This window comes from Nerophis lumbriciformis, linkage group LG05, assembly GCF_033978685.3.
Source record: "Nerophis lumbriciformis linkage group LG05, RoL_Nlum_v2.1, whole genome shotgun sequence".
NCBI lineage: Eukaryota > Metazoa > Chordata > Actinopteri > Syngnathiformes > Syngnathidae > Nerophis > Nerophis lumbriciformis.
In genome coordinates, this window is record NC_084552.2 from 22491687 (window position 1) to 22595000 (window position 103314).

The 103314-nt window shown below is 40.7% G+C and overlaps 2 protein-coding genes and 1 long non-coding RNA gene across 6 annotated transcripts in view; 2 read left to right on the plus strand and 1 right to left on the minus strand.

The window, feature by feature from the left end:
- Positions 1-321: 321 nt before the first annotated feature.
- ppp1r14bb (protein phosphatase 1, regulatory (inhibitor) subunit 14Bb) lies at positions 322-70464 on the plus strand. The gene is made up of 4 exons (XM_061961085.1): positions 322-874; positions 61709-61792; positions 66496-66528; positions 66600-70464. Exons 1-4 carry the CDS (start codon positions 674-676, stop codon positions 66666-66668), a joined length of 387 nt encoding a protein of 128 aa, XP_061817069.1. The 5' UTR covers positions 322-673; the 3' UTR covers positions 66669-70464.
- A 17077-nt stretch (positions 70465-87541) lies between these two features.
- Positions 87542-97671, minus strand: tmem179ba (transmembrane protein 179Ba). Of its 2 annotated transcripts, XM_061961084.2 has the most exons (6): positions 97481-97671; positions 93364-93484; positions 92595-92791; positions 90037-90174; positions 89889-89967; positions 87542-89815 (listed from the first exon to the last, which is right to left on the minus strand). In XM_061961084.2, exons 2-6 carry the CDS (start codon positions 93460-93462, stop codon positions 89624-89626), a joined length of 705 nt encoding a protein of 234 aa, XP_061817068.1. In that variant the 5' UTR covers positions 93463-93484; positions 97481-97671; the 3' UTR covers positions 87542-89623. The 2 variants fall into 2 exon arrangements, with proteins under 2 accessions (XP_061817068.1, XP_061817067.1); XM_061961083.1 differs by lacking the exon at positions 97481-97671 and having other exon boundaries at positions 93364-93513.
- The window catches only part of LOC133606768 (uncharacterized), a 65834-nt gene continuing 55450 nt past the window's right edge, over positions 92931-103314 (plus strand). For all 3 annotated transcript variants that reach the window (XR_009815297.2, XR_012050425.1, XR_012050424.1), the window contains exons 1-2: positions 92931-93004; positions 93351-93513. This is a non-coding gene — a long non-coding RNA (uncharacterized lncRNA). The remainder of the gene's footprint in view (positions 93005-93350; positions 93514-103314) is intronic.

Below are 103314 nucleotides of genomic sequence, written 5' to 3' on the forward strand. Positions count from 1 at the left end.
TCACGCCCCCAACCACCCCACCTCCCGAAATCAGTGGTCTCAAGGTTGGCAAGTATGCACAACGTGTCTTATGGTATCAAAGTGTCATTTTTTTTTTTTTTTGAAGTGCTGTGTCATATTTTTCAGACATGTGAGATATATAATTTTGTGAGGTACGGTATGGATAACGGTTGGGAAGCTTTATTAAGAAAATGAGTTTTGTATGGAAGACAATGCAGAGAAGCGTACAAGTGGGCGTGGCCTGACTTTTGAGGGAGGAGACCAAAAAGAAAGTCAACGTTTGTAATGTTTCTCTCTCTCTCTCTTACGTCAGACGCTTTCTCTCTCTCGCACACACGCTTGAAGAGAAAGAGAGGAGAGGACATTCTCTTTGTACTGAATAAAGAAGAGTTGACCGCCGTCCTTTTTTTTATGTAAGCAGGGTTTGCATGCTGTAAATAGCCCATTAAGCCGCGGTGACTCTCTTTACCCGGAACTGTCCGAGTGGGGGCGAGCTGCTCGGACAACAAAAGCGGCTCTTCTTCCTCAACCAGGGATTTTTTGTTATTTATTTTTGCCTTTTCTTTCCCCAAATTTCCTCCATCGCTGCCAGGCGAAAAACAATCGAGCATCGCTTCCCCGACCCACCACCCCCATCTCCGGATCTACTCGCCCGCCGCCGAACCGAGCGAGCATGGCGGCCGTCACAAGCCCGGAGACAAGCCCTCAGCCCCGGGTGTATTTCCAGACGCCGGCCGGCACCACGGAGGAGCCCGAGACCCCGGTCCGCAAGCAGGGACGCGTCACCGTCAAGTACGACCGCAAGGAGCTGAGGAAGCGACTCAACCTGGAGGAGTGGATCATCGACCAGCTGACGGACCTCTACGACTGCGAGGTACCGTGGAACACACCGTCCGATCGAAGCTATCGATCAGGCGGCCCTACTAAGTAAAAGAGCCGCGCTAATTCAATGGATCGCTTGAAAAATCCTATTTTTTAACTTGAAGTTTAGTGCAATCTTGAGTAAAATTGAATGACAATTACACATGATACGTTGGGGGCTCCTGTTCAACACCACGTTGCAGGTGCTATTCATAGCCCATGCAGCTTTTATAGGCACAATCCTCACACAGGCAGGCTGTGCTGCAAGCTGATTGGCCGAAAGAGCTTTAAAGCACACCTGTGCAATAGCCACTGTGATAGCCTGTTTTTTTCCCTTTAGAAATAACATTTAGCTCAGGGGTGTCTAACTCATTTCATATGGGGCAGTATAGCTCGGTTGGTAGAGCGGCCATGCCAGCGACTTGAGGGCTGCAGGTTCGATTCCCCGCTTCCGCCATCCTAGTCACTGCTGTTGTGTCCTTGTGCAAGACACTGTACCCACCTGCTCCCAGTGCCACCCACACTGGTTTAAAAATGTAAATTAGATATTGGGTTTCACAATGTAAAGCGCTTTGAGCATACTTGACAACCTTGAAATTACACCCTCGGGTCTCCATTTCGCGAGGTGGCCCATAACCCTGGGCTGGGACCGGTGGTGCCCTGACCGTTCATGAGTGAGTATATCCGTTCGGCCACCGTGTTCAATGGAGAAGTCTGATGTACAAAATTTACAGGCAGCATACCCCTTCCCCTTCGAACTGTCCTGGATAAACTGAAATTCTTGTTTCTATTCGTTTTGGAACTTACAAGCGTATTTCTTCATCTTACTCGTCGTCGGCGTCGCCATGGCTATATCTTCCTCGTTGTTCTGCTTCGTCTCCTTGTTGTGTGCGCAGTTGTGCTCTCTCTAAAAGCCGTAGATGTTACAAACCCTGTTTCCATATGAGTTGGGAAATTGTGTTAGATGTAAATATAAACGGAATACATCCATCCATCCATCCATTTTCTACCGCTTATTCCCTTTGGGGTCGCGGGGGGCGCTGGAGCCTATCTCAGCTACAATCGGGCGGAAGGCGGGGTACACCCTAGACAAGTCGCCACCTCATCGCAGGGCCAACACAGATAGACAGACAACATTCACACTCACATCCACACACTAGGGCCAATTTAGTGTTGCCAATCAACTTATCCCCAGGTGCATGTCTTTGGAGGTGGGAGGAAGCCGGAGTACCCGGAGGGAACCCACGCAGTCACGGGGAGGACATGCAAACTCCACACAGAAAGGTCCCGAGCCCGGGATTGAACCCAAGACTACTCGGGACCTTCGTATTGTGAGGCAGATGCACTAACCCCTCTGCCACCGTGAAGCCGCATTTGAACGGAATACAATGATTTGCAAATCATTTTCAACCCATATTCAGTTGAATATGCTACAAAGACAACATATTTGATGTTCAAACTGATAAATTTTTTTTTTTTTTGCAAATAATCATTAACTTTAGAATTTGATGCCAGCAACACGTGACAAAGAAGTTGGGAAAGGTGGCAATAAATACTGATAAAGTTGAGGAATGCTCATCAAACACTTATTTGGAACATCCCACAGGTGAACAGGCAAATTGGGAACAGGTGGGTGCCATGATTGGGTATAAAAGTAGATTCCATGAAATGCTCAGTCATTCACAAACAAGGATGGAGCAAATTGTTGAACAGTTTAAGAAAAACCTTTCTCAACCAGCTATTGCAAGGAATTTAGGGATTTCACCATCTACGGTCCGTAATATCATCAAAGGGTTCAGAGAATCTGGAGAAATCACTGCACGTAAGCAGCTAAGCCCGTGACCTTCGATCCCTCAGGCTGTACTGCATCAACAAGCGACATCAGTGTGTAAAGGATATCACCACATGGGCTCAGGAACACTTCAGAAACCCACTGTCAGTAACTACAGTTGGTCGCTACATCTGTAAGTGCAAGTTAAAACTCTCCTACGCAAGGCGTAAACTGTTTATCAACAACACCCAGAAACGCCGTCGGCTTCACTGGGCCTGAGCTAATCTAAGATGGACTGATACAAAGTGGAAAAGTGTTCTGTGGTCTGACGAGTCCACATTTCAAATTGTTTTTGGAAACTGTGGACGTCGTGTCCTCCGGACCAAAGACGAAAAGAACCATCCGGATTGTTATAGGCGCAAAGTTGAAAAGCCAGCATCTGTGATGGTATGGGGGTGTATTAGTGCCCAAGACATGGGTAACTTACACATCTGTGAAGGCACCATTAATGCTGAAAGGTACATACAGGTTTTGGAGCAACATATGTTGCCATCCAAGCAACGTTACCATGAACGCCCCTGCTTATTTCAGCAAGACAATGCCAAGCCACGTGTTACATCAACGTGGCTTCATAGTAAAAGAGTGCGGGTACTAGACTGACCTGCCTGTAGTCCAGACCTTTGAAAATATGTGGCGCATTATGAAGCCTAAAATACCACAACGGAGACCCCCGGACTGTTGAACAACTTAAGCTGTACATCAAGCAAGAATGGGAAAGAATTCCACCTGAGAAGCCTCAAAAATGTGTCTCCTCAGTTCCCAAACGTTTACTGAGTGTTGTTAAAAGGAAAGGCCATGTAACACAGTGGTGAACATGCCCTTTCCCAACTACTTTGGCACGTGTTGCAGCCATGAAATTCTAAGTTAATTATTTGAAAAAAAAAAAAAAAAGTTTATGAGTTTGAACATCTAATATCTTGTCTTTGTAGCATATTCAACTGAATATGGGTTGAAAAGGATTTGCAAATCATTGTATTCCGTTTGTATTTACATCTAACACAATTTCCCAACTCATATGGAAACAGTGTTTGTATAACGTGATTGGGCAGGCACGCTGTTTATATCGTGGGAAAGCGGACGTGAGAACAGGCTGTTGACACGTCACTCAGGTCTGCATGGAGCTGGAGGGAGCGTGGCCTCCAGCTGCGGCTGTAAATCTGGAGATTTTCGGGAGAATATTTGTCCCGGGAGGTTTTCGGGAGAGGCGCTGAATTTCGGGAGTCTCCCGGAAAATTCGGGAGGGTTGGCAAGTATGGCTTTGAGTCACTTGAGAAAAGCGCTATATAAATATAATTCACTTCACTTCACAATTCACATATCTACTCCCAAGTGGGCCGGACTAGTAAAATCACGGCACGATAACTTAAAAATAAAGAGAACTTTAGGCCCTGTTTACACTATCCAGGGTAAATCCTACCTAAACTTATCCGTGTCCACACACAACAATGCCACCGTTTAAGATCCCCTCCGTCCAACATGTCCTAGCACGCATGCGCGGAAAATGCGCACGTCATAGTCACCTCCAGTGTTGCGTTGTGTGCAAGCTCTTAAATGTAACTTATCTGAACAATATCCAGTGTTGTGGTGTTTCAATTAACTGGAATCCAGTGTGCTGTGGGGCCCTTTTGTAGTGAATCACACCTGAGCCATCGTAAATTAAGCAAATCTTTATTGGAGTTTATTGTAAGTACACAACGTGACAAAGAACATTTTACATCAATCAATCTAGGGATCTAGATATCTGGTCAGGACACTCCTCACTCTTTTGCCTTCACCTTCATTGTCCATTCGTTTTGGTGACTTCATATACTCTGGACCTAGACGTTGAGTCCGTGACATACATGGTGGACAATAACTGATACAGTCTGCTTTGCCAGTCCAAAAGCATTCGTCATTTTCCGTAGTCTTCACCCGACGGCCAGGTAATACAAAGCACACGCTACCTTTTTTGTCACATCCATGGTAGCCCGCATTCTCGTTGACTCTCCTTCGACAAATGGACAGAGTTTTTCGGTCAGTAGAATCACAGCTGACCAGGACATTGTAAAGTTATCTTGCCGTCTGACAAGTGTTGTATCCCAAATAGCTGCAATCGCTTTCTCTTAAGGTATTCATGTGTGATTTCCACAAGCGTCTGTACATGTAGAAGAAGGAGAAACACGGGCATGTCTGGATGACTCGCCTCCATATTTCCAGTGGTTAGCTCCGAGTTCCGAAACCGCTTTATTATGAAGCTGGCTGTGTCACATTCTTTCTGACGTCACTTCCGGTGTGGGCCGTAGTCTTTCTGGCGTCACTTCCTCTCCGAACTCAGTTTGTAAACGATCAATGAGTCCATACAAAGCTAAGAAATACACGGCGCACTTACCCGTGTAAATATTTGTTCGAAGAGGGGAACCTTAAACGCTGGTTTAGTGTGGTTGAAACGGGACTTAGGCTATATAATTATTTGTTTAAGGGGTTATCCGGCTTAGTGTAGATATAGCCTAATTTTAGATCGGGGGCAACGTGGACAAAAATCTACTCCCAAGTGGGCCGGACTGGTAATATCACGGCATGATAATTTAAAAATAAAGACAATTTCAGATTGTTTTCCTTGTTTAAAAATAGAATGAGCATATTCTGAAAATGTACAAATCATAATGTTGTTGTTTTTTTTCCACACTTACATGTTGCGGTCAATAGTATTCTATCTTAATTTGTCGTTATTTATATTTTTGTTACGTGTACAGGGGAAGAACATGGCACAGACAGCAGGGACTTCGTTTTAGCCCTGTTTATAACCATATACAATAATATGAAGTGTGAAAACTAACCCAAATATGTGTGGTGTGCGACTATGGCCATGTCTACACTAGGGCTGCAACTAAAGATTAATTTGATAATCGATTAATCAGTCGATTGTTACTTCGATTAATCGATTAATAATCGGATAACAGAGACAAACTACATTTCTATCCTGTCTAGTATTTTATTGGGGAAAAAAACAGCATACTGGCACCATACTTATTTTGATTATTTTTTCTCAGCTGTTTGTACATGTTGCAGTTTATAAATCAAGGTTTATAAAAAATCAAAATAATAATAATAACAATAAAAATAAATAAAAATTAAAATTGCCTCTGCGCATGCGCATAGCATAGATCCAACAAATCGATGACTAAATTAATCGCCAACTATTTTTATAATCGATTTTAATCGATTTAATCGATTAGTTTTTGCAGCCCTAGTCTACACTAAGTCGTTTAATTTTTTTAAACTAATAATTATTTAGCCTAAACCCCGTTTACATTAAGCAGGGGGTAAATCTCACCTAACCTTATCCGTGTCCACACACAACAATGCCACCGTTTAAGACCCCCTCATCCACAACACTGGATATTGTGTAGATAAGTTAAATCTAAGAACTTGTACAAAGAGCAACACTGGAGATGGCTATGACGTGTGTTTTTTCCGCGCATGCGTACTAGGTCGCGTTGCGCCGGCGGACAGAGGGGGGAGGGGGTCTTAAACGGTGGCATTGCTGTGTGTGGACACGGAAAAGGTTAGGTGTGGATAACCTTATCCGGTTTAGTGTAAACGGTGTGTGGTGATTAGCTGTTGAGTGTTACCGGTAGTGTTGAGCGAGGTGCGGAAGTCCAAGAGGGGCAAGGCATGCTCGGAGGTCCGTGAGAGAGGCAGGAAGTTGGGGCAACAGCGAGGCGTCAAAGTCTGTGTCCTAGGCGGGAGGATGAGATCCAAAGTGCAGCCAGGGAACCAGAGGGAACACAGGGAAACGAGACACACCACTCGTGACGCGGGAACGAAAGGTAGGCTGCTGGAAGGCGACAAGGGGAAACACAAGACAAATTTGTACATATGTAGCATCATCTACAAAGATACCAGTAATTGCTATTGCGACATCCAGTGGACACATTTAGAACAGCTGTTTCTTTCATTAAAAAATTTCAGGTTAATTGTTATACTTAGCAAACTCAGTGAAAACATTCAACAGAGCTGCCGAAACTGCCGACAAACTGCCACTGCTAAGCTAACAAACACAACTGAGCTAATGCTCTGTCACACCTCGCTTGGCATCCGGCTCCGCCTTTTAAAGGCACACTCACAAGCACACTCTGCTCCAATATGAAACGTCTCTCGACTGCATAAGCCAGATATTTAGATTTTTATAAAGTAACGCATTAATAACTTTGCTTACTAATGAATTACTTTAATAAAAGAGTAATTTAATTTTTGGTAATGTCACTAGTAAGTATAATAATGACTTTTCAAAAGTAATTTTCCGAACACTGATGATGGTACACATGGCCGTAACTACCATTGAGGACATCGAGCTCATGTCCGTAGTATTTTTTAAGCAAATAAAAGAAGATGATATGACGGACTGCAAATGTATTTTGTGAAGGACATCGTGTGGATCATCCTCTCTCAATATATGATCTTTTGTCATCCATAGCCCAGTCCAACTCTGGACAACAAAACGCAATTTACTCCACTTTTACTTTAAACATCATCTGATCTGAAATGCGCTGTCAACATAACGTTAACATTCAACTTAACTGACGTAACTAATGTTGGTTTCACCTGAATAAAATGAAATTGAAACGCCGACGGTACGATACCGTTGTCATGTCAGTTAGGTGCCGCCCCGCCCTAAATGCATAACACGTGTAGGGCTTTGCGATCAGTGGGGTAGGGCGGTGTGGGTGTTTTGTGTGAAGAAGCGCATGTCAAATGTAAATTATTGCATGACAAGACACCTAATACATAATTATACCCCAAAAGTATTCCTGGCCACATCATGCTCTTTACAATATTAGGACAGATTTCCCCCCCTGAAATGTTTCCCCCTTGTGGCGCACGTAGCAAGTACTTGCAATGCAAAGCAGAAGGTCTGGAGTTGATTATGAAGTAAAGTTTTTAAACTTATGTTCTAATGATGTTAACATTGTTTGAAACGCTAAACTTCAGCATAGTAATAAAAAAAGTGGATTGTTCACTGTGTTGCTCAAGGTAATATTATTGATATGGTTCTGGAATAAAGTTAAAGTGCCAATGATTGTCACACACACACTAGGTGCGGTGAAATTATCCTCTGCATTTGACCCATCCCCAGAGGGGAGCAATGAGCAGCAGCGGTGGCCGCGCCCGGGAATCATTTGGTTATTTTTAACCCCCAATTCCAACCCTTGATGCTGAGTACCAAGCAGGGAGGCAATGGGTCCCACTTTTATAGTCTTTGGTATGACTCGGCCGGGGTTTGAACTCCCGACCTACCGATCTCAGGGCGTACACTCTAACCACAAGGCCACTAAGCAGGTCATACCCATGATTTCAGCCTTTCAAAGCTCCTGTTGGACCAAATGTTGACCTCGGTAGTCGTCAGGTTCGCCTCTTGCAATCCAAAATACTGCCGGTCTGTCCTGTCACCCTTGCCCCCAGTGCTGAATGGTGGTTGGAGGGGCATTAGGCGCAAACTGGCAGCCACGCTTCCGTCAGTCTACACCAGTGCAGCTGTGGCTACAAATGTTGCTTACCACCACCAGGTGTGAATGTGGAGTAAATGAATGATAGGGTCTCGCTTCTTTGTGAAGCGCTTTGAGTATTTAGAAAAGCGCTATATAAATCTAATCCATTATTATTATTAATATTATACTTGTTGTTGCAGTAGCTGGCAGTAGATTACATTTTGCAAAGAAACAAACAAACAAAAAAAGCCAATTTACACCACAGCAACCTGGTTAAGATCCGGAACGTCTTTAAAAGCTTCAATGTAAACACAAACGTGTAAAAATAACTACCTAAAGTGTAAAGTAAATAGTGTAAAACCAATAGTTGGCAGGATAGGGCATTTTTGTGAAGATATTAAGTTGGACTAGTCTACACTAGCACAACTTAGTAAAGAACAGGAACATTTTTAGAAACTAATGTTCATGCACGACATGGGGATGGCCTGGCCTGAGGGTTCCTGGTTCGTATCCTAGTCACGTCTGTTGTGTCCTTGAGCAAGACACTTTGCCCTTAATCCTGATGATTCGTGGTTAGGACCTTGCATGGCAGCTCCCGCACGTTGTGCTGTAAACACAAACGTGTAAAAATAACTACCTAAAGTGTAAAGTAAATAGTGTAAAACCAATAGTTGGCAGGATAGGGCATTTTTGTGAAGATATTAAAGGCCTACTGAAATGTGATTTTCTTATTTAAACGGGGATAGCAGGTCCATTCTATGTGTCATACTTGATCATTTCGCGATATTGCCATATTTTTGCTGAAAGGATTTAGTAGAGAACATCGACGATAAAGTTCGCAACTTTTGGTCGCTGATAAAAAAGCCTTGCCTGTACCGGAAGTAGCAGACGATATGCCCGTGACGTCACCGGTTCTGGAGCTCCTCACATCTGCACATTGTTTACAATCATGGCCACCAGCAGCGAGAGCGATTCGGACCGAGAAAGCGACGATTTCCCCATTAATTTGAGCGAGGATGAAATATTCGTGGATGAGGAAAGTGAGAGTGAAGGACAAGAGGGCAGTGGGAGCGATTCAGATAGGGACGATGCTGTGAGAGGCGGGTGGGACTTAATATTCAGCTGGGAATGACTAAAACAGTAAATAAACACAAGACATATATATACCGGTACTCTATTATCCACAACACAACCAGGCTTAGATTTAATATGCCACAAATTAATCCCGCATAACAAACACCTCCCCCCTCCCGTCCATATAACCCGCCAATACAACTCAAACACCTGCACAACACACTCAATCCCACAGCCCAAAGTACCGTTCACCTCCCCAAAGTTCATACAGCACAAATATTTCCCCAAAGTTACGTACGTGACATGCAAATAGCGGCACGCACGTACGGGCAAGCGATCAAATGTTTGGAAGCCGCAGCTGCACGCGTACTCATGGTACCGCGTCTGCATATCCAACTCGAAGTCCTCCTGGTATGAGTCTCTGTTGTCCCAGTACTCCACAGGCCAATGGTAAAACTTGACTGTCATCTTTCGGGAATGTAAACAATGAAACACCGGCTGTGTTTGTGTTGCTGCAGTCGGCCGCAATACACCGCTTCCCATCTACAGCTTTCTTTTTTGCTGTCTCCATTGTTCATTGAACAAATTGCAAAAGATTCACCAACACAGATGTCCAGAATGCTGTGGAATTTTGCGATGAAAACAGAGACTTAATAACTGGCCACCATGCTGTCCCAAAATGTCCTCTGCAATCCGTGACATCACGCGCAGGCGTCATCATACCGAAACGTTTTCAGCAGGATATTTCGGCGCGAAATTTAAAATTGCACATTAGTAAGCTAACCCGGCCGTATTGGCATGTGTTGCAATGTTAAGATTTCATCATTGATATATAAACTATCAGACTGCGTGGTTGGTAGTAGTGGGTTTCAGTAGGCCTTTAAGTTGGACTAGTTTACACTAGCACAACTTAGTAAAGAACAGGAACATTTTTAGAAACTAATGTTCATGCACAACATGGGAACGGCCTGGCCTGAGGGTTCCTGGTTCGTATCCTAGTCACGTCTGTTGTGTCCTTGAGCAAGACACTTCGCCCTTAATCCTGATGGGTCGTGGTTGGGGCCTTGCATGGCAGCTACCGCTGTCAGTGTGTGAATGTGTGTGAATGTGGAAATAGTGTCAAAGCACTTTGAGTACTTTGAAGGTAGAAAAGCGCTATACAAGTATGACCCATTTACGACGTGGAAAAATAATACCAATGCTGTAATATGCATGCTGGGCCAGGAGCTGGCAGTAGATAACAATTTGCAAAGAAACAAACTGGGCTTTTGTTGTCTCAATTTACACCACAACAACCTGGTCAAGATCCGTAAAGTCTTTAAAAGCTTCAACGTGCGCACAGATGTGTAAAAATATCCAAAAGTGTAATATAAAAAAAGCTGGCAGGAGATTGCATTTTGTAAAAAAACACACCAACGACACAAGACAGATAGATTTATTTATTGGTCCCCTTGGGGAAATTCATTGTCACTGCCGTACATTTAAACAATAGACATTACACGTCACAAAAAATAACAAAAATACATCATACATGACCAACACACATTTACAGGCTTGTCAGACAGGTCGGCCGGGCCTGCTGTTAAGGGCGGCTATAGCTGCAGGGATAAGGCTTTTCCTGAGGCGGGCCCTCCGGAATGTGATAGTTCTGTACCTGCGCCCTGATGGTAGTGGGATGATGTATTGGTGTAGTGGGTGAGTGATATCCTGGACTATTGTTTTTGCCAGTCGAGTGATGGACCTGTGGTTTAAGTCTGAAATGTTGGGTGTGGGTAGGCCGATGATTTTAGCTGCTATGTGCTTTGGTAAAGTAATAACAGGAGATGAGGTGCAACGTATAGTCCTTTAAGTTTTCGGATGGCTGACAGTCTTTGTTGACTTCTTTTTTGAATGTCCGTGGTGTGCTGATCAAAGGTGAGTTTATTGTCCAAGGTACCAACCTAACATAGAACCAGAACATTGTTAAAAGCTTCAACGCTCACACAGATGCGCCAATATGACCAGGGGTACGTCCTGCGTCTCGATCCTTAGTAGTGATGCTTCTCCTTCCACACATCCAACCCGTTGTGGCGTCAATCGCTGGTAAGCTGGAAAGCTCATGTCATCTCTCCTGAGCTGCCACTGACCCACAAGCTATTCCTGGAGACTTAGCAGGTTCATTGTCTTCCTTGCAGAGGGACGAACAACTGGTTGTCATATCGGATGTGGCACTCGTTTGCATCAGTGTGGAATATCCTCCTGTGAAGTGTCAGGAACTCAACCCACCACTTAAAGGTGATTAAGTGGTCCAAAGAGGATTCTGGGATCAATGTGTTTTGATTGTCTGCCAATATTGGATGGACCTCTGAGACTTCGGGCATGCAGAAAGTACATCATATGGAACATAATGGAAGATGTAGGGAAATCGGGAGTAGGTCCACCCCTTTGCAACTTAAGTAGCTTCTATTCCCCTAGGAATATTTTTTCTGATATTTTGAAGTGAGCCTGAGGGGATTTCTGCACATCTGCAGAATTTTAGGTCGAGGTTTGTCACTGTGACTTCGAAGCTCTTCAGTCAAGTGTAGCGCCCTTCTGAGATTTTTTCAACACCAAAGTGAGGAAAATTTAGCATTTTTGAAAAGAGTTCGATAATTTCCGACTGTTTCTGAGGCCGGGAATGAGTACAGGCTGGGATCCTGAGGCGCATGGAAGACAAGAGAGGAGGAGGAAGGGGGACTTTGTGTGCAGTGAGAGATGTGCAAACCCTGGGGTAAGCTAACCATGAATTAATACATGCCAAAAAAAATTGTGAAACAAAACATTTTAAATAGTTTCATTTTGCAAGGACATATTATTTTGCCTCTCAAATAAGTAAAGATTACACATTTAAAAGTTTAGACCAGGGGTGCCCATTAGATCGATTGCGAGCTACCAGTCGATCACGCAGGGTGTGTCAGTTAATCGCCAGCCAGGCATTAAAAGAAATAGACCTAAAAATTAGCGATCATCAATCTTTACTCTGACGTCACTTTCGACACTTGATTGACATTCACGGCGAGTTCAGTATTAAGAAAAAAATGACCGTCAGGAAGGCAAGAAGCACTTTTTATTTCAACATACTCTCGCACTGTACCTCCTGTGAAAAGCCTAAAGATCGACCGCACAGTTCCCGTCTTCACAATAAAAGCACTGCAGCATCCTGCCTTCGCTAACAAAATAAGAGTTTCAGAGTTTGCCGTCAGTGTATTTCTTGTAAAGTTTAAAAAAACGTGTATGGAAGCTGGACAAATAAGATGCCAAAAACCAACCCATTTCATGTGGTATTGGACAGAAAAGAGGACTTTTTTTTCTTTACACAATGTAAATTTGAAATTGTTCAAGTTTTCAACACTACTGTGAATCCTTTCTGATTCCAATTAATGCAAGTCATCAGAATCAAGTAATACAACAACTTCTATTCTTGTCTTCATGAAAGAAAATAATCTATATATGTTAAACATGCATGTGTATGTATGTATATATATATATATATATATATATATATATATATATATATGTATATGTATATGTATATGTATATATATATATATATATATATATGTATATATATATATATATATATATATATATATATATATATATATATATATTTTTGTGTGTGTATATATATATATATATATATATATATATATATATACATATATATATATATATATATATATATCAGTGACGTGCGGTGAGGTTCATGGCTGGTGAGGCACTGACTTCATCACAGTCAGATTTACAAACATATGAACCCTAAAGAGTATCTTATTCAATCAATCTCAATCAATCAATCTTTATTTATATAGCCCTAAATCACAAGTGTCTCAAAGGGCTGCACAAGCCACAACGACATCCTCGGTACAAAGCCCACATACGGGCAAGGAAAAACTCACCCCAGTGGGACGTCGATGTGAATGACTATGAGAAACCTTGGAGAGGACCGCATATGTGGGTAACCCCCCCCCTCTAGGGGAGACCGAAAGCAATGGATGTCGAGTGGGTTTGACATAATATTGTGAGAGTCCAGTCCATAGTGGATCCAACATAATAGTAAGAGTCCAGTCCATAGTGGGGCCAGCAGGACACCATCCCGAGCGGAGACGGGTCAGCAGCGTAGAGATGTTCCCAGCCGATGCACAGGCGAGCGGTCCACCCCGGGTCCCGACTCTGGACAGCCAGCACTTCATCCATGGCCACCGGACCTGTGCCCCCCCCCCCCCCCCCCCCCCCCCCCTCAAGGAAAAGGGGAGCAGAGGAGAAAAGAAACGAAACGGCACCATTTGATTGGCAGCAGTTAACGGGTTATGTTTAAAAGCTCATACCAGCATTCTTCCCTGCTTGGCACTCAGCATCAAGGGTTGGAATTGGGGGTTAAATCACCAAAAATTATTCCCGGGCGCGGCGCCACTGCTGCCCACTGCTCCCCTCACATCCCAGGGGGTGATCAAGGGATGGGTCAAATGCAGAGGACAAAATTCACCACACCTCGTGTGTGTGTGTGACAATCATTGGTACTTTAATTTAACTTTAACTTTACACATACAAACTGTAGCACACAAAAATTTGATTTAATTAAAAAAAACGTTATTATGGTCTTACCTTTATGTAATATATTGGGTTGGAGGCAATAACCAGGCGAGGTGATGAAGTACGTCTCTCTACTGTAGACTTCAGAACAGACTCAACACACCTGACGTCAGGTGCGCAACACCACGTAAATCGTTGGCCAACCAAAAAGTAACCACAGTACGCTATAGCCAACATTAACCAGGAGATGGCAACAGACAAACATAGATCACTCTATTACATACCTCCCCTTTTAGAAATGTAGAAGTAAGTTACTCAAAAGAAATAAACAACCCAACCAAAAAATGCAGCAGCTCAATAAGAAGCCAAAAAGTGCAAAAACAATAATGTTCGTGTTGGAGGAGTTGTGAATGAATGAAATATGAAATCTGTGCTGCAGTCTAAACTATGGAAATGTATAATATAGTTCATATAGCAATACGGTCTCACTGCACAGCAGGCCAGCAGTTAGCCGAGTCCGCAATCCATGGTGAGGAACAACTGAGTGTCGTGCCTCAACTGGCTGCTGATCACAGCACCGTCTCTTCTCAGTATTTGAACGGCAAATGTGAAAATTCAGCGATTTTGAATAAAAATAATCTAAAACTGGTGAAGTTAACTGGAAAATAACTTTATAGTATAATCACTGGATACATTTAACAATTTATTTAATTTTTTTTCTTTTTACATTTTTTTTTCTTTCCGTGATGGCAGGTGAGGCCCCGCGTCACCTGCCTCTAGTGACTGCACGTCACTGATATATATATATATATATATATATATATATAGATTGAAAAGCTAAACGGGCCGCATGCGGCCTCCGGGCCTTAATTTTCCCAGGTCTGTTGTAGTCAATAAGACCCTTATTTTTCTTTTGTTGTGGGGCATACCGGCTCATACATGTACATGTATCCTCCGCTGTTGCCATTTGTAATACAAAGTAGCGTATAGTTCTAACTTATATCTGTCAGTAGACCCACTATGGAAGCGCTAAAAACTACAACATGGCTGACAGGGAGAAGACGCAGTTGAGGTGGATTTACTAAAATAAGACCGCCCACAAAACGGCGCATCCTGAAGAGACGGTCAGAAAGCGTATCGAAGACACTCTGTAAAATATAATCTATGCAAAATTTTAACCGAAGAACCATCATTACATGTTAAGTAGACCACAAGGAAGTGTTTTGATTGTAAGAAAAAAAATACGACCCTTTTTAAAGGGAACTAAAGAAGTTCAGCCCAATCGCTGATTAATTGATTGGTAATTGTTTCCCAATAGAGCGATGAGTCAATAGAAAATCCTCAATCCTCATGGAGTCCTTTAACATCGACAGCTTCTCATCACAACCTTGCCTGTCTACAAAAATGCGAGGATACTTTTGGCTCAAATGTGACGCACGTGCTGCGAACAGTATAACCAGAGACTTCAGCTTGGAGCGGATATGAGAAGAAACCCCCTAATCTTCGACTCAAGAGCTGCAACGCTCATCTTTCCTCTTTTGTTCGCCACGTGTGTCTTTATTAGGATCTGACTGACTGAGGCCCTTTTAGGAAAGGCTTTTTGAGTCGATTCTGGAGGAAAATTGGTGATGTTCCTCACTCATGTAATCCTTTTGAAGAACACCACCAGTCGTCCTGGCAGTCCTGCCTGCCAGCGTGTCGTTTGTTCATCCAGCCACCTGCTCCATCAGTCCCAACAACAAGGAGACTGGCGCCATGGCAACAAATCATGGTAATGTTTTACCCGCGTAATGAACCCATCCTTGAAAAGCCCTCGCCTCCAGACTCATTATTACTTCAGGATTAGAATGGAAGTCATTACGGTATTCTAATGTTTAAATAAAACTGACTGGGTTTTTTTTATTGGAAGACAGCCATCTTGACTAGTAAAATCATTTTAGCGTTGGAATGATTCCCATTGTAACTAGTTTGTTTGTTAGCAATAAAGCCCAAGTTGTGTTGAGAGTCCTTCCTTTGAGAATCTACAGAGTTAACAACACAGTGGGTAAGTGGGAAGACCAATCCGTGTACTCCAGGACACTACGTACACACACGCCCGCACACAAGGATTGGGTTACATGTGGGAAGCGGGACTTGAATGAATTGGTGAGCAGCAATGCAGTCAACGGGGGGAGGGTCTCAAGAGGAAAATGTCTAACACGGGACAAAAATATAATGGGCTTCTGCGGGAGGTGATGCATTCACTCGCTTACCAGTTAGTACATTCTAGCCAAATCATACAATCTCTACATGCGCCATGCCAGTGTTTTTCAACGTTTTTTGAGCCAAGGCACATTTTTTGCGTTGAAAAATGTCGGAGGCACACCACCAGCAGAAATCATTAAAAAACGAAACACAGTTGACAGTAAAAAGTTTAAAGTCAATTGTTGGGTATGAGTTTAAAGCATAACCAAGCGTGTATCAATGTTGCTCTTGTCTCAAAGTAGGTGTACTGTCACCACCTGTCACATCATGCCCTGACTTATTTTTAGTTTGTTGCTGTTTTCCTGTGTGTTGTGTTTTAGTTCTTGTCTTGCGCTCTTAATTTGGTGGCTTTTTCTCTTTTTTTGGTATTTTCCTGTAGCAGTTTCATGTCTTCCTTGACCGCTATTCCCCACACATGCTTTGTTTTAGCAATCAATAATATTTCAGTTGTTTTTATCCTTCTTTGTGGGGACATTGTTGATTGTCATGTCATGTTCGGATGTACTTTGTGGACGCCGTCTTTGCTCCACAGTAAGTCTTTGCTGTCGTCCAGCATTCTGTTTTTGTTTACTTTGTAGCCAGTTCAGTTTTAGTTTTCTTCTGCATAGCCTTCCCTAAGCTTCAATGCCTTTTCTTAGGGGCACTCACCTTTTTGTTTATTTTTGGTTTAAGCATTAGACACCTTTTTACCTGCACGCTGCCTCCCGCTGTTCCCGACATCTACAAAGCAATTAGCTACCGGTTGCCACCTACTGATATGGAAGAGTATTACACGGTTACTCTGCCGAGCTCTAGACAGCACCAACACTCAACAACAACACATAATGTGCAGACTATAATTACTGGTTTGCAAAAAAATATTTTTAACCCAAATAAGTGAAACTAGATGATCTCCCACGGCACACCAGACTGTATCTCACGGCACATTAGTGCCGCGGCACACTGGTTGAAAAACACTGCGCCATGCTATCCAAAGCAAGAGTAGCAACTTCATGCTACGTGCTAATCTAAATATACATATATTGTAATCACAATCCCCCCGCCCCCAGAACAATTAACTTTGGCTCAGGGATAAGCGGTATAAAATGAATGGATGGATGGACGGATAATTAAGTAATTCAATGTCAGGGTTTCCACTAAACTGCCAAGATACCTGTGCCGTTTGGGGCGTGGTTATGGGTGTGGTCACAATGACGTCATCGAGTGATTTGCCTAATTTGTTATGATTTGATTTTCTTTAAAAAGGCTCAAAACATTTATACATATATTTAAAACAAATCTGTTTTTATTATTATATTTTGTTATCGTTTTGCCATATTTTCAATTATTGCTGCTTTTTTTTTTTACATGGTACTTTGTTGAGATTTTTTCAAGTGTTTACAGACTTTTCATGATTTTTTTTAAATAAAAAAAAGCGTCTAGCAAAAAATCTAGCATCTTCTTCTGGTGTTATAGAATGTACTCGTGGTGTGAGACTCTACTTCTGTCCCTCGATGTCCCTGACTAAGGAGGCTGAAACGAACATGACGTCACACTTGCTTGGCGCTGTTGCTCTAGTTCATGGGGGTCAAACTCTGGCCCGCGGGCCAAATTTGGCCCGCCGTGTAATTTCACTTGGCCCTTGAGGCGATATCAAATTAACACTAGAGCTGGCCCGCCGATTATATACAGCGGCGGTGCCGCGGTACACCGCATTCACCGCTAATTCTCATACTTGCCAACCCTCCCGGGAGACTCCCAAATTTTAGTGCCCCTCCCGAAAATCGTCACGTCCCCTTTTCGTCCAGTGCAACGAGTGCTGGCCCAGTCACATAATATGTGCAGCTTTGGCACGCACACAGAAGTGAATGCAACGCATACTTGATCTTCAGCGATACAGGTTACACTGAGGGTGCTTGTATAACAAACTTTAATACTGTTAGAAATATACGCCACACTGTCAACCCACACCAAACAAGAATGACAAACACATTTCGGGAGAACATCCGCACCGTAACACAACATAAACACAACAGAACAAATACCCAGAACCCTTTCCAGCACTAACTCTTCCGGGACACTACAAGGTGTGTGTGTGGGGGGGGGGGTGTATTTTGTAGCGTCCCGGAAGAGTTAGTGCTGCAAAGGGTTCTGGGTATTTGTTCTGTTGTGTTTATGTTGTGTTACGGTGCGGATGTTCTCCCGAAATGTGTTTGTCATTCTTGTTTGGTGTGGATTCATAGTGTGGCGCATATTTCTGACATGTTGCTTATACGGTCACCCTCAGTGTATACTGTATCGCTGTTGATCAAGTATGCGTTTGCATTCGCATATGTGTGCGTACAAAAGCCGCTCATATCTTGTGACTGGGCCGGCACTTTGTTAGAAGGGATGAAAAGCGGATGCGACGACAGCACGTAGAGGACGTTAAAATCAGTGCCTGTAAGGCACGCCCCCAAGACTGTGGAATACGAGATATAATGACTGATGAACACCTTGGTTGGATAATGAAGGTTACCTCAACTCAAAGCCTGAGCCCCGACATTAATGAACTAGCATCCAAGAAAAGATGCCAGGTATCTGGCTCAGGCACATCAGATTAGATCAGTGTGTTGCTAACTGAGCAGTTTAAAGTCCAGAATGGTTGGTTTATTCATTATTTTATTTCAAATTTATTAGCCTGTGGAAAAAGTTAATGTTGATATTTACCTCAGAAGGCTGCAAATAGAAAAGAGGCATTCAATTTTTATTTAAATTGTATTTGATATGCCATTCATATTTTTAAATTATTATTATTATTATTTGAAACTCGATTTTGCATGTCACTATAAAGTTATATAAGCCTTGCTTGTTCAATATTTAATGCAAAACTTGTTTGGGTCCCTATCAAAAAGGTTAATTTGTTCAACCTTGGCCCGCGGCTTTGTTCAGTTTTAAATTTTGGCCCACTCTGTATTTGAGTTTGACACCCCTGCTCTAGTTGGACTTTTTCTTCTTAAAAGTCGCCACTGTCTTCTTAATATTTGCACATTTTGTAGATGGCTGTCCGCGGGTATATCTACAATATATACCGTATTTTTCGGACTATAAGTCGCAGGTTTTTTTCATAGTTTGGCCGGGGGTGGGACTTATACTCAGAAACGACTTATGTGTGAATTTATTAACACATTACCGTAAAATATCAAATAATATTATTCAGCTCATTCATATAAGAGACTAGACGTATAAGATTTCATGGGATTTAGCGATTAGGAGTGACAGATTGTTTGGTAAACGTATAGCATGTTCTATATGTTATAGTTATTTGAATGACTCTTACCATAATATGTTACGTTAACATACCAGGCTCGTTATCAGTTGGTTACTCCAGTGCGACTAATATATGTTTTTTTCCTTCTTTATTATGCATTTTCGGCCGGTGCGACTTATACTCCTAAAAATACGGTATATAAAAATCACGTCCACATCACAGACATGCTGACAACGCTCCAAACAATGGCGTGTGTTTTGTTTACATCCGGTTTCGGTAACACGGTGTTCGTTGATCAACGTTTTTTTCCGGTGGTCAAGTTTTCGGTACATCACTTAGGCTATATATATATTAATTCATGATGTAACGACCAGCTAATGTTAATGTTTTATGGTCGTGTGGTTTGGATTCGACATACATTTTTCCCATGTTTGTAAACACACCGTCCGTGCCTGAGAGGTGATTGGCAGAGAATGAGGAAGTGTTGTTGTGTGTCCGGGGGGGTAAGCGAAGACTCAAGGAGACGAAAGTGTTTTCATGGGAGGTAAACCTGTTGGAATTGTGCCGTTGTTTGTTGTCATAAATTTGGTAATAAAAGTTATAAAATAGCATCAGACGTGATTTCTTCCGGGGGCTATAATATATTATATTACCTTAATTTGTTTTCAAGTACAAAAAAGCCCTTGTTTTCAAGGTGTGGAGGTAATAAAAATGCTGTAGGGGAGCGCCACATTTAATCAAGCGGAATCCCTGAATGTTAAGATAGCCAGCATCATTAGCTGTTTCATTAGAAATAAATGACGCTTTAATTAATCTGACAAAAAAAAGGAAAAACTTATTTAGGGCTGTCAAAAATAACAAGTTAATACATGTGATTAATCACAAAAAGCTATTGCATTAATCATGTGTAGTTGCAGATAAATCGCGCAATTCATTTTGAGCGTACATGCTCCTTTACCTTAATCATGGATAGTACCTTAAAGGTGTGTCGTTATACAGTCAGTGTAGACAGTGCAAAGATGAGACTCTGACTGCTGTGCTCGCTGGTAAATTTCACTTCAAAATAAACCCAGACTGCACTTAAAAAAAAAAAAGTTATGATTATTAACATGCGTTCATGTAAAACATTTAAAAATGTTTCCTTTAGGACATTCTGACAGTAAAATTACATTTGTGTCCAAATATTTGGCTCTTTTTTATGATAATTTAAACTACACATGCGAGTAAAACCCGTGATTAATCATGATTCATCTAAAATTTAAAAATGTAGTTGATCCAATTCAACAAATGTATTACAAACCCCGTTTCCATATGAGTTGGGAAATTGTGTTAGATGTAAATATAAACGGAATACAATGATTTGCAAATCCTTTTCAACCCATATTCAATTGAATGCACTACAAAGACAAGATATTTGATGTTCAAACTCATAAACGTAATTTTTTTTTTGCAAATATTAATTAACTTAGAATTTTATGGCTGCAACACGTGCCAAAGTAGTTGGGAAAGAGCATGTTCACCACTGTGTTACATGGCCTTTCCTTTTAACAACACTCAGTAAACTTTTGGGAACTGAGGAGACACATTTTTTAAGCTTCTCAGGTGGAATTCTTTCCCATTCTTGCTTGATGTACAGCTTAAGTTGTTCAACAGTCCGGGGGTCTCCGTTGTGGTATTTTAGGCTTCATAATGCACCACACATTTTCAATGGGAGACAGGTCTGGACTACAGGCAGGCCAGTCTAGTACCCGCACTCTTTTACTACGAAGCCTCGCTGTTGTAACACGTGGCTTGGCATTGTCTTGCTGAAATAAGCAGGGGCGTTCATGGTAACGTTGCTTGGATGGCAACATATGTTGCTCCAAAACCTGTATGTACCTTTCAGCATTAATGGCGCCTTCACAGTTGTGTAAGTTACCCATCTACCACTAATACACCCCCATACCATCACAGATGCTGGCTTTTCAACTTTGCGCCTGTAACAATCCGGCTTTGGACCGGAGGACACGACGTCCACAGTTTCCAAAAACAATTTGAAATGTGGACTCGTCAGACCACAGAACACTTTTCCACTTTGTATCAGTCCATCTTAGTTGAGCTCAGGCCCAGCAAAGCCGACGGCGTTTCTGGGTGTTGTTGATAAACGGTTTTCGCCTTGCATAGGAGAGTTTTAACTTGCACTTACAGATGTAGCGACCAACTGTAGTTACTGACAGTGGGTTTCTGAAGTGTTCCTGAGCCCATGTGGTGATATCCTTTACACACATGTCGCTTGTTGGTGCAGTACAGCCTGAGGGATCGAAGGTCACGGGCTTAGTTGCTTACGTGCAGTGATTTCTCCAGATTCTCTGAACCCTTTGATGATATTACGGACCGTAGATGGTGAAATCCCTAAATTCCTTGCAATAGCTGGTTGAGAAAGGTTTTTCTTAAACTGTTCAACAATTTGCTCACGCATTTGTTGACAAAGTGGTGACCCTCGCCCCATCCTTGTTTGTGAATGACTGAGCATTTCATGGAATCTACTTTTATACCCAATCATGGCACCCACCTGTTCCCAATTTGTCTGTTCACCTGTGGGATGTTCCAAATAAGTGTTTGATGAGCATTCCTCAACTTTATCAGTATTTATTGCCACCTTTCCCAACTTCTTTGTCACGTGTTGCTGGCATCAAATTCTAAAGTTAATGATTTTTTGCACAAAAAAAAAGTTTATCAGTTTGAACATCAAATATGTTGTCTTTGTAGCATATTCAACTGAATATGGGTTGAAAATGATCTGCAAATCATTGTATTCCGTTTATATTTACATCTAACACAATTTCCCAACTCATATGGAAGCGGGGTTTGTATTTGACAGCACTAAATGTTTTGATGGTCACTTTTGTCAGAATGTAAACATGAACTCACATCATGCCACTTTTTATCTTGTTTTAATTAGATAGCGGGTGGCAGAAATAAGTAGTGGGTCATTTTTACAGGCGACTGTTAACTAAATAGACGAGTATATACAGTGGCACGTCAATTTAAGAGTAGTGTGAGGTACCGGTACGATCTGGGCCTGCTTTTTGTTATGTTTTAGTTTGTGACCATCAATTTAAGTTACGAGCTTGGTCAACAAGCTGGTAAGTTGAGGTACCACAGTCCTGTCCTTTTTTTCTGCTTCTTCCTACTATCTTTTGGACATGTTGGATGGTGAATTTGTAAACAAGAGCTCTATTCTAATGTAACCTTGAAATAAACTCAACTTTTAGATGAGTAAACATCTTAACACAAATGCAGCCTGATGTCATGACAGTAAACTGAATATTTAAAACCTTTGAAGTTGAGATAATTACTGGTAGTATTATTAGTTCAGAAAAAACGTCTTCATTTTGCTGTTATAAATAGCTTGTGGTTCGACATAGTGCAGAGGGAACTGTAATTTCATAAATTGGCCTCAAGTACGCACTGCCACGCACATAAAAAAACATGCAGCATTTATGTAGAACTCGCACTTTAAATGTCTAAATACTAAACAGTGTTTGACTTGGGCTTCACTACAAAGAGTAGTTGATGCACGGCTGGACTGAAAGACCCCAGTGTGTCTCTGCATGCAAACCCCCCACCCGCATTTGTGTTAATAGGTTACATGTGGCCCCATGCAGCGTGCACACACCCAGTTTGATGGTGTGAGGTGAGTCAGCATGTCTTGTGTTTTTCTAAAAGTGTAAAAAAAATGGGGGAGTCACAAGGATCGGACGTGGCGAAAGAGAGAGAAAAAAACATAGACGGAGGGAGGGCACAAATGTAGAAAGAGAACAGGGGATGTGAGTCATTAAGCGGAATGTTTAGGCATTTTATCAGAGGAAGTGGACAAAGTTAAACACTACCTAGAAGTATAAACAACATGAACACCGCGCTTTCCCCTTCATAACGTACCGTACACACTCATGAAATAAATAAGTCATCATAACTACAGTGGAACCCTGCCCAGCATTCATATTTGCGGATTTGTAAAAAAAAAAATGTGTATACCAGTTTAGATTGGTGAAAAAGTCAGCCCATTTGTGCTTTTTTTCTCCAACAATAGAGCATTTGTTCACAGAAACCAATTTGATAATTTGATTCATCATCATTTTTAGATACCATATTTTTCGGACTACAAGGCACACTTAAAATCTGTTCATTTTCTCAAAACTCGACAGTGCGCCTTATAAAAATGTACGGAATAATTGTTGATGTGCTTACCGACCTCGAAGCTATTTTATTTGGTACATGGTGAAATGATAAGTGTGACCAGTAGATGGCAGTCACACATAAGAGATACGTGTGGACTGCAATATGATGGCAGTCACACACAAGAGATATGTGTAGACTGCAATATGACTCAAGTAAACAACATCAACATTTTATATGTTCCATTGAAAATATAGACCATTACACACGGCGCTCAAAAATCTATCAAAATGTTTTAGGACGACTTTGGTAAGCTTGATGGATTGTACTGTGCTTCAAAATACGTGTACTATTCTGATGTGTAAAAAATAAAAAATTCTCTTGTGGATCAATAAAGTTTGTGTAAGTGTATAAGGTAAGACATATTATTAGGGATGTCCGATAATATCGGTATCGTTTTTTTTATTATCGGTATGTTTTTTTTTATTTATTTTTTTATTTTTATTAAATCAACATAAAAAACTCAAGATACACTTACAATTAGTGCACCAACCCAAAAAACCTCAATCCCCCATTTATTAATATTCTGGTTCCTACATTATATATCAATATAGATCAATACAGTCTGCAATGGATACAGTCCGTAAGCACACATGATTGTGCGTGCTGCTGGTCCACTAATAGTACTAACCTTTAACAGTTAATTTTACTCATTTTCATTAATTACTAGTTTCTATGTAAATGTTTTTAATTTATTTATCTTATTTTATTAATTTTTTTAAAATGTACCTTATCTTCACCATATGTGGTTGTCCAAATTAGGCATAATAATGTGGTAATTCCACGACTGCATATATCGGTTGATATCGGTATCGGTTGATATCTGTCATGTTTGTGTAATCATGTTTTGTTTTAAGTCATGTTTTGTTTAGTTTCTGGCTTTTCACTCCCTTGTCTTGTCACCATAGCAACCATTAGTTTTCACCTGTCACGTCACGCACCTGTTTCACGTCTTGAGTCACGCACCTGTTTTCGTTAATCATGTCTGTAGTATTTAAGTTCAGTGTTTTTCAGTTTGTTTTTCTGACGACCTCGCACCCCATACCGCACCCCATATATGCTTCTGCACACTCCTCTATGATCCTGCTTCATGTCCCTTGTCACAGTAAGTTTTGGTTCCATGTTTATAGTCTTTTTGTTTTTTCATAGTTTATTCTCCGCCATTGTGCGCGCTTTTTGTTTGATCTTTTTTTTAATAAATAAATCATGTACCTTGGTTCCCGTCTCGCCCGTGCCAACTTTCCATTGCATCCTGGAAAAGCAAACTCTCAAGACCAAGTCTTGACAGTAGGTCGTCAGCAGACCCGCTCTTCCGCACCTAAGTTGGCCGAGTTGGACATTCAGGACGAAGCTTCTTGGGAGGTGCTGCGCGCCATGGAGGCAGAGACGCTGCGCTTTTCCCCCAGGGAGCGCAGGGGGATGATGTGGGGGAATGAAGGCAAGCTGGTGCCGATCGGCGCGTCGCTCCCGTCCCGGAAACGTCGCCAAGGACGGGGAAAAACTTCCTCGAGCCAGCAGGACACGCCGCTCCCACAAGCCCCGCCCTCTCCGGGCGGAAGCAAGCAGCAGTCTGCCCTGCTTCCCCATGATGACATCACAGACCAGGAATTTTGTTTCAATACTTTTTCTTTAAATCACCCGCCACCAGCTAAAAACTCTGCCATGTCTTTGATAAAGCATTATCAAAACATGTTTTTAGAAATCAGGTCTAGTCAGTCACAGCCATCCCAATTTCATGCCCCGCCCCCCAATACTCATGCCCCGCCCCCCAAGACTAATGCCCCGCCCCCCAAGACTCAAGTCCCGCCCCCGTCACAATTTTTTTCTTTTTTACCGCCCACACAACCCCAGGTGGGGGATAAAAAAACAAAACAATTTGGCCAAAATAAAGGGGACATTTCTGCCCTCCCCCGCCCACCCCTACAGAGAGTTCCAGACCGCAGGGAGCGCGTCTGGTATCCGCCCCTTGAGGGGGGGGCTGGGGTCGGGAGTTGTGTTGGTGGGGTGGCTCGGCATCACCATGCCAAGCCACAGCCTCCCTCACGGCCGCCACCACCAGTCTACCGACCTGTCAAGCCACAGCCTCCAGCACGACCGCCCTCACCAGTCTTCCGACCTGCCAAGCCGCAACCCCCAGCTAGGCCACCTCCACCTGCACCAAGGCTAGCACCTGTTGCCGCACCAGCTCCACCATGCCAAGTTCCTCGCCAAGCTCCGCTACCAGCTCCACGACGCCAAGCTCCGGTACCAGCTCCACGACGCCAAGCTCCGGTACCAGCTCCACGACGCCAAGTGCCGCCAGTCGCAGCTCCACGACGCCAAGTGCCGCCAGTCGCAGCTCCACGACGCCAAGTGCCGCCAGTCGCAGCTCCACGACGCCAAGTGCCGCCAGTCGCAGCTCCACGACGCCAAGTGCCGCCAGTCGCAGCTCCACGACGCCAAGTGCCACCAGTCGCAGCTCCACGACGCCAAGTGCCGCCAGTCGCAACTTCACGACGCCAAGACCCGCCATGCCAAGACCAAGACCAAGACCCGCCATGCCAAGACCAAGACCAAGACCCGCCATGCCAAGACCAAGACCAAGACCCGCCATGCCAAGACCAAGACCAAGACCCGCCATGCCAAGACCAAGACCAAGACCCACCATGCCAAGACCAAGACCAAGATCCGCCATGCCAAGACCAAGACCCGCCATGCCAAGACCAAGACCCGCCATGCCAAGACCAAGACCCGCCATGCCAAGACCAAGACACGCCATGCCAAGACCAAGACACGCCATGCCAAGACCAAGACACGCCATGCCAAGACCAAGACACGCCATGCCAAGACCAAGACTCGCCATGCCAAGACCAAGACTCGCCATGCCAAGACCAAGACTCGCCATGCCAAGACCAAGACTCGCCATGCCAAGACCAAGACCCACACCAAGACCAAGACCAAGACCCACACCAAGACCAAGACCAAGACCCACACCAAGACCAAGACCAAGACCCACACCAAGACCAAGACCAAGACCCACACCAAGACCAAGACCCGCCATGCCAAGACCCACACCAAGACCAAGACCCACGCCGAGCTTCGCCGCTGGACGCGTCACGCCGAGCTTCGCCGCTGGACGCGTCACGCCGAGCTTCGCCGCCTGACTTGCCACGCCGAGCTGCCACGCCTGCCAAGTTGACGACGCGCCTGCCTCCTCGTCGGCTACGGATATGGCCGCTACCTGGTCGCCCGCCACGCCAAGTGCGCCCACCTCCCAGTCGGCCACGAATGTGGCCAATCCCTGGGCGCCCGCCTCGCCTGCTGCAGCGGCGTTCCACTCGCCGCCGCCACCTAACTCTGCCCCGGTGGATACGGGGACACGTGGTCTGGCGACCCACCGCCATGTCCCCCTCCCGCCCTCCCATGACTCTTGTTAATTTCTATGGACATCTGGTATCTGTCCTTAAGGGAGGGGCTCTGTCATGTTTGTGTAATCATGTTTTGTTTTAAGTCATGTTTTGTTTAGTTTCTGGCTTTTCACTCCCTTGTCTTGTCACCATAGCAACCATTAGTTTTCACCTGTCACGTCACGCACCTGTTTCACGTCTTGAGTCACGCACCTGTTTTCGTTAATCATGTCTGTAGTATTTAAGTTCAGTGTTTTTCAGTTTGTTTTTCTGACGACCTCGCACCCCATACCGCACCCCATATATGCTTCTGCACACTCCTCTATGATCCTGCTTCATGTCCCTTGTCACAGTAAGTTTTGGTTCCATGTTTATAGTCTTTTTGTTTTTTCATAGTTTATTCTCCGCCATTGTGCGCGCTTTTTGTTTGATCTTTTTTTTAATAAATAAATCATGTACCTTGGTTCCCGTCTCGCCCGTGCCAACTTTCCGTTGCATCCTGGAAAAGCAAACTCTCAAGACCAAGTCTTGACAATATCGGTATCGGTAATTAAAGACTTGGACAATATCGGAATATTGGATATCGGCAAAAAGCCATTATCGGACAACCCTAATAATAATAGTAATTTAATAGTTACAATAAATATCAAATAGAAATTTTCCATGAACATGTAAAAATAATACAAAAACGACGACACATTGCATGCATTATTTTGACCCGGGTCAAGTCGGGCTGTTGCTGCACGCAGCGATGACCTCACTGTTTCCAGTGTTGTGTTTCAGTACTGGCTCAACTTGACAAGCTTGTCGTTTTGTGCCATGTCCCACGGGTCGGCCTGTCAGCCATTGGTAAGGGATTAAGAAGAAAATGGTTTCTGCAGAACCACTGAAAGATATGCCATGGAGGTATTTCACGCTGCCGCTTGCAGTCACTTCACTGCCCTTCACGGTCATGTCAGTGTAACATGTATACGTTGACGCTTAAAGTTAACATTTATAATCATCAATAATGATCATGAAAATTTAAATTTTTTCATGCCTATTTGTTTACCAAATACTGTATGCAGTGTTTGTGTGACACATACAGCAACACATATACGGCAACACATATACATATACACATTCCGGCTGTCACCATTAGTACTAACAGGCATAACACCGTACTGAAGCCTTTAAGGTCGCAATCATAGGCAAACATGGCATAACTCTTCTCAACTCCGCACTAAACTAAATTAGAATTCTTTGTAATTAATTCATGAACTGATGAGACAGTGTTTTAACTCAATGTTATTGATTTGCATGTCAGTGATGGTGCACCAAAATAGAAGCTAACACTTTTTACAAAAGGCTAAGGAGTCATTGAGCCATCGACAGAGCAAATGTGTGAATTAATTCCTATGGTTCGTGCATGTGTGTGACATAATGCTAATCTGTGCTAATCCTTGTTTGTGTGCGTTCTTAATTTAATCTCTGGTTGAAGTGAGAATGTGTGATCTTTTTACCTGCATCACACTCGCACACACAGACACATATAGTAAATGACTTAAAGGGGTCAATTTATGATTTTTTTTCTACATTTAAAACATTACATTGTGGTCTACACAACATTTAATGGCGGTTCTTTGGACAAAACTTTGCTTGGATTATGTTTTAAAAACCATCTTCAAACTGTTTTCTGACCGTCTCTTCAGGATGCACCATTTGGTGGTCTTCCCCCCGTCAGCTATGTTGCAGTTTTACCGCTTCCATATCGAATATACTGACTGATATAAGTTAGAACTATACACTACTTTGTATTGGAAATGACAACAGTGTTTGCCTCAAAGCAAGAGGATAGAGAAAAATAAGGTATTTATTGACTACATCGTCGGACGGCAACAGCACTTTGGGTAAATTTCTACCATAAATGGAGATAAATGTCACAAATATCTCCGCAGTGGCTACAAGGTTCGATTTTCAAAGTTATGCAGAGCACAAATACACAAAAACAGGAACCAATAGGTAAGTGTCACGACTTGGACTGTGGCGTGGTTTGTTCTCCTGAGGTGCAAGTGATTTGGACCAGACATGGCATGAAGGTGAATACATGATTTATTTTAACACTATATATCAAAAAGGAACAAACGAAAAGCGCGCACAATGGCGGAGGTACAAAACTAGGCTATTAAAAACAAAACTTGCACATAGGCAGAAACTGTGAACAATTAAACAAAAACACTAACTGTGGCATTAATAAACAAAAAAACTTACTTGGCATGGACTATGAAGTGCGCGGAGGTAAGAGTGTGACAGGGGTATGAATCCGTATGTCGCCAGAAAGACAAACTGAAAACAATGAACTTAAATACTACAGACATGATTAACGAAAACAGGTGCGTGACTCAAAACGTGAAACAGGTGCGTGACGTGACAGGTGAAAACTAATGGTTGCTATGGTGACAAACAAACAAAAGTGAACAAAAAGTCCAAAAACAAAACCGAACATGACTAAAACAAAACATGATCACACAGACATGACAGTAAGAAAAGTTGGTTTTGCATAGTAGGTCCCCTTTAAATTTGTCACGGGGGTCTAGAGCGGTGGTGTTTGGAGGTTTATCTACATTGTATTAGTGTTGTCCCGATACCAATATTTTGGTACCGGTACTAAAATGTATTTTAGTACCGGTACTAAAATACCGGTACTTTTCGGTACTTTTCGATACTTTTCTAAATAAAGGGCACCACAAAAATTGCATTATTGGCATTTTTTCATCAAAAAATCTTAGGGTACATTAAACATATGTTTCTTATTGCAAGTTTGTCCTTAAATAAAATAGTGAACATACAACACAACATGTCTTTTATTAGTAAGTAAGCAAACAAAGGCTCCTTATTCGTCTGCTGACATATGCAGTAACATATTGTGTAATTTCTCATTCTATTATTTTGTCAACATTATTAAGGACAAGTGGTAGAAAATGAATTATGAATCTACTTGTTCATTTACTGTTAATATCTGCTTACTTTCTCTTTTAACAAGTTCTATCTACACTTCTGTTAAAATGTAATAATCACTTATTATTCTGTTGTTTGATACTTTACATTAGTTTTGGATGATACCACAAATGTGGGTATCAATCCGATACCAAGTCGTCACAGGATCATACATTGTTCATATTCAAAGTCCTCATGTGTACAGGGACATATTTCCTGAGTTTATAAACATAATATACATTTTTTTAAAACCAAAGAAGATGTTGTGATGCTAAAAATATTAATGTATTCATAGTAGTATCGACTAGATACGCTCCTGTACTTGGTATCATTACAGTGGATGTTAGGTGTAGATCCACCAATGCCATTCGTTTACATTCATTAGCGGTGACGCCGGGGAGATACGGTGTGTAGTGAAGCATGTTTAGCTATTCCTCGTCCTGCAGGGATGATATTTGTAAGAAACGTACTTTACCGGTACTTTTAGAGGCGGTATAGTACCCAATATGATTAATTAGTATCGCGGTACTAGACTAATAACGGTATACCGTACAACCCTACATTGTATTAGTCTTATTAGCAACAAATTGGCAGTTTCTTGTGCTCGCTGGTTAGACAGCATGTTGTCCTCTCTGGTTTGGTGGATGTGACCCTGAGGGGACATGCTCAGTCAAAACACATGCACAAAATTAAACAACCAAAAAAAAGCAACCCAGTGAATGGCCGGGGCAGACCAAACAAGTCGATGTGCAGATCGTTCAACTGTTACAGTGTGCACCTATGACTCTGGGCATCTTTTGGAGGGTCAGGCTTCGGTGACATTGGTACTTTGAGCCAACTGTGGTGGTTGTAAGTGAGCAATGATGTGGAATCTTTGCTGTAAGATTGTGCAAGCAAATGACACCGCATCCCTGATTATAGCAATGAATGTTTCCTGGCATGCTGTGAGCATCCAGCCTGTGTGGTTTGGTGTTCTTCTTTAGCCCAGCATGAGATACTGGAGGCTCTAATTCCTTTTACATGACATGACAGGGCTGCTTTTGCATTTTATCTATGCTGATAAAGCTGTAAGGCTCCGGCAGGGGGGACTGAATGAGGAACATGAAGGCACCAGATGACTTTAGAATAGCTTATCTGTCTGAGTACTTGAGAACAGTTGGGACTGACCCAAAATAGATACTACTGTATTTTGGATGCTTCCAACTTTCAGAGCAGTTAGAAGAATTGCTGCCAATAAACACAAGAAGAAGAACTGAAAAGGTGTGGCATACTGTACTTATTAACCAAAACAGGATGTCACAGGAGGATTGATTATGGATTCATCTACAACAGCCACTTAACTTAATTGTGCATCTGCTTTAAGATATACTCCACCTCTATTCCCTTTACTCCCCCTTCTTCCTGTCATCATGTGACCAAACAGGAAACTGTGTTAACCCCTCACTCTATAGTGTAGAGCAATGGTTCTTAACCTTGTTGGAGGTACCGAACCCCACCAGTTTCATATGGGCATTCACCGAACCCTCTTTTTTTTCAAATTCAAGACAAAGTTATTATATGTTTTTGGTAACACTTTAGTATGAGGAAGATATTCTAAGTAACTAAAGACTTAATTTTGAGTTTTTTGGACACTAAGGGAACATATTCTAAGTAACAAAGACTTAATTTAGAGTTATTTGGTTAGGGTTAGGATTAGAGGGTTAGGGTTAGGGGTTAGGGTTAGGGTTACAATAAAGCCATGCCGAATAAGGCATTAATAAGTACTTAATAATGACTAGTTAAGAGCCAATATGTTACTAATTTACATGTTAATAAGCAACTAATTAATGGTGAATATGTTCCCCATACTAAAGTGTTACCATGTTTTTTTTGCTGGTATCACCTTGTTCAAAGAACAAAACCAACACAGTGCATAAACTCACAACAGATTACACACCTGCAAATCAGTCTGACTTCTGTTGCCGTATCCGTAATACGCCGATAGGGAGAAGTTTTTATTTACACGATGTTTTGACCTCCACCGAACCCCTGAGCCTGACTCACCAAACCCCTAGGGTTCGATCGAACCCAGGTTAAGAACCACTGGTGTAGAGCAAATCAACCCCCATGCACCCAAAATTGCACAAAGTACAACGCCAATGCTTCTTATTGGAAGAGACAGCGTCTGATAAGGAGAGAATATGGAAAGCGACAATGACAATGGTGTGATAACTTCTCCCAGACTGTTTATCTCTCCTAATGCTGATTAATTTAAATTTGAATCCAAATTCAGATAGAAGCGTAAGTTTTGTTTACATATATTTGCGACACTGTCACTGTTGCATATGCTTCCTGGTACACCATGTCCTCAAATGAAGTTCATATGTGGTTCTAGCACAGTGTTTTTTAACCACTGTGTGCCGTGAGATACAGTCTGGTGTGCCGTGGGAGATTATCTAATTTCACCTAATTGGGTTAAAAATATTTTTTGCAAACCAGTAATTATAGTTTGCAAATTATGTGTTGTTGTTGCGTGTCAGTGCTGTCTAGAGCTCGGCAGAGTAACCGTGTAATACTCTTCCCTATCAGTAGGTGGCAGCCGGTAGCTAATTGGTTTGTAGATGTCGGAAACAGCGGGAGGCAGTGTGCAGGTAAAAAGGTATCTAATGCTTAAACCAAAAATAGACAAAAGGTGAGTGCCCCTAAGAAAAGGCATTGAAGCTTAGGGAAGGTTATGCAGAACAAAACTAAAACTGAACTTGCTGCAAAGTAAACAAAAACAGAATGCTGGACGACAGCAAAGACTTACTGTGGAGCAAAGACGGCGTCCACAATGTACATCCGAACATGACATGACAATCAACAATGTCCCCACAAAGAATGATAAAAACAACTGAAATATTCTTGATTGTTAAAACAAAGTAGTTGCGGGAAATATCGCTCAAAGGAAGACATGAAACTGCTACAGGAAAATACCAAAAAAGATAAAAAGCCACCAAAATAGGAGCGCAAAACAAGAACTAAAACACTACACACAGGAAAACAGCAAAGAAGTCAAAATAAGTCACGGCGTGATGTGACAGGTCGTGACAGTACACCTACTTTGAGACAAGAGCTATATTGATGCATGGTTGGTTATGGTTTAAAGTCATATCCAACAATTGCGACAACAACTTCTTACTGTCAACTGAGTTTCGTTTTTTAATGATTTCTGCTGGTGGTGTGCCTCCGGATTTTTTCAACGCACAAAATGTGCCTTGGCTCAAAAAAGGTTGAAAAACACTGTTCTAGCATATAGGAAACAATAATAGACCTGACATATTGCTCCATCTTGCCCCGCACTCATATTTTCTACCTGCAATTGTGCACATTAAACCTACTGACTGGGCTTTCTTGGCACAGAGTGACCAATCTATATTTGAAGGAATATGACAACAGGAAGGGAATTTGCGTTGTTTGTCACATAAACGGAATGTGTTTTTTTTCTTTATCATTAAAAAAACACAAACATTTTTACAAAATAAAAAAAAAAGAACTCAAATACAAGTTATGGCTCTTAATTGCTCTTAATTAACCTGCTCAGTGGCCTTGTGGTTAGAGTGTGCGCCCTGAGATTGGTAGGTCGTGAGTTCAAACCCCGGCCGAGTCATACCAAAGACTATAAAAATGGAACCCATTACCTCTCTGCTTGGCACTCAGCATCAAGGGTTCCTGAGCGCAGCCACCGCTGCTGCTCACTGCTCCCCTCACCTCCCAGTGGGTGAACATGGGGATGGGTCGAATGCAGAGGGTAATTTCACCACACTTAGTGTGTGTGTTACTATAAGTGGTACTTTAACTTTCTTAACTTTAATTAGCCAGAACAATATAATTTTATAACATGTCTTCTACCAATAAAGTATATTGTGTGGCTATTTATTTATTAACTTGGTTATTAGTGTGTATTAGTACTTTTTGAGCATGTTCAACAATACTGTTATAGCTTTAGACAAGACTTAGACATTAGACTTAGACTCATACAAACTTTATTGATCCACAAGGGAAATTGTTCCACACAGTAGCTCAGTTACAAAGGATGGGAAGGATAATGCACACAAGGCACACAAAGAGGGTGAAAACAAAAGGTATAAAGTAGACTAAAATTGTACCTTAGTAGCAATATAACATATGTAATATTTATATATTATATATACAGCATACAATATATACTGATATATTATATTATTATATTATATTATATTTTTATATACTATATACATTATATAACAAATCCCAATACATGTACAATATTACAGTTTATGTAACAGCTGCAGCAAAAAAAAAAAGGGCAGCATAAAATAGAGAGTAGATCCAGCAGAAAATATATATTATAAACAAAGAGAGGGAGTTAACATAGAAGCAGTCAGATAATAGACGGATATCATCTATTGCTGTATGGCGAGTGATTTTACAGCTGGATGGAGTGCGGAATGAAGGACTTCTTGAATTGCACACTGTGGGAACGAAGCTGAAAGAGCCTGTTGGAGTATGAGATCCGCTGTCCCTCAATTGTCTGGCGGAGTGGGTGGGCAGGATTGTCCATGATGGCCAGCAGTTTGTCCAGTGTCCTCCCGTCCCTCACTGACACAAACGCCTCCAGGTGCGTGTCGTTTTGCCGGCTCTCCGTATCAGTTTGTCAATCCGGTTTAAGTCCCTTTTGCTGGTGCTGCTCCCCCAACAAACCACTGCAAAGTACAGGGCACTGGCCACAACAGACTGATAAAAGATCTCCAATAGCTTGCTGCACACATTAAATGACCTAAGCTTCCTCAGGAAAAACAGTCCGCTTCCCTTCTTTTATGCAGCTTTGCTGTTGTCCTTCCAGTCTAGTCTTCTGTTCAAGTGGACTCCCAGGTACTTGTACTGCCACCTCCCAGCCCTGGATGTTGATGGGCTCCACAGGGGTCATTTTCTTCTTGAAGTCCATGACCAGCTTGTTGGTCTTGTCCACATTAAGGAGCAGATGGTTCGCCTGAGACCACTCCACATAGTCAGCGAATAGTGTCCTGTACTCCAATTAAATTATAATAATGACAACTGTGATCATTTTGGTGATATGAATTGTTTTATATCGTTATGTCCTGAATAAGATACTTGCTGTGTTTTTTGTTATTTGCAGGCTATCTTAATTAGTTTCACTTTATGTAGTCTGATCTTGCTGCACGGCCCCAAGACTATGCTAATCTACAAACCCCGTTTCCATATGAGTTGGGAAATTGTGTTAGATGTAAATATAAACGGAATACTGTCATGTCTGTGTGATCATGTTTTGTTTTAGTAATGTTCGGTTTAAATTTTGGACTTTTTGTGCACTTTTGTTTTGTTTTGTCACCATAGCAACCATTAGTTTTCACCTGTCACGTCACGCACCTGTTTCACGTTTTGACTCACACACACCTGTCACCAATCATGTCACTGTTATTTAAGCATACCTTGTTCATCACTCGTGCTGCCTGCATTGTCATTATGTCACTCCGGTTCAGGTCTCGTTTTGACAAAAGTAAGTTTCCATGTCCATGTCCTAGTTTTTGTTTAAGATTAGCTTCACTTGCGTTTTAGGCACGCTTGCCTCTTTTTTGTTGTTGTTGATTGTTGTTGTATTGTTTATGTTCGCGGTAGTGCATGATTTATGTTAAATAAATCCTAGCCTACCTTCACGCTGTTGTCCGTAGCCGTCTATCTTGCGTTGGAAGAACAACCCCGCAGCAAGCTGCGACCCCCATTTGACAGAATGCAGGCAGCATACGTTCTTCCGCAGACCGGCCACGAGGAGGTGATGGAGACGCACTGGCAAAAATGGAAGCCAGCCAGAAAGGCTTTTTCTCGCCAGCATAACGCGTTGTTCCCCCAAAATCTTCATCCGGACAACAAGATTCCACAACCAGCCCATTCTTCCTTCCCGCCACAGAAGACCCGTGCTGATGACGTCATCCCGCCCACTGGTGATGACGTCAGAAACCAAGATTTTTTTTTTTGAGTCTATTTACACCCTCTGTCAGCCGCCCACTATGGACTTTGTTTCAAAGAAAAATCCTTTTGAGAAAATTGTCTCTAAATTTAGATTTTTTCAGACACAGTCTAAAGTGGGGGTAGGGAATAGACATTTTGGACAATTTAGTGGGGAGGAGTCTACCCCCCTACACCCACCCCTAAAGAAGATTCCAGACCGCGGGGAGCGCGTCTGGTATCCGCTCCTTGAGGGGGGGGCTAGGGCTGGGAACTGTACAGGTGGGGTGACTCAGCTTCGCCATGCCAAGCCGCAACCCCCAGCTAGACCACCTCCACCTGCACCAGTAGCTCCACGACGCCAAGCTCCGGTACCAGCTCCACGACGCCAAGCTCCGGTACCAGCTCCACGACGCCAAGCTCCGGTACCAGCTCCACGATGCCAAGCTCCGGTACCAGCTCAACAAGTCCAAGACCAAGACCCTCCACGCCAAGCCCAAGACCAAGACCCTCCACGCCAAGACCCTCCACGCCAAGTGCCGCCAGTCGCAGCTCCACGACGCCAAGTGCCGCCAGTCGCAGCTCCACGACGCCAAGTGCCGCCAGTCGCAGCTCCACGACGCCAAGTGCCGCCAGTCGCAGCTCCACGACGCCAAGTGCCGCCAGTCGCAGCTCCACGACGCCAAGTGCCGCCAGTCGCAGCTCCACGACGCCAAGTGCCGCCAGTCGCAGCTCCACGACGCCAAGTGCCGCCAGTCGCAGCTTCACGACGCCAAGTGCCGCCAGTCGCAGCTTCACGACGCCAAGACCCGCCATGCCAAGACCAAGACCAAGACCAAGACCCGCCATGCCAAGACCAAGACCCGCCATGCCAAGACCTAGACCAAGACCCGCCATGCCAAGACCAAGACCCGCCATGCCAAGACCTAGACCAAGACCAAGACCCGCCATGCCAAGACCAAGACCCGCCATGCCAAGACCAAGACCCGCCATGCCAAGACCAAGACCTGCCATGCCAAGACCAAGACCTGCCATGCCAAGACCAAGACCCACGCCAAGACCAAGACCTATACCAAGACCCACGCCGAGCTTCGCCGCCTGACGCGCCACGCCGAGCTTCGCCGCCTGACGCGCCACGCCGAGCTTCGCCGCCTGACTCACCACGCCAAGCCACGCCTGCCACGATGACGACGCGCCTGCCTCCTCGTCGGCCATGGATATGGCCGCTACCTGGTCGCCCGCCACGCCAAGTGCGCCCACCTCCCAGTCGGCCACGAATGTGGCCATTCCCTGGGCGCCCGCCTCGCCTGCTGCAGCGGCGTTCCACTCGCCGCCGCCACCTAACTCTGCCCCGCTGGATACGGGGACACGTGGCCTGGCGACCCACCGCCATGTCCCCCTCCCGCCCTCCCATGACTCTTGTTGATATTGGTTTTGGACATCTGGGATCTGTCCGTAAGGGGGGGATTCTGTCATGTCTGTGTGATCATGTTTTGTTTTAGTAATGTTCGGTTTAAATTTTGGACTTTTTGTGCACTTTTGTTTTGTTTTGTCACCATAGCAACCATTAGTTTTCACCTGTCACGTCACGCACCTGTTTCACGTTTTGACTCACACACACCTGTCACCAATCATGTCACTGTTATTTAAGCATACCTTGTTCATCACTCGTGCTGCCTGCATTGTCATTATGTCACTCCGGTTCAGGTCTCGTTTTGACAAAAGTAAGTTTCCATGTCCATGTCCTAGTTTTTGTTTAAGATTAGCTTCACTTGCGTTTTAGGCACGCTTGCCTCTTTTTTGTTGTTGTTGATTGTTGTTGTATTGTTTATGTTCGCGGTAGTGCATGATTTATGTTAAATAAATCCTAGCCTACCTTCACGCTGTTGTCCGTAGCCGTCTATCTTGCGTTGGAAGAACAACCCCGCAGCAAGCTGCGACCCCCATTTGACAAATACAATGATTTGCAAATCATTTTCAACCCATATTCAGTTGAATATGCTACAAAGACAACATATTTGATGTTCAAACTGATAAACATTATGTTTTTTGCAAATAATCATTAACTTTAGAAATTGATGCCAGCAACACGTGACAAAGAATTTGGGAAAGGTGGCAATAAATACTGATAAAGTTGAGGAATGCTCATCAAACACTTATTTGGAACATCCCACAGGTGAACAGGCAAATTGGGAACAGGTGGGTGCCATGATTGGGTATAAAAGTAGATTCCATGAAATGCTCGTCATTCACAAACAAGGATGGGGCGAGGGTCACCACTTTGTCAACAAATGCGTGAGCAAATTGTTGAACAGTTTAAGAAAAATCTTTCTTAACCAGCTATTGCAAGGATTTCACCATCTACGGTCCGTAATATCATCAAAGGGTTCAGAGAATCTGGAGAAATCACTGCACGTAAGCAGCTAAGCCCGTGACCTTCGATCCCTCAGGCTGTACTGCATCAACAAGTGACATCAATGTGTAAAGGATATCACCACATGGGCTCAGGAACACTTCAGAAACCCACTGTCAGTAACTACAGTTGGTCGCTACATCTGTAAGTGCAAGTTAAAACTCTCCTATGCAAGGCGAAAATTGTTTATCAACAACACCCACAAACGCCGTCGACTTCGCTGGGCCTGAGCTCATCTAGGATGGACTGATACGAAGTGGAAAAGTTTTCTGTGGTCTGACGAGTCCACATTTCAAATTGTTTTTGGAAACTGTGGACGTCGTGTCCTCCGGACCAAAGAGGAAAAGAACCATCCGGATTGTTATAGGCGCAAAGTTGAAAAGACAGCATCTGTGATGGTATGGGGGTGTATTAGTGCCCAAGACATGGGTAATTTACACATCTGTGAAGGCGCCATTAATGCTGAAAGGTACATACAGGTTTTCGAGCAACATATGTTGCCATCCAAGCAACGTTACCATAGACGCCCCTGCTTATTTCAGCAAGACAATGCCAAGCCACGTGTTACATCAACGTGGCTTCATAGTAAAAGAGTGCGGGTACTAGACTGGCCTGCCTGTAGTCCAGACCTGTCTCCCATTGAAAATGTGTGGCGCATTATGAAGCCTAAAATACCACAACGGAGACCCCCGGACTGTTGAACAACTTAAGCTGTACATCAAGCAAGAATGGGAAAGAATTCCACCTTAGAAGCTTAAAAAATGTGTCTCCTCAGTTCCCAAACGTTTACTGAGTGTTGTTAAAAGGAAAGGCCATGTAACACAGTGGTGAACATGCCCTTTCCCAACTACTTTGGCACGTGTTGCAGCCATGAAATTTTAAGATAATTATTATTTGCAAAAAAAAAATTAAGTTTATGAGCTTGAACGTCAAATATCTTGTCTTTGTAGTGCATTCAATTGAATATGGGTTGAAAAGGATTTGCAAATCATTGTATTCCGTTTATATTTACATCTAACACAATTTCCCAACTAATATGGAAAATATGGTTTGTACATACATTGTATGAATTGTTGCATCTGCTTTAGTGTCACATAACCATGCTGTCTTTTTTTTAAAACATAAGAATATTACATACATTGACCTACATTACATCATTCAGATTTTCCGTTTACGACCCTTGGTGGGAAAAGTTTGGACACAGCTGTGTTACATATATAAAATTTAGTGCTTTTATAAATCTACTGGCTCGAGTTACAGGGCATTGAACATGTGCTAATCACTTCCTATGACAGTCCTGATATTGTGGGTGTCTTAAGGGTCCAGTTGTCTAGTTTATTTTGTGCATTCACATTATCATTGCTTTTAAACAAAGTAAACATTTGCAGCTTTCTTTTAGAAGAAGGGAGTCTCGTGTTAGGCTGTGTCACATGGGACATCCTGTCTTTCAAGACACTGGCCACATGTCTCATTCTGCTCAAGAATTGCTTAACGCCACGCGGCCTACTTTTCCTGCTTGGTTCCGGCCATCACTTCCTCTATCTGGAGTCGCCTCCACCTCCCCTCACTCTATTCATCCATCCTTCCCCTCCATTCTCTCAAAGGTTGTTGTTGATGAAGCAGGCCAGCAGCCATCCTGAAGTCTATTTTTACTCTTCCTCACCAGCGAAAAAAGCCATTATGTCACCCATTTTCAACCCGCTCGACCCGTTTTAAGGGGGAGGTTGCTTTTGTCCACACACACCTCCAGCGAATCGATGTAAAAATGTTGATTATCAGTAAAAAAAAAACATGCAAGGTGATTCTTGTTGGTGACCATTTTTAGACATCTTCACACACACAATTACACATATCTCTTTACCCTCTGGCATGTGACTCATGGCTGGTGGGGATTTCACATACAATTTACCATAATATTTGTACTATAACAACACCTTACAGTAGAGGTGTCAAACTCATTTTACAAACCCCGTTTCCATATGAGTTGGGAAATTGTGTTAGATGTAAATATAAACGGAATACAATGATTTGCAAATCCTTTTAAACCCATATTCAATTGAATGCACTACAAATACAAGATATTTGATGTTCAAACTCATAAACTTAATTTAATTTTTTCTTGCTTGATGTACAGCTTAAGTTGTTCAACAGTCCGGGGGTCTCCGTTGTGGTATTTTAGGCTTCATAATGCGCCACACATTTTCAATGGGAGACAGGTCTGGACTACAAGCAGGCCAGTCTAGCACCCGCACTCTTTTACAATGAAGCCACATTGATGTAACACGTGGCTTGGCATTGTCTTGCTGAAATAAGCAGGGGCGTCCATGGCAACGTTGCTTGGATGGCAACATATGTTGCTCCAAAACCTGTTTGTTTATACCTTTCAGCATTAATGGCGCCTTCACAGATGTTAAGTTACCCATGTCTTGGGCACTAATACACCCCCATACAATCATAGATGCTGGCTTTTCAACTTTGCGCCTATAACAATCCGGATGGTTCTTTTCCTCTTTAGTCTGGAGGACACGACGTCCACAGTTTCCAAAAACAATTTGAAATGTGGACTCGTCAGACCACAGAACACTTTTCCACTTTGTATCAGTCCATCTTAGATGAGCTCAGGCCCAGCGAACCCGACGGGGTTTCTGGGTGTTGTTGATAAACGGTTTTCGCCTTGCATAGGAGAGTTTTAACTTGCGCTTACAGATGTAGCGACCAACTGTAGTTACTGACAGTGGGTTTCTGAAGTGTTCCTGAGTCCATGTGGTGATATCCTTTACACACTGATGTCGCTTGTTGATGCAGTACAGCCTGAGGGATCAAAGGTCACGGGCTTAGCTGTTTACGTGCAGTGATTTATCCAGATTCTCTGAACCCTTTGATGATATTACGGACCGTAGATGGTGAAATCCCTAAATTCCTTGCAATAGCTGGTTGGGAAAGGTTTTTCTTAAACTGTTCAACAATTTGCTCACGCATTTGTTGACAAAGTGGTGACCCTCGCCCCATCCTTGTTTGAGAATGATGGAGCATTTCATGGAATCTACTTTTATACCCAATCATGGCACCCACCTGTTCCCAATTTGCCTGTTCACCTGTGGGATGTTCCAAATAAGTGTTTGATGATCATTCCTCAACTTTATCAGTATTTATTGCCACTTTTCCCAACTTCTTTGTCACGTGTTGCTGGCATCAAATTCTAAAGTTAATGATTATTTGCAAAAAACATAATGTTTATCAGTTTGAACATCAAATATGTTGTCTTTGTAGCATATTCAACTGAATATGGGTTGAAAATTATTCGCAAATCATTGTATTCCGTTTATATTTACATCTAACACAATTTCCCAACTCATATGGAAACAGGGTTTGTAGATCTGGGGCCACATGGAGAAAAATCTACTCCCAAGTGGGCCGGACTGACAATCACGGCACGATAACTCAAAAATAAAGACAACGTCAGATTGTTTTCTTTCTTTAAAAATACAACAAGCACAAATTTACTCTTACAAATTTACACTTACTGTTCTGCGGTGGCCGTTCTCCCAGGATGCAGACGGACCACTCCGGACGAAGCGTGCAGGTAGGAATATGATTTATTGTCATAAATCCTCCAAAATACAAAACGACACGAAACAAACAAAAGGAAAGCGTGCCGATCGCATGATAAGTTAAGGAACAAAACTTAGCACAGGAATCAGGAGTCGAGAAACAGGAATAAACCCAAACGTAACTGTTGCATATAGCAAACAACGAAGCCAAACAGTGTGTGGCGAGCAACGTGAATAAATAGCTCTCTGATTAGTGCCCGGCAGCAGGTGAGCATCCCGGACACTAATCAGAGGCAACTGAAACCAATCAGCACCAGTGGTAACCAAAACAAACCCATGGGTGCACAAAACAGGAACTAAGGGAGTCTAAAACTAAACAGAACATGACTAAACAAAACATGATCCGAGCCACGGATCATGACACTTACATGTTGCGTTTAATAATTCATTTGTCGTTATTTATATTTTCTGAATAAATCGTGTGATAATGTTAATCAGTCAACTCATTGGTGTTAATTTTCAATCTATCAAGAGAAACATTATATCAAAATCAAATTACAGGATGTTATTTATGTAGTTTGATCATTTTCCTTGACTGATGTACTAACATTATGTGGTTTATTTTGTACATATATAGCATCATCTACAAAGATATAAATAATTGCTATTGTGACATCTAGTGGACACATTTAGAACAGCAGTTTCTTTCATTAAAAAATTTCAGGTTAATTTTTATACTTAGCAAAATCATCCCCTCGGGCCGGATAAAACCTGTTTGCGGGCCTGATCCGGCCCTCGGTCCGTACGTTTGACACCCCTGCCTTACAGTGTGGGATAGGGCTGTAGTTGGCTGTGTAAAGCCTATCGTAACAAAATGACTGCAAATGAACAGTTGCTTCTCTGCACTGCTTTGGTGTGCACGTGCTGTGGGCGTGTACGTGTGGATGAAACAGCTGTGAGTGACAGCTATGATCGCCTGACTAATTATTCAGCCCAGCGGGCAACTTTCAGTCAATGTGATTGTGAAAATGTAAATAACTAGAAAATTCCCGCGCTTCCGCCCGAATGCAGCTGAGATAGACTCCAGCACCCCCCGCGACCCCGAACGGGACAAGCGGTAGAAAATGGATGGATGGAATTCCCGCTATGGCTATGGGCCTGCTATCTGTGCCCTGGACCTCTTGCCGGGGGTCGCCGGAAGCTGCCGTCCTTATTAGATGGTGCTGAGTGTCTGAATCTGGGAGTTTTAGGTGTAACTGTACAAAATGAGCCACGGGGCTAGCGTAAAACAGTAGCATGTTTACAAAAAAATGCTAACACTTAGCATCTGTACTAACGATAGCATGATAACAGTCAGCATGTTTCATATACCAAGTTATACAACTCAAAAGTGTATGGCTGCGGAAACAGAAAAAAATGTGTAAAAATAGATGGGAAAGTTAGCAAGCCTAAGTTATTTGGCTAGCATGCTATCAAGTGCGGCCCTGCGATGAGGTGGCGACTTGTCCAGGGTGCACCCCGCCTTCCGCCCGATTGTAGCTGAGATAGGCTCCAGCGCCCCCCGCGACCCCGAAGGGAATAAGCGGTAGAAAATGGATGGATGGGCTATCAAGTGCATGCTAACAGATACTAGGGATGTTCAGATCCGATATTTGGATTGGATTGGCCGCCGATATTTGACAAAAAATTCGTATCGGCAAGGCATGGGAAAATGCCGATCCAGATCCAGTTTAAAAAAAAAAAACTCCGGTCCGTGTTTTCCAACGCACCGATTTAAATAATACATTCCACTTTTCTGCTGCTCCCTAATTTACGTTCTGCATTTTCCAGCACACCTTCAACACATCCACAGGTCTGTGGATTCTCACGCAGTTGCTTTTAGCTGCTGGCATTACACGACAGGCTCTTCTCACTCTTTCCTGTGTCTCCCTCTCACAGACAGCAAGCGCAACTTCTTACACACGTCACATACTGTCACGTCATACGTCACATACGTATACGCCCTCTCCCAGCAGAGACTTAGCAGCATGGCTAATGTTAGCTGTGATGCTAGCGCAGCCGTGCGAGCAACGTTCCCTCTAAGGTGCGCGCCTGCGCAATTGCGGACTGCTCAAGCGTCCTCTGCGCACGGCAAATCTATGCCACGCACAAAATCAAATAAAAAAATAAGCGCATAACAATTGTCGACACATGGACACGACATAGAAAACAGTTTTCGTCATCATTGTTCAAATATTGTAACGTCTGTCGAGACGCTTATCTCCATTCGGTGCCACACGCCCACACCATCAAAATGCCGAGGCAAACATTTCCAGATCAACACCGTATGATAAAAATAGTGATTTTTTTAGTTGTGATTTCCTTCTCTGCATGAAAGTTTAAAAGTAGCATATATTAATGCAGTATGAAGAAGAATGTTTTAATGTAGACACATAGAATCATCATACTGCTGTGATTATATGATGCATCAAGTGTTCATTCAAGGCTAAGGCAAAATATTGAGATATATATCGTGTATATATGGCCTTAAAATATCGCAATATTAATAAAAAAAGGCCATATCGCCCAGCCGTAGTTCAATGATGCCATTTCTGTTTGTCATGTATAATTTTGTCTATTTTGTGTTTATCCTTGAATAAACAGGTCCGTTTCTTGTTACCAACCATTGTGTATTATTCAAACTCCCCTAATTCAGCTGGCTAGTTGTTATCAAGAGTACTAAAACCCTTTTCAACATGATTCTGACAACTAAGTAGGCTAAATAACTTTAAACTTTAATACATGCTCGGATAGGCCAGTATCGGTCAGTATCGGTATCGGATCGGAAGTGCAAAAACAACATCGGTATCGGATCGGAAGTGCAAAAACCTGGACCGGGACATCCCTTAACAGATACCAAGTTATATGACTCTGGGCTAAACATTAGCAAAAGTAACTCAAAGGGTTAGCATGCTAATGTTAGCATGCTAGCAAGCTAAAGTGAGCATGATAAAAGTTAGCTTGTGTCACATACCTAGTTATATGACTCTAAGGTGTATGGCTGCGGAAATAGAAAAACGAGTGTAAAAATAGATGACAAGGTGTCAGCTGGAAATATTTGCCATTATAAAGGTGCGTAGCTATTCAATGGGCCCATAGCGATTTGTTTTCGAAATAGCTTTGCCATGGTAGTACGAAAGGTACCCCACTTGAAGTACTGCTCTTGCCCTTACCGAGACCTTTTCCACGGTATAACATATGTGGGGGTTCGTTGGGCGGTTCGTCTCGTTTTAAGCGTAAGAGAAACGTGCGGAACAAGAGTAATAAAAGTTGAAGTATGAGCAATATTAATATGGGTTGATTGCATTGCAGCAGGCCCATAACTAGTTATTGTTTATTATCAATATTGTTGCCAACAATTCACTGAAAGCAAGTAGCAGCTACAAAATAAATGGGTTGTACTTGTATAGCGCTTTTCTACCTTCAAGGTACTCAAAGCGCTTTGACACTACTTCCACATTTACCCATTCACACACACATTCACACACTGATGGAGGGAGCTGCCATGCAAGGCGCTAACCAGCACCCATCAGGAGCAAGGGTGAAGTGTCTTGCTCAGGACACAACGGACATGACGAGGTTGGTACTAGGTGGGGATTGAACCAGGGACCCTCGGGTCGCGCACGGCCACTCTTCCACTGCGCCACTGAGCTGAGCAAATTTAAAATGTTATCCACATTTTTGTCTGCGCTTCCTGTTTTTCACAATTTTGTGCAGACGGTAGTACTGTAGATGTTTTTCCCTGTTTGCTCAATTCTGACAGCCCGAAACACTAAATCCTGCCAACTCATGTTCAGGTTTTTCCAGCTCAACCAAACAGTTGGTGAAAAAAGCCAGACTTGCTTCATCCACAGCCTAATGGGAGTGTAATACGTTAGTGCTGACCCACTTTGTGTGTGTGTGTGTGTGTGTGTGTGTGTGTGTGTGTGTGTGTGTGTGTGTGTGTGTGTGTGTGCGTGCGTGCGTGCGTGCGTGCGTGCGTGCGTGCGTGCGTGCGTGCGTGCGTGCGTGCGTGCGTGCGTGCGTGCGTGCGTGCGTGCGTGCGTGCGTGCGTGCGTGCGTGCGTGCGTGCGTGCGTGCGTGCGTGCGTGCGTGCGTGCGTGCGTGCGTGCGTGCGTGCGTGCGTGCGTGCGTGTTAGATTAGGAGTGTATGCTTCTGTTTTTCCAACCGTACGTGGCATTTGATCTGTTCACGCCTGCTACTACTACTACTAATACTACTACTACTACTACTACACACCAAGAGAAATCCTACCTGGGCATTCCTACTCCTTTCAACACACACACACAAAACTTATTTCATGCTGTCACATCTCATTCTCCTTCGACTTTGCACACAGATAGCATGTTTGCTTCCAAATTTAAAGTCCAGTCGTATAGCTTATCATAATTTTTTAACGAGGGTATAAGTTTTAGATGAAAGAGAACATAATTAGATGTACATATGTGAGTAGGGGACTTAAAACACAACACTTTAATCTGTGTCAGTTTAATATCCTAATAGAAGGTCTTTTTGGGGGATGATTCATCGCTGAGCTGTCAGGCTTGTTATGATCCTCCAGTGCAGGTTGACAAGCAGGAAGTAAGCTGCTCAACAAAACGGCTTTTATATTTGCTGGATTTATTTTAATTAATTTTTTTTTTAAATGTGTCGCCCTTTTGGATCTCCTGTGCATCAATTTTAATACATGCGTTCATGTTAGGGATTCCAAACTTTTTTCTCGAGGGTTGCATACTGAAAAATCTAAGAACCATTTAGAAATGATTAATTTTATAAAAATGCTATAACCAATAGATATATATATTTAAAGAAAAAGCAGGAATTATTTTTTTATGGGTCACAAAGCGTATTAATATTATTTTTTTTAAGTACGGCTGTTTATTCATAGCCAGTTTCCCAAATACAGTCTAACCTCAATTTACAAACTTAATTGGTTCTTAAACAGGGTTCATAAACCGAAAAGTTTGCATAGTGAAGCAGAGTTCCCCATTAGAATCAATGTAAACATGAATAATTGGTTCAAGCCTCAACAAAAGTATCTATTTTAGTAAAAAAAAAACTGCACACTTTAAATACACTATAATGTGTATATATATACTGTGTAATATATATAAATATATGTATATATACATGTATACTGTATATATACATATGTATGAACTGTATATATACTACATATATAAATATATTATATATACACTAGAGGTCGCACAACAAAGCCTGTTTACGCGGCTCTTCTATTATTATATTAATATTAGTTTAAGTTTACAAGACATTGAAAGTCTACATTCATACTGTCCTGTGCAGTCATTAGGAATTGTCATCACACAGTCAGGCCTTGAGAAGCGAACACATGAAGTTTGTGCTCCAGGCAGGGCAAAGTTCGAAGCGGAAATTTGAGAGAGCAAAGCTTAGTACTCCGACATGTAGTGTATTTACCGTATTATCCTCAGGAGTACTGTATTTTCCGGACTATAAGTCGCACTTAAATCTTTTTTTTCCCTCAAAACTCGACATTGCGCCTTATAACCCGGTGCGCCTAATGTACGGAATAATTCTGGTTTTGCTTACCGACCTTGAAGCAATTTTATTTGGTACATGGTGTAATGATAAGTGTGACCAGTAGATGGCAGTCAAGCATAAGAGATACATGTAGTAAACAACACCAACATTTGATATGTTCCATTGAAAATATAGAACATTACACACGGCGCTCAAAACTCTATCGAAATGTTTTAGTACGACTTTGGTAAGCTATGAAGCCGCACCGCTAGATGGATTATACTGTGCTTCAACATACGAGTATTATTATGGTGGGTGTATAAGGTAAGACATATTATCTGGCTTTTTGTTTTGCAATATTATGCCAAAGCAACTTTTTTTTACCTTCTGGTACCTGCTGATGTGTATTTGGGATCTGCAAAAGTCCTGAAAAATTGTGTGTGCCCGCCTTTGTAGTCCGTGTCGATGCTGTAGTCGATAAGCTTCTTATTTTTCTCTATCTTCTTGTTATGGGACATTCTTCCTCCGCTGTTGCCATTTCTAATATAAAGTAGTGTAAAGTTCTACTTATATCTGTCAGTAAAGTCGCCATGAATAAAACATACCGGTGTAGTGAGTTTACATTATTCACCCAAGGAACTTTAGTTATCAGAGAGTTCTCGTTGGATGGTTTTTCACTGGACACATTTCCAGCCTTGTTGTTGTTTCCGGAGGAGATGCTGCTCCGTTACTGATTTAAGTAAAGTCTGAATGTCATTACATTCTACTACTCAGTGGCCTAGTGGTTAGAGTGTCCGCCCTGAGATCGGTAGGTTGTGAGTTCAAACCCCGGCCGAGTCATACCAAAGACTATAAAAATGGGACCCATTGCCTCCCTGCTTGGCACTCAGTATCAAGGGTTGGAATTGGGGGTTAAATCACCAAAATGATTCCCGGGCGCGGCCACTGCTGCTGCCCACTGCTCCCCTCACCTCCCAGGGGGTGATCAAGGGTGATGGGTCAAATGCAGAGAATAATTTCGCCACACCTAGTGTGTGTGTGACAATCATTGGTACTTTAACTTTTAACTTTAACTTTAAAACAGTTAGCTCCATCTTTTGACACTTCTTCCACTCCCGTCCTTGCACGCTACACCGCTGCAACAAAGATGACGGGGAGAAGACGCTACCGAAGGTGAGCAACGTAAATAAGACCGCCCACAAAATGGCGCATCCGGAAGCGACTGTCAGAAAGCGGCTTGAAGATGATCTGTAAAACATAACCTATGCAACATTTTGACCAAAGAACCACCATTACATGTTATGTAGACCACAAGGAAGTGTTTTACATTTAGAAAAAAATCATAATAATATGACTCCTTTAATGCGCCCTATAATCTGGTGCGCGTTATATATGAAAAAAGATCGATAATAGACCATTCATCGGCAGTGCGCTTTATAATACGGTGCGCCCTATGGTCCGGAAAATACGGTAAATACATATTAGCAACAATATTCTAACAAGCCCCAATCACGTACTCAAAGTAGAAAACATCCTTCCAACACTATTAGCAAAATATTATTGTGTGCGGACAAATAGATGGTATATAATACTAGATGTGGGAGGCTAAAACACGCCAACTGATCTTCGAGAAGGAAGCAGCGACCACTCTACACACCAGAATATACACTATATTGCCAAAAGTATTTGGCCACCCATCCAAATGATGAGAATCAGGTGTCCTATCACTTGGCCCGGTGTATAAAATCAAGCACATAAACATGGAGACTCTTTCTACAAACATTTGTGAAAAAATGGGCCACTCTCAGTGATTTCCAGCGTGGAACTGTCATAGGATGCCACCTGTGCAACAAATCCAGTCGTGAAATCTCCTCGCTCCTAAATATTCCGAAATCAACTTTATTGTAAGAAAAGTGAAGAGTTTGGGAACAACAGCAAGTCAGCCACCAAGTGTGTGAGAGAGAGGGGTCAGCGGGTGCTGAAGTGCATAGTGCAAAGACTTTCTGCACAGTCATTTGCTACAGAGCTCCAAACTTCATGTGACCTTCCAGTTAGCCCACGTACAGTACGCAGAGAGCTTCATGGAATGGGTTTTCATGGCCGGGGAGCTACATCTAAGCCATACATCACCAAGTTCAATGCAAAGCGTGGGAGGCAGTGGTGTAAAGCACGTCGCCACTGGACTCAAGAGCAGTAGAGACACCTTCTCTGTAGTGATGATTTAACGCTTTTTTATCTGGCAATCTGATGGACCAGTCTGGGTTGAGAGGTTGCCAGGAGAACGCTACATTTCGGATTGCATTGTGTCGAGTGTAAAATTTGGTGGAGAAGGAATTATGGTGTGGGCTTGTTTTTTCCAGGAGTTGGGCTTGGCCCCTTAGTTCCAGTGAAAGGAACTTTGAATACTCCAGGATACCAAAACATTTTGGACAATTCCATGGGATGGCACTTCAAGTTCATATGTGAGTAAAGGCAGGTGGCCAAATACTTTTGGCAATATAGTGTATTTCTACTATTGAAGGCAATCAAATTATCCTGCTGTATGTGGAGGGCCCCAGCACGTATTCAGTCGCCTGCCTCCCACTTAAAGGGTGTGTGTGTGAGGGGTTTAAGATCACACTAAAAACAATAAATAAATACTGTATTTTTTTAGTCGCACCGGCCGAAAATGCATAATAAAGAAGGGAAAAAAATGTATAAGTCGCACTGGAGTATAAGTCGCATTTTTTGGGGAAATGTATTTGATAAAACCCAACACCAAGAATAGACATTTGAAAGGCAATTTAAACTAAATAAAGAATAGTGAACAACAGGCTGAATAAGTGTACGTTATATGACGCATAAATAACCAACTGAGAACGTGCCTGGTATGTTAACGTAACATATTATGGTAAGAGTCATTCAAATAACTATAACATATAGAACATGCTATACGTTTACCAAACAATCTGTCACTCCTAATCGCTAAATCCCATGAAATCTTATACGTCTAGTCTCTTACATGAATGAGCTAAATAATATTATTTGATATTTTACGGTAATGTGTTAATCATTTCACACATAAGTCACTCCTGAGTATAAGTCGCACCCCCGGCCAAACTATGAAAAAAACTGCTACTTATAGTCCGAAAAATACGGTATTTTTGGAATATTACCAAAGTCCCCCAAAATTAAGCAGACTTTTAAGGACAGTATCGCCTTTGAATCCTTACTAGCTCATAGGAGGATTTTGTTGGAGTAAAAATCACAGTTAGGCTCTCTGTTGCTTAAGGACCTCATGTTTTACTTCGATCTGGAAAAAATTAAATATAACCAAAACAATTTACTACACCTCAATTATCTTTGTTTTGTTTAAAGTCAGTGACAGTGACACTTTTCTGTATATATATATTTTTTTGCCAGTTTGTTTAATTTTCTGTCTGCTTGTGGTGACTGATTTGTGACAAGAAAATGTAGGACCGAGAGGGGTCGGAAAGGGGTTGTTCTTGTTGTTGTTTTTTACTTTTTTTTTTTTTTTTTTTTAAGGTGAAGGGAAAAAGTGTCAGTTTCTTATTACCTGTATTATTTATTTCCCTATCAAATGAATAAATAAACATTTAGAACAAATTTAAAAATAAAAGTCCACTTCCAATGGAGCCAATGGAAGGTCCTCTATTCCGCCCATAAAAGCTTGGAACTTTTTTCTCTGTCACTCACTTAATTCTCAAATATTTGGACCTATTCCCCTAAAATTATGACTTTCTTCTTTCATTATGATAGCTTTATCCATCTAATATTTCAACTTTATTCTCATAAAATGACTTGTTTTGGGTTGCTTGTTCAAATATATTTTGTGAATGCGCTGCTGGTTCATAAAAATAAGCAGCGAGCCGTAAATGTGGATGCCCCTGCACCAACTTGACATGCTTCTATCGCTCGGCGGGCTTCTTATCAACACAGAAAACTGCACTCTCTTTGTTTGGGGAGGGGGGGAGTAAAACTGCCGAGTGTGCAAATACCTGGCAGCTATCTTTGACACCTGGCAGCACAAAGAAACCCGACCTAAAGTCAGCCACTCTGGAGGGTTGTTTTGGGAATCCTGCGCTTTCTTTCTGTCTCCCCCTCTGAAGCCTGTCTTCCGGACTTTTCCAACCCCCACCCCCTCCCTCCATACGCTGGCTAACCTCCTGCCTTCCTTCCCTTGGCGCAATCCCTCCCTTATGCTCTTTGAATCCACGCCAGCAGCCAAATCGATTTCAAGTAGGGAGTTTTAAACAAGCACGTTTGCGTGTTGGACAAAAGAAAACCACTTTTTGGAGTGTGTTTTTATCCCATCCATAGCTTTAGTTTTCTTGCACAATTTCCAAGAAAACTCTTATAGTTTTGCATCTTTTTATGCTGCAGCCATCTTTTTTATTGCCTTCTAGTAGCACGTGGTAGCCACATGCTGATAGCAATCTGTCTGGCTGTGAGGATGTCTCCTAATACTTTGCTGCTACTTTCTAAAAGGCTTTTGTGTGTATCTCTCACACGCACACACACACCCGCTCAGAATGTAATCCTTATTAGCCGCACTGAATTTACATTAACACACACACACACACACACACACACACACACACACACACACACACACACACACACTTCACTGCGGCTTTTTAATCTCTATGTGTGTAACAGATACTGCTGGTGAAGAGTTTCCACCTTCAAAAAACACACACCGAGCATGTAGTGCCTGTTTACTGGTGTGTGTGTGTGTGTGTGTGTGTGTGTGTGTGTGTGTGTTCTTGTATTTCTACCATTCTTGAGACATCAACAAGGAAAAGTACCTTCCATATGAGGACCGGTGAACAAGTTAGGACATAAATCATGGTCCCAATACGGAAAACCATTGCATCTAATAGAGAATGTCTCATTTGCACCCCTGGTGGTGATATCTATCAAAATTAGTGTGGTCCCAAAAAGGAGGGATTTTTCAAATGGACTGTGTGTCAGTTTTAAAAGTGCTCCCCCTCTGGTCAATATATGAAATAACAAGTGTGCGTAAATATTTGAAGTGCTCCCCCTCTGGCCAACATATGTAATAACAAGTGTGTGTGTAAGAAATTGAAATGCGCCCCCTTTGGCCAAAACTTTTTTTTTTTTTAAATATGTATATAGAGACATACTGTAATAACTTGAAGTAAATAATGAGGATTAAAAAACAATTACAAACAAAAGATTAAAAAATAAATAAAAGCAGTCATTTTCTCACAGTGTCGATTTTTTTCTTATAAAATTGGGAACAATTTCACATATTCTTTCTGTTTCTGTAATATTGCAATATTTTCTCGTGCAATTATTACTTTTTTTATGTAAAATTATTTATTTTTAATGCAAAAGAGTGATACTTGTCCTATACAATTCTGACTTTTATCACAATATTACCAATTTTTGTGTTGTTCTTGTAAAATAGTGACATTTTTGGTGTACAATTCTGATTATTATTATAATATTGCCAACATTTGAAAGTTCTCTTATAAAATTGTGACTTTTGTCGAGTAAAATTACGACTCTTTTCATAAAATTGCCAAAATGTTCTTGTGAAATTGCGACTGTTATTGAGTACAATTCCAACTTTTATCATAATATTGCACAAATGTTCAGTTTTTCTTGTAAAATTTTGACTGGCGTTGAGTAAAATTACAACTTTTATGATAATACTGCCAAAATTCGAAGTTCTTGTTGTGAAATTGCGACCTTTTTCTTGTGAAATTCCAACTCATTTTTCACAACAAGCTTTTTTATATTTGCAGAGTATGTATATAATATTAACGTTGTAAATACAAATCTTTATATATCTAGAAAGGGTGGTCCTAAAGAGGTAGGCATTATTCGGAGGTCTCAAGAAGGTAACAAATACAAGAATGTGTGTGTGTGTGTGTGTGTGTGTGTGTGTGTGTGTGTGTGTGTGTGTGTGTGTGTGTGTGTGTGGTAGGGCACTGGGCAGGTGCAGAGACAGCTGGTGTGGGCAACTCGGACCAAGAGCAAGATTCCTGGATAAGCATTTGAAAATAGGGAGGCCGCTGAGCATGGGAAGAGGGGAAAAAAACATTTTGAGTTCTTGTTACCAATCGTGCCCCCCACCACACACACATACGCACACACCCTCGTAGAAGATACACTAAGCCAGTACATGTACACGTACATGTATACCAACCTCAGCCATGTCCACTTGTGATGAAAAAGAGGAACATGGAATGAAAGGATAAGACATTCATAAGTAGAGCCAAATATTCTGTTAATTTAAATTTCATTGTGTTATGATTGGCCGCACGGTGGCCTCGTGGTTAGCGTGTTGTCCTCAGTCAGGGGTTTTTTGGTTTGAATCTCCGTTTGGTTGCCACTGTGTGGAATTTTCAAGTTACCCTGGTACAAAGGTGAGTAGAGTAGCCAGAAATTGTACTGAAGTAAGAGTACAGTTACTTTAGAGATTTATTACTCAAGTAAAAGTAAGGAGTAGTCACCCAAATATTTACTTGAGTAAAAGTAAAAAGTATATTGTGAAAAAACTACTCAAGTACTGAGTAACTGATGAGTAACCTGTTCTTTAATGATGACAGCAACAAATAATGCATAAAAACATAAAAATAGCAATGAGCAAATTCAGAGCCAGGAATATCTCTTAAGCAACTAAAACAATAATATATATTACATAATAATACATTAACATAAAAAAAATTAAGGCAAATTGAGCCACAATAACTTAACAGCACCATAGGCTCAGTAGGCAGAGATTACAAAGGAAAATAACAAGTTAGCCTTTACGCAAACCATAAACTGATGGGTGTGGACTGCACCTGGGAACACACTGATTGGTGTTTCTATGCATGTGTGTGTGTGTGTGTGTGTGTGTGTGTGTGTGTGTGTGTGTGTGTGTGTGTGTGTGTGCGTGTGAGTGTGTCTCTGTCTGTCTGTCTGTCTATGAGGCTGCAGTGCGTTAATAAATGTCCATGACATTTGACAGTGATTCATAGCAGGGAAGCTTACATCAGCCTAAGGTGACAGCCAAAATATCTACTAACGTTACTTACCGCAATGTGCTTCCTCATGGCGCAAATCTTCGTTGACAGAAATGTTATATTTTAATTTCTATTCTACACATTTTTACAACATTGGAAATCATTAGTAAAATGGAACCTTCTCACAGGATGAGATAACTTCTGGAAATGACTAGCTCAGAATGGCCAAAGGTATAGATGTGTGTGTCCAAGTTTAAGGAAACGACAGGCTGTCTTCTTCTAATATATTTATTACAATCTTTGCAAGCTGGGTAACGTTTGCTGTGGTCTGGAACAACATGGCACACAAACAACTATGAGAATTGCAGCCAATATTACATACAGATAATGTGTCATGACACATGCAAATATAAATTAAATACACAGGGGGACATAAGTGAAGGAAATTAAATAAGCTCAAATATACCTACAAACAAGGCATATTGATGCAATATGTACATACAGCTATCCTAAATAGCATGTTAGCATCGATTAGCTTGCAGTCATGGATTGACCAAATATGCCTGATAAGCACTCCAGCAAATCAATAAAATCAACAAAGCTCACCTTCGTACATTCACGTACAGCATAAAACGTTTGGTGGACAAAATGAGACAAAGAAGGAGTGGCATAAAACAAGTCTTTATGTGGCAGCATCGGAGAAAGTTGTACATGTAAACAAACTACGATGAGTTCAAGGATTGCTGAATTTAGTAGGACAAAGCGGTGTTTGCCAAATACTCTCATCAGTGAAGCATGTATAACACAAACAGTGGGATTTCTAACAATTAGGAAGGTTTGTGTCATGTTTGTTCTCCTACAGAAAATATATCAAAACAAATTTCTTCATCTGTTTCCATTTTCACACATCTCTGAAAGAGGTCCAGGGAGCCAATAGGGTAGCTCTAGAGCCACGGGTTGCTGATCCCCGCCCTAGTGTGTGGGTTTTCTCCGTGTACTCGGGCTTCCGCCCACATCCAAAAATCGTACATTTCAGGTTAATGAGAGACTTTAAATTGTCCATAGGTGTGAATGTTTGTTTGTCTATATGAAGTCAGCTGGGGTAGGCTCCAGCTCACTTGTGATCCTAACAGGGTGATTTATCTTCAACATGCATACAGTTACAATACTAAGAAATGGGTGGATGCAATATGATTACATGTTATACTTCGGTATAGCTCGGTTGGTAGAGTGGCCGTGCCAGCAACTTGAGGGTTCCAGGTTCGATCCCCGCTTCCGCCATCCCAGTCGCTGCCATTGTGTCCGTGGGCAAGACACTTTACCCACCTGCTCCCAGTGCCACACGCACTGGTTTAAATGTAACTTAGATATTGGGTTTCACTATGTGAAGCGCTTTGAGTCACGAGAGAAAAAGCGCTATATAAATATAATTCACTTCACTTCACTTCATGAACACATGGATTTTGAGGTAGGGCATGTAAAATGTCACTTAATAAATGACAGGACGCTTCATATCAAAACAATGTATCAGATTCCGCGCCTTGTGCTGCTCTGTCATAGATAATTATATACAGCCATGCAGTATTGTGATAAGTATATACAGACATGCAGTATCGTGATAAGTATATACAGACATGCAGTATGGTGATAAGTATATACAGACATGCATTATGGTGATAAGTATATAAAGACATGCAGTATGGTGATAAGTATATACAGACATGCAGTATGGTGATAAGTATATACAGACATGCAGTATCGTGACAAGTATATACAGACATGCAGTATCGTGACAAGTATATACAGACATGCAGTATCGTGATAAGTATATACAGACATGCAGTATGGTGATAAGTACATACAGACATGCAGTATGGTGATAAGTACATACAGACATGCAGTATGGTGATAAGTACATACAGACATGCAGTATGGTGATAAGTACATACAGACATGCAGTATTGTGGTAAGTACATACAGACATGCAGTATGGTGATAAGTATATACAGACATGCAGTATTGTAATAAGTATATACAGACATGCAGTATTGTGATAAGTATATACAGACATGCAGTATGGTGATAAGTATATACAGACATGCAGTATGGTGATAAGTATATACAGACATGCAATATGGTGATAAGCATATACAGACATGCAGTATGGTTATAAGGTATATACAGACATGCAGTATTGTGCTAGGATTGTACGCAGAAGCTCCGGGATTGGATCTCGGCCAGACATACCAGGAAGATAAGTAATTGTAAATGTGTTTTTGCACTAACAAAAAAATACATTGAAAAATGTAACTCCATTAATTTGTTTAATTACACAACATGCACCAAATTTAATTCAAGTTTGATTTAAAAAAAAAAACAGTATAAAACCTTTTCACATAAATAAAAAAAAAAAGGCATTTTTTTTTTGTAGGGATTAGGGACTCAAAATCAAATTCTGCCCCGATTTAACTGGCCAATTGTATAAGACTGTGTAGTATGTGTTTTTATATCTAATGTTATGTCACTAACATTCTACCTGTAAAATCCGGATAAAATAAAGTCTCATTGGACTTTTCGAAAACATTGCCAATTTTATTTTAGCGAAATTAAACTATGTATTTTCTTTCTAAACACATGATTCTGTAGAGCAGTGGTCCCCAAGCCAAGGACCGGACCGGTCCGTGGCGCATTTGGCCACAGAGAAACATTAAATCATTTATAAACGACTGCATTTTCTCCGACTTAACTTTCGCCTGTCCCACTAGACCAGGGGTAGGGATTCTGTGGCTCTAGAGCCAGATGTGGCTCTTTTGATGACTGCATCTGGCTCTCAGATCAATCTTAGCTGACATTGCTTAACACGATAAGTAATGAATAATTCCGCTGGTAATCACAGTGTTAAAAATAACGTTCAAAATATATCCATCCATCCTTCATCATTTTCTACCGCACCTGTCAAAATAATTGTATCTAAGTTATCACAAAACTTTGTGTTGCCATGAGTTCCCGGCGAGAAGACAAACGCTGTCTTTAAACCTACCAAAAAGAAGGCTTGTTAAACTCCACTGTGTAGGATGGGAAGCAACATGAAGGTGTTCTGTTTCTTTGATGTATTGTAATCAACAGAAAGATATTGTTTTGACCCGAGATCTACAAAGCGAAGAGGAAGCAGGACCTGACTCCCCTACAGGGACCTCTTCTTTGAACTGTTTTACGACCTTTTCTGTGAACTGTTTACGACCTTTTCTTTGAACTGTTCTGTAACCAAAGGTGATGGCTGTTTACGACCCCGTCCCTTAGAAACAGCTGTTGCCATGTAATCAGGGAAACTCCAAATAAAAGAGGAGGCGTACAATCTTTCGTCAGGGGCGTGGGACGACACTGTAAAAGAATACAGTGTCTACGCGTCTCCCCTCAATTGAGCCAAATTTAATTATGTCTCTGTTTAATTACTTGCTTCTTGTCTTCTTTCATAGATGTTTTGATTGATTGATTGAGACTTTTATTAGTAGGTTGCACAGTGAAGTACATTTTTCGTACAATTGACCACTAAATGGTAACACCCGAATAAGTTTTTCAACTTGTTTAAGTCGGGGTCCATTCATGATACAGATATACAGGTAAAAGCCAGTAAATTAGAATATTTTGAAAAACTTGATTTATTTCAGTAATTGCATTCAAAAGGTGTAACTTGTACATTTTATTTATTCATTGCACACAGACTGATGCATTCAAATGTTTATTTCATTTAATTTTGATGATTTGAAGTGGCAACAAATGAAAATCCAAAATTCCGTGTGTCACAAAATTAGAATATTACTTAAGGCTAATACAAAAAAGGGATTTTTAGAAATGTTGGCCAACTCAAAAGTATGAAAATGAAAAATATGAGCATGTACAATACTCAATACTTGGTTGGAGCTCCTTTTGCCTCAATTACTGCGTTAATGCGGCGTGGCATGGAGTCGATGAGTTTCTGGCACTGCTCAGGTGTTATGAGAGCCCAGGTTGCTCTGATAGTGGCCTTCAACTCTTCTGCGTTTTTGGGTCTGGCATTCTGCATCTTCCTTTTCACAATACCCCACAGATTTTCTATGGGGCTAAGGTCAGGGGAGTTGGCGGGCCAATTTAGAACAGAAATACCATTGTCCGTAAACCAGGCACGGGTAGATTTTGCGCTGTGTGCAGGCGCCAAGTCCTGTTGGAACTTGAAATCTCCATCTCCATAGAGCAGGTCAGCAGCAGGAAGCATGAAGTGCTCTAAAACTTGCTGGTAGACGGCTGCGTTGACCCTGGATCTCAGGAAACAGAGTGGACCGACACCAGCAGATGACATGGCACCCTAAACCATCACTGATGGTGGAAACTTTACACTAGACTTCAGGCAACGTGGATCCTGTGCCTCTCATGTCTTCCTCCAGACTCTGGGACCTCGATTTCCAAAGGAAATGCAAAATTTGCATGGTTGGGTGATGGTTTGGGGTGCCATGTCATCTGCTGGTGTCGGTCCACTCTTTTTCCTGAGATCCAGGGTCAACGCAGCCGTCTACCAGCAAGTTTTAGAGCACTTCATGCTTCCTGCTGCTGACCTGCTCTATGGAGATGGAGATTTCAAGTTCCAACAGGACTTGGCGCCTGCACACAGCGCAAAATCTACCCGTGCCTGGTTTACGGACCATGGTATTTCTGTTCTAAATTGGCCCGCCAACTCCCCTGACCTTAGCCCCATAGAAAATCTGTGGGGTATTGTGAAAAGGAAGATGCAGAATGCCAGACCCAAAAACGCAGAAGAGTTGAAGGCCACTATCAGAGCAACCTGGGCTCTCATAACACCTGAGCAGTGCCAGAAACTCATCGACTCCATGCCACGCCGCATTAACGCAGTAATTGAGGCAAAAGGAGCTCCAACCAAGTATTGAGTATTGTACATGCTCATATTTTTCATTTTCATACTTTTCAGTTGGCCAACATTTCTAAAAATCCCTTTTTTGTATTAGCCTTAAGTAATATTCTAATTTTGTGACACACGGAATTTTGGATTTTCATTTGTTGCCACTTCAAATCATCAAAATTAAATGAAATAAACATTTGAATGCATCAGTCTGTGTGCAATGAATAAATATAATGTACAAGTTACACCTTTTGAATGCAATTACTGAAATAAATCAAGTTTTTCAAAATATTCTAATTTACTGGCTTTTACCTGTATACTATCATCATAATACAGTCATCACACAAGATAATCATCAGGGTGTATACATTGAATTATTTACATTATTTACAATTCGTGGTGTGGGGGGTTTGGGGTTAGGTTGGGTTGTTATCATCAGTCATCAACAATTGAGAACAGAGAAATGGATATTGAAACAGTGTAGGTCTGACTTGGTAGGATATGTACAGCAACTAGTGGACATAGAGAGAGAGATCAGAAGGCATAAGAAAAATATCTGCATTTGATTGTTTGAAATTTGATTATTAACAATCCGGGGAGGGTGTTAGTTTAGGGTTGAAAGTGCCTGGAGGTGTACTTTTATTGCGGTTTTGAAGGAGGATAGAGATGCCCTTTCTTTTATACCTGTTGGGAGCGCATTCCACATTGATGTGGCATAGAAAGAGAATGAGTTAAGACCTTTGTTAGATCGGAATCTGGGTTTAACGTGGTTAGTGGAGCTCCCCGTGGTGTTGTGGTTATGGCGGTCATTTACGTTAAGGAAGTAGTTTGACATGTACTTCGGTATCAGGGAGGTGTAGCGGATTTTATAGACTAGGCTCAGTGCAAGTTGTTTTACTCTGTCCTCCACCCTGAGCCAGCCCACTTTGGAGAAGTGGGTAGGAGTGAGGTGGGATCTGGGGTGGAGGTCTAGAAGTAATCTGACTTGCTTGTTCTGGGATGTTTGGAGTTTAGAATTGAGGGTTTTGGAGGTGCTAAGGTACCAGGAGGTGCATGCGTAATCGAAAAAGGGTTGAACGAGAGTTCCCGCTAGAATCTTCATGGTGCTTTTGTTGACCAGAGAGGAGATTCTATAGAGAAATCTCGTTCGTTGGTTGACCTTTTTGATTACCTTGGTTGCCATTTTATCACAGGAAAGATTAGCCTCTAGAATGGAACCTAGGTAGGTGACCTCATCTTTCCTGGTGATAACAATGTCACCCACTTTTATAGTGAAGTCATTGACTTTCTTAAGGTTGATGTGGGACCCAAATAGGATGAATTCCGTTTTACCCAAGTGTATGGATAGCTTGTTGTCAGCGAGCCAGGTGCATGTTCTACAGAGTTCAGCACTGAGGATTTTCTCCACCTGTGACTTGTCCTTGTCTGATACCAGCAAGGCCGAGTCATCAGCAAACAAGAACAATTCACAGTCGCATGCCGATGACAAGTCGTTTATGTATATTAGGAACAGTAAAGGCCCCAATACTCTGCCTTGGGGGACTCCACAGCTCACTGAGAGGGGGGGGGGACACGGTGCCGTTCACCTCTACCACCTGCTCCCTGCCCTCCATGTAACGTTCACGCGTCTCTCCTCAATTGAGCCAAATGTAATTATGTCTCAGTTTAATTCCTTGCTTCTTGTCTTGTTTAATAGATGTCATCAGTGTTTGAACCTGACAGCACCTGTTCAAGAAGTCGCATTAATGGGAAGAAATATTTTATTTACTATTGGTTAGCTTCAGAATAACAATGTTAATAAATAGAATAAGAGACTTGTTATACTCTAAAAATGTTGGTCTTACTTAGAAATGCATGTATTTAGTTGTATTCAGTGTAAAAAAAAATATTATATGGCTCTTCCGGAAATACATTTTAAAAATATTTGGCTTTCATGGCTCTCTCAGCCAAAAAGGTTCCCGACCTCTGCACTAGACACACCAATAAGCTTGTTTATAGATGTACAATAACACTCCTCATTGTAAGTTGCCATTTGTTATATTTGTTATAGCTTTGTGACATGATACAATGCACATTAATGAACATATAAAATAGAATTGTGACAGATTGTAGCCAAAGGCTGATTTTCATCTGCATCTCATCGCAAAAACAAACAAACCCATAGTTCCCACTAATTCAGCGTTATAGTAAGTTGTATTTTTCCACGCACTTATATTTGCTGTATTTATCTGGCACAAGTGGAAAGCCGGTCCCTGAAAATAATGCCTACAGTAAACTGGTCCGTGCTGCAAAAAAGGTTGGCGACCCCTGCTGTATGTCATCTTGCTCCATTCTCTTTGTTTGTCCATACTCTCCCTTCGTGGAAACACATCGCTCTCTAGTGGTCGAGTAGCTCATTGCAAGAAGAAAAGGAGGATTCAGACCACAAATAACTCAATTGATGACTTAAAAATGGCTAAAAAAGGTTTTCCTTGCATTTCTCTGTGTTTATTCACGGCTTGCTCAGGGTTCTCTTCTTCTGTCCACCAGGAGGAGGCCATCCCGGAGCTGGAGATAGACGTGGATGAACTGCTGGACATGCCCAGTGACGTGGAGCGGGCTGCCAGGGTCAAGGTATAGGAGGACACTTTCTGGATGATCGGGCCGTGGCACATTCGAAATTAATAACTAAACGACTTGTGAGAATTCAGTCGAAATATTATTAATTAACATTTTTATTTTTAAATGTGCAAAGCTGCAATTTTGAAGACAATTACAATAGGGAAATTACCAATAAAGTCAAAATAAGGGAATAAAGTCATAGGAAAAAAGTAAATAATGTCCTTCAATAAAAATACTTTTTTTTTTGTAAAATAGCAAAAAAGCGAAATGTTATTACCGTATTTTTCGGACTATAAGTCGCAGTTTTTTTCATAGTTTGGCCGGGGGTGCGACTAATACTCAGGAGCGACTTATGTGTGAAATTATTAACACATTACCGTAAAATATCAAATAATATTATTTAGCTCATTTACGTAAGAGACTAGACGTATAAGATTTCATGGGATTTAGCGATTAGGAGTGACAGATTGTTTGGTAAACGTATAGCATGTTCTATATGTTATAGTTATTTGAATGACTCTTACCATAATATGTTACGTTAACATACCAGGCACGTTCTCAGTTGGTTATTTATGCATCATATAACGTACACTTATTCAGCCTGTTGTTCACTATTCTTTATTTAGTTTAAATTGCCTTTCAAATGTCTATTCTTGGTGTTGGGTTTTATCAAATAAATTTCCCCAAAAAATGCGACTTATACTCCAGTGCGACTTATATGTATGTATCTTATGTATGTTTTTTTCCTTCTTTATTATGCATTTTCGGCCGGTGCGACTTATACTCCGGAGCGACTTATAGTCCGAAAAATACGGTACTAACAATACGTTTTGCCACCTATAATATGAGATGTGACCAGCGTTTTCTTAAAGGGGGACCCACGATGATTTGAATCTACATTTAAAACACTTTGTGATCTAGTTAATATGTATTGGATATGCTTTGGTGTACATTTTGAAACCACAGTTACTTTTTGAGTCCGCCTGCAAAATGTTCGATTCCGGAGGCGTTCCCAGACTGCAAAAGAAACCACACCTCTCCAAAAGTATCATAAATAATTTTCTGAAAATGTACACTGTTTACATATATATCTTGCTGCTTTTTTTCCCAGAATGGGCCAAAAATAAACATGATATAGATCAGACCTGGGCAAATTAAGTCCCGGGGGCCGCATGCGGCCCGATAAGCTTTTAAATCTGGCCCGCCGGACATTCCCAAATAATTTTTTTACATCTTTAAGATGGAAACTGTAGCTGCCATTATGATGTGCATTGATGTTTTCAAATGACCGTAAGTCTCGAACTATACAAAGTATTTCAATGGTTTTGCAAGATATACTAGTTACTATGGTAATCTAATAGTTACTATGGTAATCTAATTAGTTAGTATGGTCATCTAATTGGTTACTATGGTAATCTAAGTCACAGCAGCTCAGACGAGGCACCAAGCAGTGTGGGTGGGGAGCGTTTCCACAGAGTGTTTCCAGAGCGGCCAGCCTGAATTGCGGGTGTCAGGGACAGACGCGGAAGGAGATTTTTACAACAAAATTAGTGTATCACATATATCCGATTTTTTTTAACCTTTACGTAGGGCTGGGCGATATGGCCTTTTTTTAATATCTCGATATTTTTAGGCCATATCGCGATACACGATATATATCTCGATATTTTGCCTTAGCCTTGAATGAACACTTGATGCATATAATCACAGCAGTATGATGATTCTATGTGTCTACATTAAAACATTCTTGTTCATACTGCATTAATATATGCTACTTTTAAACTTTCATGCAGAGAGGGAAATCACAACTAAGTCAATTTACCAACACTGTATTTATTAAACAGTTATTAAGCAGTGGCACAAACATTCATGTCATTTCCAAAACAGAACGGGCAAAAATGTCAGTCATTTTAAAACAAGCTATTAGTGCACTTTTGTGCATAATGTCACTAAGATGACATATCAAAACACTAAATTAAAGTGCACTTTTTGTACAGAATGCCACTGCAATAGTTTAAAACAAATAAAGTGCACTTTTGTGCATGATGTCACACAAGATCTTTCAATAACTGTCAAATAAAAATGAGCTGCATAATAGGAAATCAAATTGTGTACGTCCTTCGCTATGTGGAAGGTTCCGGCGGACGTTATCTCCTTATGTCATGGACTAATTTTTTCATACGGTGTTGATATGGAAATGGTTGCCTCGGCATTTTGTTGGTGTGGCACCGAACGGAGATGTTGACATGCGGAGTAAGCACTCTTCATTCTCTAGCAGGTGACTTTTCAAATGATGCTACATATTAGCAGTAATGCTACTCTTTGTAGCAACGCTTTTGCCCCACACTTGACAAATTACGGTTGTAATTACTTGAAGCCAAACCACCGCCAGACGATGGACCCCGTGCTGTTTTTCTTGGGAATTAATTCTTCCTTCATTTGTTACCAGATTTGCACCTTCTCTCTCTCGTATTACCACTCGCACCACAGCTAACGTTACCCATGCTGCTACCTCTCTGCTCCACGAGGGCGTATACGTATGTGACGTATGTAAGAAGGTGCGCTTGTTTAAGTCTCTGTGAGAGGGAGAGACAAGAAAGAGTGAGAAAAGCCTGTAGTGTAATACCAGCAGCTAAAAGCAACTGCGTGAGTACGCATACTCGATATCACGATACAGTCATTTTCTATATCGCACAGAGACAAACCCGCGATATATCGAGTATATCGATATATCGCCCAGCCCTACCTTTACGTTCATATTTCGCTGTTTGTTGCATTTTTGTTACTCATTTCATTGTAAAATATGTCGATCGAGAGGGGGTGTGACATTCATAGGTTGTCAATATTCAGGGTTTTATCGTTCATAGTTAAAGGCCTACTGAAATGTGATTTTCTTATTTAAACGGGGATAGCAGGTCCATTCTATGTGTCATACTTGATCATTTCGCGATATTGCCATATTTTTGCTGAAAGGATTTAGTAGAGAACATCGACGATAAAGTTCGCAACTTTTAGTCGCTGATAAAAAAGTCTTACCTGTACCGGAAGTAGCAGACGATATGCGCGTGACGTCACAGGTTGTGGAGCTCCTCACATCTACACATTGTTTACAATCATGGCCACCAGCAGCGAGAGTGATTCGGACCGAGAAAGCGACAATTTCCCCATTAATTTGAGCGAGGATGAAAGATTTGTGGATGAGGAAAGTGAGAGTGAAGGACTAGAGGGCAGTGGGAGCGATTCAGATAGCGAAGATGCTGTGAGAGGCGGGTGGGACCTGATATTCAGCTGGGAATGACTAAAACAGTAAATAAACACAAGACATATATATACTCTATTAGCCACAACACAACCAGGCTTATATTTAATATGCCACAAATTAATCCCGCATAACAAACACCTCCCCCCTCCCGTCCATATAACCCGCCAATACAACTCAAACACCTGCACAACACACTCAATCCCACAGCCCAAAGTACCGTTCACCTCCCCAAAGTTCATACAGCACATATATTTCCCCAAAGTCCACAAAGTTACGTACGTGACATGCACATAGCGGCACGCACATACGGGCAAGCGATCAAATGTTTGGAAGCTGCGTACTCACGGTACCGCGTCTGCGTATCCAACTCAAAGTCCTCCTGGTAAGAGTCTCTGTTGTCCCAGTTCTCCACAGGCCAATGGTAAAGCTTGACTGTCATCTTTCGGGAATGTAAATAATGAAACACCGGCTGTGTTATCCGGCACAACAGTCAGGGGGTGCATTCTACGGCGGGTGTGCGTTATCCGGCACAACACCTGCCGCAATACACCGCTTCCCACCTACAGCTTTCTTCTTTGCTGTCTCCATTGTTCATTGAACAAATTGCAAAAGATTCACCAACACAGATGTTCAGAATACTGTGGAATTTTGCGATGAAAACAGACGACTTAATAGCTGGCCACCATGCTGTCCCAAAATGTCCTCTACAATCCGTGACGTCACGCGCAGGCGTCATCATACCGAGACGTTTTCAGCAGGATATTTCGCGCAAAATTTAAAATTGCACTTTAGTAAGCCGTATTGGCATGTGTTGCAATGTTAAGATTTCATCATTGATGTATAAACTATCAGACTGCGTGGTCGGTAGTAGTGGGTTTCAGTAGGCCTTTAATATTGTAAATCCCACATTCTTTATTTTCATGTACATTCTGGGTGTCTCATTCAGTAAAAAAATATAACATTCTATTCCGTTTAAGGCGGTCTGTCATAACGTTTTTAGCTTTGATATACCGGCCCCAGACACATTTTTTTTTCTCTAAATTTGGCCCCGCGAATCAAAATAATTGCCCAGGCCTGATATAGATTCACCCGGAGACAACAATAGGTACACCTGCCCACTCTCCTGCAAAAAAAAAAAGCTTGCATGTTTGTGTTATTATAATTATATTTTTTGTGTTCCGTCACAGCCTGAAGCAGAGAGGGAGGAACTCAGGGCCAAATGCATTGTTTAACTTAAATATCCAACAGTGTGGCAACATTTGTAAGTCAGAAAAAAAGTTTATAAAACTTTTTAAAATATCTCCATTATGTAAAATAATGGAGAAAAATGCGGCCTTTGATTTTTCTGTTTGCGGCCCCGTGGTGTAACAAGTTTTTGGGACAGCCCCCAAGGGGTCTTTCCGTGACCTTGAATTTGCGCCTGAAGATACAAACGCTGTCTGTGGTCTTACAGGACTTGCTGGTGGACTGTTTTAAACCCACTGAGGTAAGGCCGCACCTTGGGGTACTTGGCAGTGTTTCTTCTGGCCTGTGTTCTCACTCACTCTCCTGCTCCAGGACTTCGTCTCCGAGCTCCTGGACAAGATCCGAGGGATGCAGAAGCTCTCCACGCCTCAGAAGAAATGATGACGCGCCGCCCTCCTTTCTCGCCCGCCTCCCTTCATCCTCGTCTTCCTCTTTACCTCACCCCTCTTCTGTTAACTTCCTTCTAACATCATTGGACCTTCTCACTAAATCTTTAATCTGTCCACGGGAAACTAGGGTGAGGACCAAGCCTCTTGAAGCACCCGTCGGGGGTTTGATATTTACTGTAGACCACCTTGTTGTCCCCCCAATGTAGACTTGAAGGTTCTCTCTGACCACCAACAACAACACACGGTGTGTTTTTAGACCGGCGTCCACTGAGGAAAATGGGATTTGTTTGTGGGGAAAGATTTTTTTCCTCTCCGATAATGTGCACTGTGGTCCATAATGAAGGCCCGCACGTGTTCTGGGGGGCGGGCGAGTCGGGGAAGTGTTTTCTGCTGTTCCGTACGAGAAAGTAGTTTTTTTTAGTAAAGGACTGGTTCCTGTTTTTCAAAGTCACTCGCTCTGAAAGTCCTACAACGAAGCTGCCTTGTTGTTTTTATGACGATGATTATTTCCACTCTTCAACCCCTTTCCCATGCTGCTAACTCTCCTCCCTTTTCTGACCATTTTTCAACCCACTTCATTCTTCCGCGCTCTGCTCATTGTGGTCACATGAGCGGAGGAAAATGTCGCCCGGGTTCCACGTGGAGACTTTTCCCACGTCATCAGTGGGCGGGACAAAGGGAGGGCGCTGTTTCGCGTGAAATGTGTTCCACCCTCTTTTTGTTCACCTCACATGGGGGCGGAACCACACGAGTGTGTTTCCCACACAGCTGTGCGTGTGTACGTATAGCTGCGGCTGTCAATCACGTCCGAGCCGTCTGTTTCAAACCTCCAGCCAGCCAATCAGGTCGGACACTTGACAGGCGGCCAATAGGAGAAGCACAAACGTTTGCTGCGATTCCTGTGGTCTGTCACACACACGCACACACACACACACACACACACACACACACACACACACACACACACACACACGCACATTCTTGTATTTGTTACCTTCTTGAGACCTCCGAAAAATGCCTACCTCTTTAGGACCGCCCTTTCTAGATATATAAAGATTTGTATTTACAACATTAATAATATACACATACTATGCAAATATAAAAAAGCTTGTTGTGAAAAATTAGTTGGAATTTCACAAGAAAAACTTTGAATTATGGCAGTGTTATAATAAAAGTCGTAATTTTACTCTACGCAAGTCAAAATTTCACAAGAAAAACCGAACATTTGTGCAGTATTGTGATATAAGTTGGAATTTTACTCGATAACAGTCGCAATTTTGCAAGAAAGGCTTACATTTTTGGCAATTTTATGAAAAGAGTCATAATTTTACTCAATAACAGTCGCAATGTTGCAAGAAAAGCTTAACATTTTGGCAATTTTATGAAGAGTCGTAATTTTACTGGACAAAAGTCACAGTTTTATAAGAAAACGTTAAAATGTTGGCAATATTATTAGAGATGTCCGATGTTATCGGCCGAGAAATGCGTTAAAATGTAATATCGGAAATTATCGGTATCGGGTTTTTTATTATCGGAATTGGTATCGGTTTTCTTTTTTTCTTTTTTTTTTTAAATCAACATAAAAAACACAAGATACACTTACAAATAGTGCACCAACCCAAAGAACCTCCCTCCCCCATTTACACTCATTCACACAAAAGGGCTGTTTCTTTCTATTATTAATATTCTGGTTCCTACATTATATATCAATATATATCAATACAGTCTGCAAGGGATACAGTCCGTAAGCACACATGATTGTGCGTGCTGCTGGTCCACTAATAGTACTAACCTTTAACAGTTAATTGTACTCATTTTCATTAATTACTCGTTTCTATGTAACTGTTTGTATATTGTTTTACTTTCTTTTTTATTCAAGAAAATGTTTTTAATTTATTTATCTTATTTTATTATTTAAAAAAAAAAAAAAAACTTATCTTCATCATACCTGGTTGTCCAAATTAGGCATAATAATGTGTTAATTCCACGACTGCATATATCGGTTGATATCGGTATCGGTAATTAAAGAGTTGGACAATATTGGAATATCAGATATCGGCAAAAAGCCATTATTGGACATCCCTAAATATTATAATAATCATCGGAATTTTACTTGGCAAAATTATGAAAAAGTCATCATTTTACTTAACCTCTTAAGGCCCAAGCTGTTTGTTTACATGCTTTTTTTTATTTCTCTTTGCTATTTGAGCATATTGGACCATAATTAGAATAAAAACTAAGAATCATCTTTTGATATGATGTACTTAGTCCATAAGTACCGGTACACAAACGTGTACTTAATGTTTAGTGACATGCTAATTCTTATTTTTACACTTTTTTTTTCCAAATTCCATTGTATGTTATACTCTTCTGACACCACCAGATGGCAGTATAAGTGTCCACATAAGCGGCCATAAGACCCCAATTCAGCAGTGTACACAATTTTGGAAATAAGAGCTAAAAGGTGCTGTCCACGCATGTGGCCACTAAGGTTAACAGATGTCACTATTTTACAAGAACAACAAAAAAATTGTATTGGGATAAAAGTCAGATTTTTAGATGACGCATTTTGCATTAAAAAGTTATAATTTTACATCAAAAAGTAATCATTTTACGAGAAAATATTGCAGTATTACAGAAACAAAAGAATATGAGAAATTGTTCCCAATTTCATAAGAAAGAAGTCGACACACTGTGAGAAAAAGGTAAGCTTTTAGTTTTTTGAATTTTTGGTTTGTAATTGGTTTTTAATCCTCATTATTTACTTCAAATTATTACAGTATGTCTCTATATACATATTTTTTTTATTATTTTGGCCAAACGGGGCGCATTTCAATTTCTTACACACACACTTGTTATTTCATATATTGACCAGAGGGGGAGCACTTTTAAAACCGACACACAGTCCAATTGAAAAATCCCCCCTTTTTGGGACCACCCTAATTTTGATAGATTTCCCCAGCAGGGGTGCAAATGAGACATTCTCTATCAGATGCAACGGTTTTCCATATTGGGACCATGATTTATGTCCTAACTTGTTCACCGGTCCTCATATGGAAGGTACTTTTCCTTGTTGATGTGTCAAGAAGGGTAGAAATACAAGAACACGCGCACACACACACACACACACACACACACACACACACACACTCCCTATGTCTTCTCTCTCCTTGTGTTTTTCTTCTTTGTTTTTAAAGAAACAGATGTTGCCTTAGGTATTATTTATGTTACACAAACCAAATACACGTGAGACATTTTTGTTGTGGTTTTTTTTTTTAAGAAAAAAGGTAACAACTGTAAAGTGCGTTACCCAGCAGACCTGTGGCACGTGGAAGAATTTTTGTTAGTTTTTTTTTTTTTTAGAAGTGAGTGTTTAATACTTAGGCCTTGATACAGTGATCCTGTTTAGATGACCATTGTTCTTGACATTTACCGTTTCAATACTGGTGTGTGTGTGTGTTTTTAAAGTGATCATGAAACTCGTTTAATGCCAGGCCTTGCATTTATTTACACTTACAGGAAACAAAAATTCAGAGGTCTTTTTTGGGTGCGATTGTATTTGCCTTGTCTGCCATGTTCCCAAACAAGTGCTGTTTGCAGTGCAATCACAATCGAAACTGGTGGATTTTTCTTTCCACATCCCATTGGGAGTGAACCTTTCTAGACTGTTATTAAGAAGTCTTGAGTTTTTTTTAAGGAAAGGAATGGTCACTGCGACTTTATAAACACAAGAGCTAAATCATGCAGGATTGAATCGAACCAATAAACAAATGTAGCAATATCAACAACAGGTATTGTTTTTGCCCAATTTTGTTACACTTTTATGCAACTTTAATAAAAACACATGGAAAAAGTGAAATGTTGCCCCTTGTCTTTGTCACGCAACAAAAATCCTCAGGAGTACCGTATTTTCCGGACTATAAGGCGCACTTCAAATAATTATTTTCCCAGTGCGCCTTATAACCCGGTGCACAGGAATAATTCTGGTTTTGCTTACCGACCTCGAAGCTATTTTATTTGATACATGGAGTAATGATAAGTGTGACCAGTAGATGGCAGTCAAACATAAGAGATACGTGTAGACTGCAATATGACTCAAGTAAACAACACCAACATTTTATATGTTCCATTGAAAATATAGAACATTACACATGGCGCTCAAAAATCTATCAAAATGTTTTAGGACCACTTTGGTAAACTATGAAGCCGCACCGCTTGATGGATTGTCGATGCATTAAACATACGAGTATTATTATGGTGTGTGTATAAGGTAAGACATATTATCTGGCGTTTTGTTTCGCAATACTATGCAAAAGCAACTTTTCTTACCTTCTGGCACCTGCTGATCTGTATTTGGGATCTGCATAAGTCCTGAAAAATTGTGTGTGTCCGCCTTTGTAATCCGTGTCGACACCGTAGTCGATAATCTTCTTATTTTTCTCTATCTTCTTGTTATGGGACATTCATCCTCCCCTTTTGCCATTTCTAATATAAAGTAGTGTAAAGTTCTTACTTATATCGGTCAGTAAACTCACCATGAAAGCGCTAAAACATACCGTTGTAGTGAGTTTAAATTATCCACCCAAGGAACTTTAGTTATTAGAGAGTTCCGGTCGGACGGTTTTTCACGGGACACATTTCTGGCGGTTGAGGAGATGCTTCTTCGTTATTGATTTAAGTAAAGTCTGAATGTCATTAGAACAGTTAGCTCCATCTTTTGACACTTCTTCCACCCTTGTCCTTGCACGCTACACCGCTACAACAAAGATGACGGGGAGAAGACGCTGCAGAAGGTGAGCCACGTAAATAAGACCGCCCACAAAACGGCGCACCCGGAAACGACTCTCAGAAAGCGGCTTGAAGATGATCTGTGAAACATAATCTATGCAACATTTTGAGCAAAGAACCAACATTACATGTTATGTAGACCACAAGTCCTTTAGTGCGCTCTATAATCTAGTGCGCCTTATATATGAAAAAAGCTCGAAAATAAACCATTGATCGGCAGTGCGCCTTATAATCCGGTGCGCCCTATGGCCCTGAAAATACAGTACAGGTGAGTAGAAAAAACATTCCACTGGACAGATTGTTCGTAGGTTATTGGCAATGTTTTGTTTTTAATTGCACCTGAATGCACTGAATGGAATTAGTAATTAGCAAACACAAAAGATTCCAAGATAGTAAAATAATAAACAGAATAAAGTATCAGACAAAAACAACATATTAATTGGCCTTAGTGTACTATTTTTTATTAGTGTGGTCAAACGATTATTTGTTTTGACTCAAATTAATCCGACTTTTAAATATTGATTAATTACAATTTGTTTTACATAAATAATCTCAAAAATCTGCAGTTTATACACACGACGTCCTGCAAAAGCCACATATTTGTATGTGGCTCAGATGTGTCAGTGTGTAATGGCCATAGGGGTCCATCGAGGCGTATATATATAATAAATATTGCCAGTCACTATTAACTTGTGCTCAGCTGGGAAAATAAATACATATATATACTTAAGTCATCCATTTACTTATTATGAACTGTTACAGGTGTATTCTATAAATCATGCTAATATTAGAAATGTAACTTAATAATATGTGGGGATATAAAAGGCATCCAGTGCTATCAGACCGGGCAGAAGCGGAAATTGACGTCACAAACCACCTAGGAGCACCTGTCAGACCCAGCGTTTTTTGCTACGGAGCCACTTCATGGAAGAATCCTCATTTTTTACCTTTTTTGTGGACTTTCCATTGGCCTGTGGAGAATCGGGACAACAGAGACTTTTTCCAGGAGGACCTTGAGTTGGATGCGCAGACGCGGTACCGTGAGTACGCTACTGCGGCTTCCAAACATTTTATTGCTTGCCCGTACGTGCATGCCGCTATGTGCATGTCACGTACGTAACTTTAGGGACTTTGGGGAAATATACGTGTTATATGAACTTTGGGGAGGTGAACGGTACTTTGGGCTGTGGGATTGAGTGTGTTGTGTAGGTGTTTGAGTTGTATTGGCGGGTTATATGGACGAGAGGGGGGAGGTGTTTGTTATGCGGGATTAATTTGTGGCATATTAAATACAAGCCTGGTTGTGTTGTGGCTAATAGAGTATATATATGTCTTGTGTTTATTTACTGTATTAATCATTCCCAGCTGAATATCAGGTCGCACCCGTGACTCCTTAATTTGCGTAGTGGCAAAGACACCCGGAGAACTTGGGTGCGTTTGTTACAAGTGCACATGCAATGTATTATATGGAACCACATCCACACAATGCCACTACCCACTCACTGACGTGGTTTTTATTGCAAACAAGTTGTTGGCAGGTCTTAGATTTTCAATACAACTACAAGTCTAATATGAAGATGTGGTACTCTGGTGGTATCTAGTGGTTGAGGGTTCAAACGACACCTCTAATAGGATTTGCACATATTTCGAAGGGAAATGATTAGATTAATGTGGTTTTCATGGAAAAGGCATTAAAAAATAACAGGTTTACAGTATATCAAAACATGACCGTTATAAAGGGAGTCAGTAGGGGGCAAAAGGGTCCTCAGCAGAAAGTACCAAGCTAATAAGAGTATATTATTAAATAGATATAGTTCTGACATTATAATACAACTGGTAATGACGCAATATGTTACCGCATATGTCAGCGCCCAAATGAGGAGCCTTTGTATCACCTGTTTCTAAATGGTTCTATTATCATTTAAATACCAAATAATACAAAATCCATTTCCATATAAGTTGGGAAATTGTGTTAGATGTAAATATAAACGGAATACAATGATTTGCAAATCATTTTCAACCCATATTCAGTTGAATATGCTACAAAGACAACATATTTGATGTTCAAACTGACAAACTTTTTTTTTTTTTTTTTGCAAATAATCATTAACTTTAGAATTTGATGCCAGCAACACGTGACAAAGAAGTTGGGAAAGGTGGCAATAAATACTGATAAAGTTGAGGAATGCTCATCAAACACTTATTTGGAACATCCCACAGGTGAACAGGCAAATTGGGAACAGGTGGGTGCTATGATTGGGTATAAAAGTAGATTCCATGAAATGCTCATTCACAAACAAGGATGGGGCGAGGGTCACCACAACAAATGTGTGAGCAAATTGTTGAACAGTTTAAGAAAAACCTTTCTCAACCAGCTATTGCAAGGAATTTAGGGATCTCACCATCTACGATCCGTAATATCATCAAAGGGTTCAGAGAATCTGGAGAAATCACTGCACGTAAGCAGCTAAGCCCGTGACCTTCGATCCCTCAGGCTGTACTGCATCAACAAGCGACATCAGTGTGTAAAGGATATCACCACATGGGCTCAGGAACACTTCAGAAACCCACTGTCAGTAATTACAGTTGGTCGCTACGTCTGTAAGTGCAAGTTAAAACTCTCCTATGCAAGGCGAAAACTGTTTAACAACAACACCCAGAAACGCCGTCGGCTTCGCTGGGCCTGAGCTCATCTAAGATGGACTGATACAAAGTGGAAAAGTGTTCTGTGGTCTGACGATTCCACATTTGAAATTGTTTTTGGAAACTGTGGACGTCGTGTCCTCCGGACCAAAAAGGAAAAGAACCATCCGGATTGTTATCGGCGCAAAGTTGAAAAGTCAGCATCTGTGATGGTATGGAGGTGTATTAGTGCCCAAGACATGGGTAACTTACACATCTGTGAAGGCACCATTAATGCTGAAAGGTACATGCAGGTTTTAAAGCAACATATGTTGCCATCCAAGCAACGTTACCATGGACGCCCCTGCTTATTTCAGCAAGACAATGCCAAGCCATGTGTTACATCAACGTGGCTTCATAGTAAAAGAGTGCAGGTACTAGACTGGCCTGCCTGTAGTCCAGACCTGTCTCCCATTGAAAATGTGTGGCGCATTATGAAGCCTAACATACCACAACGGAGACCCCCGGACTGTTGAACAACTTAAGCTGTACATCAAGCAAGAATGGGAAAGAATTCCACCTGAGAAGCTTAAAAAATGTGTCTCCTCAGTTCCCAAATGTTTACTGAGTGTTGTTAAAAGGAAAGGCCATGTAACACAGTAGTGAACATGCCCTTTCCCAACTACTTTGGCACGTGTTGCAGCCATGAAATTCTAAGTTAATTATTACTTGCAAAAAAAAAATAAAGTTTATGAGTTTGAACATCAAATATGTTGTCTTTGTAGTGCATTCAATTGAATATGGGTTGAAAAGGATTTGCAAATCATTGTATTCCGTTTGTATTTACATCTAACACAATTTCCCAACTCATATGGAAACGGGGTTTGTGTATCGCAAAATAGGTTTTACCACAAGAAATTCAAGAATTCTAACAATAGTAAGATAATTGTGTATTGGTAAGGGTTGTGTCAGGGTTTAAGTGCTGCACGAATGCTGCTGTAACTGGGGAGCTGAGGTTCACTGAGGAGGAAACAGGACTTCCCACACAAGTGAGTAGAAGGATCCTTGTCATTTGGTGGTGGAAGTGTCATGTTCTGGGGTGCTGTGGTTCACTGAGGGGTAGCACAAATTCCAACACAGGTGAGTGGCCAAAATTTGTGTTTTCGTGGTGTTTGTGTCATGGTTTCAGTGCTGCACGAGTGCTGACGGCAGTGGGGATCTGAGGTTCATTGAGGGGGAAACCTGACTTCTATCACAGGTGAGTAGACAATTGTGTCTTCCCTACAGTCAAACATGTGGTAGCATCATGGTGTGGGGCGGCTCGAGTGCTGCCTGCGAGGCTGTACACTGACGAGTGAATACTCCTAAGTATATTCAAGATACTTTCCAAAGTTTTTTCCCTTGTTCGTATAATACAATCCTTGCTGATGAGTGTATTTTACTTTGTATGTACTTTAGGGAGATGCCACAAATCAGGTCAGAGAGTCAAACTTTATTGAGGGCCACATCGCAGGTATGGCTACCATCAGAGGGTCGCTTGTAACAGCGAATAATATATGCATTTGATTATTAAACATATCATTTTTAAGGAAAAATCTGTAGATTTCACAGTAAAAAAATGGCAACTTAGTCACCAGAATTTTATTCTGAAATATCCAGTGTTTTTTTTAACAACAGTAAATGGAAAAACAGTCAACTTTATTGTCAATTATATACAAGACATACAAGGAATCGAATGACGTTTTTAGCACGGTCCCACTCAAGAGCAGACAAACATTACAGGGAGACAGAACGGGACTGCTGACGGATCCGCCAACTTCCGGCGCCCCTTAAAAAGGTGGGAAACATGTAAACATTGGGGGGGGGGGGGAGTAAAAAAAAAATAATAATCTAAGATTGGAGAGGGGGTCTAGGCTGAGGTCAGGAAAAAAAAGCCCCAATAGCTATAGCTAATAAACAAGTTACAAAGAATCCACAGGACTTGCAACAGAGGGGAGGACGTGGGGGCTACGGCGGCAGACTGCTGGTATCGAAGGGCTGCGAAGCGTACTTCTGTTTTTTACGGGGAAAACATGGAAAGTAGCCGGAATTTTACTGTAAAATTGATGGTGTTTTTTACAACATACAACTGTAAATTATTCTGGCAACTGAGCTGGCAGTTTTTTACTGTAAAAAAAAAATGTGGTACCGTTTTTCCATTTGAAGTAATACGACGTAAAAACAACCAAAGATTTTACGGTTAAAAAAATTATCAGCTCAGTCGACATAATTTTACCATTAAAAAAAAGGTGGTGGTGTTTTTGTCAATGTACAGTAATTTGCTGTAAAAAAACCATTGTACATTTGACCATAAAATATACTGTCATTTTTACAGTTTACAATTTGATGGACAACTTGCTTTGAAATTGAAGTCAAGCATATATTTAATTATTATTATTATTAATGGAAAGTTTGATTATATATTTGTTGCAATACTGGATAATATTACAGTTTAAAAGCTATGCAGTTTCCTGCAGAACATATTTTTTTCTGTCCAAATACAAAAAAAAGAATACACACAGTGAGAAAAAATAAGGTAATTTATTGATTATTTCCAGGCGTTCGCAGGCCATATAAAATGATGTGGCGGGCCAGATCTAGCCCCCGTGCTATAAACTGATTAACAGTCATTGTTATTCCAATCATTTTATACAAACCCCGTTTCCATATGAGTTGGGAAATTGTGTTAGATGTAAGTATAAACGGAATACAATGATTTGCAAATCCTTTTCAACCCATATTCAGTTGAATGCACTACAAAGACAAGATATTTGATGTTCAAACTCATAAACTTTATTTTTTTTTTGCAAATAATAATTAACTTAGAATTTCATGGCTGCAACACGTGCCAAAGTAGTTGGGAAAGGGCATGTTCACCACTGTGTTACATGGCCTTTCCTTTTAACAACACTCAGTAAAGGTTTGGGAACTGAGGAGACACATTTTTTAAGCTTCTCAGGTGGAATTCTTTCCCATTCTTGCTTGATGTACAGCTTAAGTTGTTCAACAGTCCGGGGGTCTCCGTTGTGGTATTTTAGGCTTCATAATGCGCCACACATTTTCAATGGGAGACAGGTCTGGACTACAGGCAGGCCAGTCTAGTACCCGCACTCTTTTACTATGAAGCCACGTTGATGTAACACGTGGCTTGGCATTGTCTTGCTGAAATAAGCAGGGGCGTCCATGGTAACGTTGCTTGGATGGCAACATATGTTGCTCCAAAACCTGTATGTACCTTTCAGCATTAATGGCGCCTTCACAGATGTGTAAGTTACCCATGTCTTGGGCACTAATGCGGGTGCATTAGTGCCCCATGTGGTGATATCCTTTACACACTGATATCACTTGTTGATGCAGTACAACCTGAGGGATCGAAGGTCACAGGCTTAACTGCATACGTGCAGTGATTTCTCCAGGTTCTCTGAACCCTTTGATGATATTACGGACCGTAGATGGTGAAATCCCTAAATTCCTTGCAATAGCTGGTTGAGAAAGGTTTTTCTTAAACTGTTCAACAATTTTCTCACGCATTTGTTGACAAAGTGGTGACCCTCGCCCCATCCTTGTTTGTGAATGACTGAGCATTTCATGGAATCTACTTTTACAGCCAATCATGGCACCCACCTGTTCCCAATTTGCCTGTTCACCTGTGGGATGTTCCAAATAAGTGTTTGATGAGCATTCCTCAACTTTATCAGTATTTATTGCCACCTTTCCCAACTTCTTTGTCACGTGTTGCTGGCATCAAATTCTAAAGTTAATGTTTATTTGCAAAAAAAAAAAAAAAAAAGTTTATCAGTTTGAACATCAAATATGTTGTCTTTGTAGCATATTCAATTGAATATGGGTTGAAAATGATTTGCAAATCATTGTATTCCGTTTATATTTACATCTTACACAATTTCCCAACTCATATGGAAACGGGGTTTGTAGATAGGATGGATTATATTCTACATATTTCATAGATAGGATGGTTTATATTCTACATATTCTAGAGATGATATTCAATTAAACACAGACACCTTTTATTCGGATAGTGTTTATTATGGATGAACAGCTCATAGCTGCTTGCTGAGTTTTCGGGCCTGCCTCTCCCGGGCTTCGAAGGCCCACTTAGTCTCCATCAGCTCATCCAGCTGCCGTCGTATTCGCGCCATGTCGAGCTGCGAGGCCTCACACTGCTCGCGGAGCGCCGCCGATTCCACGCGCAGCTGCGTGGCGGCCAGCGAGAGCTGCTCGCTGCGCTCGCGGCACTGCGTCTGCATCCTCTTGGCGTCGCGCAGCAGCGACTCCACGCTCACGCTCACCGACTCAAACTGGTCCTGGGACATTTCCTGTGGCGAACAATGCTGAGGTCACATGTCACGTTGGCGGTCTGATGTGAATATTTGGTGTCATGAACAGACCCTTCTCAACTTTAACATGACTGCTGTTTCAACATGTGATGTTGATGGTTGATGGAGGAGTGTCACAACTTACTGCCCTGGAGGCAGCATACAAACAGGTCAAAGGTGATTTACTGTGTTTTGTAAACCAACCCCATACAGTATACACTGTAGGGTCATTGCCCTCAGAGGGCCGCTTGTAACAGTGAATGTAAGAATATAACAGTATAATCGCCTCATTATATTATTGCTCATGCATTTGGTTATTAGACTTTTGTAGTACAAATATATGGATAACTTGCTTTGAAATCGTAAGTCAAGTTGACAAGCAGATATTTAAGTATTTATTGTTATTGTTACAAACTATCATGCGGTATATAGCAGGGGTCCCCAAACTTTTTGACCAGGGGGCCACATTGGGTTAAAAAAATATGGCCAGGGGCCGGGCTATATATATTTATATATATATATATAATTAGAGATGTCTGATAATATCGGCCGATAAATGCTATAGGGCCCGCGGGCCGTAGTTTGGGGACCCCTGGGATAGATTAAAAAAATAATAATAAAAGTTGGGGGTTTTTTACCCCTGGGATGATTAAAAAAATCATAATTAATACAAAAAAATGTTAAGTTTTATTTTTTTTACTCTGGACTACCACCCGCGGGCCGGATATTGGACGCTGGCGGGCCGTATATGGCCCGCGGGCCGTAGTTTGGGGACCCCTGGGATAGATTATAAAAATCATAATAAAAATAAGCCCTGCGATGAGGTGGCGACTTGTCCAGGGTGTACCCCGCCTTCCGCCCGATTGTAGCTGAGATAGGCTCCAGCGCCCCCCGCGACCCCAAAAGGGAATAAGCGGTAGAAAATGGATGGATGGATAATAAAAATAAAAATAAAAAGTTTTTTGTTTTTTTTTACTTGGGACTACCCGCGGGCCGGATTTTGGACACTGTTGGGCTGTAGTTTGGGGACCCCTGGGATAGATTAAAAAAATCATAGTCAAAAAAAATTAAAATAATTATTTATTTATTTTTACTCGGGGCTACCTGCGGGCCGGATATTGGACGCTGGCGGGCCATATATGGCCCGCGGGCCGTAGTTTGGGGAACTCTGGGATAGATTAAAAAAATAATAATAAAAGTAATTTTTTTTTTACCCCTGGGACGATTAAAAAAATCATAATTAATACAAAACAATTTTAAGTTTTGGTTTTTTTTACTCTGGACTACCACCCGCGGGCCGGATATTGGACGCTGGCGGGCCATATATGGGGACCCCTGGGATAGATGATAAAAAACATAATAAAAAATAAAAAAAAGTTGTTTTTTTTTTGTTTTTTTTACTCTGTACTACCCGTGGGCCGGATTTTGGACGCTGTTGGGCTGTAGTTTGGGAACCCCTGGGATAGATTAAAAAAAATCATAATTAAAAGAATAAAAATAAAAAAGTTTTTTGTTTTTTTTACCCTGGACTACCTGCAGGCCGGATTTTGGCAGTTGGTGGGCCGTATCTGGCCCACGGGCTGTAGTTTGGGGACCCCTGAGATAGATTAAAAAAATCATAATAAAAAAAAATACTAAAAGGTTGTTTTTTTTTACTCTGGACTACCCGCGAGTCGTAGTTTGGGGACACCAGGGATAGATTAAAAAAATCATAATTAATTAAAAAAAAAAAAAAAATTAATTTTTTTTACTCTGGACCTTCAGGCCGGATTTTGGACGTGGGCGGGCCGTATCTGGCCCACGGGCCGTAGTTTGGGGATCACTGGGATAGATTTAAAAAATTGTCATTAAAAAAAACATTTTTTAAGTTTTTTTTTTACTCGTTACTACCCACTTTTAGACGCGGGCCGTAGTTTGGGGACCTCTGGTATATAGTACTTAGGGGTGCTAAAAATATGTGTTTTTATCACATTCAAATCATGATTTTTTTTTGGTAATTTTCAAAAATCACTTCTTTTTTTTTTGAGGAATTAATTAAAAAAAAAAACAACATTTATTCGGCCATCTCTATGCTTACTTGGTATGTGTCGTACAAACCTCGTTTCCATATGAGTTGGGAAATTGTGTTAGATGTAAATATAAACGGAATACACTGATTTGCAAATCCTTTTCAACCCATATTCAATTGAATGCACTACAAGACAACATATTTGATGTTCAAACTCATAAACTTTTTTTTTTTTTTACAAATAATAATTAACTTAGAATTTCATGGCTGCAACACGTACCAAAATAGTTGGGAAAGGGCATGTTCACCACTGTGTTACATGGCCTCTCCTTTTAACAACACTCAGTAAACATTTGGGAACTGAAGAGACACATTTTTTAAGCTTCTCAGGTGGAATTCTTTCCCATTCTTGCTTGATGTACAGCTTAAGTTGTTCAACAGTCCGGGGGTCTCCGTTGTGGTATTTTAGGCTTCATAATGCGCCACACATTTTCAATGGGAGACAGGTCTGGACTCCAGGCAGGCCAGTCTAGTACCCATCCATCCATCCATCCATCCATCCATCCATTTTCTACCGCTTATTCCCTTTGGGGTCTCGGGGGGCGCTGGAGCCTATCTCAGCTACAATCGGGCGGAAGGCGGGGTACACCCTGGACAAGTCGCCACCTCATCGCAGGGCCAACACAGATAGACAGACAACATTCACACTCACATCCACACACTAGGGCCAATTTAGTGTTGCCAATCAACTTATCCCCAGGTGCATGTCTTTGGAGGTGGGAGGAAGCCGGAGTACCCGGAGGGAACCCACGCAGTCACGGGGAGGACATGCAAACTCCACACAGAAAGATCCCGAGCCCGGGATTGAACCCAAGACTACTCAGGACCTTCGTATTGTGAGGCAGATGCACTAACCACTCTGCCACCGTGAAGCCCCAGTCTAGTACCCACACTCTTTTACTATGAAGCCACGTTGATGTAACACGTGGCTTGGCATTGTCTTGCTGAAATAAGCAGGGGCGTCCATGGTAACGTTGCTTGGATGGCAACATATGTTGCTCCAAAACCTGTATGTACCTTTCAGCATTAAATGCGCCTTCACAGATGTGTAAGTTACCCAATCTCTTGGGCACTAATACACCCCCATACCATCACAGATGCTGGCTTTTCAACTTTGCGCCTATAACACTCCGGATGGTTCTTTTCCTCTTTGGTCCGGCGGACACGACGTCCACAGTTGCCAAAAACAATTTGAAATGTGGACTCGTGATTTGCAAATCATTGTATTCCGTTTATATTTACATCTAACACAATTTCCCAACTCATATGGAAACGGGGTTTGTACATCAGCAACCAAAAGGAGGTTTTGTAACCTGTAAGCTGTTATGTTAAGGTTGTTATTATTATACCAAATAATACATTGCAAAAATCAGTTTGAATCGAGAATCGTGTTGAATCGAGTATCGATTATGAATCAAATCCTCACCCCAAGAATCGGACTGGAATGGCCCAAAGATTCACAGCAATAACAATTTCATATTTGTATATACATCAAAGTTTAAAACATATGAAATGGAAACACTGAAAACATTTAGTAAGAAAGATGAAGTATCCACATTATTTCCAGGCCACATTAAATGACGTGTTGAGTTTGACACATGTTCTGTATGCTTTACATTTGATATATTTCAAGACACAAAGCCTGCATCTTATCTTTGTGTCATGTCGACACAGCATATATTAGTAGTATGCACTTTTCTTCCTATATGACTTTTTTACTGTTTTTTTACTTTTTGCTGCTGTTTTCTCGTCTCGTATTTTTATTGTCTTGCGGTATTTTCCCCACATTGTTTTTATTTACTTTTCACTAATAATTTGTTTCCGCCAAACTACTTAAAAACATGCGCTTTTGTCATTATTGCCAGACCTGTGTGTTTATTTCCGGTTGCCGTCCTCAGAGGTTGTCACCATCACGTGACAACTTGTGAGGAAGGTTGGTACAGAAATAAACACACAGGTCTGGTTAGAAGAATAACAAAATCGTGTAATTTTTGGAAGACCTAATTAACCTCTTTGGATGACTTAAAAACATGTTTTAACTGTATTCTTTGTCTTGTTTTATGTTGTAACAATTATACCTTTACTATCAACATGATGCTTGTATAATAATAAATAATCTTGGAAAAAGAAAATGTTTTTCTCTGAATGTAATGATTCATTTTTCCACATCTGTTTAATTGTATTTGTCAGTATGCATCCAACTTTTCATTTATTCTGCTGACAATGCAGAAATTACCCTCCCTTAACAGTTAAAACTACGGCCCGCATCAGAATACTTCCTTTGTTGCCTTGTTTGTTCTTGACTTTATTAAATGTTTGGATATATTTAGTGTTTGGCGCTGCCAAGATATATGTATTTATATATATATATATATATATATATATATATATATATATATATATATTAAGCGGTAGAAAATGGATGGATGAATATATATATATATATATATATATATATATATATATATATATATATATATATATATACATATATATATATATATATATATATATATATATATATATATATACAACAGACAGGAACGTTCGCACGAGAAGCTAAAGCAAAAAGTTAATTAGCACAGGAATACTAGAAGCTAAGGTAACTTTAGCACAGGAATCATGAGCTCAAAAACCAGAATGCCAACGTAACTGTTGCAAATGCAAACAATGAAGCCACGACGAGTGACCGGGAAAGGCAGGCTTAAATAGTCTGATGAGCAACAGGTGCGCGTACAAGGCAGGTGAAAATCCTAAGTAACCATGGTGACTAAAACAAACCCCCGAAGTGCACAAAACAACTAAGAAAGTCCAAAACTAACAGAACATAACTAAACAGAACATGATCCCACCACATCATAATACATCACACTTTCAAATCATTTCACTTTACAGGAGTAGGAAGAAGTAAAGCTTATTTAATCCTACCCCTTTCCCACTTCATACAAATATATACATCATTTACTGACCTTTTTATAATAAAATATCTGTGAATTAGTATATACAACAGTTTTGGAATATGTAATTAACTAATTCAGTCATTATTAATATACTGAGATGAAGAATATCTTATTTTCAATAAGGTTGAAAGTATTTCTCATAATTATTCTTCTTTGTACTTTGTAAGCACTATTCATTTGAACAACCTCTTAAAGTGGATCATATCAGTACAATTTTTAACTTCTTTACTTCATCCATTCCACCATTTAATTCCACATCATTTTAGCTGTTTGCAATTTTGCCAAATCATCGAACTTTAATATTTTTGACTCAATAAAGTGTTTGTATGTTCTGTATATCCAACATTATGTATCAGTCTAATTGATCTTTTTTGTAACACGGTTAACGAATGTAGCGCACATTTGTAGTTATTTCTGCACAATAACTCAGATATGGTAATACTATAGTAGCGAGCAGTAGAGAATGTGAAGTGATTTGTTAAACAAAATATTGTGTTTTTTTCCATATACAACAACCTATCTGGACTAGATAAGAGAATCGATAAGGAATCGGTTCGATAAGAGGATTCGATAATAGGATTCGATAATAGGCTTGAACTCGATAATTTCTTATCAAACATCATCCCTATATATATATATATATATATATATATATATATATATATATATATATATACACACATATAAACACATTTATTTATACACACATATATATATATATATATGTATGTATGTATGTATGTATATATATATATATATATGTATATATATATGTATGTATATATATATATATGTATATATATGTATATATATATGTGTATATATATATATATATATATATATATATATATATATATATATCCATCCATCCATCTTCTTCCGCTTATCCGAGGTCGGGTCGCGGGGGCAGCAGCTTAAGCAGGGAAGCCCAGACTTTCCTCTCCCCAGCCACTTCGTTCAGCTCCTCCCGGGTTATCCCTAGGCGTTCCCAGGCCAGCCGGGAGACATAGTCTTCCCAACATGTCCTGGGTCTTCCCTGTGGCCTCCTACCGGATATATATATATATATATATATATATATATATATATACTGGTTCAATCCCCACCTAGTACCAACCTCGTCATGTCCGTTGTGTCCTGAGCAAGACACTTCACCCTTGCTCCTGATGGGTGCTGGTTAGCGCCTTGCATGGCAGCTCTTTCCATCAGTGTGTGAATGTGTGTGTGAATGGGTAAATGTGGAAGTAGTGTCAAAGCGCTTTGAGTACCTTGAAGGTAGAAAAGCGCTATACAAGTACAACCCATTTATATATATATATATAGAGAGAGAGAGAGAGAGAGAGAGAGAGAGAGAGAGAGAGAGAGAGAGAGAGAGAGAGATGGATAGATAGATAGATATGTGTGTATATATATATATATATATATATATCCGGTAGGAGGCCATGGGGAAGACCCAGGACACGTTGGGAAGACTTGGTCTCCCTGCTGGCCTGGAAACGCCTCGGGATACCCTGGGAGGAGCTGGACGAAGTGGCTGGGGAGAGGAATGTCTGGGCTTCCCTGCTTAGGCTGCTGCCCCCGCGACCCGACCTCGGATAAGCGGAAGAAGATGGATGGATATATATATATATATATATATATATATATATATATATATATATATATATATACAAATACATATATACATACATATATACACATATGTATGTATATATATATGTGTAATAAATAAATATATATATGTACAGTATATATATACTGTATATATATATATATATATATATATATATATAAACAATGTTCTTTGTCTTATGTTCTGCATTTTGCTTGATGACGCCCTCACTTCTGATATATTCTTCATTCATATAAAATACAAATATTACAAATTTACAGCCATATATTTCCAAAAATTGCAACCTTGTTTTGTTTCTCATATTATGCCCTCTTTTTTTCTTTTATATTATAACTTCAGTTTATTCTCCTATTATTTTACTGCCGGTTACTGAGGTTACTTGTAGCTTCAGTTTTCTCATTGAATTATATTTTTTTAGAAAGTCTCGAGGGCCAATAAAAAAAAAATGGCCCCCAAGCTGCACTTTGTACACTCCTCGGTTCTGGCATATTTGCACCTCTATAAATAAGAGGGGTAAAAGCTTCCATTATTAACAAGAACAAAGGTGCCATCTACCACAGCATTAAAGGTGCTGGTAAATCTTACCATGGGTTCCAGAGTCAGATTAATAACAAGCCTGGAGCTTGTCTTCTCAGACTTGTCTTCCAAGTGTTCCTCCAGACTGCTCACTTTCTTCTACTTCTCACAAGTCCTGCTCATATATTGTGATGTTGAATATCAATTGTCCTGCATAGGCCATAAGCACCCAGTTCATTGGTCGCCTCCTCTGCCCATGGCGCCTTCTTGTCTCCACTAAGTGAGCATCTTTTACCTCCAAGTAAAGTCTCTTAATCCACGCAGATTACATACGTAAAGCGAGTGAAAAGGCAGCCATAAGCTCTTTAAGTCTATTTTCTCCACCTGTGTGTGTGTGTGTGTGTGTGTGTGTGTGTGTGTGTGTGTGTGTGTGTGTAGTTGTTGCTTCACCTGACACTAAAAAAGGTGATACATTAAGAATTGGGCGATATAAGGTGATGCAGATGAGTGATATACTGTATATCTTATTTTTACGAGAGGAATAATCACTTAAACGTGCCAGCATCATCAATATTGTTTTAGTATGTTTTTTTGTTTGAGAACAAACATGACACGAACCTTCCCAATTGTTACAAAGCCCAGTTTTATAGGTTTGTGTGTATGCTTCACTGATGAGAGTATTGGGTGAACATCGTTTTGTCCTATTAATTTTGGCAGTTCTTGACCTCACCATAGTGAGACACCACTGTGACGCAAAAGTTTGTTTACATGTAAAACCTTCCACGCCTTGGTCTCATTTTGTCCACCAAACGTTTTATACTGTGCGTGAATGCACAAAGGTTGCGCTTTGTTGATGTTATTGACTTGTTGCTAATCAGGCATATTTGGTCAGTGCATGACTGCAAACTAATCCATGCTAACATGCTATTTAGGCTACCTGTATGTACATATTGCATCATTATTATTATTTGTAGCTATATTTGAGCTCATTTAATATCCTTTACTTTTATCCTCTTTGTATACAATTTAGTTTTGCATCCCTTCTTAAAACCCATTTTTATTCACTGGCTTTTAACCCAGCATAGACTTTAAACTGTTTTTAGCTTTTAACTTTTTTAACTGCTTTTTATCTAACAAATTGTTCTTAGGGTAATTTGCATTTGCTTTTACAATGTGTATTTTTATTTCTGTTTTAAATGTTATTTTTTTAGTCTGTCCTTTGCCTCTATTTCTTTGTGGTGTACAGCCCTTTGTTCTTCAACTGTGCCTGTTTTTAAAGGGCATTATAAATAAAGTTGGTATGGTATGGTATGTACCCTGCCTTCCGCCCGAATGCAGCTGAGATAGGCTCCAGCACCCCCCCGCGACCCCAAAAGGGACAAGCGGTAGAAAATAGATGGATGGATGTCTCATGACACATTATATGTATGTAATATTAGCTGCATTTCTGATAGTTGTTTGTGTGCCATGTTGTCCCAGACCACAGCAAACGTTACCTAGCTGGCCAAAGATTGGACACACACATCTATACTTTTGGCCATTAAAAGCCAGTCATTTCCAGGAGTTATCTCACCCTCTGAGTAGCCTCTGATTTACTAATGTTGTAAAAATGTGTAGAATAAATATTACATTTCAACATTTCTGTCAACGAAGATTTGCTTCAGCCAGCGACACAGTCATTTTGATAGTAGGCTATTATAGCTAATATAGACACTTACGTCATGCGTTGCCTTTATTAGAAGACTTACATACGGCTTTTCATTTTTAGCAGCTCCAGACAGGTTTTTTGTATTTTTGGTCCAATATGGCTCTTTCAACGTTTTGGGTTGTCGACCCCTGTACTGTACAATCAATGCATGCAATTTCATTCACGACCAACAGAGGGAGACATAGAACGAATGCATCTTTGTTATACTCGTGGTTCAGTGTTTATTAAAAATAAAATAAAATGAAATACATGCACTGTGAAGTAGCTTTAAATAAAAAATATATTTCACATTGAAAACTAATACAAAAAAAAAAAACATGTTAAAGATGAACTCTCGTGAGTGCAACAGCTTGAACCTGACTTCAAATGTGAACATTGAGTCACGTGAGCACTGTTGCAGTGAATCTGAAACCTAAACACTGGAGCAACAACAACACATCCAATGTTGGCAGATTGTGATCTGTGTGGACTCCGGTTAGTGTGCCTTTAAAGGGGAACTGCACTTTTGTTTGGAATTGTGCCTGTCATTCACAATCCTTATGTAAGACAAGCACACATTTTCTTTTTCCATGCATTCTATCTAGTAAATAAATGCAAGCAAAAGTCTGTACAATGAGAGTCGCTCTATTCTGCCTATAAAGTGCTTGAAAAAACATCCAAATGCTTCCATCAACGTTTTATATGTGATGAAGTAACAGGCACATTTATAACGTGTAATATTTACCTATTTTGCTTATTTTGAATTATACGCATCACAACGCTCTTTGTCCACCGACAACATCACTGATTATTACTCACTGCAGACTTCATGAGAGCCAACAAACATAATTACACATCACTTACTGCACAATGTCTGCGGTTATTAGGATGCCAATTGATAGAATGTTGATATATTCCCATTTGCATGACTCATAATCCTTGCGAAGAAAAAAGCAGGGTGGAACGAAGCGTCTTTCCGGGTCTTTTTCGCCATTTCTGGGTCTAAGTTGGCTGTCGAAGTTGACCAACTTCTCAGTCTACATTATTTTACAATCAAGGTGAGAGGCATGATTTATAATGTAGAATAAACTTTCACAAGCTTCTAGGCTGATGTCAATACAGCAGCATAAGGAAGTTAGCTCTGATCAATGCACCGCTAAATGTAGGTCATTAACATTAGCGCTTATAACAACAACATTGCTAATATTCAGGTTATGAAATTTAAATGGAGTATTGTTGGTGCTTTTTGGATGCTTATTTATTGTGTGTTATGGTCGAAATAGACGCAATGATGTCATAGCTTCCATTGTAAGCTGACTTCTATTTCCGTTTATTTACAAGTTAGAAAAAAAAGACGTATGTGACCTTGTCTGTTATGATGATTGTGAATTATAAGCAATATTACAAAATGCGTGCAGTTCCCATTTAGTGTTAAATTTCTTAGACAAAGGTTTGACGATAGGTGGAAAAAAAAACGTGATTAAAGCATCAGCGTGTAAAATAAAATTAGGTGCAGGTCATACAAAAATGTGTGCACTCAAATTCTTATAACAACTTGAAGAGTAAAACAAGCGTAAGCAGAGTCAAAGCTGCCGTGTCAACAATCACACCAACTAACTGCTGGTGTGGCTTCCACCAGCAGAGGGCGACAAATATCAACATTTCATCAATTCTCGAGTGTTCTTTTAGAAGCGATCATATTTTAAATGATCAAATGTTCTTTCACATACTGATGTGCATCAGTCAGATGAAGACAAACGTGTGTAGATAAATACAATATTATTAAACTGCCATCACTAAATTGTTTTGTGTAAATATATTCTACACAGTACAGGACAAAAGTTTGGACACACCTCATTCAATGTGTTTTCTTTATTTTTATGACATTGTAGATTGTCACTGAAGGCATCAAAACTATGAATGAACACATGTGGAGTTATGTACTTTAACAAAAAAAGGTGAAATAACTGAAAACATGTTTTATACTCTAGTTTCTTCAAAAATAGCCACACTTTGCTCTGATTACTGCTTTGCACACTCTTGGCATTCTCTCCATGAGCTTCACCTGAAATGGTTTTCATTTCACAGGTGTCATAGTTTTGATGCCTTCAGTGACAAACGACAAGGTAAATAGTCATTGAAATGAGGTGTGTCCAAACTTGTGGCCTGTACTGTATATATGTAAATATAGAACGTGGGCTGTGGGAATCAGTAGTAAAACATCTGCAAATGTATCATTTAGTGATAACCGCTCTTTGTGCAATTAAAAAAACAAAAATGTGTTTATTGTAAGTGCTTCCTCACTGCGGCCTCGCGGGGCGGTTGAAAAAGGGCTCCGTCTCAGCAGCCGTCACCCCCGGATCACCGAAAAGCCCGCCGGCCGGCCCGCCGAGTCCTCCGGCAATGGTCTTTGCACCCAAGCTCTGGCGCCTCTGAACCAGGACCAGCACGCCGATGATAAGCCAGAAGAAGAAGTTGACCCACACGGCCGTCTGGGGGAGGACGTGGACGTACAATGAGCAGGTAGCCATGACGCAACGTTATACAAACATGTGTGACGCTGACTTCTGCCTTTTGGAAACTGCTGAAGAACCTCTCCCCTCGGAGCGGACTGACCCAGTTCCTGGTCTGGGCCTCTTCGCAGCTGCCGATAAAAAGATATCATTCCGCTGATCCGCGTCTTTCCCGAGTGAGTTGTGAAGGCGCGCGCTACCTGGTGATGTTGGGAACGGCGTGCATCACTGAGTCGCAGAGCTTGTCGCGTCCGATCTTCAGCATGCAGCCCGTGATGAGCAGGAAGAAGAGGAAGATGCCGCACATGACCACGGTCACATTCATCCATATGCGCTCTCTGCGGGACAACAGTGAGGGTCAGTTTGCATGCAACACACACACACATTCTTGTATGAGTTACCTTCTTGAGACCTCCGAAAAAAAACTTTAAAAACCGCCACGCACTTGTTCATCCTACGGTCACATATGGGACGCGGGTTGTCTTATGTCAGCACCGGAAGTCGTAAAATCAGCTGTTCACCTGGCGGGTTTTTTTCGGGGATGAATAAGGAAGTCCTTCTTTAGCTGCCGTCTTGTTTTATCATATATTGCTGCCTTTTCACCTGTCAATGTTTACTTTTGTATGCACATTAAATCAACAAAAAAGTCCTGACTTTGGAGCAATGTTCACGGACTCTAGTATTTGGCTCTCAATTAGATGCAACGGTTTTCTGTATTGGCACCATGATTTCGGTCCTAACTTGTCACTTCCTCATATGGAAGGTACTTTTCCTTGTTGATGTCTCAAGAAGGTTGGAAATACACGAAAACACACACACACACACACACACACACACACACACACACACACACACACACACACACACACACACAAATTCTTGTATTTCTGACATTCTTGAGACCCAAGAAAAAATCTTACTTCTATAGGACCACCCTTTCTAGATATATAAAGATTTGTATTTACAACATTAATACTATATACATACTATGCAAATATAAAAAAGGTATGCTTTTAGTTTTTGTTTTTTTCCGTCGTTGCTGCCAGCTTGTTTTATCATACATTGCTGCCTTTGTTTACTTTTGTATGCATATTAAATCAACAACAAAAAAAAATCCTGACTTTGGAGCAATGTTCACGGACTCTAGTATTTGGCTCTCAATTAGATGCAACGATTTTCTGTATTGGGACCATGATTTCGGTCCTAACTTGTCACTTCCTCATATGGAAGGTACTTTTCCTTGTTGATGTCTCAAGAAGGATAGAAATACACGAACACACACACACACACACACACACACACACACACACACACACACACACACACACATTCTTGTATTTCTGACATTCTTGAGACCCGAGAAAAATTCTTACCTCTATAGGACCACCCTTTCTAGATATATAAAGATTTGTATTTACAACATTAATAATATATACCGTATTTTCCGGAGTATAAGTCGCACCTGCCGAAAATGCATAATAAAGAAGGAAAAAAAACATAAGTCGCACTGGAGCCCGGCCAAACTATGAAAAAAACTGTGACTTATAGTCCGAAAAATACGGTATATACTATGCAAATATAAAAAAGGTAAGCTTTTAGTTTTTGTATTTTTCCATCGTTGCTGCCATCTTGTTTTATCATATATTGCTCCCTTTGTTTACTTTTGTTTGCACATTAAATCAACAAAAAAAAATCCTGACTTTGGAGCAATGTTCACGGACTCTAGTATTTGGCTCTCTTTTCGATGCAATGGTTTTCCGTATTGGGACCATGATTTCGGTCCTAACTTGTCACTTCCTCATAAGGAAGGTACTTTTCTTTGTTGATGTCTCAAGAAGGGTAGAAATACACGAAAACACACACACACATTCTTGTATTTCTGACATTCTTGAGACCTGAGAAAAATTCTTACCTCTATAGACCACCCTTTGTAGATATATTAAGATTTGTATTTACAACATTAATACTATATACATACTATGCAAATATAAAAAAGGTAAGCTTTTAGTTTTTGGGTTTTTTCCGTCCTTGCTGCCATCTTGTTTTATCATATATTGCTGCCTTTGTTTACTTTTGTATGCACATTAAATCAACCAAAAAAAAATCCTGACTTTGGAGCAATGTTCACAGACTCTAGTATTTGGCTCTCAATTAGATGCAACGGTTTACTGTATTGGGACCATGATTTCGGTCCTAACTTGTCACTTCCTCATATGGAAGGTACTTTTTCTTGTTGATGTCTTAAAAAGTGTAAAAAAATACACGGAAACACACACACACACATTCTTGTATTTCTGACATTCTTGAGACCCGAGAAAAATGCTTACCTCTTTAGGACCACCCTTTCTAGATATATAAAGATTTGTATTTACAACATTAATAATATATACATACTATGCAAATATAAAAAAGGTAAGCTTTTAATTTTTGTTTTTTTCCGTCGTTGCTGCCATCTTGTTTTATCATATATTGCTGCCTTTGTTTACTTTTGTATGCACATTAAATCAACAAAAAAAAAAATCCTGACTTTGGAGCAATGTTCACGGACTCTAGTATTTGGCTCTCTTTTCGATGCAATGGTTTTCCGTATTGGGACCATGATTTTCGGTCCTCACCGGTCCTCATACGGAAGGTACTTTTTCTTGCTGATGTCTCAAGAAGGGTAGAAATACAACACACACACACACACACACACACACACACACACACACACACACACACACACACACACACACACACACACACACACACAAATCACCTCCTGATGTCTCCGTCGATGCAGAACGAGTAGAGCCAGTAAAGGGACAGCGAGAAGCACACCACGGCCACCATGACAGAGATGGCCGACACAAAATAGCACAGGGAGGCCGAAGTGGACGCCTGCACCCCAATGGCGCTCGCCGTTGTGTTGTAGCTGACGAGTCCATACAGCATGCACAATCCTCCAAAATTGCCCTGAAAGGTGTGTACAGAAGCAATTCACGTGTGTCAGTTTAACATTGCAGTTTGCATGGTATTGGAGCAATGATGATAAGCAACTTGAGGAAAAAGTGTAGACAAACAGCTGCATGGAGCTCCTTAATAGGGCACGAGGGCCAGGTGGTCACATGACACAATGTGACCACATGACTGTTGTTATCAAGCTCGTCCATGTTCGCGCCTCGAAAAGTAAGTCTTTATTTTTAACCGTGTTTTTTTTAAAGTTTGTTGTTGTTTATTTCTTCTTTTTTTACATAACGGCAGCTTAGAAGCTAATTAACGTCAGTCGTGCTAACTTGAAACTCCTTAGCCATAACGCAATAAAGGAGGACAAGTTGCTAGCATAAAGGAGATTTTTAGCCAAAAATGTCTCATAGGTCGTATTAAATGTTCAGGAATTAACGTGTTGCTGGTGCAGTAAAACATATATTTTCAACGTGTACTTTTAACACGTGATTTTGGCTTTTTCACATAACTTTGTCCGTTCAATGTTACCCGGAAGTGGACCGTGACAAAGCACTTTTTGGGTCGAAAGGTACAAAAGTCACCTGGACAATGGTGACGGACGCAGCGGTGATGATTCCGCAGACGAAGCAGCTGGCGCAGAGAGCCAACTCCAGCAGCAGCAGCCCGGTGAGCGCCATCATCCAGCGGCCAGCTTCCCCTCCTCTGCCCGGGGATCAGCGTCAAGCGTTAAGGTAAAGCAGCATCCGGCACGGCGTGTCAGAATAAAAGCCCTTGACAAATGTTGCTAATGTATTCAAGCAATACGTTTGTTTCACACATGCTCAACATGTTACAGTGACAAACATAAAAAGAGGAGGGAAGACTCAATAAGTGATCATTCGTTCTCGTCCCGTGTTTACAGGTTGTAAAGACAGAAGGACATTTGAGAATGTGTAGCAATTGACATGTATAATCTAGCCAGCATAAGACATTGAAACAACGTTGAGAATTTGTTGAATTCAGGCCTGACGTTGAGCAACTCAAACTTAACGTCGGAACAACATCCTTTTTGACAACATTTAATCAATGTCGGTTCCGACGTTGATTCAACCATATATCTTTGGTCATTTCTCAACTAATATTCTACAACACAAATACAACGTTGAAACAATGTTTATTCAATGTTGGGTTGTGATGTTGATTTGACTATTGAACTTTGGTCATTTCCCAACCAATATTCTACAACACAAATACAATGTTTATTCAATGTCGAGTTGTGACGTTGATTTGACCATTGAACTTTGGTAATTTCCCAACCAATATTCTACAACACAAATACAACGTTGAAACAATGTTTATTCAATGTTGGGTTGTGATGTTGATTTGACTATTGAACTTTGGTCATTTCCCAACCAATATTCTACAACACAAATACAATGTTTATTCAATGTCGAGTTGAGCTGTGATTTGACCATTGAACTTTGGTAATTTCCCAACTAATATTCCACAACACAAATACAACGTTGAAACAATGTTTATTCAATGTCGGGTTGTGACGTTGATTTGACCATTGACATTTAGTCATTTCCCAACCAATATTCTACAACACAAATACAATGTTTATTCAATGTTGGGTTGTGCTCTGATTTGACCATTGAACTTTGGTCATTTCCCAACTAATATTCTACAAAACAAATACAACATTGAAACAATGTTTATTCAATTGTTGTGTTGTGCTGTGATTCAACCATTGAACTTTGGTCATTTCCCAACTAATATTCTACAACACAAATACAACGTTGAAACAATGTTTATTCAATGTTGGGTTGTGACGTTGATTTGACCATTGAACTTTGGTCATTTCCCAACCAATATTCTACAACACAAATACAATGTTTATTCAATGTTGGGTTGTGCTCTGATTTGACCATTGAACTTTGGTCATTTCCCAACTAATATTCTACAAAACAAATACAACATTGAAACAATGTTTATTCAATTGTCGTGTTGTGCTGTGATTCAACCATTGAACTTTGGTCATTTCCCAACTAATATTCTACAACGCAAATACAACGTTGAAACAATGTTTATTCAATGTCGGGTTGTGACGTTGATTTGACCATTGAAATTTGGTCATTTCCCAACCAATATTCTACAACACAAATACAATGTTTATTCACTGTTGGGTTGTGCTCTGATTTGACCATTGAACTTTGGTCATTTCCCAACTAATATTCTACAAAACAAATACAACATTGAAACAATGTTTATTCAATTGCCGTGTTGTGCTGTGATTCAACCATTGAACTTTGGTCATTTCCCAACTAATATTCTACAACACAAATACAACGTTGAAACAATGTTTATTCAATGTCGCGTTGTGCTGTGATTCGACCATTGAAATTTGGTCATTTCCCAACTAATATTCGACAACACAAATACAACGTTGAAACAATGTTTATTCAATGTCGCGTTGTGCTGTGATTCGACCATTGAACTTTGGTCATTTCCCAACCAATATTCTACAACACAAATACAATGTTGAAACAATTTTTATTCAATGTCGCGTTGTGTTGTGATTCGACCATTGAAATTTGGTAATTTCCCAACTAATATTCTACAACACAAATACAATGTTGAACCAATGTTTATTCAATGTCGCGTTGTGCTGTGATTCGACCATTGAACTTTGGTCATTTCCCAACCAATATTCTACAACACAAATACAACGTTGAAACAATGTTTATTCAATGCCGCGTTGTGCTGTGATTCGACCATTGAAATTTGGTCATTTCCCAACCAATATTCTGCAACACAAATACAATGTTTATTCAATGTTGGGTTGTGCTCTGATTTGACCATTGAACTTTGGTCGTTTCCCAACCAATATTCTACAACACAAATACAACGTTGAAACAATGTTTATTCAATGTTGGGTTGTGATGTTGATTTGACTATTGACCTTTGGTCATTTCCCAACCAATATTCTACAACACAAATACAATGTTTATTCAATGTCGAGTTGTGACGTTGATTTGACCATTGAACTTTGGTCATTTCCCAACCAATATTCTACAACACAAATACAACGTTGAAACAATGTTTATTCAATGTCGCGTTGTGCTGTGATTCGACCATTGAACTTTGGTCATTTCCCAACCAATATTCTACAACACAAATACAACGTTGAAACAATGTTTATTCAATGTCGGGTTGTGACGTTGATTTGACCATTGAAATTTGGTCATTTCCCAACCAATATTCTACAACACAAATACAATGTTTATTCAATGTTGGGTTGTGCTCTGATTTGACCATTGAACTTTGGTCATTTCCCAACTAATATTCTACAAAACAAATACAACATTGAAACAATGTTTATTCAATTGTCGTGTTGTGCTGTGATTCAACCATTGAACTTTGGTCATTTCCCAACTAATATTCTACAACACAAATACAACGTTGAAACAATGTTTATTCAATGTCGCGTTGTGCTGTGATTCGACCATTGAAATTTGGTCATTTCCCAACTAATATTCGACAACACAAATACAACGTTGAAACAATGTTTATTCAATGTCGCGTTGTGCTGTGATTCGACCATTGAAACAATGTTTATTCAATGCCGCGTTGTGCTGTGATTCGACCATTGAAATTTGGTCATTTCCCAACCAATATTCTACAATACAAATATAATGTTTATTCAATGTTGGGTTGTGCTGTGATTTGACTATTGAACTTTGGTCATTTCCCAACCAATATTCTACAAGACAAATACAACATTGAAACAATGTTTAATCAATGTTGGGTTGTGCTGTGAGTTCAACCATTGAAATTTGGTCATTTCTCAACCAATATTCTACAACACAAACACAACGTTGAAACAATGTTTATTCAATGTTGAGTTGTGACGTTGATTTGATCATTGAACTTTGGTCATTTCCCAACCAATATTCTACAACACAAATGCAATGTTTATTCAATGTCGGGTTCTGACGTTGATTTGACCATTGATCTTTGGTCATTTCCCAACCAATATTCTACAACACAAATACATCGTTGAAACAATGTTTATTCAATCTCGGGTTGTGCTGTGATTTGACCATTGAAATTTGGTCATTTTCCCAACCAATATTCTACAACACAAATACAATGTTTATTCAATGTCGAGTTGTGACGTTGATTTGATCATTGAACTTTGGTCATTTCCCAACCAATATTCTACAACACAAATACAACGTTGAAACAATGTTTATTCAATCTCGGGTTGTGCTGTGATTTGACCATTGAAATTTGGTCATTTTCCCAACCAATATTCTACAACGCAAATACAAGGTTGAAACAATGTTTATTCAATGTCGGGTTGTGACGTTGCTTTGACCACTGAAATTTGGCCAATTCCCACCCAACAACGTGGATCTTGCAGTAGACATCAACGTTGTCTCACTTTACAAATACAACCATTTTGCAATGTTGTTTCAAAGTCAGTTTTAGAGAACATCTATGTATAATCAACGTTGTATCAATGTCTTGTGCCTGCTGGGAATCGCTTATAATAAATGCGTCAAATTTAAGATATTTGAAAAAATATGTAAATGTAACTGTGAAAATGGCATGGCAAACAAGGACAGACATCAAACTGACTACAATTTACTTTTCGCTTTCAATGAAATATGAAGCAGTCTTTTCAAAATGAAATGAGTAATAGAGTAAACTAACCTTCAACGTTGAGTTGGATGTGTTGAATGAGGAAAATGTCCTCTTCCTATTTAAATTGGCTGGACTTCATTCAGCTCTTGTGGTCATCGCAGTGTTTGCCGCAGAGTCAAACCCGCTCTCACGCTTCCTTCCCTCCAGCCAGTAAAGCGCGGCTTCTTGCCAATGCGTGCAAATGCTTCATTTGTCACACACTGACTGGGCGACACACTTGAACACTGGTCGCCATACACAAAGATTATCTGCAGCTCACGAAGTGCTATAGACTCGCCGAGATAAAGTGGACAAACAGTGGCGAGAATCCGACTTAGGTAATGTCAAGGTATGGCCTTTCAAAACAAGTGAGTCATTCCCACAGCCTCACATCTGACCTAGTGACTTCAAGAGCACGTGTTTGACCTATGTGACGCTTCTGAATTATATTCATCCGAAATATCCCGTAAGTATTGTTTAATCCTTTGAATTTTTGATTTATTAACCGTTTAAAAATGAAGAGTGTGCCTCAGTCGTATGTCTAATGGATCTGCAGTACAAAAATCTGGCATACTTCCTTCCGAAATATGTGTAGACGACTTTAAATGCTCGTTTTGTCTCTCGGCCAGTCAGCGTAAGAAACGTGTTTGTCAAAGGGAACAAAAATTGAGCGTCAGAAACATTGCTGGCATACCACAGAAAGAGTGTGCGTGTGAGTGCAATGTTTGGTATTTAGACACTAACATTTTTAATTGACTGTTCTACAAACCCTGTTTGCATATGAGTTGGGAAATTGTGTTAGGTGTAAATATAAACAGAATACAATTATTTGCAAATCCGTTTCAACCCATATTCAATTGAATGCACTACAAAGACAAGATATTTGATGTACATATTTGATGTACAAACTCATAAACTTTATTTTTTTTTTGCAAATAATAATTAACTTAGAATTTCATGGCTGCAACACGTGCCAAAGTAGTTGGGAAAGGGCATGTTCACCACTGTGTTACATGGCCTTTCCTTTTAACAACACTTAGTAAACGTTTGGGAACTGAGGAGACACATTTTTTAAGCTTCTCAGGTGGAATTATTTCCCATTCTTGCTTGATGTACAGCTTAAGTTGTTCAACAGTCCCGGGGTATTTTAGGCTTCATAATGCGCCACACATTTTCAATGGAAGACAGGTCTGGACTCCAGGCAGGCCAGTCTAGTACCCGCACTCTTTTACTATGAAGCCACGTTGATGTAACACGTGGCTTGGCATTGTCTTGCTGAAATAAGCAGGGGCGTCCATGGTAACGTTGCTTGGATGGCAACATATGTTGCTCCAAAACCTGTATGCACCTTTCAGCATTAATGGCGCTTTCACAGATATGTAAGTTACCCATGTCTTGGGCACAAATACACCCCCATACAATCACAGATGCTGGCTTTTCAACTTTGCGCCTATAACAATCCGGATGGTTCTTTTTTTCCTTAGGTCCGGAAGACACGACGTCCACAGTTTCCAAAAACAATTTGAAATGTGGACTTGTCAGACCACAGAACACTTTTCCACTTTGTATCAGTCCATGTTAGATGAGCTCTGGCCCAGCGAAGCCGACGGCGTTTCTGGGTGTTGTTGATCAACGGTTTTCGCCTTGCATAGGAGACTTTTAACTTGCACTTACAGATGTAGCGACCAACTGTAGTTACTGACAGTGGGTTTCTGAAATGTTCCTGAGCCCATGTGGTGATATCCTTTACACACTGATGTCGCTTGTTGATGCAGTACAGCCTGAGGGATCGAAGGTCACAGGCTTAGCTGCTTACATGCAGTGATTTCTCCAGATTCTCTGAACCCTTTGATGATATTACGGACCGTAGATGGTGAAATCCCTCAATTCCTTGCAATAGCTGGTTGAGAAAGGTTTTTCTTAAACTGTTCAACAATTTGCTCACGCATTTGTTGACAAAGTGGTGACCCTCGCCCCATCCTTGTTTGTGAATGACTGAGCATTTCATGGAATCTACTTATATACCCAATCATGGCACCCACATGTTCCCAATTTGCCTGTTCACCTGTGGGATGTTCCAAATAAGTGTTTGATGAGCATTCCTCAACTTTATCAGTATTTATTGCCACCTTTCCCAACTTCTTTGTCACGTGTTGCTGGCATCAAATTCTAAAGTTAATGATTATTTGCAAAAAAAAAAAAATGTTTATCAGTTTGAACATCAAATATGTTGTCTTTGTAGCATATTCAACTGAATATGGGTTGAAAAGGATTTGCAAATCATTGTATTCCGTTTATATTTACATCTAACACAATTTCCCAACTCAAATGGAAACGGGGTTTGTATTTCAACCCTTTGTGGGTCTTTTTATTGCATTTGAACACGACAACGGCATGAGAATGTTCAAGTTAGCCCGATTAATTATGGCCACAGAAGTTGTAAAGGAACTCATCTCAAAATGTGCATTGTCTGTTCATTGCCAAGTTATTTTTTAGCACAAGCTTTTGAATGAGTATACATAGGAGTTCCCCGGGACCCTTTTGTCCCCCATTGACTCCCTTATAATGGCCATTGTTCCATACTCTGTAAACCTATCATGCTTTTTGCATGATAACTAAATTAATCCAATAATTTCCCTTTTTAATAGTGTGAACGTTGTCTGTCTATCTGTGTCGGCCCTGCGATGAGGTGGCAACTTGTCCAGGGTGTACACCACCTTCCACCCGAATGCAGCTGAGATAGGCTCTAAAACCCCCCGCGACCCTGTAAGGCATGGGTGTCAAACTCTGAAAAAAAATTTGGCCCGCCGTGTAATTTCATTTGGCCTTTGAGGCCCGCCGGTAACACCGCATTCACCGCTAATACTTATACTTGCCAACCCTCCCGATTTTCAGTGCCCCTCTTGAAAGTCTCCCGGGGCAACCATTCTCCCGAATTTCTCACGATTTCCACCCGGACAACAATATTGGGGGCGTGCCTTAAAGGCACTACCTTTAGCGTCCTCTACAACCTGTCGTCACGTCTGCTTTTCCTCCATACAAACAACGTGCCGGCCCCTGTCACATGATATATGCGGCTTCTACACACACAGAAGTGAATGCAAGGCATACTTGATCAACAGCCATACAGGTTACACTGAGGGTGGCCGTATAAACAACATTAACACTGTTACAAATATGCGCCACACTGTGAACCCACACCACACAAGAATGACAAACACATTTCGGGAGAACATCCGCACCGTAACACAACATAAACACAACAGAACAAATACCCAGAGCCCCATGCAGCACTAACTCTTCCGGGACGCTACAATATACACCCTTCCGCTACCACCAAACCCCGCCCACCTGAGCCCCGACATTTTTGAATTAGCATCCCCGAAAAGATGGCAGGTATCTGGCTTGGGCACATCAGATTAGATCAGCGTGTCACAAACTGAGCAGTAAAAAGGCCTGAATGGCTGATTTATATATTGTTATTTTATTTTCAAATGTATTAGCTTGTGGAAAAAGTTAATGTTGATATTTACCTCAGAAGGCTGCAAATAGAAAAGAGGCATTCTATTTTTTATTTAAATTGTATTTAATATACCATTGATGTTTTTTTGTTTGTTTTTTGAAAGTTGATTTTGCACTATTAAGTTATATAAGCGTTGCTTGTTCCATATTCAGTGTTAAAGCAAATCAGTGTAGCAAACTGAGCAATAAATAACGTTTTATTCATGCACTTTACCTTGCTACTTCAAGGCTTGAATGTTTGATTCATTCCTTATTATTTTATTTTCAAAAGTATTATTAGCCTGTGGAAAAAGTGTATTTTGATATTTACCTCAGAAGGCTGCAAATAGAAAAGAGACATTCAATTTGTATTTAAATTTGATTTGATATGCCATTGATATTTTTTAATGATTATTATTGCTATGTGAAACTAGATTTTGCATGTCACTATAAAGTTATATACGTCTTGCTTGTTCAATATTCAATGCAAAACTTGTTTGGGTCCCTATTAAAAGGTTAATTTGTTCAACCTTGGCCCGCGGCTTTGTTCAATTTTAAATTTTGGCCCACTCTGTATTTGAGTTTGACAACCCCTGCTGTAAGGGATAAGTGGTAGGAAATGGATGGATGGATATGTGCATACCCCTTTTAGGGGTGTAATTTGACCCTTTGACCACTAGATACTGCCAAAGTACCATCCATCCATCCATCCATTTTCTACCCCTTATTCCCTTTGGGGTCGCGGGGGGCGCTGGAGCCTATCTCAGCTACAATCGGGCGGAAGGCGGAGTACACCCTGGACAAGTCTCCACCTCATCGCAGGGCCAACACAAATAGACAGACAACATTCACACACTAGGGCCAATTTAGTGTTGCCAATCAACCTATCCCCAGGTGCATGTCTTTGGAAGTGGGAGGAAGCCGGAGTACCCGGAGGGAAACCACGCAGTCACGGGGAGGACATGCAAACTCCACACAGAAAGATCCCGAGCCCGGGATTGAACCCAAAACTACTCAGGACCTTCGTATTGTGAGGCAGACGCACTAACCCCTCTAACACCGTGCCATTATATTCATATTAGACACATGGTTGCTTAATCTGCCAACAATTCATATGTAAAAAAAAAAACAAAAAACAATGTTAGTGAGTTAGTAGAGACATAAGAGTTGTGTAGATGTGAGTTGTGCAAGAATATTGCATAGTTTGTGTTTTCTTTGATAAAAAAAAGAAAACAATTTTTTTTTTAATTAATATTTATATTGACGGATAGACCTGAAGTTGGCCTATAGCAGGGGTGTCAAACTCATTTTAGATCAGGGGCCACATGAAGAAAAATCTACTCCCAAGTGTGCCAAACTGGTAAAATCACGGCACGATAATTTACAAATAAAGACAACTTCGGATTGTTTTCTTTGTTTAAAAATAGAACAAGCACATTCTGAAATTGTACAAATCATAATGTTTTGGGTTTTTTTTTTACACTTACATGTTGCAGTTAATAGTATTCTATCTTTATTTGTCTATTTATATTTTCTGACAAAATTATGTGATAATGTTTATTAGTCAACTCATTGGTGTTAATTTTCAATCTATCAAGATAAAAATAATATATCAAAAATCAAATTGCAGTATGTTATTTATGTAGTTCATCATTTTCCTCAACTGATGTACTAACATCATGTGGTTTATTTTGTACATATGTAGCGCCATCTACAAAGATACAAATAATTGCTATTGCGACATCCAGTGGACACATTTACAACAGCTGTTTCTTTCATTAAAAATTTTCAGGTTCATTTTTATACTTAGCAAACTCATCCCGCAGGCCGGGTAAAACCTGTCTGATACGGTCCTCGGGTCGTACGTTTGACACCCCTGGCCTAGAGATTTAAGCATTGAAAGTAAAAAAAAAAACAACTAATATTTACGACTTACTTCTAAGATTGTTATGGCAGAAACCCTTTATGACCTACATAACATTCACCACAAATGGGGGTACCCAAGGGTTAAACATCCAGTTTTATTTATGTCTGTATGAAGCACACATTTTTGAAAGAATACACTCTGTACTGTACATTTATCAAAAGAATGTATTGGGACAAAGCAAAAAAATGGGTTTACAATCTAGTAAACATGCACTTGATAACACGTCACAAATCAAATCTCACAGATGCTGCTGCAGAACAAATTGCTTTAAAGAAAGTTAATTTCATCAACAATAGTTTGACTAATTTAAATGTAATATATCGCCCCTGTGAGCTGACTTTGATTACTGTATACATTTTCAAAAGTGACAATAAGATCCGAACAAGTTAGTTATTCAACAAAACGGCGACTTACAGTGGCCAAAATGTCCAAATAC

Excerpts from the sequence above, each read along its gene's own strand:
- tmem179ba (XM_061961084.2), bottom strand. The coding sequence starts at position 93,462 with ATGATGGCGCTCACCGGGCTGCTGCTGCTGGAGTTGGCTCTCTGCGCC. Across the intron at positions 90,175-92,594 it reads ATCGACGGAGACATCAGGAG|AGAGCGCATATGGATGAATG; the intron begins GTGATTTGTGTG and ends GTTGTCCCGCAG. Across the intron at positions 89,816-89,888 it reads GCAGTTTCCAAAAGGCAGAA|ACGGCCGTGTGGGTCAACTT; the intron begins GTCAGCGTCACA and ends GTCCTCCCCCAG.
- ppp1r14bb (XM_061961085.1), top strand. The coding sequence starts at position 674 with ATGGCGGCCGTCACAAGCCCGGAGACAAGCCCTCAGCCCCGGGTGTAT. Across the intron at positions 875-61,708 it reads CGGACCTCTACGACTGCGAG|GAGGAGGCCATCCCGGAGCT; the intron begins GTACCGTGGAAC and ends TCTGTCCACCAG. Across the intron at positions 61,793-66,495 it reads AGCGGGCTGCCAGGGTCAAG|GACTTGCTGGTGGACTGTTT; the intron begins GTATAGGAGGAC and ends GTGGTCTTACAG.